The 135719-nt window shown below is 54.0% G+C and overlaps 9 protein-coding genes across 16 annotated transcripts in view; 5 read left to right on the top strand and 4 right to left on the bottom strand.

Moving 5' to 3' along the window:
* BLTP3A (bridge-like lipid transfer protein family member 3A) overlaps positions 1-10205 on the bottom strand; it is a 25981-nt gene extending 15776 nt beyond the window's left edge. Inside the window, exon 1 of one of the 3 annotated variants that reach the window (XM_086862004.1) lies at positions 10059-10205. In XM_086862004.1, the coding sequence (XP_086718130.1) occupies positions 10059-10102 (44 nt within the window). In that variant the 5' untranslated portion in view covers positions 10103-10205. Of the gene's footprint in view, positions 1-7086; positions 7502-10058 lie in introns of those variants that run through there. The other 2 variants (XM_086862006.1, XM_023942177.2) reach the window with 2 other exon arrangements.
* Positions 10206-10619: 414 nt separating this feature from the next.
* Positions 10620-15668, bottom strand: SNRPC (small nuclear ribonucleoprotein polypeptide C). Its single transcript, XM_023942053.2, has 7 exons — positions 15572-15668; positions 15081-15459; positions 14812-14854; positions 14326-14434; positions 12915-13004; positions 12241-12345; positions 10620-10986 (listed from the first exon to the last, which is right to left on the bottom strand). Exons 2-7 carry the CDS (start codon positions 15086-15088, stop codon positions 10862-10864), a joined length of 480 nt encoding a protein of 159 aa, XP_023797821.1. The 5' UTR covers positions 15089-15459; positions 15572-15668; the 3' UTR covers positions 10620-10861.
* A 152-nt stretch (positions 15669-15820) lies between these two features.
* ILRUN (inflammation and lipid regulator with UBA-like and NBR1-like domains) lies at positions 15821-43882 on the top strand. The gene is made up of 5 exons (XM_086862003.1): positions 15821-16128; positions 27700-27854; positions 31073-31270; positions 32688-33016; positions 40503-43882. Exons 1-5 carry the CDS (start codon positions 15971-15973, stop codon positions 40536-40538), a joined length of 876 nt encoding a protein of 291 aa, XP_086718129.1. The 5' UTR covers positions 15821-15970; the 3' UTR covers positions 40539-43882.
* Positions 43883-54153: 10271 nt separating this feature from the next.
* SPDEF (SAM pointed domain containing ETS transcription factor) lies at positions 54154-61024 on the top strand. Its single transcript, XM_086861586.1, has 6 exons — positions 54154-54222; positions 58346-58819; positions 58995-59192; positions 59284-59331; positions 59730-59870; positions 59967-61024. The coding sequence occupies exons 2-6, from the start codon at positions 58372-58374 to the stop codon at positions 60143-60145; spliced, it is 1014 nt and encodes a 337-aa protein (XP_086717712.1). The 5' UTR covers positions 54154-54222; positions 58346-58371; the 3' UTR covers positions 60146-61024.
* Positions 61025-61809: 785 nt separating this feature from the next.
* On the bottom strand, positions 61810-76538 carry PACSIN1 (protein kinase C and casein kinase substrate in neurons 1). Of its 2 annotated transcripts, none has more exons than XM_086861585.1 (10): positions 75866-76538; positions 66349-66481; positions 65852-66008; positions 65484-65719; positions 65170-65325; positions 64674-64849; positions 64366-64486; positions 64159-64283; positions 63850-64043; positions 61810-63511 (listed from the first exon to the last, which is right to left on the bottom strand). In XM_086861585.1, the coding sequence occupies exons 2-10, from the start codon at positions 66409-66411 to the stop codon at positions 63402-63404; spliced, it is 1338 nt and encodes a 445-aa protein (XP_086717711.1). In that variant the 5' UTR covers positions 66412-66481; positions 75866-76538; the 3' UTR covers positions 61810-63401. The 2 variants fall into 2 exon arrangements, with proteins under 2 accessions (XP_086717711.1, XP_086717710.1); XM_086861584.1 differs by lacking the exon at positions 75866-76538 and adding an exon at positions 71752-71841.
* Positions 76539-76665: 127 nt separating this feature from the next.
* On the top strand, positions 76666-80847 carry RPS10 (ribosomal protein S10). Its single transcript, XM_086861587.1, has 6 exons — positions 76666-76749; positions 77401-77550; positions 77733-77904; positions 79922-79999; positions 80332-80387; positions 80765-80847. The coding sequence occupies exons 2-6, from the start codon at positions 77401-77403 to the stop codon at positions 80804-80806; spliced, it is 498 nt and encodes a 165-aa protein (XP_086717713.1). The 5' UTR covers positions 76666-76749; the 3' UTR covers positions 80807-80847.
* A 428-nt stretch (positions 80848-81275) lies between these two features.
* On the top strand, positions 81276-108494 carry NUDT3 (nudix hydrolase 3). Its single transcript, XM_023942133.2, has 5 exons — positions 81276-82159; positions 92947-93057; positions 100798-100842; positions 101486-101570; positions 102904-108494. The coding sequence occupies exons 1-5, from the start codon at positions 82061-82063 to the stop codon at positions 103071-103073; spliced, it is 510 nt and encodes a 169-aa protein (XP_023797901.1). The 5' UTR covers positions 81276-82060; the 3' UTR covers positions 103074-108494.
* Positions 108495-112878: 4384 nt separating this feature from the next.
* SMIM29 (small integral membrane protein 29) lies at positions 112879-114526 on the top strand. The gene is made up of 4 exons (XM_086861842.1): positions 112879-113533; positions 113612-113637; positions 113708-113813; positions 114081-114526. Exons 1-4 carry the CDS (start codon positions 113423-113425, stop codon positions 114141-114143), a joined length of 306 nt encoding a protein of 101 aa, XP_086717968.1. The 5' UTR covers positions 112879-113422; the 3' UTR covers positions 114144-114526.
* Positions 114527-114595: 69 nt separating this feature from the next.
* HMGA1 (high mobility group AT-hook 1) lies at positions 114596-122331 on the bottom strand. 5 transcript variants are annotated; one of them, XM_086861848.1, is made up of 6 exons: positions 122210-122326; positions 121848-121970; positions 118184-118288; positions 117422-117505; positions 116960-117010; positions 114596-114906 (listed from the first exon to the last, which is right to left on the bottom strand). In XM_086861848.1, exons 3-6 carry the CDS (start codon positions 118283-118285, stop codon positions 114667-114669), a joined length of 477 nt encoding a protein of 158 aa, XP_086717974.1. In that variant the 5' UTR covers positions 118286-118288; positions 121848-121970; positions 122210-122326; the 3' UTR covers positions 114596-114666. The 5 variants fall into 5 exon arrangements, with proteins under 5 accessions (XP_086717974.1, XP_086717969.1, XP_086717971.1 ...); XM_086861843.1 differs by having other exon boundaries at positions 114675-115880; positions 122210-122331; XM_086861845.1 differs by having other exon boundaries at positions 114675-114912; positions 122210-122331.
* Positions 122332-135719: the final 13388 nt, after the last annotated feature.

Below are 135719 nucleotides of genomic sequence, written 5' to 3'. Positions count from 1 at the left end.
CAGCTCAAGGTGGAGAAGAGGAACCAGAGCCACACTGCCAGCATGCAGCTGCTGCAGCCGCTGTAGGAACGCAGGGTGTAGCACAAACCTGGCTGAGGCACTGAAGCAGCAGCTGAGCCATCAGCCCAGGGCTTCCAGGGGTTAAAGGGCCTTTCCTAATCAAACATTTTGTTGGAAGAGAAAGTCTGACAGATGTGTTGAGATGGTGGTGTCAAGCCTGTGCTACGGATGTAGCACTGCTGGAAGGGGAGGGCAGCGCACAGCTGTGAGTTTGCCACTGCTGCTCTTCCCCTGCAGACAGCTCCTGTGCCCTGCTGTCCCCTCCCTGCCCTGAGCCCAGGGGACACGCTCACAGCTCAGACCAAGTTTACAACACCTGCCAGGCTGCACATTCCCTTCAAATTCGTTACTCCCTTTAAGCAAAGGTTTCTTGTTTGAACATGCCCAGGGAGGAGGCTGAGGTTAACCTGGCTTCTCAGCATCCATACCAAGAAACTGAAAATTCCAGACTGTGCTCCAACAGCTGCTCCACTGGCAGGGAGCACTGAGAGTCCATATGATTTGGGCCTGGAGTCCTGCTCTGAGCACCCACAAACCCAGACATGGCTGAAAATTTGAGCAAACACCTCCAAAGGCAATCCAGGAGCACCCTTGTGTTGTGTCAGAGAACCAGTTCTGCTGAAAGCTGATGTCACCATGTCTACTTGGTATTGGATACTAAGAATAAACCAAACACAACATGGACAGGTAGGTAATACCCAGCGCTTAAGCTCAAAAGCTGGCATGGGCAGTGATCAGCTCCCACTGGCTGAGCTTTCTCACACCTGCACTGAAGGATCATCCCTGTGCTGGGAGCCTCATCCCAGGATAAGAGTGCTCAGAGGAGAAGCTGCTTTCAGCTGGTAATGCAGAGGAAAAGTGTCACCTATAATTCTATATCAAGGCTCTAAAGGGGGGGAATGATGCTTAAGCTTTTTATATATTTTTCATACATTTGTAGCTTTGTAGATTGCTAATGCATGACTGTAGCTCCAGTACTTTTCCTACCCTTTCCCCCTAGATTTTAGAACAATATGCTGACCTTCTAACCACATTCCTGAAATATTGTTTACTCTTATTCCAAGGAGGGGACCTACAATAAGGCATAGCTAGAAATGGGGCAGAGAAGCCCTTGGACCAACTCCAAGGGGCAGACCCAGGGATGGGTGACTGTTGCAACTGAACCTCCTATTGATAGGAGATTCTCTTACCTCCTGCCTTTAGATATCCTAATTAATTAATGTTATAAAATTGTAGAAATTCAATTCCGGGTGCTCCCATCACCACTGGGACACCTGTAAGCTTCCAAACAAAGGTCTGCTTTTTACTTTACTATCCTAACACAAGGGTTATTTTTCTTTTGATTATGGGCAACACAAGCACAAGTGTCTGAACCAGGGCATCACTTTCCTTTCGTGTGTGGGTGTATCAAAAATACCAGCACACCGTGGAAGAAGTAAAGCTGTGAAACAGGACACAGTGTAGAGTGAGGTATGAAATTGATCTAGCCAAACCAAGCAACTCTTTATCATCATCTCCTGGGGAAGGCTGCAGAGATCCTGCTGAGCAGGTACCAAACTCACCTCCACTGATACCAGACTCCATCTAAGAATCCTTTCATGGGGCATTCCAGATGCGCCAAAATGTGCCATTCCACCCCCAAAGCAGAGCTTAGGGACTCCACCTATGATGGCACAACAGAAGCTGGAGGTTTTGGAAAAAAATAAATCTCAAATGGAAAGAGATTCTTACTTTTAAACCACAGCCCAAATTTCTCAGGATATGTTGCCCATTGTTAAACCCTGCTTTCAGCTGCTGCCCTGTACAGGAATGCCAGATCTTCCACTGGAATAAACTCCACACTTGAGTCACTTCACCACCCACATATCAGACAGGCACAGGAGGCCTCAGGTGAGAGTTCCTGAGAACACAGAGTTCACAGGTGCCAGGTCTCTGCTGTTGCCTGCAAGGAGCTGCTTTGGTCAGTTCTAGGAGAGGAAAAGCAGTGAGAGCAGAACGTGTCAGATGCTTTCTGGCAGTCTCTCTCCATTCACACTCACCCACAGCAATGTCCTTGGCAGCACGGCTGCTGGCTTAGGGAAAACTGAATGAAAATGGTAGCTATTGGGAAAACTAACACCAGAGGATATTTGTCCTTTTTTTTTTTTTTTTTGGCAGCTCTATCAGAACTCAAGCAGAGCTGAGCCAGTAAACTCACAGGGCAGCACTCCTTTTGAGCCTGCTGGGATTACTCTGACAAAAGTCAACCCTGAAAATCTATTTGCTCAATCATCAGCTTGAATATATATCAAAACATGATGTCACTACTGAAAACAACTGCCCAATTCCTCAGCCTGCATATCCAGAGGCCACAAATACACTGACTGCAAGAGAAACTTGGGTGAATCTGACTGCTGGCCCAAAGCCAGGCCAGAATCATAAATAAATTAATGTTCACATTTTTAACTGTCTCGCCACGCTGTCTCCAACTGAGCAAATGCATGGACAGATAATGTCAGAAGACATCTGAAATTATAAAACTTCTCCTCAGACCATTGTCTCATTACCCTGCTGCCACATGGATCAGGAACCTTCTTCTCAAATACTCAGCTTCTACCTCAGCCTCCTCCCTGCAGTTCTGCAGCCATCACTGGCTATTGTATACAGCTCCAGCTCCACAAGAGCATTTCTATTAATACCTTTGTCACTATGGCTATTATATGGGGGAGCTAATTAGCTGTACACCAGTGACCTTAATGACAAGCAAAATCTCTTGGCAGAAGGAAGTCCATGGCCTGTGACACCAGCCACAGCTGCAGGGAGCAGCTGCAAAGTCTCTCCAAACATAGGTAAGGCAAACAGGAGGAACTGATCAGCTCAGTGGAAAACCAGCCCAGGAACCGCTGGAGTTTTTGCCTCCACAAGGGTCACAGCAAGAAAACAGATCAGGATTTTCTGCTTTGATTTGGAATACAAATATGTTACTTAAGCAACTCTGACAGGAATTGCACATGAGCAAAAAAAACCCCAACAACCGTATTCTGACCAACGCAGATTTGCTCCTTCCCAAAAATCTTTTAAAGTCTTGCTTGGTCTGGTTTTGGACAGGGCTTTTAGTGGGATTTCCATCTTCCTTAGGAAGATCTTTTACAATCCAAAAATCTCTGTGACGTGAAATTTCACCTCAAATTAAACCTCTTATCTTAGAAGCCAAAGAATATGTTTACTAGAACAAAAGGCTCATGACTGCTAAAAGGAAAGGTCAGTGACTTTCCAAATCAGGGCTGCTCTCAATGAAGGCAGCAGCAGAAGTTTTAAGTGCAGCACACATGACTGAGGATGAACTTAAAAATAATTTTGAAGGAAATGAAACTGGGCAAGCAATCAAAACTGTAAAAAGGGAAAAAATAGCTGCCTTGAAAATACACAGGAAGAACTAAAAGCTTTTTCAGGAAGAAAAGACATTTTACCTCCTTGAACTTTTGGTGTTAGCAGGGACCACTCTGTCTGAGAGTGGGCACAGAGCTGCTCTGCAGAGTTGTACAGGAGGAACAGAAACTCGCTGAATTAGCAGAGGATGGAACTAATAATTGCACAGTATGAGATGGAGTTGGTATCACACCCTCTTAGCAAAAAGCCATTTAGAGTTTAAGGGAATCCGATCTACACCAAACTGCCCAATTGTCAAGAAGACAAAGCACTTTTATATTTTATATTTATAATAATCTCATTTATAATTTCTAATCATCTCATCAACTGTGTACAGCTCTGTGTACCCCACATATCCTGGGAGGGAGGAACACCTTCCCAAGTGGACAATCAGCCTGAGAAATTCACCCTGCTTAGGTTACAGGTCAAACAGTTTCCATGTAAGGAGGTACCAGCCCGTCCCACTCTCCTTATCAGAGTGGATTTAGGCACATCTGGTGTCCTTTTACACACATGCCACTCTTGGTGGCTTTCCATTATCAGCTTTCTGTTTTTCCAGGCTTCAACTGCAGTGAATGAAAGGCTGGGCCTCTCAGCCACCCAAAGCCAAACACAGAACACCCTGAGAAGTAATCAGTTGTCTTGGCTCTGTGTTACCTCCTGCAACACAACGAAGCTAAGGGAAGGCTTAAGAATTCAATCCCAAGTTAAAATCAGCATTTCCAAGGAGATCAGGCACGAGACCGAATCATTACACAGAGCTGAATTCCAGCTCACTCCTCCCAGAAGGCTGCAGCCTCCCTTGGCACCAAGGGCACTTTCCTTCCTCAACAAATATTTCTCTAGAGCGTTCTGAATGCTGAGAGGCTCCTTGCTTCACACCCATCAGCACTTCACTGGGTACTGGGAGCCCTGGAAAGCAAACCAGGAACTCATCTGAGAGCAGAAGAGGCCGAGTCTCTGCCTGGGGCTGAACTCCACCTTCGCTGAGGAGCTGCTTTGCTATTTCCTCGCCTGGACACTCAGTAAAGTTTAAATGCCAGCTGCACCACGCTCTCAAAAAATTCGGAATGCAAACCCTCAAAACTTGCCAGGGAATTTCCCAAATCCTCAAGCAAATAACAGATGAAAGAAAGCAGGAAAGAAACCTAATAAATACAAGCACTAGTCCAAAGCTCTACTTCTTTGTCCTGCAATCATTTTCGTTTCCAGAGTGCAGAAACAAGCAGGTTATTACCTAATTCCGACTCAACTGAGCAGCTGCAGGGGAGGCAAGGGCTCAGGGAGTCCAGGAGAAATAAGAAGAGCCCCTTTAACAGCCCCCTTCCATCAGTGAGGCTGAAAGGCTCAGGAGAGGTTCCACAGGGTCAGCACAGGGCTTTGCAAGCCCAGAGCTGCAGTGAAGGAGCTCTGGCCACACTTTCCTCCTGAGCTACTCAAGGGTAATTTACCTCTGCTGCAACAAGAGTCTATTTAGCATTCCAGAAACGGCACACATGTGTCTGGAGCCGAGGAGAAGTGGTTGGAAACACTTTGCACCCAGCAGCTCCATAAAACTGATCACTTGGTTCTCCCAGCGAAGTGCAGCACAGCAACCATGACTTCACAAGGGAAGACTTTAGACTCTGTGAAGGGAAAATGCCACGTCCTGTCTGTGCCCATTCCTTTTCCCCAGCCTGTCTTGAACAAAGAGGCAGATGTGCGCAAGTTTACCCATAATAGCTTGGGGTTCTGCCTTGCCATCAATAATTCCTCTACATTAGAATTTTTAAGAGTAAAAGAAGCCATCAAAATGTACTGGGAAAACAAGATATTTCCAAACTAAAACACTGAGTAAAAAGGGTTTACATCCAGCCTTACATGCTCTGCTGGGCACAGCATGTAAGAACTTAGAGACAAGCTCATCACCAGGGGTTTGGTGCTGGGACCTGAGAGAGCTCCTTCCTCATAAACTGCCTCATAAAGTCCTGACACAAACTGCTTCATGCTCTGGATCCACCCTGGGTGCTGGGGCATCAAAGGAACCATTACCTGGCTGAACAGCACATGCTGAACTGCGGGAGCAGGACGCTGTGCAGATGGAAAAGTAACGGTTTTTATCAGCATTTAACAGCTGGCAGCTCTGTGGTTTCATGTACTTCCCATTACTGCAACAGCTATTTTAGGCAAATGATCATCTTAGAGATCATCACAGAAATTTCCCTGATCACCAAAGGAGGATATTAAAGCAGCTAAAGCCAAAACTGAAAAGCTGGTCAGAGGTTTTGCTGCCTAAATCACTTGAGATTCTGTAGCTTCCTCAGGCCATTCCCAGATGCAATTTCTTTGGTTTCCTCCTTACCCACCATGCTCACTAAATTGCTTCCAGGTAATTTATAATCAAGGTCAGGAAACAGGGATAAGCCTGGAGGGTTGGTAGTAAGCAAATCTCTCTTATTGGTGGTAGCTTTTCCTGACTCGAGGGTGTCCCACAGCCCTCACGAGCTGCATGTGCCGTCCTGTGACTGCAGCAAGGGCACAGCTGCAGCGCAGTGCTCAAGCACGCAGCGATGCTGCAAAACACTTCAGGGCAAGGGAGAGGCAAACAGAGCAGGAATTCAGGGTCTGTTCTCTTACAGCAGTTCCCAGACTGCAGCTTTTGGGCAAGAAATCTAAGCTGAGGGGGAAAAGTGCTCTTTAAACTCAGAGAATTCCCCACATTCGTGTGCTGGGCAAAGGCAGAGCTGTTGACATGGCCTGACTTGCCTGGTGCAAGCCACAGAGCCCACTCTAATGATTCCTGAATGGCACAGAACAAATCCCATCTTCTAGGTGGAAGAACTGCTCTGTCTCACCTGTCCACCTTTTCTAAGGAGAGGGATGGGTCCCTTTGAAATAGCATATCTCATTTCTGCCATCCTGACCCCAGGGAGTCTCTCACACCCTGGCAGGATGATGACAACTGCAAAGGCCTTTCTCTGCCCCGCTTCAACCTGAGTGAGTGCCAGTCTCTGATGGTGGGGATGGACAGGGAGGAGTCCCAGTCCTAAACAAGGACTCCCAGACAGCTCCACAGCCAACTGCAGAACAGGTAGGACTCACACACAGTGCAGTGCCGGGTCTGGGAGCCAGCTCTCAGCTCTTTGTGCTGACTGACACAGAAGCAGCACAACTGTATGGAAGGGGTAATGCCAAAGGCATCTTCAGGGCTAGGAAGGTTCCGAGATGCTCACATCCAAGTTAGGAAACAACAGCCCCCAGGAGCTCAGCACAGCACACACTTCCACACCCACACATCCCTGCTGCCAACCGGGTCTAGGACAAACCAAAGCCACACCATGAGCCTGCCTGGTCACTTCACTTACCCATCAACTGCAAATGAGAGAGGGCAGGAGTCAGACACCTTACTTGGGAAAAAATGGATGCGAGGTCTAACCCCTGGACTGGAGAAGCACTCCTCCATTCCTCCTCCACTGAGGTGCAGCACCATTTCTGAGGAGCTACACGATGCTGTTTCTCCTTGTTGAGTACCTGAGCTGCCCTGATAAGCACCTCAGTGTTACACCTTGCACATGCTGCTCCCCTGCTTTGCTCTCTACAAGTATTTTTAACTCTGTTTCTAAAGCTTATCTCACTTACCTGAAAAGGTGGCTCCATCCTATGCTGAGGACAGTTTCCAAGTCCACAACCTGCAATCCACTCATTTCTGTGCTGCACATCTGTTACACGTCTGCCTGCACCGGTGATAAATGCTCTGCACTCTCCTCTGCAAACAGCTCTCGTTTTCCACACAGGTTTTCCTCTCTGGTAACATCTGCTGTTGTTAACTCCTCTCTCATTTCTCCTCTGCTCCCTTTCCACCCTACTTCCACAAAGTTACTCCTCAGCTGCAGTTCTCTGGGGTCCCTGTCAGAGTGAGACACATTTGTGGTCTCCTTCCCCTGTGTTCAGACCTACCCCCAAACCCCAGTACAGCTCCTCTGCTGACACCAGCTTTTATTTCTTCCCAGCAGGACTGCACGTTGCATTTCCTCTGGAAGCCATGTCCTGTGTGCCTGTTACTCCACAGGCTCACAAGCTTCAACACGTGTCCCAAAAGAAAACGTCACAAAGCAGCTGTTATAGGCAGCAGGGGATAAACCTCTCCAACAAAATTAAATAAAAGCCATTTTGGCAAGGATTTCCACTGCAGTGCTGAGAACTCAAAATCCCAAAGTAGAACATGAAGTTGAGGCAGTTGGGCTTGTGGATAAACAGGGCCTTTGTCACATCCTGAGAACTTGGTCTGCTGCAGCTACACCAACAGTGGTTAAAACAAAAAAACAAGAAGCAGCTACTTTCAAATAAGGCCAGGAAGAGGTAAAGGCAGCTCACTGATTTTATTTTAAAGCATTAGATGTGATTCCATGAATAATTACAGGCTGGGAAACACAACCATGCTCAGAGCCAGCAGCCAATGCCCAGGCAGCTCTGAGGGAGCCCCTGATGTTGGGTTCCAAACACTCCCCAGCACTGCAGCCCTGTGCCCGCCCGCAAGCAGCAAGAACTGAAACCACCTCATCTGTTTGCTTTTCCAAGCTAAATATAGGACAAAGGAGTGAAAGGCACAGATGGTGAAAGCTCTGCAAGTTTTTAGGTTCTCCTGCTCTAGGAATTTAAGCTGCTGAAGCACAACACAAGGCTGAGCCTTCTCAAATACCTTCACAACCGGGCAAAGCCCAGCTGTACCTATCCCTGCCGTGACCACCACAGCCATCCCACACACACATCATGTGGGATCACAGGAAAAGTCAGGTGGAACACCCCATTCATGTTTCCCTGGTCCAGCTGCCTCTCCTGACCGTTTCCTTACAAAATTTCCACATAGAAGAGGGACAAAACCACACCCCCATGCAGAAAGAACTCCAAGTGGAGACACAACAAAAAGAACAAGGAATTATTTCATATGCAAATGTGAGCAGAAAATAAAGGCAGATTAATGATTCAGTAGCAAAATTCTTCCAGGCAAACGAGCGTGGCTGAAAGAAAACCCAAAGGGAGGCTGAAGATGAGGTATTTGGAGGAAACAGAACTGGAACAAAAAAACTTAATCTTTTTTATACACCATTAAACTGGGTTCAAACTGCATTTCTGCAAAAATCCACAATCCTTGTGCAAGTGAGGGGCAGGATCAGAGTAATCACCCAAACAACAAAGTCCAGCTAGTAGGAAAACAGGTAGAGATGCTGAATGTTTTGAGATTCCTTGTTCTCCTTGGAACCGCCCAAAGGATACACAGATGAACACTAAGAACTGACCTGATATGAGGGGAAAAAGGGGCACTTTGGGTAAGAATATGCTGCAGCAGTGGTAAGGAGAGACTGAAATGCAAAATTAAGCAAAAGCCAAAATTGTATTTATGTAAAGAAAGAGAAAGAAAAACACCCACAGGAGCAGCACCCAGGATAAAAGCCCAGTTTCACCCTCTGTCAAGAAGTGCTCTCAACCATCTCTCCATGCTATACAATACTTCAGTGCCTCCTTACCAGGAGTCTGAATCTGTGCTGACCACAACACACCTTTGTGAGGTGAATGAGACAGAAATCTCAGAAGCTTGAGATGTCAGGCCTCGCAGAAATCCATTTAAACCAACACCCAGAGCAGCTCCAGTAGCAGCTCCATCACTCCTCCTTCGGGACAGTGTCGAGGGAGCTGGAGCACGGAGCAATTGGTGACTCTAAGACAGGTCCTGCACTGCCCACTCAGGGTGTGTGGGGATGGTCTCTCCCAGGATCCACCTCAGAGGGCTAGCATTCGTGCATCACAGCAGTACTGACCCCACGCAGCCCTCACAGGTCACTTCAGGCCCCTCACTCTGCGTGTCCAGCAGCAGGGATGGACAGGAGCTGCTCAGAAAGCACAGAGGACAAGCGCTGTGCCCTCACCTGCACCCTCACAGGCACGGCGCCTTCCTCTTCACGCTCCCCTGATCCCGCAGCGATGCAGAGCGAGGTCGTGCCCGCAGCCATGAGGTAACACAGGCAGCTCTTTTGTCGCCGTGAAGGGAAACTGAGGCACCGCTATGCGCTCAAGGCCCGCCCCGAGCAGCGGCAGAGCCGCGGCCGCAGCTGCATTTCCCGGCAGAGCCTCACGCAGGGACCATCCGCTTTTCCTCAACACCCCTCGCAGCGCCTTGGATGAACTTCACTGAAAATGTCGGAATACAACGCCAACACCCCCTGGAGCCGGTGTCACCCCCGGGGCTGTTCGTGTTCCCCTCTCGCCTCCCGAACTTCCACTGCCGCTGCCCGCGGCCCAGAGCCGGCACGGCCGGGCTCGCAGGGCTCCGACCCTGGGGACGGGGCAAGGCCAACTCCGGGCACGCTGGGCCCGCTGCCCTCGGACACCAGAGTCCCCACGGTCCTCGGACACCCCCTGACCCTCAGACACTTCCCCGGCCCGGCGGCTCCCCAGCCCGAACAGCCCCTCAGGCCCCCCGGGCCAGGCAGTTCCCCACCAGCGCTGCACAAACCCCCAGGCCCGGGCCCTCGTCCCCCGAAGCCCCCCGGGAGGAGGACGAGGACGACGAGGAGGACGAGGAGGAAAAGGAGGAAGAGGAGCGGGAGCCTCACCGGGAGAGGTGCTTCAGGATCTGCTTCTTGATGATGCCCGCCATGCCGGGCCGGCGGGTCAGGCCCGCGGGCGGCGGGACCCCATCGCGGACCGCCCGCTCCGCACCGCCCGCCCCCGGCCGGCCCCTTCCCGCACCGCCCCCGGTCCGCCCCGGCCGGCCCCTTCCCGCACCGCCCCCGGTCCGCCCCGCCCGGCCCCTTCCCGCACCGCCCCCGGTCCGCCCCGCCCGGCCCCTTCCCGCACCGCCCCCGGTCCGCCCCGCCCGGCCCCTTCCCGCACCGCCCCCGGCCGGCCCCTGCTGGCACCGCCGCAGCCGCACTCCGGGCGTGTGCGCGGGGAGTGTGGCTACAGTGAGTCCCCTGACGTTCAGGGACCCGCTCCAGGACCCCCACCCAGAGCCCAGGAGCCCCAGGAACCCACCCCGGGATCCTCCAGGACTCCCCTTCTCAGGGGTTCCCCCAGGACCCCCATCAGCCCTGAACTTCCCCTCACAGCCCAGCACTGCTCCCCACCCTTATTTTCTTCCTCAGGAGAGTTCAGAACAAGGCTTTGAGTCCATATGGAAACAACACCAATGCTTTATTCTTGTTTTTATCATTCAGTGGTGGAGGGGGGAAATAATAATACAATTGAAGAGACACCTAAAAAGCTAGACCTCATACAAGTCAGTGCCAGCTGTGTCCATCCACACACTGAGGTGACAGCAGAGTCCACACACTGAGTACAAAGCCCCAGGGACACAGGTCTGTGGTATTTATCATAGGGAAGGTCCTAATATGAAAAGGCAGCTCCATCTCCATCTTTATCTGTCTGGACGGGTCATTCCCGGCCTGGTTGGCACCATCATGGGTCTGGAGGGGGGCCTCATCATTGGGGGCCCTGGCATCATTGGCATGTGTCCTCCCATGGGCGGCCTCATCCCAGGAGCTGCCAGGGGAAAGACAGGTTGGAGAACAGCTCTTGGGAACACCAGCTGCCTAGTCATGGTAGAACATGGATGGCTTGGGTTGGGATGGACCTTAAAGATTTACTTCCATTCCCCACCACGGGCAGGGACACCTTCCACTATTGCAGGTTGCTCCAAGCCCTGTCCAGGCTGGCCTTGGGCATTTCCAGGGATCCAGGGGCAGCCACAGCTTCTCATCACAGCAACATCTGCCTTACCACCCTCAGAGGGGAGAAATTTCACACTATACAGTGGGCAGGTTCTCTATCCTGCTCCAGGGAACTCCCATTTTCCCAGTAATCTCTGATGTGGCAGCTGCCAAGACGGATTCCATTCCTTAAAGGAGCTCAGCCACCAGCAGAGGAGGTTATACACCCATTCTGATAATATTCACTCACTACTTATTAGCCACTCAAGAGACACATGAGCTTTATTACTCATCTGGAAAAGTGTTCATTTGGAAAAAGGTGCTACAAAACCATCCCATGTGCTTACAAACAAGCACCAAGAACCTCTGCAAGGGAGAAACAGCCCTTAAATAATGGTTTCCATCCTATTTTGCCATTTATTTTTGCCAGGCTGCTGAATATCACAGATTGTACATTTATCTCATGCCTTTAAAAACACTTAAAGAACACTTTCGAGTGCAAGACAATAATCGCAAAGACACTTCACTACTTTCAGTGCACATGTGTGTGTGTGTGTGCTCCCACAGATTTGTTCTGGGAACTGCTCCAGTAAGATATCCCTTGAGAATTCTTCAATTACCAGGAAACTCAAGAGTGGAATGGATCAAAACAAAGACAGTTTACAGTTCTGATAAAGCCTTTTCCAGGCCCATTGTTTCTCTGGAACATGTTCCCCTGAGACACTTTAAAAAGTAAAATTCATTTAGTGCAAAAAATGCACCTCTTGTGCAAAACATGAGACCTGGAGGCACCAAACTCCTAAACAATTACTGCTCAGAGCAGAGGGAGAACAGCCACGACTTCCCAGAGCTGTAATTCCAGCTGCACAGTGGGTTGGTGACTCTCAATGAGAAGCAAAGGGGCTTTAAGGAGTGGTTGTAAAATTGTTATAATCCCCCATGCAGGGGTAACAGTGACACAGGCATGACCAGAATGTGACCATCCCAGCACTGAGCTCCCAGCAGATGGTGGAACAGGAAACATGAAACATCACCCAGACCCCCCCAGCCAGACCCCCGTGGCAGAGTTACCCCATCCCAGACTTACCAGGTCCGACTGGCATCATTCCCGGGGGTGGTGGGCCCATCATTGGCATCATCGGGGGCCCCCCCATGTGTGGGGCTGGCATCATGCCAGGCCGGGGGGGGCCAGCTGGACAGACACAACAGTTACACACTGGCACTCTCAGCCACCAAAGGACACTGCTGTTATTCACAGCACATGGCAGTAACTAATGCCTCAGTGACTTTACATCTGCCTCCATTCCAGCCCTGATTCAAGGTGCTAGGAAGTGACCAGAGGAGGAATATGCTGGCTACCAACTCCAGCTGTGCACACCCAGCACAGGGAGCTGCCACTCCCAACAGCAGGACTTGGGGCTGGGAGGGCTCTGGGCCCTTCACCAGCTCAAGGGAAAAAGGTTACCAAAGTGATTCTGTTTAGAAAAACCAACACAAACCAACCCACTGTGCAGTTCTAACAGGGCCACCTGCAAGGAAGCCCCCATGGAATGAGGGGCTGTCACTGCTTCTGGCGCACTCAGCATCCCAGAAATCAGAAACAGTAAGGACTCATCTGCTCTTACACAGAATTTCCTCACACTGTGGGAGCACAAGCTCAAGATGGCTTGGCTTGGCTTGAAGCTAAAAGGCCAAGCTGAGGACACGAGCAATACAGCTCCAGAGGGCTGTGACCCCAGTCCCAAAGTGTCCCAAACTTACGGATGCTGGGAGGAGGTGGAATCATGGCTCCGGCTGGAGGTGGTGCCGAGAATGGGGTCGGTGGAATTTTCCCTTGCTGGAATGCAGCCGCTACATTGGGGGGGAAAAGAAAAAAAAAAAAAAGGAAAGAAAGAATCCCAGGGAAAAAAAAGCCAGTTACTAGGCTGAGGAAGCGCCAGGTCACTCGTCTGTGTCATGCCCCGCGGTCACGTCATGCTGTGTGCGCTGCTGTCCCCACACGCCGGACACATCCCTGGCACCTGGGGAGCACCTGAGACTCCTGGAGACAATTATTGTTACAGCTGGGACTAGAGAGCTCCTGCGTGGATGTCACACCCCTGGGCAGGGCGGGAGGGTGGGTGGGAGAGAAAAAAAAAAAATCAACCACATCACGGGATCCGCAGCGTTCCACCAGGACACACTGTGCTGGAATGGCAACAAGGCAAGGGCTGAGGAGGGGGCAAGGAGCAGGAAATAGGGGGCAAGGAAAGGGGGAAATTCCACTGGTATTGACTGGAAGGAAGGCAAAAGATGGGGAACTTTGAAGCATCACAAGGAAATAGACAAAGGGAAATAGAGTGAGGATGAGTTAGGGAAAGTCCGGACCAGACATTCTAGAAAAACTCTTCACCAAAGGGGGCTGGGCAGGTTCCCCAGGGAAGTGGGCACAGCTCTGAGTCTGTCAGAGCTCAGGGAGCAGCTGGATGATGCTGCTGGTCACATGGTTTATTTTTGGGCAATCCTGCACAGAGCTGGGAGCAGGATCAATGATCCTTAGGGGTCCTGTCCAACCTGAGATACTCTATGAGCCAAGGAGTGCTGCCGTTAAGTTAATCTGGTGTTTGTATTTCTTTCACAGAGGAAAGAGACATTCCTCAGAGGAAAAAGAACCTCTTGAAGTGACAGAGGAAACAATGCCACACTTCAGTTAAGCCTTTAGGTACCAGAAAAAAACGTAACTTGGGAACTGTGGGTACGTAACCCCAGCATGTGAAAAAATGAAACAACGCCCTGTTTTAATGTCCATTTTCCTATATTTTTTAATTTTTCCATGTTATTAGCATAAATGTGCCACTGCCAAGCAGCACAGGTTTGTTATGTGGCCCTGCAGGATACCACTGAGAGCAGTGGAACTGACAGCCCTCATGAACAGTGACGTGGAGCCACTGCCACCAGCCCTGGGAGGGAACCTCAGCTCTTGTGTGGTAGGCAAAGCTCTCAGGCTCCCCTAGGACAGCCCAAAACCTGAGGAATTCAAGGTCTATGCTCGAAGTTTTCACTCATGACTCACTAAGTGAAGACTCCCCAGGGAAATGAGGAAAAGTCAAGGTGGAAGCAGGCAACAGCAGCTGGAGGAAAGACAGGGGAAGGAATGGGGAGGCAGCCAGGGTCATAGAAAGATTGGCCTTACTTGTTTTGTCAATCAGGCTCTGGGCTTGCTCCTCCATCCATTTCTGGTAATAATCCTTCACGTTCTCCTTGTGCTTCCGGCCACTGCAGTGGGTTTTTCTCACCGAGGGCTGGGAAAGGTCACAGAAACCCTAAGGTTACCCAGTGTTCATTATGATTTTAAACACGTATAATTTAGCAATATCAAGCAGGTTTGTTTCTGTGCCCAGGCACAGGAGGAGTGACGTGCAAAACCTTTATGTAGTTTTATCAGAACAATAAGTGTTGGCTCTCCAAAGGCTGCCCTGAGGCCCTGCACAGCTGCTTTCTCTGACCCTGCCACTGCCCCGCTGGAGAACTCCAGGGACATTCCCTCCCTTTTTTGCATGGAAGGGGAAAATACTAAGGAACACCGCTGTGTCTCAAGAGACCTGTTTTAGCCGAGGTCAGTTTTATTCTAATGCTCTTGACACACGAAAGAATTAACACACGAAAGAATTGTACTCACCGAGTCATGGGTGAGGTACGTGTCACAGTAATCACAGTAAAACCTGCGGGGGAAAAGCCTGGTTATTCAGAGCCCCCTTCACGCTGTGAGCGTTAACGGAGCCCCGGGAACAACCCCGCAGGGCGCCAGGGCTCGGCCCGCCCGGTCATCCACGCCCCTCACGGTCCTGGGCTCCCGGGGAGCACCAGGACCCTAGAAAAACACCGACCCGCGCCCGGGGACCGCGCCCGGGACCCTCGGGGAGCCCCAGCCCGGCCTCCCGCACTCACTTGGGCATGGTGCTCCCGCCGCCGCCAGCCGGAAGTGACGCCCACGCGCAGTGACGCACTCAGACAGCGCCTCCGTCCGCAGCTTGACCCCCGCCAGCTGCCGTAGGGCCGGAAGTGACAGCAAATGGGCCCCACTGTGTCGTTCTCCCCGCCCGGCAGGTGGAGCCATGCCGCGCCCGTCCCTGTCTGGTCACGCCACCAACTCCCGCCCACAGACCCGGCAGGGCCGGCATCGCCCCCTGGTGCACGGCGTGCAGGGTTCATTGGGACCTCCGATGCTGCCAAAGCGTGTTCTCCTTGTTCTCTGTGTTCTCCTCACGAACACACCTGGTGGTTCCGATCACGAGCCACCCACAGAACAGTCTCGCGCGGTCGAAAACTGTAGGAAAAACATTGTTTTTAGGGGGGAAAAAACACCGAAGGAGCTCCCATCGAGTCTTGCACCTATATTTGCATGGCACCGCATGACGTTCAGCAGCTCATTTACATACACAAACAAGCGCACTCGCCGCCATATATGGATGGCAGCGCGCGAATGTGGGCGGAGACGAGCGATCGCCCCGCCCCCGATGACGCGACGGAGCCTACGCGGAGGCCCCGCCTCACGCGCGGCTCTTATTTGCATGCGAGGCACCGCCCCCTCGCCCTTGCCGCGCTCCCTCCCTCCCCCCGCATCGCGCGTGAGGTGACGCCGGCCGGGGGTGACGTCGCGCCCCGCGCGCCGTGGGGCGGGGCGGCGCAGGCGCAGTGCCGGCAGCGAGGGCGCGCGCGCACCCACTTCCCTCCCTCCCCCCCCCCCCCGCCCGCCCGCCCGCCCCCGCGCGCCCCCCCCGCGCGCGCGGCGCTGAGGCGGCCCCGGCCCGGCCGCGGAGCCCCCGGGACCCCCGGCCATGGAGGGCATGGACGTGGACCTGGACGCGGAGCTCATGCAGAAGTTCAGCTGCCTCGGCACCACCGACAAGGACGTGCTGATCGGCGAGTTCCAGCGCCTGCTCGGCTTCCAGCTTAGCCCCGCCGGCTGCGCCTTCTTCCTCGACATGACCAACTGGTGCGGGCCCGGGGCCGGGGGGGGGGCGGGCGAGACGGCCTGAAGGGGCTCGAGGGGCCGCGGGCCCGGCCCTACCCCCGCTCGGTCGCCCCAGGGCCCCGCCGGGGCGGGGGGGAACGGGCGGTGTTTGTGCTGGGCCCTCTGTCCGCTGCCCGGGCCGGGCGGGCGGCGCGGGGCCGGAGGCGGCTCCCATGGCGGTGGGAGACCGGGACGGGGCCGGGGCGGAGGGGGCTGACTCTCGGCCCCAGCCTGGGGTGCGGGTTCGCTTGTTCGCCGGTCCAAGGGCCGCGGTCGGGGACGGGCTGTGGCGCCCCGACTTTGAGGCAGCTACGGAGGAAAGGAAATTGTGGCAGAAAGGCGCTGTAGGACCCTGGAAGCTGCCGCGGTGCACGTGTGAGAGTTACCGGGGTGTTTGGAGAAAACTCAGCGTCTGTCTGTGGACTGAGGGTCTCTCTAAATCTTCTGACTCTCGGGTGTGTGTTTGTCTTGATAAAGGCTCTGTGTTGCTGCCCACGGAAAAAGTAGGCACGGGTTATCAGGGAAGCTGTAGCTCGAGAAAAACAGGGGAGCTATTTAGTACGAGGGTGAAAAACAGTAACTAGGAGTGTTCTGGTGCAGTGAGCCCAGGAACTGTAAAAAGGATGTTGTGGAGCAGCTGCTCTGCGACTCGGAGGGGTTTTGAGCCCTTGCACCTCTCAGCTCATCTCCAAAGTGTGTTCACCTGAAAGCTCTGCAGAATGGGGGCTGCAGGAGAGCAAACGAGTGCTGTATGTTTCAGACACGGTGAAGAGCAACCACTTAGCAAAGCTCTGCTTAGAGATAGAACATCAAACCCTGAAACCTTGGCTTTGAAAACTGAAATCCAAGGGCAGGTCAGAATATCAACAGTTGGGAGAAAACTTGTGTGAATTGTTGAGCTTATAAACAGTCACAAGACAACTTCGTTGGCTTTTTGGATTTGCTTTTCCTTCCTAGGAAAGGAATTCTAGTGGCAAATAAGCATCTGCAGAAAGAGTAGGGGAATAGCAAGTAATTACTTGTGCTTTGTAAGCTTACACAGTGTGAAGGAAGGTCTCGAGGAGTTCAGAAGTTTGGAAGAAACTATAGGTTCCCAGCAGAAGATGCTTTCCCATCTCATCCGTATGTTGGTGATATGACTAAAACTGACACTGCACTGTAATCCTGGGGGTTCTGTGAGGTTCCTTGGGGGAGGAGGGAACAGAGCTGAACCTGAAAGTTACTCCTGAAGATGCTCTGTGTAGCCAGAGTGTTCCTGGTTTGTGCTGAAGCAGCTCTTTTTCATCCAGGAATATTGAATTCTTGTTTGAAATAACAGCATTTCAAATCCAGCCTCAGAAACAAGGGCTTTTTCAAATGTTAATTTCAATTGAAGAAGATCTAAAGTGGTTAAAATAGCCTTGATTTCCCAGCTTCAATCGTTTGGTTCTGAAAACATAGTTTTTCACATTTTTTCTGAAGTACTAATTGATAAGTCTTGTGGCTGGATGGGCATGTGCCTGTTGGGGTGGTGAGATGTGTGTGCAAACAAACACGGGCTGGGACTGCTCTGAGAGGGCTCAGAGCCCGTGTGAGTGCCCATTCTCAGCCTGGCAGGGGCTGCTCCTTCTACCCCAGCTTGGTGCTGTTCCTCGTGCTGGTGTGTCCAGTTGCCAGCTTTGCCCTGTGTCTGTCCCACTGCCCAGCTCCCACCCCTTCCTGGATGGCCACAGGGTCATTGGCCCTGCTGGGCTGACCCTGCGCTAACCCTGCTGTCCCTCAGCAGGGACAATCAGGACACGTGTTCCTGTTCTGGAAGCGCCTTTCCCGTGTCATTTGAGGGGCCCTGTGCAATCTGCACTGCCCAGGTAATTCAGGTGCCCTACTAGGTTTGTCTTGTGTTGCCTGGGATTAGGGTCAGAACCTTCTGTCCTCCAAATAATTTGTCTTGATGACACTATCAGGTCACTTTTCCAAGTGTTAAAGGCATGGCACATTCTTTCAGGGATGATCCTTCTGTATCAGGATTGATGTTCACCTGCAGGAAATAGTGAGAGAGCTCATAGTGGAGTGACAGAAGTGCACACATTGGGTATTCCAGGTTCTCTGTAGCAGTGTCCCATGTGTGAGTTAATTAACAAAGACATAAATAGTTTCACTAGAACTTGTTCCCAGATGTGAAAGCTGCTCTTTGGCAATAACTGTCATCTCCAGATCTGCAGTTCTGTCCCCACTTTGTGTCTTTCGTGTACTGTAGGGAACACTCAGAGCTTAATATGCTTTGAAAGGCTATTTCCAACAGCATCATTAGTAATTGTGGTCAGAGGATTTACAGTATTGCTGGAATAAAGGAATTATTTTTAAATAGCTTGTTTGGCCAATCTGGGGAGAAAAATTAGTGGCTGACTGGGGAGGAATACCTGTAAGTAGTCTCTAAAAGTCTGTGTCCACTTCTCCAGTTCCCAGGTATGCCCAGTGCCCCTTCAGACCTCTGTCAGGCTTTGGCAGTGCTAAGGAACTGCCAGTTGGCTTTATTAACTGCTGCAGAAATGCTTTGGGTTGAACATATGCATCCAAAGTTTCAGAGCTTGTTCCTTGATCTGCAGGAAATACAGGTTGAACCCTTTGACTTTTCATGGTATTTATTGAACACTTTCCTAGAGTTCTGTCTGTTTTCTGTTCTGACTCCTTGCCTTCCTGTTGCATAAATCTGATTCCTGAGATCCTGCAGTACATTCCCTAGTAGCAGCATGTACCATCCTTTACCAAGAAAGTCGAAGAGGCTTTACCATTTAGTTATTCATTTTCCATTCAGAGAGGCTGCAGAGGGAGAGGCTGAGCTTTTGCTTTCGGCCTAAAACCAAAAGTGAACTTCTATATTCAAAATGCAGAACCAAAAATGAAATGTTTTGGTGCTGAAATGTTTCTTCCTTGGGAGGAAACTCTGGGCAGTGGAGCGGGGAGGGCATTTTGCTACTGTTACATCCAGGATCAAACCCCTCTAAGTTACCTTGGCTCTGCTCCCTCCCCTCCAGATGTTGGGCCCCACCACAGGTGGGAGGGAAGGGACTCGTGGGAGAGATTTTTGTGGTGCGGTGAAGTCCCACGTGTTGCCTGCAGCTCCACAGTGATCTGCAAGATGGGCAAAAGTGGGTCTGAGCCTCTTTGGCTTTGACTTGCCTTCACAGGAGCTCCTGGAACTCCATAGAAGTTATTGGATTCCTCTAAAGCTGGTGTGGAAATTGTTTTGGGACAAGAAAAAGAAATTATTTTCTTTTAATTGGAGTGTGTGTCAGCTTTGTGGGTGAGAGGCTTGGAGCTGCTTTAATTTCATGAGAAAGTGAATTAGGTTGAAACAGCTAATGGTGGTGGATTTAAAATCCATATTTTAGTGTAGCTGGCTCAGACATTCCCAGTTTGGAAGAATAAATGTATATTTCAACAATTTACATGTGATATTTCTTTACATTCTCTTTTTAGCTCTTGTTTAGAAAGCTGAATTTTTATTAGTGCAGTAGGTGTGATATTTAATTGAAATGTGTCAGGTAATGATGGTTTCCATTGTGTGTGGGGGAAAAAAAGCATTATTGTAATAAAGCTTTTTGGATCCAGCTTTAGGTAAAAAGGTCATTATTTGTAATGTTGTCAGATCTCTTCTGGAGGTCCTTGTGTTTTTTCATCTGTTTAGGAGAATTTGTAGCTGTGTCATGGTTTAAATAGTCCTCCCTAGGTGATGTTTTGCATGAAGATAAGTTTATCTCTGAAAATACCACAGAAATTTGCACTAGAACCTTGTTCTCTTTCATGTCAGGTGTGAGGCAGTTCTGTGCTACAATTGCCTTGTAGATTCACATTTCCATCCCTGTGGGTGGGGCTGTTCCAAGTTCTTTATATCCAGTGAAACACCTGTATTGCCCAGAAGTGCATGTACTTAATTTGGTTTTGCTGATAGGAGTTTAATTGCTTTTCGCATGACTTATATGAAGTGTAGGTGCTACTCAGAGAAATACTTGAGGTATATTTGTGTAAGAAGTCACGACACTCAGAATTGAATAGAACAGACCAAGTGAACCAAGAGGATTCACTCACACAGGATGTTTCCCACAGGGGCTCACATCAGCATTGCTCCTGATTTTTAACCTCAGGTGTTTGCAGACATCTGCAGCGTGCAGGTGTCCTCTGAGAACAGATGTTTGGGTTACTTTTCAAACTGGATCTTTGTTCTGACAAATATGAGGAAAACTTCCCCACTGCTCTGTATAGACCTCGAGCTCAGTTTTGACATCCCTTCCCTTTGGTGGGAAATCCTTGTATCATGGAGGAGGCAGGAAACTGATACCTGATTCTACAAATAAATAATCCTTCGCTGGGGATGCCTGTGGATTTTCATTCCTCACCCAGCATCCGTGGGGCAGTGACAGCAGTGGCTGGGAGTTCCTGTTCCTTTGGTTCTCGTCATCGTTATCAGGTGACAGATACCAGAGTCCCATGTTTTTTCTGTGACTCAGTACACTTTTATCGAGCAATCTGTGTCTTGGTTTGACTCTGGTCAGGTTAATATTTGTTTATGGTGACCAGCTGGGCCAAATCTGGTGAGAAGGGTTGCCTCAAAACATTGATGGGGTGTTGATAAGCTTTAGTAGGGAAGAAGGAAGCTGAGGCTTTGGACTTGATGTCCATCTTACTCTAGCCCAATTGGTGACACACTGTCCTCACAGGCAGAAATGGCACCTCAGAAGCAGATCCGATGGTTGCTGGTGTGCTGTCACCAGGGTGTCAGGACAGTTTGGGGAGCTCTGCCGATTGTGACAGGTGCAAGGTCATTTACACCCTTGGGTTGGGGAGGGAAAAGAGATTTTAAACTGTTCGGTCTGTTGTGGCTCACTTGAGACACAGTAGATGTCTCTTAGTGCCTGTGAACTGTCCCAGACTGCTGCCTCTTTGTGTCCACAGCTGTCTCCTAATGCTACTAAAAATAGCAACATTACAGAATTAAACAATTTAAAAATATTTTCTTAGAAGCTTTTATCTAGTGCATAAAAAAAAAACCCAAACCCACACCTTTTGTCCAAAGCAACTCAAGTGTTTGATCTGATTATTTTGAATGAAATCTAGACTCTAAAGAAATTGTATTTATAACTGTGGAACATACTATAATTGTGCTCCAAGGTACAAAGCATTGAAAAATTGGTGCCTGTGGCATGAAAGCATAAGCAGGTAACTGTAGCAGAATTGAGAGCTGGGTACAATATAATTTTGATCCAGCCAGACTCTGCCTTACATGCCCCAACTTGTTCTCAGACGGTTTCTGTAGCTTAATCCCCCATCACTTTCCTGCAGACACTTATAGATTGGTAACATAGTTTGTGCGGAGGAATTGGCAGTTACAGAATCTCCTGTGTACTGGCAGCTCTCAATGATTTTCCACTGGGAAGAGCTGTTGCCTGTTTGCAGTGGCAGCTACTGCTGGGACATTCTTCGGATATTTTACCCCCCACTTAAAGCTGCTGGGACCAACTGCTTTGGGAAGGCTCAGCTGCTGGGGATGGTTCTGGTGGCTCCTTCTTGTACCATCATTATTGTGGTGCTGCTTTGGGCAACCGGTTGTGCTCAGGTGCTGTGCTCAGCCCTGTGCAGGTATCTCACGAAGGTTTCAGCAGCTCCTGTTCATGTTTCTGTGCACATTCAAGCTGCTCAGGGAAAGTGAGTTGATGGTTTGGTGCTCTGAGGACACTGTGCCTCTCCTGTGGGCTCTCAATTTCTCTCCTCATGCTGCCCCTGCAGACACCAGATTGCTTCTGTCACCACAGGTTTCTGTCTTATTCCTAGAACGCTCCACTGTGGAACTGCTGCTTTCAACTGAGACAATGAAATGTTTTTCTGTGTCTTCATGTGAAAAAATACATAAGCTTTAAATTATCTTCTCCCCGACCCCACCCCCACCTTCGCATCAGCTGTGTAAATTCAGCTTAAAGCTTTCAGCTTCCCCCAGTGGTCTTTTTCCATCATCGAACATCTTCTAAGGTACCTTCCCAAGTTCATATATAGAATTCAATGCAACTTTAGTGTAAGAGGGGTCAAGAATGAACAGAAATTTTGCTTTCTGAAATCCTGTCTGCTGAAAGATATTCACTGATTAAAATTCCAGCCCTTCAAAACATCTTGAGACTTCGCACTTAATTGCCATGTGTCATCCCTATTGAACGTTTGAATTGAAAGCTCCAGGTAGAAGTGCTTCCCTGCAGCATGATGTGCATGTCTCTTCCCCCACCCCCTTTGGCCTTGGAGTGAGGCATCTCTTGCTTCAGAAGCAATAGGAACTGTTGCAGACATCCCAGCCTCGAGTATCAGCAATCCAGGATTGGTGGATCCAAGAGCTGGGGTGAAGAACATCCAACTAAGATTGTGGAAATTAAGAGACAAAAGGGATTTCCTCAGTTGAATGTCTCCCATATGTGTTTTTAGTCTCTCCCCCCTGTATCATGTGGAGAAGTTCCATTATTTGGGAGTGAGAAACTGTCCATCTGCTGCACTATTTCTTTTTGTTTTTAACAATAGACACCTTATGGGGTGCTGTGGTGCCTGGTTACAGACTGCATTTGGAGAGCGAGAGGAGGTCTGGGAAGGTGGGGACTTGAGTTACAGAAGGAGTCTGAGGTGTCCTACACCACATGTTCTGTGCTGGAGATTTTATTGGGCAGTTTAGCAGTGCCCAGTGTCTACATTGCCTATTTCAATGAGATGTCACCTGAGTTGCTTGGCTCATGACAAAACACTGCACCCTGTGAGCGCAGAGGGCACCTGCCTGGTTCCTCCCACCCTCATCGGGGATGGACCTTGGCACCTTCCTTACAATGACCAAGTCCATTTGTTACCTAATAAATATTGCTGGCTGTCTCTGCATGGCCTGAGGGCTGCATCCCATCTAAAATTTAAAATGGAAGGTGCCACTGCAGGGAGCATTCTTTCCGTTGTGTTCTCCAACAGCTCAGGAGAAGGAGTGTTCCCCAGGAGCAGGCCGTGGTGGGTGCTGTGCTGTGGGCATGGGCAGGAGCCAGAGAGAGGGAAATTTGCAGGCTGGATTTTGAGCCTAAGCTGTGATTTGATTTGATTTTTTACCCCCCAAAAATCTGTTATTTTAAAAAAAAATTATACGTTTTTCTTTGGCTCTCTCATCAAGTAATGTAACAATATATGAAATCTTGCAGATTCCTGTAACATTTATAGTGCAAATTCTAATATCCCTCTTCTTGTATGAGCACTTGCTTGTACTGCTTTTCTTCCAAGATACTGAACTTCTCTATGCTGAAAGAATTCTCCATATTCTGGGGAGCAGAAGGGTCTTGGGCCCATGCCATGCTTTGCTTGAGGCCTCAACAGCCTTGGTGCTTCAGTGTCTTCAGTCTCCTAAAAAAGTCTGATACAATTAATTAAAAGACAATTTCCATTTACCCATATGCTGCTGGTTGTTTGCAGGACAGGGAGGTTGTGTAAGGATGCCTCGAGTTTGTGAACTGATTTGGAAGAATTTCTTCTAATTTTGAACACTGAATTACTTTAATTAATTAATGACTAAGTATATTGGTTTAGCATAACAAAAGGCTGTCTGGAAAAAACAGGGAAGGGAAAAGGGCTCAAGATGAGCCACCTCTTTGCTATCACTTAAGAGTTGTTAAGGGATGTCGACAGAGCTATTAGCAGGAAAGTTTTAACTTGACTATTGTAATTTAGTTCCTGAGGCTTGAAATGAAGCAGCAGAGCAGAAGGATTGATCTGAAAAGGAACACTGGTGTTGTGTGGGAAAAGCACTTGACACTCAAGAGTTACCAGATGCTCTTGGGGAAGAAGGAGTGGGATACCCAGTTAGAGTGGATTTGGTTGATGAGGTGGAGCTACAACCTGTATTTGCTTCCTACTCCGCTCTTTCTTTCTGGAATCTTGTTCTTAGGACTAAAATTGAGCAGGGTGCTGAGTCCTGGGCTCACCTCATCACTGGGGTGACTTGTGACTGCAGGCTTTTCCCAGGAGTTAGGGCTTGGATCCTATCAGACCTGCTCTGTAAGTGTGGCAGGGCTACAAACTGCTGTGGTCCAGGACTGCTCTAAAAATGGAAAAATTGCTTAATTTTGGGAATGTAAGGAGGTTCTGAGACCTGGAGGGCCATGTGAAGAAAGAGCTGCATGGCCTCTCCTGTAATTAGGAGAGCTCAATCATGTCAATTACACTGGCTGGATTTGCAGAGTTGTTTGGTTTATAATAGTAATTTATCTCCTATGGCAGAGAGCAGAGGGTAGTAAGTAGCGTGGTGTAGGTCATACTGAAGAGTGAAATCAAGCAGGCAGGTATGTGTGAACAGAAGCCTTTAGATGATAACTGGACCCTCTGAGGGCTGACCTTTGTGTCTGTGCCTGCAGTGTCTGCAGCTGGGGCTGTGCAATTACAGCTGGACACAAGGGTAAAGACCTAAAAAAATCCCCAAATATCTATTTAAAAATAGAGAAAATTCAGGGCCTTGAGTGTGTTTGCCCTAATGCATCTCTATCAGTAGGGTCACATTTAGCTGTGGGCTGTGCTGTGCCTGTAGCAGAAGGGTAAGTGCAGGGTGTGCTGCTTGGGCTCAGCTGCCTGCACACCACCAGACTGCAGAGAGTTCACCTCTGCAAGTGGCATTTTCCCCAGAGTGCTGCCCTCCAACTTGGGGTTTGTTGTTTTGGTTTTTTTTTGGAGGGGGGGAATCTTGGGGGTTTTGGGACACGGGAGGAGGTGGGGAGCGCTGTCTCTTGCGGAGAGGAGTGGGACAGAACCCGTGGTTGTGTGAGCTGACAATACAACTGAGGTGTGAGCTGGGGGTGCCTCTGGCACAGAGTGTGGCCGCTGCTGCTCCAGCCCTGTCTCCTGGGGTTGTCTGTGTCAAAGAACATGAACTCAAGGCAGATTTGCTTTGTCATCCTGACTTTGGCTTTTGCCACAGTGAATGTCTCTTCAGTTTCTGGAACCTTCTTTTTAGTTCTCTACTGGGAAGTCCAAGAGGTGTTGAAACACATAGAAGGGCTCACCCCAAACATCCCCCATCACACAGGTGATATGGTGGGAGTGGGGAGGTGGTTTTGGGAATATTTGATTACAAATGGGGTAAATCTGTTTCCAGCATGCGTTGTTCTTTAGTTAGTTTTTAACTCAATGCTGCAGAGGAGTGTTGTTGTTTCCCAATGGCAAAGCGCACTGAAATATGACCCCGGGATGGGAGTGCTGGCCCCAGGCCTATGTGCACAAATAGCCCACTACCTTCTGAGACCTGTTTGCAGCCCAGCAAACAAACACAGCCTGGCTGCCTCACAAAGAGTTGCAGTAGAAGTCTGCCCCTCAGAGCTTTCATTTTTTCCTCTCAGTGTCAATAAAATGTCAGTACCACTGATTCCAGAACCATCACTCACAAGATGTTGTGGTCCATCTGAAAATGTAGTTATGTAGTAGTGGATTAGGAAGAGAAAGAGCTGCATTGCTGTCTTTTGTATCTCTTACAATACCTTTTGCCTTGGATTGCTGTACTACAGGAAGAAATCCTAGTGCAAACTAAGCTCCAGCTCATGGTGTTAGCTGGGTGAACGAGCAGGAGTCTCTTGGCACAGCCCTGGTGTGAGTTATGTAAATCTTGTGCAGTGTATAAGCAACAGGCGGTTGGTGACGTAAAACTGAGCATTTGTCTCTGTTTACTGGCTAATGTGACATGGCCCCTTCCTGCAGCATTTGACTGAGCTGGCGGGATTAGAGCCCTGACGCTCCTAAGTAGAAAATGCCTCAGGCTGAATAATGGTTTCTGCTCTGGAATTCAGAGTTCTGGCCACAGCATGGGACCCGGTGGCTCCTGAGTTGGACCAAAGTCCGTTCGGCACAGATGGCAAAGGTCTGGCTGTGAGGCTGGGATTGCTGAATTGCTGATCAATCCCCGTGGCCATGTTGTGCAGGACATTCCTCCAGTGCCTCCTTAGCAGAATGTCAGGAACTCCTGTGACTCACACAGCGATTATCTGCTGGCTGCTGGTGCTGTGATGGATGGATTGATTGCAAAACTGATGGTGCTCTTTGGGTCCTCTCCCAGTGCACCTCTACCACCTGCTGTTGCCCCCCCCCCCAATCAGCTGCTGCACTTTGGGTCCCCTGAGTTTTCTGTGAGGAGAAAGTGACACTGCTCCTATGCAGTTCAGATTTTATCCAGAATGTCTTATTTGAATGTTTTTTGCCATGAGCACTGTAGGAATTGAACAGGAGGTAGTTTCTTTACTCACTGTTTCAAGTCTCTTTCCAGCTGGCAAGCAGCCCCACAAAGCCCTGTGTTTGCTCTTGCTCAGGGTCACACTGCAAATGTTTCTCTTGCTTTCACCTTGGCTCTCTGACTCGGACACATGACACCCCACCACTGTCCAGCCCCTCAATATGTCACTGTGCCCACACAGAGCAGCTTCTGCAGGGCTTTGGTTTTAGGTGGTGGTTCCTAATTCCTGAAAATTTGTTTTTGGGGGTTTTTCTATCCTGCTCAAAAGAGCAACACAGATTTCTGCAATCATGAATAAAAAAAATAGTTGTTACACCCATTGCATTTGCGGAGATTTTACTCATCTCCATTCTCACAGCACCCACTCAAAACATGTAAATCAGGGCCATAACCTCTCAGATATGTATAAACAGAGGAATTACATGACTTGCCAAACACTTATGTAATGACTTAATGGTATATCGTGGAACTCAGCTAAGGCTCATGAATCCTCTTCCTGCCTGACTGTTCCTCTTCTCACATTAATTATCATGAGTTGTAGCTACACTGTGGCTCAGGAATCAATAGCATGGTGACTTTATGAATGTCCCTAATGTATCACAGACTTGCACTGTCATTTATCTTTATTCAGTGAGAACTCTTGACTCAGGTGGTTTGTAAGTTCCTGTGAGTTGTGACTACCCAAAGCTGAGCAGGCACTTCATTGATGAATAAACAGTTTGTACCTGATGGTATGTTTCAAAAACAGTGAGGCTGGAGTTATTGTCTGTAGCTACTGGTGCCCTTTGGCTCTGAGAGTTATGAGAAGAGTGTTCTTAGTGTTTTGTTCCTCTTGTGCTCCTTTTGGACCTTTTGTGCCAAAATAAAGAGGAGAGATTTGGTTGGTCCTTTTGAAATTAGCTGAGGTAATGAGCTTCTTCTGGTGAAGGAGCTGCCCAGTGTTTGCCTCCTGTGGCATAGCTCTTCTCTAGATGTCTCCTGAACTGTTCAGCAAGTTTCATAAAGAACTGTTGGAGCAGAGGTCTCCAAGACTTGTAAGTTCCAAGATTTCCAGGGAAAATAGAAGCAGAGTAGAAAAGTGATCTAAACCAGTGTCCGTGACAAGAAAAAGTGCTGTATTTTGAGCTCTGTTATCTTGGAGAATCCACATGCAATAGAGATAAAGCTTTTAAAAACACATGAGCAGCAGAGTTATTACAGTCTGGATGTTTTTTGCTGAACTGTTTAGGATGACATATGACCTGTGCAATGGGTCTGACCCACCTGTACTTCAGGTTGTAATGCGCTTTTTTCCTTTCCAGGAATCTACAAGCTGCCATTGGAGCCTACTATGATTTTGAGAGTCCAAATATCAATGTCCCCTCCATGTCGTTTGTGGAAGATGTCACCATAGGTGAAGGAGAGTCCATCCCTCCTGATACCCAGTTTACAAAAACGTGGAGGATACAGAATACAGGTGAGGCATTGGGACTGCAGCAGGTGCTGGGGTCCAATGAGAGGGATTCTGGCTTGTGGCAGGAAGCTTGCATGCACTCACCTGAGCTGGAGGCACCCTGAGGTACTACCAGCCCATGCAAGTTCCCTTTCTTGGGTTGGCACAAACATTTTGTGGTGGGATGTGCAGCTTGGTCAGATCACCAGTCTTGTTCCTCGTGCCACCACACAAACAAACTCTAGGAAACTTGCAGACAAACAAGGCAGTGACACAAGGGTCATGTGGCAGGTCCACTTTGGGCCCAGTTACCTTTTCACATTCTGAGAGGATGCAGGGCTGGAGAGACCACATTCCAGTTTAAAATAAGTCAAAGAAGTGACTGGGATCCAGGAAGTGAGGCTGGGCAAAGTGCATTCCCGATGCTTGATCTGGTGGGATGCAGTCAGAGAGGAAAACGAGATCCATGGATGTGAAGGAGTCCCTTGTCCTCAAGCAGTGCAGTGATGGGATTTTGCATGAGCATTTAAAATTGTGTGCCTGAACTCAGTGACCTGCTTGTACTTGTGTGAGGGAGAACAATCACACACCCCGAGGTGTTGGGAGTCATCACGAGTCCAGTTCAGCTGTCTCAGTATGTCTGCTTGTGGATAGCTGCAGTGCTTTGACTGCAGCTTGGAATATCCACACTAAAACCTGAGAGTAGGTTTAACACACTGAAAATCTAAGAGTATTTCTGTAGAGGGGATGTTTAAGAACACTGATTTATAGAGAATGTGTTCTAGAGGAAGGATTTCATATTCCAGTGTACTTTTTCTGCCTCCTTTTGCTTAGAAGTACAATGAAAGGGTGACATGTAGAATTTGCTTGAAACTCTGGTACTGTGAAAAGTTGACTGGCAGTTTTTTATAACTGTCCCAAATACAGCTCTTAAAAATCTACTAAGTGTGATAGGTCTTGTTTCTCCACTCTTAGTGTCCCAATTTTTGTGTGTGATGACTACACCTCTATCTTGGGCCCTTCCAACTCCTCCCTTCCTTGTTCCTCTGATGTGCCATTTCCTGGATGAGAATTCAGCCTTAATTTAGCATCCTAGTTCAGGGGATGTTTCATTGTTCTTGGAATGTTTCACTTTCTGAAATCCTGGGTCTTCTAAAATGAGGGACACGAGCTCACCTTGACTTAGGATTTCCTGTTGAGGCTGACATGTTTTGGCTTCTGTGTGGCTTGAACTTGGCTTGTCAGACCATCCATCTGTGCCCTAACAGTGGTGCTGGAGGCCAGGGCTTGGTACAACCACACTGCTGAGGGTTAGTGAAGTGCAGCTTCACATGGTGGTTATGACTGTGCTGTGTGAGGAGGACTACAGCATTTGAAAATCATTCTTTGATTTAATTAAGGTATAGTATCAAAGGGCTGTAGTGTTTCCAGATAATATCTACTTGTTAGGCAGATAACTGAAGCAGCGCCAAGGTTTTTAACAGCTCTACAGGAGTCCTTGATTACATGACTTCAGTTCTAGAACACAAAATACCTGAGGCGTGTGTCACTGGAGCGTTGCAGGTCTGATGAGTGTGACAGGCAAAGCTCAGAGATTGTCAGTTTAAGGCGTGTGAGCTGTGAGCTCAGTTCAGTCAGGTTCTCATATGTGTCAGTAAAAAACAATGCCCTGCTCTGGTACCTGCAGGACAGTGCTGCCTTGTCTAATAAAAGAGCAGTTTGTGTAGTAGAACCATTGCTGAAAGAGCAGCAGGATTTAACAGGCTGGCTTCTTCTTGCCACTCTGCCCCCAGCTGCTGCTGGCTCTGCAGGACACTGCAATTTATCATCTCAGAGATGAGTGTACTGAAATAGAATGGCATAATCATAATTTCATTTTATGAGGCTTATCAGTTGCAGTGTTCTAGGCACCTTGCAAGCCTAAAGCCATTAAACCTGATAAAAATCACATAAATAATTTAAACTAAACCATGTTGCTGAGCTGCCAAGCTGTGCAGATGAGGCTCCATGCTCAAGTGCCCCACGCCCCAGGCCGAGGTCAGCCAGACACCCAGCTCCTCTTTCAGAGCCCTGCTCTCTCAGCAGCTTTCCAGCTGTACTGGTACATCCCCCATGCCGATTATCCCACTGCACTTGTGTGCATCCTGCTCTCCCTGCAAGGCTGTGAATTCCGCAAATAAGGACTTGACGGGAAAACCAGTCCTTTCTGTGTCTTCACTGGAGTATTAAATTAGCAGGCAAGCTGTTGCAAAGGATGGTCCTCGAGGTAACCTGAGGTCAGAGCAGCCTCCAGCACGCTTGCCTCAGACCAGACGGAGCAATTCCAAGCTTTGTGGTGGTTCAAGCTTTCCGTAGCCATTTCCGTCAGCCTCAGCTGAGCAGGAGGCGTTCTCAGTCCCTAGCTGAGTCATGTGACGTGACTGGGGAAGAGGCAAAAGAGAATTGTGCTAAACTGATTTTTCATGAGTCTCAGAAGCACTTTTTCTTTCTGTCTGCCCCAGCACTTGTTATCTTTGGCAGCAGTGCCTGCACGCAGGAGCTGTTTTCTGTCTCTCTGATGGCCAGGTCATGCTGTCGGTCCCAGCGTCTGCAGTCCAAACATGGATCTCCACAGATAAATCGTGTATTCACAACCCTTCCCACCTTTGAACAGGGTTGGTGCAAGGACAGAAATAAATCCATTCAGGAAATAGTGCTGGCGCTTCACTTACAGCTCAAACTATGAGTTCCTCTTGAGACTCCCAATAGGTTTAGAAAGAAATGAATCCCTGAGAGGACATGTTACCAACACTTTGTGTAAATAACAGGTATTTGATGTGGCATGGTTCAGGAGCTTCATGGGGGGAGGAAGAAATGGGGGCACACAACACAATCCTGCCCTTGTCTTTGCCTCTGGCCCTGGGGAAGGGAAGGTGTGTGTAGGTTAAGTTGTTTTTTGGGTTGGTTTGGTTTTTATTAAAAGCTGTTACACTGTGACTTTGAGATTTTTTTTGTGTAACAAAGACATAGAGATTGCTCAAAGCAGAATTGTTCTGCTGGTCCCTAAATGCACCAGTTAAGCCTGCTCTGAAAACCAGGCTTCCTCAGCGTCCACTGCTGGTGTGTCCTGTGTATCTTGGTTTGCATTGGCCATCCAACAATTGCACAACTGTTTTAACAAGCAGGTTTCATCCAGTCTTACACAAACAGACAAAGCTTTTCCTGGTGCACTGTCAGTAATTCCCTCTCCTGTCTAATCCCAGGGACGGAGGCGTGGCCCCCAGGGGTTTGCCTGAAGTATGTCGGTGGAGACCAGTTTGGCCACGTGAACATGGTGATGGTGAGGTCCCTGGAGCCACAGGAGATGGCCGATGTCAGCGTGCAGATGTGCAGCCCCAGCACTGCCGGAATGTATCAGGGACAGTGGCGGATGTGCACTGCCACAGGTCTCTACTACGGAGGTGAGCAGCCCCATCCCAGCCTGCGTCCCCGCTGGGGACAGCAGGGACACCATGGGAGCAGATGTCTGCCAGTCCCAGGCCTAAATATAGAACATGCAGTGGAGGAAAACATCAAGGGAGCTGCTTTGTTGTCTTGGTCAGTGTTTTCTAAGCACTGGAACAAATTACAGATTACATAAAACTCTGGACAAAAAAGGGATGTGCACAGTCTCGTGGAGGCTTTCCTGGTCAGTCCTTGCTGAGATTCTTTCCCAGTTTTCCATTGCTTAACATTGTGAACTGCATACGAGCATAAAATAGTAGTGAAAACCTCATGTGAGAAGTTAATGGCCAGGGTTTAATGCAGTGATTTAGTGCATCCCCTGTGAGCTATTTCTCTGTTTAAAGAACACATTTGGCTATTTTGCCTGGTGCTTCAGCCTGGGCCTCAAACATCTGCCTTCAGTGCAGCCTTCTTCCCCTTTTCTGCTAGCTTTAGTTTACACTGAGAACATCTTTGTGTCTCTGTTGGCAGCTGGGAGTATCCCAAGTTTCAGGATCTGAGTGAGAGGTGTTGGCATACGGAGGCAAAAATATCAGTGCCCATAAGGAGAGGGCTTCTGACAGCACTGTCACTGCCACACAGCTCTTCAGAGTGTAGGGGACCCAGTGTGTCCCTGAGGGATGGGCAGGGATATCTCCATGCAGGTGGGACAGCCTGGCCAGTTTGTGTTGCTGGTCCCATGTGCTCACGAAGCCAAAGGTTTCTCAGGGTTTCTAGAGGGTTCCCAGCCCCAGATATTGGGAGATGTCCCTGCATTGCCAGAAGTTGTCACTTCTGCCAAAACATGACCTGAAGATTGAACCCCTTTGGCTGCCAAGTTCTGACTCGGAGGGAGTCTCACCCTGTAGCTGAGCTGGTGGCTTTGCTGGCGCGGGCCTGGAATTTGGTCCCGTTTTAGGGCGGGGGCCCGGTGGTGCCAGCCCGGGGTGGCACAGGGGCCGCAAGGCCGGGAGAGAGCGGCAGAGGGCGCTGCGGGGCCGCTCCAGAGCCGCCTCTGGGGGGGTGGGGGTTCACTGGTGGGTGTGGGTGTGCACAGAGGGGTCAGGGTGTGTACAGTGGGGTCAGTGGTGTGTGTATACAGTTTTCAGTGAGGGGCGGTTGTGCAGGTTGTGCACAGTGGTGTGTACTGGGGGTCCTGACCCTGGTAGGGTGTGGAGTTCCCTAAGCAAGTGGTGTGCCCCTATGAATTATAGCTCCTAAAATTCAAACTGCTGATCCCAGGCCTGTTAAACTGGGGGCAGTGGAACCAGTACTGCTGAGGCTTTCTAAAAACGTGCTTTAACAATACTGTAAAGGATGGAATTAATTTGCTCATTCTGACCCTTTTTCATAAACTCCCATCTAGTGACAACCCAAACATGTATTTTTCCACAGATGTCATCTGGGTGATCCTCAGCGTGGAAGTTGGAGGACTTCTGGGTGTCACACAGCAGCTGTCATCCTTTGAAACAGAGTTCAACACGCAGCCACACCGCAAGGTAGAAGGAAACTTTAACCCATTCGCCTCTCCACAGAAGAACAGGCAACCAGATGAAAACAACCTAAAAGACCCTGGGGGTTCCGAGCTAGGCACGATCAGCAAAAACACATGGGGGCCTGCTCCTGACCAAATCGAACAAGATCAGAATGGACTGTCACAAAACTCTGTAAATCTCTCCCCCAGCAGTCACTCGAACAACTTGTCGGTAGTGACGTACAGTAAGGTAGGTGCCCTGGGCGAGCAGGAGAACGGGTAGGGGAGGAGCCTGGCAGATGTGTAATTGCTCTTCCTTCCAAACTGCAAAGCCCTTTCCTTCTGCTTCTGCCAGACCTGCTAAGGAAGGTTCTGAATTTGACTGTCTGACTCTGCCAACTCCTCATGTTATATTAAAATATTTTTTGCCTCTGATAGACTCTACCAGATCCACCTTTTTGTTTTTGCTTCAAGTCCTTAAAATTTATATAACCTTGTTTGGGTGCTGTAACCACAAGTGTCCGGAGCCTGCTCCGGTTGTGTGTGCAAATAAGTCAAAATATCTCTCTAGATGTGTCCTGAGTTTGACATAATTTTGAACAGAAAACAAACAACCACACCCTCAAACTTCAGATTAGCCAGATAACTTCTTTTTAGCTGGTGTGGGGAGACTACAGAGCTCACCATTTGATCCCAGAAGCTGCCTGCAGGAACAGTCAATCAAAGGACTGTTCCTGTCTGTGTCCTTGTCTTGTTCATAACTGTAGGTGACTTTTAAATTATCTTTACTTTAAATCTCTCTCAAAAGCTTGCTTGGTGGATGCTATATGAGTCTGAGTGATATTTTGACTGTTTTTATTTGCTTGTGTGTGAAATATGAATTGCAGGATTATTTACAATTCAGAATCCACCTGTTAATGCAGCAGTATGTGTAGGTGTGTACTGTCGTATGTCAAACTAGTTTGATTTTTAAAATCCTTTAAAAATGCTTTACTGTACTTTGAGCAGGCTGTGTAGGACAATAACACTTGGTTGCTGAATGACTTAATAAAGCCCTAATGTTAGTTCACCTACAGCACTTTAGTTCCTCCCTGGATGACCTGCCTGTCCTGTGCCAGTGGATCTTGTTTAGTGACCTTTACCCCAGGGCTGTGCATTTTTTATGGCCAGCACACATGGGGTGAGCCTGACTGCCCCCGCTTAGTGCTCCCAAATACCATCACTGGGAAAGCTCCTGCTGCCAGGTTCTGCTCATAACAGTGGAGTGGATGGCTTGGGAAGGGATGAGCTTTCAGTGGAACCCCACCTGAAGTGGCAGTGCTGAAAGTCTCTTCTTTTTTCCTGCTGTGTTTATGCTCCTCATCTCCATGACCCCACCTGCTTTAGTGCCTGCATGGTGGGGTCATGGTGCTCCCTGAGGGGCCAGGCTGGGACTGGCTTCAAAGAACATGGGTGTGAGGAACCGGAGCCTGTGGCAAGGAGCAGCTGTGCTGTGGGACAGAAGCCAACAGGAGAGTGAAACACCACCTGAGAAGTGTCACTAGATTGAAGTGAGCTGGTTTAGCTGGTAACCCAGAGCTCCGTGCTCTGAGAAAACGGGGGCAGTTATAATATATCCCCAAACATAGGGCAGGTGACCTCTCTTCCCCTTTTTCCTGGTTGTTTTGGGGTTGTTTGTTGTTTGTTTCTTTTTGTATTTGCAGAATTTTCTTCGGTGGATTTGAGGTGGATTGTCTGAAATTAAAGCAGACATGTTGTTTGCTGGCTTCAGAAGCGACCAACTTCATGGTCCTTTTTTGGTTGGGGGTGGGGGATGTAGAAAAGCTACTTGATTTTTGGGTATTTTTTCTCTCTACTGCAGTTCTTTTTGTTTGTGACATACTAAGATAAAATTATTTTATATTTTGGAGGCTCTTCTGGTAGGTCTGAAGATCTGAGTCCCATTCCAGCCTTGCCCATCCTGCCTGGGGCAGGAAGTTTTCTGCCACAGACCCAGTATTCATATTGGTTCAATACTGGTTCTGTAGTAAACAAGTTTGAGGGAGTTGGACATGGCCAGGTGAACATTACCCCTGGGAAAAAAGATGCAGTTTTGTTTGGTTTTTTCCCTTTGTGTGCCTAGTTCCCCAGCTGGGGATGCTGGTGGAACAGAAAATGGGTTATTAGAGGTGATGTCAGGAGTATTGAATTACCTGAGGAACAGATGGAGCTCCAGTACCTGTTGAGAAAAGCTCTACCTGCCTATCTTCTCCACATCCCCAGGGGATCTCACCAGTACTCTGCTGCTGCAGAGGAGAAGGAAAACTACTGCATTGGGAGTTGTTGCCCTGTGACTGAATATTGATGTGAAAGGCTTTATTTCAGGTTCTAGAGCAGACAGAAGAGCACTGTGGGTTGGTTAGGCAGTGGCACAGACTCCAAGATTCCTGGATTTTATTTGTCTTGGGTAGGGCCTCTGATATTTTTGTCTCTTTTCATGTACCTGGGAGAGGGAGGGAATCCCCAGTTGTGTATTGCAGGCCATTTGGTGAGTGAAGGAGAGGGTTCAGGTTCAGTTAAAATGTTGAAAAAAGCCTGTGTCCTGTATTTAGAAGTAAAATAAGCCCTTAAATATTTCTCAGATGACTGTGGAGGCTTCCTCTGCTGACAGACATTGGGGGCACCCAGTCATGCAGTGCATGAGACCATAAAATCTTTGAGATAAAACGAGCAGTTTCTGGCATCTGCAGGTGTAAAACATACTCAAAGCTGCCAGACCTTGTTGGAATTAGTTCTCCCTCTGGTGCACTGAGCAGGTGTGACTTGTCCTCTAGAACTCCCCATTGGAGTCAGGATTGTGGCGACGCCAACGTGCCATCTGCTGCTGGGCTAGACAAGTACAGCAGCATTTCATACCTGGAAACATTCAAAATGCTTTTATACAGCAGCAGAGTGTGTGGTTTGGGTGTCCTAGGGAAAAACAAACAAAACCAGACACAGAATTCCCTGTAAGCGGGTAAGATGAAACCTGTGGCATGGTTGGAACAAGCTATGTGCCCTTTATTCCTGCTATGGCACCCACCTCCCTGGGGCCCCCTGCCCACCTTCCACACACACTGCGGGGAGGCTGCAGGCCAGGGCCTGTCAGGGCTTTGCTTGAAGCATGTTGTTGTTAAATCTGTTCCCAGTGGAGTTTTTGCATGTTCTTAGATGTAAAGATGTGCCTAAGTGCAGGGTAGGATGCCCAGAAATCCCCGTCCACAAATACTTTATTCTCTGGCAGTTGCTTTCTCTGGAGATCTGAGGTTGATACAGCTTCCTCCAATTTACTCCTGTCTCATAGCAACCCTGCACAGTCACTGCTGCTCTCTTGTGACTGGCTTTTCCATTAAAAGCCCAAGATCCAGTCTTACAGTGCCTGGGAATTAGAGTTTAGTTGCTTAACTGGGGATAGAAATGTACCTGTTTCCATGTCTGGGAAGATCAGAAGTGAATAGCCATATTCTGACACGTAGATTGTACTTAACATCTCTATATAAAATCCATAGATCTGTATCTAAACCTGCTGCCCAGATGAATTGAGGAATCACTTCTCTCTATGTCATGCAGAAAACTGCACCTGGAGGTTGTGATTCAGCAAAGATTTGCCCAGACAGGACACTGGGCATCATCCCCACCATAGCAAATGGTGCCTGACTGTCCTGGTCACTGTTCTTCAAAGCCCAGTAAAACAGAAACATATTTGGAGTTCACAGCTTTAAAATCTGAACTTCTTTTTTCCTGCTGTGTTCATGCTCCTCATCTCCCTCTGTTTTGTGTGGAGCTGAGCTACTTGGCAGCTTTCTGTACATAAGAGGAGACCAACCCTGTGTCCTTGGAGCCTTTAACTGGCTTCCACTCTCTGAGCTTAAATGTTTGCTTCTAGAGCCATGCTTCTCCAAAACCAGGGCCTCCAATCTGCAGATTTTTGGAGTATCCCTGTAAACTTTAGACAGAAATACTTTTACTGGAAACTGGGCATTAGACTGTCTTTATGCATGAGGATGATGCCCCAAAAATGTTTGCATCCATGGAGGAGAGAAGCTCCTTCCATCCAGGCATCTGGGCTTCACACTGGGCTGGTCACCATGTGGTTACATCCATTTAGACACAGCGGGAGAATGTTGGAGCTCCCACAGCACTGCAGCCTGGGCTGGACTGTCACAAGCTGGTTTGCCTCTCCAGTGAGAGATCGGTGGTTTGGGTGCTGCAAGTCAGTTTATCCATGAAATCCATGTCCTTCCTGACTGTGGGAAGTGCCAGATAATCTGATTTCAGCCCAGCTTTGCTCCACTGCAGTTCAGCAGAGTTCCTGTTGTTTATCCTGGCCCGGCAGCACATCAGGGAGTTGTGCATGGGAACTCAATCAGGTCCCTGAGCATTGCCACCTCCTTACCCATGGGCACCTGAACCAGCCCTGCCAGTGCCTGCTCCCAGAAGGTCCTGAACTTCCTGGTGGTCTCCCAGCCACGCCATGTTTGCACAGCATGCATGGAATAAAACACAAGTGCTGGATGCTTTGTTCTCTGTTTGTGCTCAGTTTACGTAAGCGAGGTTGGAGCAGCGTGGGGTAGGAGTGGCCTGAGGGGATGGGGACCAGCAGTGTGGGCTGGGGCCACTGTCAGTGTCCACTGGGAGATTCCTGTATTGTTGTGCAGCTGTGCATCCACCTCCTGTCCCTGGAAGTGTACCTGCATTGGTGGTGACTCAGTCACAGAGGTGAAATAAAGAGCTGTCTGAAAGCCTGTGTGTGATGGTTTATGAACACTTAATCCTCACTTTGTTCTCAGCACAGGTACCTCAGTTTACAGAGCTCAGTATTCACAGAGGGTTTTAACTTAACAAAACATCTCATTTCCCTTCTAGAGGCACAAGTCAAATGATAATTTATACCAGTAGTTACCATGCAGAGTCTTTGCTTGGAAAATCTCAGTCCTGTGTTGTCACACGCTGGTCTGTGTGAAGAGCCAGTGCTCCAAACAGCATGTGAGCAGTTACTTCTGGGGAACATTCTGGAAGAACTGAATTTGCAAAGCTGCAGCTGAGCTTTTCATAAAGACAGTGATCCCACTTGGAGGATAGACGGGAGCACACCAAAAATAGTGGAAATAATCCTTCCATTGGAACAACTCGGAAAAACTGCAATTGTCTGCAGAATTATTTTTGCATGTTTATGATCTAAAATGTTGCATAGAGGGGATAATTAGGCTTGAAAATGACATACAGAGGTTGGGTATTTGCATTGCAGCAGTAACTGAAGTTTTCTGGTGTCAAACCCTTACATTGTGTGTGGTGACTAAATGTCATGGGACAGGAGAGGTGGAGTCACCTGCACAGGGTCTGCAATAAAGCAGCTCTCACTCAGCTTAAAGGTTCGAATGGGGTTCAATTTTGCCAAGTTCTTATGTCCAGTAATGAGCCTTGGGTAGGTGAAATGCAGTGAACAGCAGCAATTCCAAAAGGAAAGATTTGGAACTTTTCCATGGTGAAATTTCTTGCATCAGGAGGAGCTGACCATGGTCATGGATTGTGGAACTGCTCTGGCATTGCCAGGGGAGCTCATTCCAGGGTGTCAGGTGTTCAGTGCAGGGTAGCAGGTGCTGCAGAGCTGTACATGCTGAGGAATCTCTTGTGCTGAACTAAATTCTGGGTTTAACTGACACAGTTTGCATAATTGCATAGCTTTAAATTAGGTGCTTCAGAAACCAGTCTGTGGAGATCCAGAGGGTTTCCCTACAAACCAGTTCACAGTGACTTCACAGGCTCTCTGCATCCAAGAGCAAATGAGCTGCTCTGATGTCAGACTGAGGGTGACTGACAGTTCCTTACACCACAGGGGAAGGCTTGTGGTCCCCCAAATTAAAGCAAGCAAGGTGGTTTTGCCTCTGGCATCCCCTGTGAGGTGACACAGGGTAAGGGACTCCCAGGGTGCTGCATCCTCCAGCAGAGGAGCAAGGGATGATTAAACGCCTCCTGAGCCTGCCAGGCAGTGCCTCACACAAGCCTTGTGTGCAGGTAGCTCAAAGATGAAGCAAATTCTGGCAAATGTGTCTGTACAGGTAATCGGCAGCAAATCCTGTTTTCCTTCTGCAGAATGCTAAGTACAATAGCTTAATCCCTGTGAGGTGAGACTGCTTGGGATCCTGTTTATACATTACTTTTCCTCTCTCCTTTTTTTGTGCACCTGCTCACACCACTTTTATGTTTCTCTCCTGCTTCTCCCCTTCCCCCTGTTTCAGTGAGTGTATTTTTGGGAATGTTGGATTTCTCAGTCTCTGGATTTTGATGGGAGCATCTCCTTCCTCAGGTGAACTGCCATGCTGGAATCTGCTGGCCGTTTCTTTTGAAAAGCTTTACAAACTGGCACTGCAGCATATTCCTGGGGTAGAAGGGTGTTTGTTTTTCCATCACTTGCGTGTATTTCTGTCTGCAAACAGCAATTTCCACGTTCCCAGTCTTTCATACTTCCCACGCAGTTCAGGAGATGTCCTGGTTAATTGTCTGCTGATCCTCGTCTCGGTTGGATTCTGAGAGCTGCTTCATTTTGCCATTTGCTTGTATTTACCACCTGATTATATCCCCAAGAATGAACTTTTTCTCTCCAGCTGCAGCAAGATTACAGACTGTTCATGGCACTTCCTTCCTAGTCAGATCTGCAGCAGAGCTCTCCACCCTGGGGTTTGCCAGTGACGTTGATTCTTTACACAATCAGTGTTCCTACTCATGGCTCCACAGCCCTGGCTCCTGCAGTGAGGGGGTTTTAAAATTGTAGAACACATAGGAAATGGTATTTCGTAGGAAATTTGCCCTGTTAAAGGCAGAGTAGTGAAAATTGAGGTCAGAGCTTCCTATTCAGCTGGAATGGGAATGGTTTGGCTTCTCTCTGCCTTACCCAGAGTGTGCTGGGAAGAGCTGGACTGTGTTGAGAAGCATTTGCATAATGGCCTTCCAACTCTGCCATGAGATACAGCAAGTTTTTCTCTCTCATCTGCCTCCTGACCTCAGTCAGTGTCTGGGTTTGTGTGGGAGTTGTACCTCGATCACAGACAAACTTCATCTCCTTGTGAGCTGGGGCATCCATTGCTGCCCATTGGTCTTTCTTCTGCTTCCTGATGAAACCCTGGATAACTGATCCAGACAATAGAAGTTACAAAAGGAGTTCCTGTTAATTTGAGACCTGTGACTAGATTTGACATTTAGGTGACTCACTTCAGGATGTAAAGGAGGGAAATGGGTTCTGTAGGAAGCATTTTGGGGGTTTTGGTAAATACTCTGGTTGGTTTCACTGGAGGCAAATGTGTACTGTCACCTTGAGAAGGCACACATGGCACTTGTGGGAACGTGGATTTTTTTTTTTCTTGGGTTTTTTTTTTTTTCTGGCATAGCCTCTTCCCTGGTTACAGCCCCATGTCTGTGGGACAGACTGGAGAGGCTGCGGGGCCTGGGCCTGCAGGTGTTGTAGCATCTATAGGGAATTCTGTTGTAGAAAACACAAGTTATTTTGTGACCATCACCTAAAATCATCTTACAGAGGTAAGTAGTGGCATCTGCCCTCCCTGGAGAAACCAACTCTGGACCCTGTGATTTAAGAATGTCCTTGGAGCCACAGTGGGGTTGGTGGGAAGCCCTGGGCTGGGCTGGGCACTTTTTGGAGCTGAGCATTGAGCGTTTTGTTTCTTGTCTGTTGAAAATTGATTATGTCTCCAACTTTCTTTCAGGGTTTCCACGGTCCTTATCACTTCGGACAGTCTTAAAACACAAAAACACAAAACGGGTATCGACAAGACAAGAAAAAGCTGACTTTTGGGGGAAGGGAGGGGGATTCATGTGGCAGACAGACACAACGTGGATCCCCCTTCTCTGCCTCCGTGTTCTGGAAAAGAAGAAAAAACAAAAGCCCAGTAACTTAAGACTAGCTGTTTCCAGAGGAAAATCCAAAACCTGAGTATGCATGTGTGACTGCTGGAGTTCAGAGTGGTGTAAATGCTATGAGGAAGAAGAGACACCAACACTATGGGTTTTTAGAAATTATCTTCACACGTAATTAGGTAGCTTAAAAAGAAGTTTAAAAATGAAAATTTAAAAGCCATCTTTAAAAAAAATATTTTGCCTACAGAGCGGTTGTAGTTTGAGCAAATGTTTAATTTCTGTTTGTTTCTTGTTCTATTTTTTTGTTTGTTTTTTTTCCTAAGGGACAGCGTGCATTTTCCCAGAATGTCCTGGTTTGCTGCCGAACGGGACTGGCTCAGCACCCGCTGGGGTTTGTGCAGGGACTGCTTCTGTCAGGCTTTTTTAATGCCAGGTTGGGTCTGCACCCAGCACTGCGTTTTTAACAGCATCTGCTGGTTTTAGTTACCGACTTTTTAATATTTTATTTCCTCTTTTCCTTTTGGTTTGGGTGTTGCTTTTAAGTTGTCCTGCGTGTCGTTGGGAACCACACTATGGACAGGTCTTGGTATCAGAATTGGAGAGGGAGACTCTGGGACTTCTGGGATAACATGGAGGGCTCATCTCCCTTCCCCCTTGTACATGAAGTACATATATACACACCCATGTTAATAAGAAACTGATTTATTCAAGTTCCTGAGCTGTCCTGTGTGGTTAGCAGTTTAAAATCCCTTTTTGTTCACTTGTGTGCAGTAGCTGTGCCTGGAGCTGTGTGCCAAGGGGAATCTCTGTAGCTGTAATTCACCTGCTGGTAGTTGCAAAGCTTCACAGACATCCTGTCCTTTTCATTTGGAACTTCCCCTCTCTCTTTCAGAGCATAAGTTTGCATTTGTTTCTCCTGTGCTGAGGTGTAGCTTAGAGGCTGATCCATGTGTTCTGGACCACAGAGCAGGAGTTGGCACCACCAGCTGGGTCCCACTGTCACCTCCTCTTCTTCTGCCTTTGTCATCTGGGCTCAGGGCTGCACTGAGGCTCTGAGTGGGCTCTCATGTTAGGGGAGGGATTGCAAAAGATTTGGGCTGCTCTGCTGTTCCTCCAGCATGTTTTCCTCCCGTTCTGGACTGGGAAGTGCAGTGTGACGGGATGCAGCTTGGTCTCAGGCACTGTGGTGAATTTATTCTGAAGTGCTTTCCCCCACAGAGGGGAGCAAGCCCAGCAGCACCATCCTGCACAAATGAACCAGGCTGGAACAGCCATCTGCCAAAGATACAGGAATATGCAAAGCTCCCTTTACCTTCCAGATCTTCCCAGAAAAGGCTTTTCCCTGTGTCAGAGCTGCACACTGCATGGCTTTGCCCTCGCTGCTCTTGGCTGCTTTTGTTTTTGTGGCTGGTTTCAAATGGAGGAATCTTGATTGCAGCTACCAAGGACTGGTACCTGGGTGCATATGGATGGACCTTGTGTGGCCAGTGGGAGTTCCTTGTGTCCAACAGAAGAAGGATTGGGTGATGGATTTTGTTCAAATTTCAGAGGTTCAGTTGTTACAGATCACCATTAGCTGAAATCTCCCTTCAGAAATTGATTAGCTGGGATAAACAAGTACAAGATCAGAAACTGTCTGCATAGAAGTGGCACCACAGGGCTTGAACTGCCTGACACTTGCACTTGCAGTCTGGTGGGCAACTGGTTGTGCCCTGGATCTAGGGGAGAGTTGGGATTGGAGTGAACCTGCTGAAGTGCTGCTTCTTGGAAGGTTTGGTTCTTGTGCTCTAACATTTTGCCTTGGATTAGTTCTGAGCATTAGATCTGAGCATTGATCTGAGGGGTGATTTGCAGCCAGATCTGTGGCTGTGGGCAGGTGAAAACTTTGCTCGCTCCCTCCCTTCCTCACAGGTGGCTCACAAGCCCCTCTGAGGAAATGAACATCACACCTGCAGCACCACTGTTCCCCTTGTGAGGGCACTGAACTTCTGAAGACAGCTCTTGGTCCAAGTGAAGAGGTGATTCCTTATCTTTATTAGCTCCTTGTGTCAGCTGCATAGTGGAAAGGAAGGGGAAATCAAGGTCTGAGTTGGAGAGTTAGAGCTGGTGCTGTGACCTTTGTCTGGTGTCAGCAGAGGCACCTGGGAGACCCTTGCACTCAGATACCCCCATGCTGGCTTTCTGCTCCCAGGCACGTGTGCTCCTCCTGTGTCCCCTGGCTGCCACACTTGTGTTCCTGTGCTCCTCCTAAGGCTGAATTTATTTCCCTTGTCTTGAAAAATCAAAACTTGCATGCACCCCAAGTAGCCATGTGCTTTCCCACTCTGAAGGCATTCCCATTTGCAGTCTGTGGTGTCCTGGTGACAAGGGTTGCATGTTCCAGGGTGTGAGGAAAGGCAGGGCTCTGAGATCTGCAGCTCTTTCTGCTCACATCCTGCTCTGCCCAGGCAGCTGAAGGATCCACGGAGCGCTGGCTCTTTGGGGCCAGTGTTGTGGCCCCTGCTGTGGCACTGGAAGTATGTTAACCCAACAGGGGTTGGTCTATCTCTGTGTTTTTCCTCCAGTAAAAACTCTTTCACTGAGGCCAAAGGTGCTTTTATCTCCTGATTTCTTGGAGCTTCATGGTGCAGCCGGCCCTCAGATTGCTCATGCTTCAGGTGTCCAGCTTTTAATAGGGAGATTAAAGTGAATTTGGCAAAATTCTGCTACATGACACTGCAGTTTATTTCGGCTGCCATACAGAAAAGGGTAATGTAGAACATCTCTGATGGCCTCTAAGTGGGTCCCTGTGGTAAGCAAGAGCCACTTGGACCCTGTCACTAACACAGCTCAAGCAGTCACCTCCCAGCCTTGGCAAACTGGAGCAGGATGTCCCTGGGACTGGCCCTGAAGTGACAGTGCCATGGGAGGGGTTGAGAAAATGGGAATCTTCTGCCCACACTTCAGGAGTGCTGGATTTGAGCCCTGCCAAGGTTTGGGAGCTGGGGCAGAGCCGTGCAGTCAGAGAGCAGTGGTGTGGGTGGGAAATGCACGCTGTCCCATGTCTGGGTTTCTGTTGTGTTTAATTTTTTCCGTGTGTGAGTGCGTGGGTGGTTCCCAGCCTGTCTGTGCTCGCCAGGGCAGTGCATGTGTAGCACGGGATGGTGTGTTGCCTCTCTGAGTCTGGGAGAAGTCCTATGATAGCACATTGGGGGTGAAAATAAAGGAAGCTTTTTCCTTAATGTATAAATGAATATTTGTATGATTAAATTAACACTGAAAAAAAAAACCAAAAAAAAAAAGCTCGTAGCTGTTGAGAGTTTTATTGAAGCTGCAAAACTTCTGTCACTTTGTAGTTAAATGTACCTGATTTGCTCCATCCCCAGCGTGTTTCCAGACATTCGAGCACAAAACTCTTAAACCCCCCTCCAGCCCTAATTTAGTCCAAATTGCTGTGAAACCAGACCAAATCTGGTGCATACTGAGGTTATCAAACCAACTGTCAAGCCCCTGAGTGAGGGTGGGGAGAGGCTCTGGGGGTGGTTGTGAGGCAGGGGGAGGGAAGGGACTCTGGATTCCCTTGTGACAAGGTCAGGTCACTTCTCCAGACAGCTCCTGAGGAGGAGTGGGATGGTCTCAGCAATCTTCATAGGAGGGACACCAGCACAAAGCGATGCCACTGCTGTGTTCCCAGGTGCTCTTTGTGTGGCTGATCCAAATCCCAGCCCTTCCCTCAGAGCCTGGTGCAGGATGGGGTGATACTTCACACTTCAAGCAGCCCAGTCCTGAGGGATCACATCTTCCATCCCCTGAGTGGCTCAGGAAGGCAGGAGTGGGAGTTTGAAGGGAGGAAGATTAGCTTGGGTTTTATTTTCTCACAATCCCTAAGGAATCAGCTGTGTATTGGGATTGGGGCACAGGAAGGTTTCACTTTGCTGGACACCTGCACAGTTGTCCCAGGTGGATCTGAGTTCCCAGGTGAGGCCTTGCTGCTCAGGACACCCAGCCCAAGCATAACTTGGATAACCTGCACCATGGAGCAGCTCTGCTGAGGCCGTTCCTTTGCTTACCTGGGAGTTTGTTACTAATCCCCACCAGAAACCTCACTCTGTGTGTGCTGGCTTTGCTTTTATCATTTGAATAAATGCCTGGAGCTTTCATGTGCCGGTTAAGCTTGACTGAAAGCCTGACTGGGAACAGACATCCTGCTGCCTGTGCCTGGGGGTGTTTGTTTTGTGCCCTGAGCAGAACGCGCCCCTCAAGCTCGAGGTGCTCCCGGGTGTCCCAAGGCCGCTGTTTGGGCAGGGGAGGATTGCCCGCTCTGCTCACTGCCCAGCTTTGCATTTACTCCTTATTTGCTCGAAAGAATCTGTTTATCTTTAGGGTTGCAACCTGTCAGAGGTTGCCAGCACAGGACAATCCCATCACACCTTTAAAGCTATCTCCTGAGTGGGCAAATACCTGGCGGGATTGCTGTGGTGGAGGTCATCCCGCGATCCCAGCAGCTGAGCTGGGCAGGTAGGCAGGAGGCCAAGGCAAACGGCTGCCACAGGCACCTGGGAGCTGCTTGGGTGCTGCTTTTGCTTCTTATTTTTTTAGGGGAACCAGATCGTTGTCCATTAAAAGTTGAAAAATTAATTCTGATTTTATGCAGGGTTTTTTTTGGTTTTTTTTTTGGTTCCCAAAGCAAATCACTCAGAGGAAGGGTGTTCCCAGATTTTTGTGATGGATTACAGGGATAAGGAAGTGCTCAGCACCCAGGACTGTCCTGTGCCTTGTAGGGTACTCATGCCCCTAGGGCTGGAGGGAAGAGCAGATCTGCTCCAAAACCTCCCCAGCACCACTGCATGTCCCCATACCTGCAGGCATGACCCCAAGGGCTCCAATGGGCACCTGCCCATCCAGGAGCAGCACCTGGAACAGTGGCAGAGAGGATTTTTGTGATTTTTGTTTATTTTTCTTCCTCTACCTGCTACAGCCCGTGGTGTGCAACACTCTGCTCGTGCATCTCTGCAGATCCCTTGGGAGGCACGAGGGAATGTTAATGGACCGAGGGGGAAATGAGGCCAGGCCAGTGGTGTGATGCTACCAGAGGTCCATGGGGAAGGGAACAGAATCAGGGGGAACTTGGGATCTTTCTGGAAGCTCTCCACAACCTGCTCTCTCTGCCTTTGTGTTTGTTGGAAAATTCCCAGTTACACAGGAATTATTTAAGGAAATCTAATCTCAAACATTTCCTACCCCATTGATAAAACAGCCAAGTAGTAAAAGCTCGCAGCGGAGCCCAGCGGGGAGGCAGATGGCACGCGTGGGCACGGACCAGCCCTGTTTGCCCCATGGAACGCTGCAGGCTCGGCTCTGCGGAGCAGCTGCAGCTGGGCTGGCTCCAGAGCTGCCTCTTTGCTCATCCTATTCCCATAGTTTGGTTATCTCTCCCCTGCAGGAATGACGCCTTCATAGAAACTTAAAGCAGGGAGAGGAAAGTTTGGTTTTCACCACTTTCCACTCATGGTGAGTGGTGCAGTGTCCTGTGAGGTGGCTCAGCTGTGCCCAGGAGTCGGGGCACTGCAGGAATCACAGCTCCATGTGCTGCCAGGGGATGGTGTTGGGTGCAGGGGCTGGGCTGGGGGGGTTGATCTGGACCCAGGGGCTCCCAGCAGAGGTGTTCAAAGACAGTTTGCTGGCGATGGGCCCAGCCTGGGGCAGGTGCCAGCAGAGGGAGCTGAGGTTGTTCCTCGTCCACAAAACCCTTCGGAGCTGCTGGATGTGGCCTTTCCACAGGCAAGAGTCCTGTCCACCCACCTCCCGGAGCAGCTGCTGGCCTGGCCAGGCTTGGCTGGGTGGTGGGGTGGCACATGTCACTTGGCCTGTCACCACCACTGCTGGGACTGGGACAGTGCTGCAGAGCCAGGCAGGAGCTGCTGGGCAGGGACAGCATGGGCACAACCCTCTGGGTTGGGAATGAGGAAGGGTCTGCACACCAGGAGGCCCATGTTGTGTCTCATTTTGAAGGGTGACGTGTTGGGGGCAAAAGGGGGTCTGGCTGCTCTGCTGTGGCCTCAGGGTGGTGCACAGTTCTGTGGGAGGGAGAGAGGGACCCCAAAACCTTGGGGCTGGGGTATGGCCCTTTTTCCAGGCCCTTTTCTAGGAAAGCCATCCCACAGAACGGGGCTTTTCGCCTCTCCTGGGTCTCTCTGCACCTCTGGTGTGGAGCAGCTGGGCTCAGCAGGGTCTGTGCAGCATTGGCATCCAGGGGGAAACACAGCAAGAACTCACATTCCTTATCTAATCTGCAGCATTTTCCCTCCTCGCTGTTTATTGTGGCCATGTTTCCTCAATTAATTGACAGCTGCAAGCTGGGCTGTGACGTCAGCCTGTGGCATTGAAGCCCCAGACCCAGGGGTGGCATTGGAGGGACCCTGGGATGAGCCCCTCGAACCCCTGTGAGCCCAGAAGGGCCAAGGACCCTTGGGTAGGTGACAGAAAGAGGCACCTGAGGACTGACACTGCTGCATTGGGCAGCAGAGAGGGTCCCTGTCCCCACAGAGGCCACAGGGACATCCTGGCTGTGCTTGGGGGACACTTGAACCTGTCCTGTCCTGCCTCCACCCCAGCAGTCACTGTGCTGCCCTACCTGAGGCTGCTCGTAGCCAGAGCTGGATTTTGCAGCGGGGCTTGGGCAGTCGAGGCCACTGTGCCCTTACGGGTGCCCCCCCGAGCCTGGCAGGACATGGCAGCAGCCCCAAAGCCCCTGTGTCTGCTCCACAGTGGGATGAGAGAGGACAAATTCCCAAACTACAGCTTTGGAGCAGCCTGGTTTGTCCCTCTTGGGAAGGAGGGGGTGAGTGGGGGCTCGATGCCCTGCGGGTGCCTCCCCAGGCAGGGAAGTCTCCTTAGGATGAGCCCGGCTGCTCTGCCTTGCCCATGGGGAGCAGGCTGGGAGGAAGCAGCTGAGGGTGCCTGAGAAGCAGGTTTGTCAGAATTTTAAAGGGATCTAAATCAATAGCGATAAGGAAACAATTATTTAAAGAGCAAACAAATGAAAATTGCTAAATGTACCTTATTTTTTCTTTTTTTTTTTTTTTTTTTTCTTGCAGGTGAAGGGTGCAGGGCTGATGCCTCTGGGTGCTGGGAGTGGGTCCTTGGGACCACCCTGGGGTGGGCAGTGGGGTAGCTCTGCTTGCTCAGCCCAGCCCCAGACAGGCTGGAAACGAGCCTCGCAGGACAAAGTGTTGTTTCATCCCACAAGGAAAAAGGTTTTATGGGTCATCTGGAAATGCTAATCCTCAGGTGAGCCCGTTTGTGACGTTTGTGAGCCTGCTGGTGTCACAGCAGGTGCTGGGTCAGCAGGGACAGGAACAGTCCTAGGCTGGTGTGGGGACACTGCTGTGTGTCACCTGCACCTGCTGGCTGCATTTGGAGGGGGAAGGGAGCCAGGACTGGTCACTGAGGCCAGGCAATCCCTACAGGGCAAGGATAATTTCTGCACCTTCTCCGTGGAGCTCAGGATCCTGCTTGGGTTTGTGGCAGGGCCAGGCTGCAGCTGGAGACCATCCCTGCCCCATGGAGAGCATTTCCCCTGCCCTGCCTGGTACAGGGTCCCCAGGAGCAGAGAGCCAGTGGAGGATCCCAGCTCCCCACACACCGGGGCTGTGCCTGTCACCACTGGGGCTTTGTCTCAAAGGGCAGCTCATTCCCATCCTTCCCCCCCATGGTGTTTTCATCGGCTTTTGGTTGGGGATTAGGCACATGTTGACAGAACAAACATTTTGCTGCGCTCAAAATCCACTGCTGAGGAGAGAAGTGATGTCCCTGCTCTGCTGGTGCCTGAGCCAGCACTGGGATGGGGACATTTGGGATGGGGAGAGCCAGGCTTGGGGCCAGGACAGCCCTTTGAGGGGAACATGGAGCCATTTCAGGTCACATCCTACACCAGGGCCAGAGCTCAGTCTCTCTGCTCCCTCACAGAGCATTAACCATTTTCTGCTTTAATATCCTGCCCTGTGAAACCAGGGACACCACAAGGAATGCTGCCTGTGTCCAGCAAGGCTTTGACAGGTGCTGGGGCCCCCCTGCCCAGCTCCTGGTTCCCATCTCAGCTCCTTCCTCCCCAGACCTGGCTCCAGGAACTGCGGCTCTGCACAGTGCTGGTGTTGGGAAGGCTGACAAGGCTGGGGATACCCAGGAGCTGCCCACAGAAGCGTGTGTTTGCCAGGGAAAAGGAAATTCCTCCAAGCTCTGTGGCCAACCCAGTGACTGCACATTGGGGAAAGACAGGACAAGGGATCTCATTTGGAATCCTGCCGTACATCACACACCCCGTTTTCCCTGCATGACTGCCGAGGTCCTGGCTCCTTGCTGAGCCCCCAGGCCAAGGTGCTGGACCCGGGCGATGCTCACGGGAGTGACACGTTTCCTTCGGAGCTCGGTGAGTCACCGCTGAGTCACGGCTCGCTCTGCGGGCAGCTCCGTGTCCGTGGAAGGCTGCGGGATGTGAGGTTCCTGCACCGGGGAGCCCTCCTCTCCCTGCTCCCCTGGCCTTGCAAACCCGGCTCTGTGGCTCAGGAGCGATGGGAGATGGGTGACTGGTCCCTGCTGACCCCCTCCTGCCCCTCACCACGCAGCCCCTCCAGCCTCCAACCCCAGCTTCGAGCTGAGACCAGACAGTGTGGGGTTTGGGGTAACCTTAAGGGGTTTTCTCCCTGGGGCAGGACCTTCTGCAGTTCTCCTGGGATGGACAGTGCAGAACCCAAGGGGAAATCAGCACCAAGAGCATCCCCTGCTCCGGGGGCACGCTGTGCTGGCCTGGCCCGTTCCAGCCGGGCTGTTTCCCTGATCGTTTTGCATGCGGGGAGAACGGGCAGCAGAAGAATGAATTTGCATTTCTCAATGGCACCCAGTGTGGGAACCAAAGCCGAGGAGGGTTCTGCTGCCACTCGGCCCCGCACCGGGGCTGTGTGAAAAGACAACATCCCTTCTGCTGGCACGGTGCCCGGCCCGTCTCACCTGGCTGCCCCTGTGTACCTGGGAACTGCTGCTGCCGAGCGGCCCCGGCACGGGCAGGGGCTGCTGACCCCCCCTGCCCCGTGTGCCGCTGGGACGAGCAGGTGACAGTCACACAAGACTTGTGTGGGTTGTTTTGGGGGGTTCTCTCATGCTGGATGGGATTTAGGGTTGGTGTGCTGATGCAGCAGCTGCATGGAGAGCCCAGAGCAGGATCCTCCCCCTCCTCTGCACCCCAAATCTCCGGTGGGGGTGCAGGGGGAGCCGGGACCTCTCCTCCCCCCGTGGCGAGCGGGCTGTGCCCCCGCCGCGCTGAGCCCGCTCCTCCTGGCACCGCCGGGCGACCCGCAACCATTTCCAGGCTTTTAATCCCAAGAGACAAAGGCAGGAGTTTAATGCCACCGGAGAAAGAAAAAAGCAGGGCTTTGGGAAGGGAACAGCAAACACGGCGGTGGATCCGCTGCTCCCTGCCTGGCTGGGCGTCCCACGAGCTCCCCTCTATCACTCGGGGTGGCACTGAACCTGGGGGTGCTGGGGGGGACCGAGGTGGCAACGGTGGGGAGCTGGTGCTCCAGGGACCGGTGTCTTCATCCTCCCCCCCCAGCTCGTCCTTCCCCGGCTGCCGTCCCAGGCACGGCCAGGCTGCAGAGGCAGGACTGGGGCAGCCCAGAGACAGACCGTGTCACCTCCCGGTGCCTCTGAAAGGTGCCGGGCGAGCACCAAGGTCTCTGTGCTCAGCAAAGGGATGGCACCTGGACCCCTCATGCCATCAGTGTGGAGCAGACGCCTTGTGCAGCTGGATGGAGCCGACTCCTGCAGCACCCCCTCGGCACCCTCGGGGGCTGCCCTGGGATTCAGGTGACATCGCGGTCCCCTCGCAGCGGCACGGGAGCAACCAGGAGCCACCTCGTGCAGTGGGGATGGAGTGTGGGAGCAGCGAGCAGGAGCTGGAGCAGGCTCCGAGGGGGGACCGGGTGGCGGAGCAGGGCCGGGAGCCCCGGCTCCTCTATCAGGGTGGGGGCACGGCAATAAGGCGGCTGTTTGCCCCGAGCACACACGCGGCCCCGTAAACGGCGTTTATGGCAGCAGCTGGGAGATGGGGGAGCCGGGGGGGTAATAAAAAGAATAAAGAGGAGCGGCCCCGCTCGCCCTGGGGCTGCAGGGGAAGTGGGTACGGTCTGGCTGGGATAAGGAGGAGCCAGAGGGGATTCCGGTGGTCTGGAGCAATCCCAGCAGTTCGGGAGCTCTGGACGCTCTCCCAGGTAAATCTGCACAGGGACATTGCACCATCAAAAGCAACCTCCGTGCACACCTGTGGGTTCCTGCACCTCTGCTCCCTGACCCTCTGGGTAATTTTGGGCTCTGCTGGAGGGACCTTCTCCTCTCCCAGGACCCCTCCAAGGCGTGGGGAGAATGCATTAAAGGAACTTCAACCATTTCAACCATTTCCAGTCTCCTTGAGCTGCAAAAAAGCCTCAGAGCACCCACCCCGCAGCCTGGGAGTGGGGAATCCTCCTGTCCCATTATCAGCCTGTGGCACAGACATGGGGTGCAGGATGTGGCCTCTCAGAGGGACTCTAGTTCTACTCAGGGGCCACCACTGTCCCAAAAGTTGTGCAGGAGCTGGAGCAGAGGAAGCCCCAGCACTGCAGGGGACCAGGAAACACAGCTGCTTGTGGGGACAGGTCGGGCTCCATGCTCTCTGTGGTTTGTGCAGTGACATCAAGGGCCTTCAATAGTTTTATTATATGTGACATGGCTGCTTATCTATTATTCTTGTGATGCAGCCAGAGATTAGCTGCAGGCAGGTGGGCAGAGATTCCTCCAGGCTGATTCATGAGTCATTTCTCCATCTCTCCCCTCCGGCCACGTTCCCAAGCACTGAAGTTTCAGCAGTGGCAAAAGACACCGGAATTGGAGCTGATGGGTTGACAGGGAGGACAAGGAAAAAGTACCGAAAACTGCGCACACAGGGCAGAAAAGCCAGACTTCATTTCCCTCTTTTGTTGTTCCTCAGGTGTTGCAATCTCTCCTTTTCCTGGTTTGCATGTGCAAGCAGAGCTGTGCCGAGCTGCGATTGCGAAAGGTGTCGAGGAGAGCCCGGCACAGCCAGAGCCCAGTGTGGCCAGAGCCTGGTGTGGCCAAACCCCAGCACAGCTGGAGCTCCTAGAAACTGGTGACACTGGGTGGCTCCAGCCTCTGAGCCCTCTGGGAGGGAAGCAGAGGTCTCATTTTGAGGCCTTTCACCCAGTTTTGCAGCACTGTGCTGCACTGCCCAGCTCTCCCTGGGCCCAGAAAAGCAAATGTTTTTCCCTTTAATCTCTTTCCATTATCGAGATCCCGCTGCTACTGATAAGAGAAATAGGAAAAGCTCTTTCAGACTGAGGTGTGAATTTGGAAACAGGTCCCAGACAGCCCAGGATGACCCAGGTCTGGGATGCTCTGGATCTGGGACTGGGAACTCCCCGCTGCTTCGTGACATCTGACACTGTCCAGTGTCCCCAGTCGTGCCTTCTTCAGCTTTGCATCTGACTCCTTCTGGTGCTCTGGTCTAGTGTTTGCTTTGGTGAAATGTTGTAAAGAAGCCAAATAAACACGGGTGACCTGGAGGTGGTGTCACAGCAGATCCAGCTTGCACAGCTTGTATAAACCAAACCCAGCTCAGCAGACATCCCCCATGCCACAGCCTGGCTGTGGGGTAGGAGCGGAGCGGCCACAGGGAGAGCGGGATGGGCATGGTGCTTTCCCAACACAGCTGGTGCCAGCTGGTGTCGAGTTTACACATGAGACACTCGTGTTTCTGCGCTGTGTGGAAGGGATCCATGCTTGGAGGGCTGCGGCCCCAGGGCTGTGCTGGGATGCTCCTGCTCCAGGGGCCCTTCGGGGATCCTGAGGCGTGACACGGGAGCAGCTTTGGGAGCTTGTGGGGCCTTGTCCAAAGCAGCGGATGCTCTGAGTGGGCTGGGGAGCTCTGCTGTGGCTGCCAGGAGCACTGGGAGGGCACTGGGTGGCCTGGACCCCCTTCCTGGCTGTGCCACATCCCAATCAAGCATGCCCAACCTCTGGCAAAGCCCGGGCAGGGGCTGGCGGCTTCCCAATACAGCTGCTTGTCCCAGGGTCCCCCCACAGCCCCTGCCACGTGTCCCAGGCCCAGCCGTGTTTACCAAAACCGCAGAAAAGAACTCCCCTGAGACAGGGAGCCCTGATCCAGGGGGAGCTTTCCCCACGATAAGATAACATTGAGGCGTTTCAAAGGGAGGCAGAAACTCCTGGCGCTGCCGATAGCAGCGAAGCCCTTTCCCAGCGCCCGCAGCGGGGTCTCCTTCCTCCAGGGTTTTCATTTCCTCACGGCAAACATTTCCAACGGGTGGCTTATCGGCTGTGCCTGCCCCGGGTCAGGGCAGCAAGGGATGCCAGCTCTGCCACCGGTATGTGGGCTGGGGACAGGCCATGTGCCTGCTGGGACATGGTGACGTGGGGCCAGCCTGTGGGTGTTTGTGGCGGGGTTTGGTCTGACGTGGGTTTTTAGGGCACGTGGGAGTTTGGTTTTGGCAGTGCTACATGAGCAGGAGAACTGCCTTAACTGCCCTGCCTGCTTCATGCGCTAAAAAAAAGACAATAAATACCAGCTCGGTGTCTGTCTTGCTCAGAACTGCTTTTTCCTGCTCATGCCGGTGGAGACAACCTGGGCCTGGAGTGCGGCACATTCTCGCTGTGTCCCCATGCCCCATCCCACAGTCACGGACCCATGGGCAGAGCTGTGTCCCTGAGGTGGGAGGGTTTGGGTGCTATCGGGGGCTGCCTTCACCCCAACAGCTCTGTGCACCCTCACTCACGGGCTGTGTCCGTGGCTGCAGCACTCAGGCAGGGGATGGTTCTGGGGCTCGGGTCAGGGGTGTTCCTAGGTGCCACGCAGGGATGCTCCCAGGATGTCTCTCAGGGATGCTCCTGGCCCCAGCATGGCCCAGCCTGCTCTGGGAGTGATGTCATGCCACCGACGCTCACACATCCGACAGGTCTCTGTGCTGCAGGTCTGAGTCCAGGAGGAGCCAGATGTCTGTCTGTCCCTGTCCCTGTCTCTGTCTCATCCCATGTGAGGGTGGCAAGGGGTTAACGGTGCCCGGGTTTGCCCCACTCCCCTCCCAAGGCCCGTTCTGGCCTAAGCCTGCCCTGGATGCACCTGCCAAGGGTTAACCCGGCCCGGGCTGTTCAAACACCTCGGCTGAGGTAAGCGCTGCTTGTTTGTTCAGGTAAATAAGGAAGGAATTGGATATAATGGGCAAAGGCGGCTCTGGCTGAGCCCTGACACTCACTGCCGGCACCCCCCTCGCACAGCCGTCGCTGGCTTGGTCCCTGTCCTGCCCCCGGAGCCACTCGGTGTGCCCGGTTCTCATTGCCGTGGCAGCCGGTGCCGATGGGGCTCAGCCCGGCCGCGCTGCCGCCGCGGAGCCGGCGCTGAGCTCGCCCGTGCTCGGACACCTCACCCGGGGCCATGTCCCCCGCAGACACCGCGCCCAGTGCCGCAGGGACGGCTCCTGCCACCCTGCGCTGGCACCCATGTGGCTTCTGAGCCCGCACACCCTCGAGGTAAGGAGCCCGCTCTGCCGCGACCCCCCTGTGCTGCCCCAGCACCCACTCAGCCCACCTTCCCTCCCTCCAGGGGTCCTGCTGCTTTTGGCACCAGTTTGGTGCTGTCCCATGTCAGTATCCCGTTCACAGCTCCTTGCTCCTTCAGGTGTCGTTAGGGCAAAACAGGGACAGGCTGTCCCTCGGCGTGAGGCTCTGGCATTTCTCTGGATGGTGTCACCTGAAATGATATGGGATTTGCTATTTTTGTGTCTGCAACCTCCTCCTGCTCAAGCAAGGAGGGTGGGATGGAGCCAGATCTCTCGGGGCCGGCTCCTCCTGAGCCCACCTGGGAACAGCTGGGACACCCAGGGTCCTGCCAGCCCCTGGGCCAGGCAGGGGACAGTGACCTTAGGGGCACCGTGTGACAAACCAGCAGCCAGGATCCTCTATGGAGCACCCTGGGTGGCTGTTGAGGAATTGCCAGCTCTGGGGTGCCTCGTGAAGCCAAGTCCCTTTTCCACACCTGAACTGTCCCAGATGCTTTCCTGCTGGGGTATTTTTTTTTTGTCAGCCCTAGAGTCACTTTGGCTGCGGGTTTGGTTTTTGTGGTTCTGCTCGGTTAGTGAAACACAAATGCTGTGAGGGTGCCAAATCCCCACAATACCCGTGTTCTCTGGGGCTGGGAGCACGGGAGGGAAGATGCTGCTATAAATAGGGGCTCCCTGGCCCCAAATGGGGAACACCAAGCTCTGCTGCTCACCGGGGGGACACCGAGCACCGAGCTTTGCTCAGGTCACTGGCAGGTTGTGCCTGTCACTGCTGTTTGCCTCCCTGCGCTGAAGGAGAGGGCAGCCTGACCCAGGGCGTGGGGACCCGTGGGGACACCTGGTCCCTGTGCCAGCAGCCATGCAGGTAACAGCAGGAGCCAGGGCACCTCGTTGGTGTTGGAGGAGGCTGCTGGGGAGCCGAGGGTCCAGGACCCCCAGGAAGGGCTGCATCCCCCCCGGGGATGCATCAGAGTGAGCCTGGGGCTTACTCTGGCCCCAACCCTGTCACCATGCAGGTACCAGAACCAGCCCCCTGCTCCGTCACCTCCCCACTCCCCCAGCGCCGTCTCCGGTCCCTGCCCTGGCTGTGGGGAGGTTTTGGCCAATGCTTCCTCCACCCAGAGATAAGAAGGGTGCATGGCACAGGGTTTGGCGCAGGACATGGCACAGCTGTCATTCTGGGGCTTGCAGGGTGCATGGGACATGCTGGCAGGATCTCAAATTGTCAGGAACCTCTGAGCACCCACCTGGGTGCCTGCTGTAGCCCTGGCTTGTGCAGAGACCCCAGCTCTCTTTTCCAGCTCAATCCAGGCCGCTCTGGGCAGGCTGGGACAGCTCTGGGTCCTGCACAGCCCCAGTTCTTCCAGGGACAGCACATCCCTGTGCTGTGACCCTGGAGGGGTGACCCTGGAGCCTGGCCCTGGCCTCCCACCCCGGCTGCCTGGGAAGAGTTTTCAGAATTGCCCAGGGGCTTGGGAGACATCCTGGATGCTGTGGGCAGCACCCCTCCCGCAGCGGGCCAACCTCCCCGGTCCCACGGGGCTTCCGAGCCACTCCGGCACAACCTGTTCCACCGCAGATTTGATTTTAATTAACGGACCCATTGTTCGAGGGTGGGGGGTGGGTGAATTTATTTTCCCTTCTTTTTTTTTTTTTCTTTCTCTCGCTCTCAAGGGCTGATCCCAGCGTTCCACCCTCACTGGTGCTCGTGTCTCACCCTGAGCCATGGGGGGTTGCACTTACCAGGAGAGCCTGGGGAGGCACGGGGGTCCTTGGCCCCATTGTTATCCCCTGTGGGGTCTCTTGGGGATGGGTCTCTGCAGGTCTGTGGAGCTGAGCCATGACCCAGCACCACCCACGGCCCTGGGCTCATGCTGGCAATATGCCCTGGCAAGTGCAGGAGCCCCATCCCAGTCCCACCACCCCATCCCTGTCCCACCACCCCATCCCAGCCCTTGAGCTGGAGCTCTCCTTGGAGCGTCTGCCAAGGCTGATGCAATGACCCAGCTCAGCTCGGGCAGGGAGTGGGAAGGGTTTTGGGTGCCTTGTGGGCCAGTGCACATGCTCCTCCAGCTCTCCTTTTCCAGGGAAATGCAAAAAGGGGTAGGGAAAGAGGGGGAAAAGGCCAACTGAAGTGGCTTCTCAGTGCAAACAGGTCCCACCCAGCCCGGCCGCCCGCGTGCCAGAGAGGGAGAAAGTCAAACAGTGGCCCCCGCCCTGAGAGTACAGTGCCCTTGGTGGGGCACAGCTCAGGCTTTTGGGGACACTTCCCAAGGGATTGGGTCTCTCTGGTCCCATCAGGGAGGAGGGGAACAGGATGAGGGTGAAGCTGGGGCTGGGGCCATCCATCCTGCGGCATTCCCGAGGATAGTTCCATAGCCCTGCTCCTCCATGTGTGAGGATGAACCGTGGCCTCACAGAACATCCCAGAGGTACTGGGGATGAGGCCCCTGTCCCCTCCTCAGAGATCCCCATGGCCACCACAGTGCAGGAGCTGCACAAGCTGTTACCACTTCCCTTTTGTGCCGGGAGCAGCGTGAGGTTGGATTTATCGCTGATCTCCTAAAGCTCTTTTAATCCCAAGCAAATCAAGGAGAGGTTTGGAAGCAGGCACCATCTCTCAGGGAAACTGTTTGGATGGTGGAGGCAGCCCCAGACTAGAAGAGGGTTTGGGAACCCTATTCTTCCTCCTCCTTGCTGCAGTGCCACTAAAACCACTCAGGGATGTGAGTTCCAACTCCTGAACTCACAGTCCCACCCCAGGTCCCTATGGGCTCAGGCTGCCATGGCAGCTGTTTAGGTGTCCCTGGCTCTTCCACAGGTTTTTCTGAGCTCTTCAGACTATTCCAAGGGTGATGAGCTTCCCCCAAGTGCAGGCAATTCAAAACCCACATTCCTGGGAACCCTGAATCCTCAGGAGCTGCATTAACTCCTCCCTGAACATGGGACATGGGGCTGGGTCCCCAGTGTCTCTCCTTCGCTGAGCAGCCCCATGCTTGGGGGCTGTGCTCTGCCTGGAGGATCTTTTCCTCTTGTATCTTTTAAACATTTTTCCCCCAGCTGGGGTTTGGAGCAACAGGGTACCCCTTTTCCCTGGTCACTGCCCCCTGTTCCCCTTCAGGGCTGCCTGGTGTCCTGAGGGGTTTCAATCTTTGCATGCTCCTTTCCCAGTGCCGGCTCCATTGCTAAAGATCATTTTTCTGCTTTTAAACCAACAGTTTGCTATGGTTCTTCTTGTGAAATGCAATGCTGAAGGTGAAGGAGCTGGGCAGTGCCCTGGCCGTGCCCATCAGCAGCTTCTCCCTGGCAGGGGCTTCCCCTCCCCAAAATCTCGGGATGGTTTTTGGGGAGATTTCTCCGCAGATGGAGCCATTCCCTGGTGTTGCCATGGAAATTCAGCAGGTTCATCCTCTTCTCCATGGCCTCCAGGACTCCCTGCATGCAGAGACAGATGGGGACAGGCAGATTTTGGGTAGTTTTTCTTGCAAGAGAGTGAAGGTAATTGCAATTATCCTGTCCTTAAAAAGAAAGTTCTCATCTGGGAGTTGGCAACAGGAACCAAGGGCTGGGTGCTGCGGTGCTGGGCTCAGCCCCTCCCGGGACATCTGGGTCTGGGGGCTGTTGTGCCTCAGGTGGAAGCAGCAGAGGATGTTTTCCACCCTCAGAAATGCGTCCCTGCCGCTCAAGCATCCATCATCACCCCAGGGCTGTCCTCCACAGGCGCTGGGGAGCTCCCCAGTGCCCCCCACTGCCTCCCACCGAGGCCTCAGCTCCACCTGGGACTGAGCTGCTGCCAGCCTGGGCTGCAGCCTCTGGGGAGACCCTAAACACCCAGATCCTAAACAGGGACCAGCTACTGCTCATCTCCTGAGCTCCTTTTCCCTGCTGCTGCTGCTCTTGGCCCTCCCAAACCGGGGACAGCCCCCCCAGCCACGGCTGACCCCGCACTCATCCGCAAGCTCCGGGCACAGTGGGGCTCTTCAGAGGGTTTTTCCCCTCTAACAGGCTTAGTTCCTCCCTTTGTGCCTGGCTGCTGGGCGGGAAGGCAGGAGCGGTGCCGGGCTGAGCTCTGCTCCTCTCTCCTCCCCGGGCAGGTTCGGAGCCAGCGCTGAGCGGAGGGATGGGCAGTGCCAGCCCCGGGCTGACCGCTCTGCGCCCCGGCCGCCTCGCCTGGCCGGAGCCCACGCTGCTGCCACCCCCGCGGGACCCCGACCCCCGGAGCTGGGGCTGCCCGGAGAGCCCCAGCCCCCCCAGCACCCCCGAGCAGCCCGTGCCGGCCTTCTGCCTGCACTACTTCGACATGCTCTACCCGGAGGACACGGCCTGGGCCACCAAGGGCGCCGGGGAACCGTCCCACGGCAGCGCCCAGGGCGGGCGGGAGGAGGCGCGGAAGGAGCCGGAGCAATGTCCCATCATCGACAGCCAGGGCCTGGGGCTGGGGCCCGAGGGGGACCTGCAGGACAGCCTGCACCTGGAGGAGCACTCGCTGGAGCAGGTGCAGAGCATGGTGGTGGGCGAGGTGCTGAAGGACATCGAGACAGCCTGCAAGCTCCTCAACATCGCCTCAGGTGGGTTCTCCCGGCGCTCCGGTGCTGGCCGGGGAGGGATGCGCTGGCGTGGGAGCCAGAGCCAGGCTGCAGTTGAGGGGCTGCAGCCGCGTGCGGATCCGGGGGAGTGCGGCTGATCTCCGGCGGGAGAAGGGGCCGGCTCCTGGCTGGCCACACTCACCCCCTTCACCCCCAGACCCCACGGACTGGAGCCCCGGGAACGTGCAGAAGTGGATCTTGTGGACGGAGCACCAATACCGGCTGCCGCAGATCGGGAAGTCCTTCCAGGAGCTGTCGGGAAAGGACCTGTGTGCCATGTCCGAGGAGCAGTTCTGCCAGCGCTCGCCCGCCTGCGGCGACATCCTGCACGCCCACCTCGACATCTGGAAGTCTGGTGGGTGCCAGGGAGCGGGAGGGAGCTGGGGAGGGTGGGCGATGCTGTGCAGCAGGAGATGGCCCCCTGATCCCCTGCTCCTCCTTTCCAGCCGCCTGGATGAAGGAGAAGGCTGCCCCTGGAGACGTGAGATACTGCGGTGAGTTCTGTGTGGGCTCAGCTCCACTAGCCCCACTCCTGTTCCGGGCGGGTCCCGGCTCCTCGAGGGGTCCCTTCCTGCTTAATTGCAATTATCCGGAGCACTGGAGCAGCTGCAGAGGAGGTCACACTCCTTCTGCCCCAGAGCAGCCCCACGGCGCTCTGCAAAATGCAGCGAAGGGGAAATGGCTCCAACCCCTCAGTGGCCCTGTCCCACACCCCCTGAGCAAAGGCAGGACCGAGCTGCTTCAAGACAGGGAGGAGAAAGCAAAGCTTCCAGACCCAGCGCCTGGGCTGAGCCCCTCTGGCATCGAGCGGGGCTTCCTTGATTCGTGCAGGACGGTGCACAGCAGCGAGCTCTGTCCCTTCCCTCCTCTCACCCGTCCCTTCCTGTGGCAGGAGGTGACACCAGCTGGGCCGACAGCGAGGTGGACTCGTCCTGCTCCGGCCAACCCATCCACCTCTGGCAGTTCCTCAAGGAGCTGCTGCTGAAACCGCACAACTACGGGCGCTTCATCCGCTGGCTCAACAAGGACAAAGGTGGGCGGGGATGCCCCAGAGGTCCCGAGGCGGGCGCTGCGGGGCTGAGGTGGGGCAGGAGATGCTGTAACCCCCCGTGCCCCGCTCCTCTGCCAGGCATCTTCAAGATCGAGGATTCGGCGCAGGTGGCCCGGCTGTGGGGCATCCGCAAGAACCGCCCGGCCATGAACTACGACAAGCTGAGCCGCTCCATCCGGCAGTACTACAAGAAAGGAATCATCCGGAAGCCCGACATCTCCCAGCGCCTTGTCTACCAGTTCGTCCACCCGGTGTGAGCGGCGGCGGGACCGGCTGAGCGCCGGGAGGGACGGGGGACCTTCACTGCCTCCCTCTGCCAGCAGCAAGGACCTCGGCTGAGGTGCGGGGCTTCCCCTGCCAGGACCTGCTGGAAACGGACGCAGGGACCCCCTCACCTCCAGCAGGCCCTGGTGCGGGGCAAGGACCGTGCAGAGCCCTTGTCTCCCATGGGAAGGGTGAGCACTGTGGCTGGACTGCCCCCCCCCCCTCTCCTCCCTCCCGCGTTCTGGCTGTAGGTGGCTTCACCTCAGCCATTGTTCAGGGAGGAAAAAGCCTGGGGCATGAGCTGAGACAATAACACGACAGGGACATCCACTGCTGCTCATGGTGGGGTCCTGTCTCAATCCCTGTGGGAGCAGCCTGGCACCAACCAAGGGTGCTGGCAGCAATGGGAGCTGTGCCTCTGGGGACCTTGGGCACCCCCTTGAGACAGGAGCATCCCCCCTTTGCTTTTCACTCCAGCACATGCTCAGCTTCTCCCCTTCACTGGGATTTGGGACTGCAAACGGGAGTTCTGCAAGGGGAGCAGCTGTAAATGTGGGTGTGGGGCTGTGCACAGTGTGGGTCCCCCATCCTTGTGCATGGGGCCACCAGCGTCCTCCTAAGAGCCCAGGTTCTGTGCCCTGGCACAAAGCTCGTCCCTTGATTTGGATTTTACTTGGACTGCCTGATTCCAGAGTTTGGGGAAATGGAGATGGCAGCTTTGCCATTTCCCTCTGGACAATAACACCAGAGTGTGATCCACCAAGGCTGAACTAGGGCAGAGAACTGGGAATTGCTTCACCTGCTTATTGCACCAGAGTCAGAGTTACCTGGCAATGTTGATCTTTTATATTATAGGTTTTTTTATTTGTTTATTTGCTTTTGGGTTTCGGCTGGTGATGAGCTGTGCAAATGCCAAGGGGTGGCCTGGACTTCCAGAGATGTTCTGTGGCAGCGTAAAAGGAAAAACACCTGGTTTTTTGTCTTTTGATTTTTCCCCTTAAAAAATCTGCTGGTGCCAGCTACTGCCTTTCCCCTCTGTTCTTGCTCTGTGCTGCTCCCACAGCAGCGGATGTAGACAGCCCTGCTCACATCCTGGCAGGAGAGATGGAGGGTGGCGAGGAGCAGGGGAAGGAGGAAAACTACCTTGGCCTTTGGAAAAGGGGATGAAAAAAACAAAAAAATGGGGGGGGGGGGGGTTGTGTGAAAAAAGCCAAGTGTGTCTTGTGATTTGCTGTGTGCCCCCAACGCAGCCGGTGTGGGGGCACTGTGAGGATGGGCCGGGTGGGCCAGTGGTGCCCCAAATCTCGTGTCCCCCGCACGGGTCCTCTGGCAGGGTGGGGGAGGGCAGGAGGTGACATCAACCTGCTGTGCCAGGGCTTTCACAGGCTCAGGAGAGCGCTGGGTCAGGGCTGGTGCTTGGAGCAGCCCCAAAACCTGCATCACCTCGAGCCCCTCCATGGCTTTCCCAAGGCTTTGTCTGGCAGTGGCACAGGAGTCCCCAAAAGCAGTGGCTGTCCCCCTTGTCCCCCCTCACCCCCAGCAATGCATGTGAACCCCCCATCCTGCTGCACCCCAAAACCTTGGGGTGGGGGTCCACAACCTCAGCCACCCCCCGGGTGTGAGACAGACGCACAGCAAAGGAGACCCCAGAGCCAAGGACGCTGACAGAGCTTGGTTATTTTTCTCTTGCTGCTTTTTGTTGTTGTATCCACGGAAATACAATCACGAGAGATATATATATTATATATATACTTCTTAAATTACACAATCAATGTACAAAAACCGGGGTGCATTGCTGAGACAGGTGGTTGGTCGGGTCTTTTCTGACTTTGTGGTTTTTTTTCCGGTACCTGGCAGGGGCCGGGATGGCTCCCACCCACTGTGCCCAGCACACGGTGCTTCCCCTGCTTCCACAAGAACACCGGATCCCTGGGGCCAAAAAATTCACAAACCAACGGAGGGGGCAGGATAGGAGCAGGAGGAGCGTGCGGGAAGCCGATGGCATTGGTGCTGCTAAGGGTAATGGTATGGAAAGGAATGAGAGATGATCTGTAGGGAAGAGCTCGGGATGGCAAATGTACCCGAGGCAGGGGGTGGGGGTGGCCGTGCTGGGTGGCAGCAGCCGCAGGAGCTGCAGGACCAGGGGCAGAGCCCAGGGGAGGAAGGGGAGAACTCCGTGGGGACAAGCAAAGGGCAAAGCCTGCGGCCATTCCTCTGCTTTGATGTGTCTTGTTTTCAGCCATCTTTGCCAGGCAGCTGCTCTGCCTGGGCTGGGTATCCTGGGCCCTCCTGCTCTGGCTGCAGCTCCTGCCGGCAGCCTGCAAGGCCAGGTGATGTTCATCCCCCGTCCCTGCTCTGCTCCTGCCTCTCTTCAGGAAAGGGTGGATGGGGACCATCCCCAGCAGTGCCCAAGGCAGTCCTCACTATCCCAGGCTGGGCGTGAAGGTGCTTCCACAGCGCTGGGCCCTGGCAGGTCCTTCTCTGGAGGATTTTAGGGCCATCTCACCTGGATCTGGTGTGCGTTGGATACCTGCCCACCTGAAGGGCGATGCTGCTCCCTGCAGCACAGACTGGGCATCGGCTCGGGAGCCTCCGCCTGCTCCAGGTGTGCTGACAGCCCAGCCGGGAGGAGGAGGAAGCTGAAGTGATGCCAGCAAGCTCCACAGTGGGGCTGGTCCCACCTCACCTGGGCATCTCAAGGATGGCCACGGGGCTGAAGGGGGCATTCACCCCCTTCCTCGGGGCGGGAGGAATAGCTGGGGAGAACATGGAAACACCCAAAAAAAAACCCAACGGAGTCAGACTCCAATCCCTCTCGGTTTTCTGGGATGAATTTGGTTGGTCCCAGGAACTTCGGCGCCGTGCGTTTCAGAACAGTTCCAGCCAATCAGAAGGCGGCTCATGATTTCAGTATCTTTAAAAACCAACCAATCAGGAGGTCTCACTGGTTGGGCTTTAAGATCTTGAGGTATCAGCTTTTCGCTCAGAAAAAAAAATAAATTCAACTAACGTAGACGAACGGACAACGTCATCTTTCGCTTCACGTTATCTTAGAAGAAAGCGACTATGCAAAATACTCTTCGGAGACAACTCTTAAAAAAATAAAAGCTTGGTCGGAAAATATGTCTGAATCTCTAAGGGTGAGGGGTGAAGGACCAGACGGCAGAATGGCTGGTTGGCTGGTGGAGAGATGGAGACAACGGAGGGTGGAGTTATCTGCTGACGGTGACGAGGAGCACATCACAAGACTTAGATTGCCTCCACGTAGTTGGCGGGGTACAGCCCCAGCTGCCCGTTGTCCAAGCGCCCTTTGCACCACCCCTGCTCGTCTTCCTCACCAAGTTTGGTTAGTTCATCACCTGGAGAGGAAGGTGGAAGGGAAGAGCTCATTGCAGGTGCTGGAAATTCTCGCACCCACTTTTTCTCCCTGGGATGGAGATGCAGGGGGTTTTCAGGACTCTTCCTGGGCACACCAGTTTGTAGGACAGAAAGGTGAGGGGTGACCCTTGAGCCCTCATATGCCCTGTCCCACCATTGCTCCTGCCCCTTCTGCATTTGGGTTCAACTTCTGCCTTCCCTTTTCTGACAGTTCAACTTTTTGAAAGGCTGGGCCAACTCAGAAATTATTTGAGGGATTTCACACCCACAGCTCCAGCAGACGAGCCTCATCCTCTCTGGCACTGGCAAGGGACCATACCTGCTTTGAAGCTGAGCTCATCCTGCTCCTGCCCATCGTAGTCGTACAGAGCCCGCACCCTCACGCCCTTTCCCGCCGACTCCTCGTCAAAGGGGTTGGCGCCGCCATTGGCCTCGCTGGTGTTGAAGGAGTTGCTGCCCTCGTCATCGGACCACTCGGCGCTGTAGGTCTGCCCACGGTCATGGCTGCTCACGCTGGAAGGGGAGGAGAGGGAGGGGTGGCTGTCACCCTGGACATCCCCATCCCCAAATGCTTGCACAGACAAAGGCCGTGCCTGTCATGGCACCTCTCCTTCATGCCGGCCCTCACCTCCCGCGCTCGCCTGCCTGAGCCCCCGTGTCACCCGCACTGCTGGCATTGGTCAGGGCCACCCCCTCGCCCTTCTTCTGCTTCTCCTTCCGTGTTATCGTGTGCGTCAGGTCTGGGTTCCACTCCTGCAAGCACAGAGTGACCAACCCCTGAGTGCCCGGCTGCCTTGCAGGGCTGCCAGCACCCAGCCAGGGCCCCCAGCCTCACCTCAAACTGGGGCCAGTTCATGGGCATCCCAGGGCCACTGGTGCTGCGGAACCACCGGAGGTCCTCCTGTGCGTCCGACATGCGGATGGTCTGCTCCAGCTCCCGGTACACGTTGGCGTAGCTGTGGGGAGAGATTGAGGGGCTGTGGGTCAGGGTGGACCCCCGGGGACAGTATGGCACAGGGACAGGGACATACCCCGGCCATCACCTGGGGCCCAGGCTGTGTGTCCTCTGTGCTCCTGCACAGCCTCCTGCCACTCTGGTATCTCTTGGTGACCATCGTGGTGGCTGGGATTCACTGCCCCTACCTGCTGCTCTCGGCCAGGTTCAGGTGCCTCTTGATGTCCAGGAGCATTTCCTTGAGGAAGTTGAGCCTCTTTTCCTCAAACTGCTGGCACTGCTCAAAGACCTGCTCCATGCTCTCGATGTACTGCGGGGTGCACTTGTTCAGCTCATCCAGCACCTTCTCGTACTTCTCCTGAGTCTGCAAAAATGCAAGAGGGACCCTGGATGTACCTCAAGCGTCTCAAAGGCCATTTCTGGGTGCTGTCTGGTTTGGGGGTCTCCAAAGCTGGGGAGCCCAAATTGAGCCAGGAGCCTCAGTGGGTGGAATCAGGCCCCATAAGTGGGGTAAATCCCTGCCTAGCTTACACTCCCCTGAGCACTTCCTGCATGTCTTTATCCTCCAGGAGCACAGGGATGGGAAAATGGGAACTGATGGTGGAGAACGGGACATGTTGACCATCTCCACTGGTTTTCCTTGCCCAGTTCCCCATGCATCTGGCACAGGGCAGTGTCTTGCACCTTTTGCACATCTTGCTTGCACTTTTCCACTTTGTCCTGGAGCTTCTTCTGCTGCTCAGGAGTGTTGGACTGATCCGCCTTGCTGTTGGCTTCACGGGTCATGGCCAGCTTCTCCTCCTTGCATGCCAGGTGATAGGCTTTCTTGGCTGTCTCCAGCTGTGGGGACAGGGAAGGGACATCAGAGTAGTGGTCACAGCCCCCTGCCAACCCCTCTGCCTGTGGGGAGGTGCCACACATTTCTCCCAGCCTGGACTGGGCACACAGAGCTGGACCTGGGGACACAAGGATGCCCCAGGACACTGTGCTGCTCTCACCTCCTTGAGCTTCTTGGCCCAGGGCTTCTGGGCTTTCCGGAAGCCATCCTCAGCCTCCTTGGCCTCCTTGAAGCCCCCCATGATCTGCTTGTGGTAGGCGTCCTTCTGCCAGTTCTTGACCTTCTCAAAGTCATCGTTCAGGAGGCTATTCTTCACCTCCTGGTGCAGCTCGCTCACCTTGTCCGCCTCCGTCATGATCGCGGCCCATGCCTTCTCCAGGCTGCCATACTGGGGACCTGGGGGCCGAGGGGACAGCTGGGGGTCACTCCACTGCCCTTATCCCCTCCATTTCTGCCAGATGAAGCTGTGATGATACACGGGGACCCAGGTGTCCCAGGGAAACCCTGCCCCTGGGGAAGCCATGGTACCTTTCTCGATGAGCTGCCTCCACCGCTTGGACCAGTCGGTGAGCTGCTGGGCATAGGACTTCTCGATCTTGGCCCGCTCATGCACGCAGTTCATGAGGTCATTGCAGAGCCGGTGTCCATCATCGATCCGCTTCACCGTGCGCTTGTAGTTCCCCACCTGAGATGGGTGTGGGGACAGGCAGCTGTGGGCTCTGACCATCCTGCCTGGCTCAGCCCCAGCTGGCCTGGGGTGGCTACAGGGGAAGCACCAGGCAATTTGAGGGTGCAGGGATGGAGCTTTGGCTTGGGGCTGCTCAAGCCAAACTCCCTCCAACCCCTCTGTCACTCAGGGACGGCCAAGATTGAGACCTTTGGCAGAGCCAGCTCAGAAATGGAGCCACCACAGTAGGGATGCTCTCAGGCAGAGAGGGGAGGGCAGCCCCCAGTGCGGGGGACAGCCCGGGGTGCAGTGACTGTGGCAGTGGGGTCTGTGGGAGGACAGGATGGCCAGGACTCACCTCCCAGAAGCTGTCGGTTGTTTCCTCAGCGGCTGATGCTGACTCGTCATAGGAACCCGACATGGCTCCCGGCGCTGCCTCGGGCGTCAGAGCAGGCGCTGGGGGTCTCTTGGGCAAACACCAGCCTCATGCACTGAGGGGACAAGAGAGGGGAGTCATGGGGGGCGCAGAGGACCCCCATTCCTCCTGCCAACAGCTCTGTGGGACAAACATCTGGGTACAGGGGACAGGCATGGGGACGGCTCCCGCTCCAGCTCTGGACCCGCAGACTCCTCCAGTGCCCACAACCCTCTTGGTGCCATCCAAACACCCCTGGAGCCAGTGGTGCTGGGAGGGAATGACAGGGAACAGCACAGTGGGCGCTCACTGGACAGGGCCTGGCTCAGCACTGGGAGCCTCTGGGCAAGGGGCCATGGCAGGGTCAGAGGATGCGCCGCCCAAGGAATTCTCACCCTGATATTCCACCCTAATCCGTCATGATCTTCAGAAAAACGGCATCCCCAGAGCACCACGTGGCCCTGCTGTGTGGCTTAACCCTTTGCCGCTTTGCCAAGAGCTGGGAGGGGGCTGGTGGCATTGCACGGGGATGGAGCAGGGACCATGGTGGCCGTTTCCTAGGTGTTCTCATCATCCCCATCCTGACCTGGATTTGGACAGTGTTTCCACAGGAAAGCACTGGGCCTATCCTGCCTGGCATCTGCCACTGGGATGGGGACAAGGTGGCCACGAGCAGTTCAAATTTCCTCCTGCCTTGTCCCCAAAAGGGGTGTGGGAGAGGGATGTGGCCATGAACCGCACACACTATCCCTTCCTTGGGGAGGTGGAATGGGCAGAGGGGAGGCCTGGCTGCCTGTGCTCTGCCCTGTGGTGGGGTGGGAGGGCAGGGCTGGGGACAGAGGGTCCTGTGGGGAACTCTAGTGAGTGCCCACACTCTCCAGCTGTGCACACAGCTGGCCCTGAGGTGTCCCAGGGCTGGGGCAGGGCATGGCCCCAGGAGGACGAGGACCTGAAATAGTTACTGGAGCGCAGCGCAGGGCTCGCTGTGCTGGAACTAACAGGGCCTGGCAGGGATTTAGTGATATAACCAGAGAGGCACCAATCCCCTCCACCCTCCCCAGATGGTTAAAAATAAACGCGTGACTGTCCCTCGCTCAGCCGCCGAGACGCAGATGGATGGGGGACAGCAGCGTCCCCCTGCAGCTGGCAGCACGCAGCGCCAGCGCCTGCCTGGCACCCACGGCACCACCACCACTCCTCCTGGCACCCACAGCACCGCCACCACTCCTCCTGGCACTCACGGCACCACCACAACTCCTCCTGGCACCCATGGCACAGCCATGCCTGGTACTCACTGCACCATCACTGCCACTGCCTGTCACCCATGGCAGCATCACCACCACTGCTGGTCATCCATGGCACCAACATCACTCCTGCCTGGCATTCATGGCACTGCCACTGCCTGGCACCACAGCACTGCCACTGCCCTCCCCACCCCAGCACCCGCAGGCTGCCCCGATGCACCTGCAGTGCTGACAGAGCACCTGGTGGCACAACCCCAAGGGACCCTGCAGGTGCTGCCCGCGTTGTCCTCCCCCGAAAGCCGCAGGCACAGCGCAGTGCCTGGGTGTTGCACCCCTGGGTTTTGCTGCAGAGGATGCGCTGGCATGGCAAGGGCACCCTCAGGGTGACACCCCGGGCCTGGGACGGGCAGTGCAGGGAGGGAGCACCCCCACGGCTGGGCATGCCCCAGGACCTACGGGCACAGTGCCAGCTCCAGCTGCCCCCAGCGAGCCACTCATGCCACGGGGCACTGTGGACGTGGCTGCCGCAGCTCCCTCTCCAAGCTACTACCTGGTCTGAGCTGCAGCCTGGGGGTTATTTTTGGCTCTGCATCACTTCCCAGCTAACGCTGCCGCCTCGTTCCCACTCTCCTGCCACGCGCCCCCACGCACGACCATCCTGGCATGCCCGCGCACATGCGTGTGCCCCCACTGTGCCAGGGCGCCTTGGCTGCCTGTGCCACATGTGCCACATATGCCAGCCCCCTGCCAGCCCCTGCCAGCCCCCAGCCCAGCACAGCCCATCACCTCACATCAGGGCAGCTGGCAGTGATGCCCAGCGCCTGCAGAGCTGGCGGCTGAGCTGTGACGTGGAGAGCTGCCAGCCCCAGCCACGCGCTGCCGCTTGGGTACCCTCGGCCTGGGGGCTCCGCTTTGGCCCCTTGCATCCACGGAGCTGCCAGGGAGAAGCCACAGAGTGTTTGGCATCAAGTGACGGTGAAGTTTGTCCCAGCTCCTGCTCCATGTGCCCTTGAGCTGCTCCTTCAGAAGCGGCCCCCCTGCGCATCTCTCCTGTCTCAGCCTGCTCAGCGCTGAGCACTGACACAACTCTCCTCACACTCCAGGCAGCTTCTGCTCCCTTGCTGCTGCAGGGGGGTCTCTGCCCTCTGTGGGGGCCGGGCCGTGGAAGGAAGCTGCTGCAATGCAGAGGCTGGTGCAGCTGACACCACGGGCAGGGCACAGCCCTGGCTGGCAGATCCCTGCCCCCAGCAAGGTGGGACAGTCCAGTCCTGCTGTCCCCTGTCCCCAGGTGTGTTTGTTGTCCCAGACCCAGCATCTCTCCTGCAGCCAAGAAGCAGGGGATGGGGCTGTCACACTCCTGCCTCTGGGCACCTTGGCTGAGCCTGGTGGGGAGCAGGGGCAGGAGTGGCTGCAGAGCCTCTGGTGCAGTTTCCTCTGCTGCAAAGAGCCCCTGGCTAAGGCAGGATGGTGGCAGATGCACTGCAAGGAGAGGAGCAGAGCACAGAGCGAGATATGTCCCCATACCTGTCCCCATCCTGTCCACGAGCAGGAGGTTCACACCAGGCATGAGCCCCAGTGCTGGGAGGGCAGTGGGTGAGTGACCATTGCTGAGAGCATCCAGGGTCGGGGGAAGCCACACTGGGAGCTGCACTGGTCTGTGGGGATCCAAGCAAGTGGGCTGGGCCTCGGGCTTTTGGCCACAGGAAAGGTCATTTGCTTTCCCTTAGCACAGGGCTGCTTGAGGGTCCATTCCAGGGTGCAGCGCCAATGCCATTGTGGTGCACCACGGTGGCCACATGACAATCACTCATGGCCAAGACAAATGGATTCAACCAAGGAGGTCCAGAGGAGCCTGGCAGCAGCATCTCCCACCATGTTCTGGGGCTGCCGTGCTGCATCCACTGAGGGTACCAGTGCCCATGTGCTGCTCCCACTGTGGCCACACACTGGGGCTGAGGTGGCCACATTTGGGGGGTGAAGTGGCCAAGGCACAGCGGCAGGGAAAACCTGTGACACCGACATGCATCACAAGAGGCTTTGCAACTGCAGGAGCTGTGCCTGGTTTGCTGCTCAACCCTGACCCAGCTGGGCGGCTGTGGGGCTCCCACCCCAAGGCTGGTCTGTGTGTCCCATGGGGCTGCGGCAGGGAAACGCTCCTGGGGCTGCTGAGGATCAATGCTCAGGGAGTCTGGGAGGGTGGAGGGGCTTGGCTGTGGTGTGGGTGAAGTGTGGCCCCCTCCAGAGCCCATGGGGACCCTGTGAGGAAATGGTTAAGTGGGTGCTGCTGATTCACACTGGCAGCTCCACACCAGCAGTGCCTAGGGTCAGGGCTGAGCAGCCTCAGCACCCATCCTGCCCCTCATCATGAAAGCAAGCCCATGGCAGGCAGGTGGTGAGCCTGGGCCCTTGCAGGGTACTGTTTCCATGGGAGCAGGCTCAAGGGTCCCTCCTGCATTCCCTGGCAAAACCCCTTTGGCTGCAACATCAGCAGGGTTGGAGCCCTTGGACAAAGAGCCAAATCCAGAATGGTGGGTGATTCTCCATGGGATTTCAGCCAGAGCAGCACCTGGTGTTTGAGAAGGGCATGAGACGGCTGCAAGGGCAACACGACCCTGGAGGGAGCACGTAGGAAATGGGAAACTTCTGGGAGCCACTTTCTCAACGAATCCTGGGTGGATTGTGCCTATGGCAGCCTCCTTGTTTCCATCAGAGTTATCTGCATTGATGGGGGGGATCTGAGGCCCGGGGACCTGCAGGGTCAGGGCTTGTGGGCTCCCTCAAAGCAGAAAGGAGGTTCAGAGATGTAGGAGCCGTACCAGGAGCCTCGTGTCCTGTGCACAGACGGGAGGCTGCCGGGGGCCAGGTGCTGCCAGGTTGCAGTAGCCGGGGGAGACGCATTTGCTCCAAGCCCCGGCAGCTATTGGCTTCACAGCTCATGTGGGCTCTGCAGAGACCTTCCCCCTGTGCTCCCAAAACTGCCCTGCTCAGGGCACTCATTAATCTTCTAGGGATTTTAGGAGCCCTGTGCAAAAATTTCTGGAAGCTTGCTTGGCATTTGCAGATAACGCAAGTGTCTCTCCAGGGGAGCCTGCAGCCCAGCTCAGGGACAGCGAATGTGCCGGGAATGCGGATGGGGAATGTGGATGGGGATCCCGGGAGGGGCAGCAGCAGCAGGATTTCCAACCCCCTGCATGTGCTCAGGCCTGGGGAAGGGAGAGGGGGCTCAGCCTCACATGGGGGTTCCACTGGCTGCCCAGCTCTGCAGCTCTGTCTCATCCTGCTGCCTCAGCTAGCCGCGGTAAACAAGGCTGCTCGGACACCAAGCAGGGATTTGTGTGGTCCCAGGAGCCAGGTTTAGGTAGAAATCCAAAGATGAGGTTTGCAATTAGACCCAGAAGTGGCAAACAGGGATGGTGGAGGATACGGCAGTGCCATCCCCCCACTTCCGCATCAGGGAGGGGGGAAGTGGAGAGTCACGCGCTGGCACGGGGGTCCCGTCCCCTGAGCCTTGGTGGGATGGTCCCAGAGCTGGAGGTGACAGAAGGCAAAGGGGGCTGCTGGGAGCAGGAGAGGTGGAATTTCAGCTGTCTGTGGTGGGGAAACAGACTTGGAGCCAGAGGGGACAGGAAAGCGTGGAAATGGGGGGGGGACATCAAGGGAGAAGCTGGGGTGACAGTGCTGAAAGGATGGGGTTCGGTGATGGGGTAAGGTGTTTATTTGGGGAGGGGGACAGTGATGACAGGAACAGCACAAGTTCCCCCCACTATCTGCAGATGGGGAAACTGAGGCACAAGCTCGGGAGTGCGGCAGCATTGCAGAAGGGGTGTCCCTTTCCCCAGCACCCCATTGGACACACGGAGGGGGTGAAGGTCATAGATTCCCCCCAACCTCCCTGGCTTGCAGAAGGGATCAGGGTCATTGTGTCCTGCCTGAGGGTGCAAACCCATGCCTTACTGTCCGGTCCTTGCACAGCACCCCCCCCGCCGTCCCCCCATCCCCGCAAGGGACCCGGGCATCCCGCACCCCATCCCCGCAAGGTACCGGGCATCCCGCATCTCGTCACCGCAGTGGACCCGGCTGCCCCCGCGGGGGCCGCGCTCACCTGCCGGGGGCCGGGGGGGCCGGGGGCCCGGGCTCCGCTCGCTCCGCTCCGCTCGCTCCGCTCCCGCCGGGCAGCGGCGGCGCGCACGGCCGCGGGCACGCGCCTGCCCGAGCCGCCCGTTGCCATGGCAACCGAGATGGAGCCGCTGCTGCGAAAATCATCCGGGGGGGGGGGGAGGGGGGAACGGACCCCCCCCTCCCCAATCTCCGCGTCCACGCCCACCCCGAGGTTCCGCACTGCCCCCTGCCCCAGCAGGACCCGGCGGCCCCAGACCCTCGCCCAGGGTACCCACCGGGGCCGCCCCACTGCGGGGACGGCGGGCACGGCCCGGGGGGGGTGGGTACCACGGCCGGGCTATGGCGGGTCGGGCCTCGGGCTCCGTTAGGGCCTAATCGGACTCGTTGTCCCCGGGCCATGGGGCGGGGGGCTCTTTGGAGACCCCCCCCGGGGTTCCTGGTCCTGCTACCCCGGGGGTCGTTGTCCCTCCTGCACAGGACAGGACAGAGCCACGCACTTCCTCCGCTGCTGCCCCGGCCTCTCTGTCACCCCCGCGGTTGCAGGGGGGTTTTGGGGCTGAGCCACAGCTTTTGCAGGAACAAACACCCCAAAACGCCTTCGGAGAGGCAGCCGGTGCCGCCTCCTTGCCAAATGTGCCAGCTGGGAACAGGCTGGCAAGAGAATCAGGAACAGTCTTTTCCCCCCCGGCAGGGCTGGGGAAAAGGGTGAGGGGACTGCACCCTCCAAGGCTTCTTGGAGGAGAGCAGGGCAGCTCCCCCTCAACGCCATCTGCCTATCTGCCTCCTCCCGAGCCCCGGGGCTCATGCCCGGGGTCACCGGGGCTTGTTATGGGATGGGAGTCCCGGGGGCAGAGGGGGCTGGAAGCCGTCGGGAAGTAGGCAGGATGCGGGTGGGGGTGATGACAGGCTCCCCGACACTGCGCCTGCATCCCCCCGCTCGCGGGGGATGTCAGGGAAATTAAAAGCCAGCAGGAGACGAGAGCGTCCAGGCGAGTAACCGAAGCCGCTGCAGAGGCTGCAGTAATGAGGCTGCCGGGGCCGCTGCCGCCGGGATCGGGTTGCCCAGAGAATGCGACCCGGTCCCGGGGGGCTCTGCTGGCCTCCGACGCCAGCTCAGCTTTCCCCTAACAAGCGCCTTCGACTGCCTAATGAAGCTCGGTGGGGCTCTCCAGCCCGCCTGCCTTCCGGCTCCTTCCAGCTCCGTGCCACCCGAGCCAGCCCACCTCATGGCCAGACAGAAAAGCCCCCAGAAGGTTTCACGCCTGGCTGCACTTTAGCTGAGACCCCAGTGATTTAATGCCCCCAATCCCGAACAAGAGTGGGATGGATGGTGGTTCCTTCAGGATGGGGACTCTTTGCCTGTTGGCATTTCAGGGTGAGGAGCCAGAGGGTGCTGAATAACTGCTCATGGTCCTTTCGTGCAGTGAGGTGGCAGTTCCCAGAACAGGGGCACTGCAGGCACTGCTGGGATGCCCAGCTGCCACCTGCCCTGACAGCATCCCTGCTGCAGAGGTGAAAATGTCCTTGGAGTTAAACATTAGGTGACAAATGCTCTCCAGGATGGTGATGGGGGGACCTCAATGACTTGGGGGGATTCCCCAGTGCAAAGAGCCGTTGTTGTGGTCTGTGTGGGTGGCACCAGCTCAGGTCCCCTTCTCTGCAGCTTGTGCTGTTCCATGCAGGGAGCAGGTGGGAACTCTGCCTCCTCGGTTCCTTCACCAAAAACTCGGTCACGACAAACTTTTCTCCGGCTCTCACCATCCCACCGTTTACTGTTTTCAGTGGTAAGTCACTTCTCCTCCTGTAGATGACTTTCCTTGTGGGAAGCAGCAGACGGTATTGGCAGGAAATAAGCTCTGATTTATGGGGCCACTTGCCACTCTGGAATTACAGCTCAGGGAGCACAAACAGAGAAGCTGGAGCACATGAGCCCACACTGTGATCCCAGTGGCTGCTGGAGCCAGAGCGGGCAGGAATGAAGAGATGCCACCAGGGATCAGCTGCCTGCCCATCACCCAGGCAGGAGTGCTGGCCTTCGCACGAACCGGGGGGGTTTCAAGCACAGCCAGCTCCTGTCTGCCTCCCCGGCAAGGAATGAAAATGTGTTCCCTAAATCCCGGCAGAGCCCCGAGTTATGAGGCTCAGCTGTTTCTGGGAGCAATGGGAGGGCCCATGGGTGGTCCAGGGAAGACTGGTGTGTATGGAACAGAGGGCATCCCAGGCATCCCGAGCCCATTCTTGTCCTCCACTGCCTTTTCCCAGAGCGGAGTGGGAGCTGGGGCTTGAGGGGCCGAATGGGGCCAGTGCCCCACGCTCGCCCCATGCCCGGGCTGCGTTGCCGCTGCGGATGTGCCGCCGGTCCCAGGAGCCCTCCGGGGAGCTGGGAGAATGCAAGCGCGACTTTGCATCTCTAATTAGCCGCGGAGGATAATTGGCTGCTCTGCGGCAGACAGGCAGCCATTGTGGAGGGCCCCGGGCGGGGCAGGTGCTCCCAGAAACCCAAATCCCACCGAAACAATCCCCTTCTTGTCTGCCTGTGACCGGCCGGGGCATCCTCCGAGCCCTTCCGGGGAAGGGGCCGGGGCCGGGACATAAAGGCTCCATTTTTCCTGGGAAGCAGTGTGGAGCTGGCTGCAGGCAGCTGCCTGAGGAGCCTGCACATTTCACCCACAGCCACAGTGGTGCTGGGGCTCGCTGCCCCCACGCTGTGCCACGCCAAGGGCAGCTGGACACTGCCTTGGCTGCCCCTGCAAGCTGGATGCGGCCTCTCCTCCTCTAGGATCATCCACAGGAGCTCAGCAGGTCCGGAGTTTGCCTTCAAGGTGTTGCACAAACGCCGGCCAAGCTGGCACCCCTGGGACAAAGTCTGTCCCCGGGCAGAGCCGTGCCAGGGTTGTGCTGGAGGTGCCTGGCTCCATCCCCGTGCCATCCTGCCCTGGCAGGGACCAGCACAGCTGGGCACGGGGCATTCCCAGCGAGGGGGATCCCACACAGGGCCCAGCCCAGGCTTTGGGCTCAGGACGTGGCCCTGGTTGGTGCTGATGTTCTTTGCTGATGTCCCTTCCCTTCTCGCCCTGCGCTGTGCACGTCACTGTTGAGCCCTGGCAGTGCCTGGCTCTCTTCTCTCAATCCTTTCATGGTTAAATCCCGCTCCCGTCCTGCCGCAGGCCCTCCGGCGGCCGCACACCCTGGGAGGGGATGGAGGGGAGGGAGAGAAAGCGGCCAGGGGGGCTCAGATCAGTGCAGACCCTGGGGCAGAGCAGCACCTCCAGCACCGGCCGAGCCGCTGCCTGGTGAATTCCCCAATTTTCCCTGAGCTCCTGCAAAGGGAACACAAAACCCCAGGAGGTGGGAAGGACTCTCAGGGCTTCAGCCAGGGTTTCGGGGTCAGGAATGCTGGGAGCCACAGTGCCTGATCTCTGCTGTGCTGCGGCCACGGCCTCGACCTGGACTTTTGGCTTAGGGATGGGGGTTTGCCCGGGGAAGGCGACAAGGGGCCGAGGGATGCGGGAACAGCCAGGGAGGCTGCCGGGAAAGCTCTAATCCGTTTAGCAAAGCACTTGCTTTGCCATTTCCAAGGCAGGAGCTGCAGGAGCTGTGAGGAGGAGATGCATCCGAGGCAGGGAGAGCGACAGGGACAGTGTCCATGGGCAGCATGTCGGGGCCAGGCGGGCAGGGACAGCTCCTGCTCCGCGGGACGAGCCGGGCTGGGCGTTTCTCCCAGGTGATGCCGCAATGGTCGCAGCATCCTGGGGGTCACCCTGTAGGAGCTTCGCCCCAGCTCCGTCCATGCTGCCCCCGAAAGGAAGAAAGGAGGGGATGACACGGTAGCAAAGCTCCAGCATGGCACCGGGCAGCTCCAGGAATGCGGCGCATCCCTCGATCCCTCCCGTTCCTCACCCGGCACGGTCCGGCACAAGCTGGAAATCACTTAAAACGGGTCGAGTGCGGTTTCGTTTCCCAGCGCAGGGCGCGGACCCGGTTCAAACACCGGAGGCAACAGCGCTGTCACAGCGCCCCGATCCCCGGCATCCCCTCTGCCCCCCGGGGCCAGCCCTCCGCCCCCCGCCGCCCCCGGCCCGCCCCGCCGGCCGTACCTCGGGGCCGCGGGGACAGCGGCAGAGCCTCTCCCGGGGCCGGCGCTGCGCATCGCGGGCAGGTCGCGCCAGATGGGGCGGAGGGAGGGGGTAAAGATCAGCTCGGAGATTAGGGCGGCATTTTTAGCCGACCAATCCCCGGCCCGGCGCGGCGGCTCCTCGGCCGCGCAAGGTGACAACGCGGCCGCGGAGAAGATGGCAATGAGCCCCAGGGGTCGCGGGCCTCCCCCTGCCCCTCTTGCTGTCCCCGCCCGGCGCTGCTCCGGGGGTGCCATGTGCCGAGTGCCCGCGGTGTTTAGGGGGGAGCGGGGACGTCTCCCCTTCCCCGCGGACCCCGCTCCTGTCGCTCCCGGAGGGTTCAAACCCCCACACGGGGCGGGAGAGCCCCGGGCTGGGCAGGGGGGACACGGGGTGTGCCCAAGGGGACACGGCTCCAGTCCCATCCCCCCCGGGACGAGAGCTCCCAGACGGGGGTCAGGGGAGTCGCGGCTCCCGGGCGGGTGTTTTGGGGAGCAGAGCACTTCGGTGCCTCCGGGAGCCTCGAGCCCTTGGCCCGGGATGGGACCCGCGGCTCTCCGGGAATCCCGGGCAGGGCTTTACAGTCCCGCTGCGAAGAGACAGCGGGCACCGCGGGGAGCCGCGGGTGACACGGCTGGGGACGGGGGGGGATGTCGCAGCTGGGGGTGACACGGTGTGGGGCGCGGGGCTCGCCTGCCGAGCCCGTCAGGCACTGCGGAGCTGCCCGTTCCCAGGCGGGAAGGGGCCTGCGCTCCGCACAGGCAGCGCCGCGGCCAGCCCCGCCGCCGGGGGCCTTTCGAGCGGCGGAAGCGGCGGCGCTGCGCACGCGCAGTCTTTTCCGCTCGGGCCCCGCCGCCGCCGCCACGGTGAGGCCGCGCTCGGGCCATCGGCCCCGCATCGCTGCCATCCCTGGGCCTGGACCCCCCTGCGGGGCATTTCCGCCATCGGGGCTCCGGGCCCGGCTGTGCTGGGAGGGAGGGATTGGGGGCGCCTGGCCGCGGGGTGATACCGGAGGCCCAGCGCTAGCACCGGGACCTCCCGCCTCAGGAGCTGTCGCGGGGGTAGCCCGTGATCCGCGAGGGTTCAGTCATGGCGGAGCACGGGGAGCCCGGCGGGTCCTGGAGCGCCGCCCGTAGCCGTGTTCCCGTCCCGAGGCGCTGCCGGGGTCGGCACTGGTGGGGCGGGAGGCTCCCACTTCTCCCGGTTCCCGACTTCAGTTTGACTTAACGGCAGCAGTAATGGTGTCCGGGACAGGCCCCCCGCGAGCTGCGGCCCTGCCCCAGCTGTGCCCGGTGTCCCGCTGTGACCGGCACCGGGCGGGGCCGGTGGTTTCAAGGAGCAAAAGCTGGGACTGCTCCCTTTTCCCTGCCGGGAAGCAGCGAGGTGGAGCGGCCCGGTGGGAACCGCGTCACGGGGCAGCTCGGGGGGCACTGGGGTTACCCACCAGGGTTCACTGTCCCCCGTGCAGATGGTGGTGCCTAGATGTCACCGAGCCCTGTTTCCTGTGCCTTCTGCAGATGCTGATGCCCAAGAAGAACCGAATCGCCATCTATGAGCTGCTGTTCAAGGAGGGGGTGATGGTGGCCAAGAAGGACGTGCACATGCCCAAACACCCCGAGCTCGTGGACAAGAATGTGCCCAACCTGCACGTCATGAAAGCCATGCAGGTGGGAGGGCTTGGGGGCACTTGAAGGTGTTGCTCTCTGGGGTGGTGCTGTATTATGTCCCGTGATTGTGAATTGTTTCCCGTCCCCATGTCCCCATTCCTCAGTGCCCTGCTGACCCCCAGTGCTTGTGAACTGGGAGAGGCTCACCTGTAATTGGGAGTAACTGGGAGCTTTCCCTGCAGTCCCTCAAGTCCCGAGGGTACGTGAAGGAGCAGTTTGCCTGGAGACACTTCTACTGGTACCTGACCAACGAGGGCATCCAGTACCTGCGGGATTATCTCCACCTGCCCCCTGAGATTGTCCCGGCCACGCTGCGCCGGAGCCGCCCTGAGACTGGCAGGCCCCGGCCCAAAGGTAAGCTGGGCCACAGGGGAGCTGGGCAAGTCAGGACAGTGCCAGATCTGTTCGGATTGGGTGTAAAATTGTGAACAGAGCAAGGAAATAGGGTTGGGATTTGTGGCTTTTGTAGCTGGTGTGGACTGGTGTCCCCTGAGAGGGATGGGGAGAGCTGGGACCCACAGGGACATGCTCTGAGTGGGGATTGGCCTTCCCCAGGGACTGGGATTGCTGGGAGCATGCCTGCTGAGATTGGGATGTGGTGGAGCCCCACCTGGGGATCACCTGTGGCCAGGTTGGGTGTCCCACTCTGCCTTCCCCATGGATGCTGAATGTGATGCTGGAACAGGGCTTGTTGTCAAAGGTTAATGGCAAACCCATGTTGGAGGATCAGCAGAGCCCACAAAAATGCTGAGGTGTTTTGGAGCATCTCTGTGAGGAGAGACTGAGGGAACTAACTGGGCCTTGTTAGTCTGGAGGAGACAAATATCCACAGGGGATGTACCAGAGGATGTTGCCGTACTCTGTTCAGTGGTGCCCAATGACAGGACAAGGAGCAGTGGCCAGAAACTAAAATACACCAAGTTCCACCTCAACATGAGGTAGAACTTTCCATGTGGGTGGCAGATCACTGGAACAGCTGCCCAGGGAGGGTGTGGAGTCTCCCTGCATGGACACATTCCAAACCCACCTGAACATGTTCCTGTGTCACCTGCTCCGAGTGACCCTGCCTTGAGAGGGGTTGAACTGGATGATCTCCAGATCAGCGCCCAGCTGCTCTGTGATTCTGCATGTTGGACTTGCAGCACTGATTTTTCCCTTGGTGGGTTTTCACATCCCTGATTGCAGGGGGTGCAGCGAGATGTACTCTGGCTCTGGGGGCTTACATGGGTTGTGCTTTTTTGTGTCTGAACCACATCAGAGGCCAGGGGATACTGGGAGTTCACCCCCAGCTGCTGCAGTTTGTGTCTGAGCCAAACAAAACGGGAGCATCATCTGCTTCAAAGGAAGGAATTGCAGAGAAACTGGGAAGATGCTGCTTTCTTTGATTTCTGAGTTGCTTGGATGTTCCAAGATTTGTTCTTTAGATGCTGTGTTTATCCAGTGAGCTAAAGGAGCTGCATCCCTGCTGGGAGGGAGGGGTGGCAGCTTCTGGCTGGGACTTGTGCAGGAGGAGCTGTGTGTGGTGTCACAGCCTTGTCCTGGCGTTGGAACTCTCCTCAGACCCTTTTGGGCAGGAATAGATGGAAGGGCTGCACTTAGTGCTCTTTTTTGCTATGGATGACATGCCTGAGGCAACAGCAACCTGGGAGCCACTGAGGTGGTGTAGTAAAAGAATTATTACAAAAACTGGGATTTGTATGGCCAAACCAGTGTCTGTGCACGTGCAGGAGGACACTGGGGTGTGCCAGGCACAGCTGCCCTTCACTAGATCCTGTCTGGGTGGGCAGACCCCAGCTTGTGCTCCAAGGACACATCCCAATCCCTGAGATGGTGGTCCCACCACGGCTGGGTGTTCCTGCAGGAATTTTGTCTGGTATTGATCTCAGTTTCCACAGATAATCTGCTTCTACTGTCATCAGTGTGTTCTGTGGGGGGATTTGGGGTACTGACAGTGTGGCTGTTTCAGGTTGGGGTCAGAATTCTGTCTTGCAGTTTGTGACTCAGCTGTTAACAGGATTGTTGGACAAGGCAAATTCCCAGTACTTCTGGGATTTTTACCAACAAAATGTTCGGCACTAGTTTGATGACCAGAAGTCTGTTGAGATGATGCTGTAAAGCCACTTCTCACATTATTTAACTTCCACCCTGCCACAAGCTGGGACACTTGAGCAGATTTCACCCTTAAAGTGAGACTAAAGTCACTAAAGGGAGACTTCCCTTACTAAATCACTGTTTTCCTTAGGTTTATTCTCCCTGAGCTGCCCCAGGCACAGCACTGCTGGCAGACCTGATGCTGTTCTGCACTTTGGGGTGCAGGAAGGAGCTGTTTGTGCCCTGGCTGAGCAGCATTTGAGGCTCTGCTCTGTTTCAGGTCTGGAGGGCGAGCGCCCAGCGCGGCTCACACGGGGTGAGGCTGACCGGGACACATACCGCCGCAGCGCCGTGCCACGTGAGTGTGCCTTGCCCCTGCCCTCTTGGGGACACTTGTCCCAGCTCTAGGGCTCCTCTCAAGGAGAAAAGGGGGAGATGAGACTCTTGGCATAGCTTAGAGTCTGTATGTGCGGGTGGATGGGAGATTTTCCGGAGTCTTGTCCAGCTGAAGTGTGGGATTTTCTTTGGGGTTGGTTCAGTAACTCTCAAACATGCTCAGTTACAGCTGTTTTGCTTTGCTGTGTTCAGCCCCAGTGTTAGTTGTGTGTGGTGGTTAAAGCTTTGCTCCCAGGCAGGAGCACTGTGCTGGGCAGGGGGTTCTGAGGGCACTGACTGCTCCTCTCTCTGCAGCTGGTGCTGACAAGAAGGCTGAGGCTGGTGCTGGAGCAGCCACAGAATTCCAGTTCGTGAGTATCTGCATTGGAACTTGGCTTCCTTTGTTGAAGGCTTTGATGGGATAAATTGGAAGGTCCTGCCTGTGGGACTCTGAGGGTGTCAGAGAGGCTGGAAACTGTCAGCCTTCACACACAGCTCGCTTGCTGTAGGGAAGGGATGTGGTGGGACAGAGAGCAGTAACAGGTTTGAGAGCAAGCTGAGCTCTTTGGGGATCCATGATTTTATACTTCAAAAACAAAAGTATTTTAGGTGTGGTCCACAGAGCTGGCTGGAATGAATTGATATTGCAGCAGCTGGCCGACCTGTGCCATCACAGAGCTTTGATGATGTTTGTTCTTGCTGTCATTGCTTAACACAATGATTTCTGACACTCCTTTTGCTGTTGCAGAGAGGTGGATTTGGTCGTGGACGTGGTCAGCCCCCACAGTAGAACTTCATGTTTTGTGTATAATAAAAGAGGTGAAAATGCCACTGGGTTCATGCCCGTGTCTCTCTGAAGTGCACAGAACTCACGAAGCACAGCGTGACTCACATCTTCAGCATCTGGAGCAGCACTTTGGGAGTGACTAAATACAGGTTCTAGTGAAGGAACTCTCCAAGTTTAGGGGGTGTGGAGGTGAGTCCTGGAGGAATGCGGGAGCATTTCCCATCTGCCCAGGGCGATGCTGATTGCCAGCGATGCAGCAGGGCTGGGCTGGGACTGAGCTGTTCTGCAGATGGAAAACTCAGCTGTGCCAGCCCGTGTCCCGCTGATCGGGACACAGCTCGCGTGGGCGGGTCCCCGTGTCACCGCTGCGCTGTCACCTGCGCTGGCACTTGGGGACGGAGGGTGGGCCTGGCGGCAGCACCTGGGCAGTGGCCACCGGCCGCCGCCAGGTGTCGCTCGGCAGCCGGTGACTGATCGGTAACGGACCCGCCATGGCCGCGGTGTCACCGGCGGGGGGAGCGGACACACGGACACCGACCCCCGGTGTCACCGGCACGGGAACGGACACCGACCCGCGGTGTCAGGGCGGGGGTGAGCACACGGAATGTCACTGGGGGGACGGTCACGGACCCGCGCTGTCACCGAGGGGTGGGGCCTGGCGCCGTGCCGCAGCGCCCCCGCGCGGCGCAGAGTGGGCGCTGCTGTCCCCGCGGAGCCGCTGTCACAGCGGGGCCACGTGCGCGCCGCCGGCCCCTGCGCCGTTCGCGTAAGGCCGAGCGCCCGCCGCCGCCGCCCTGCGCCGCCCGTCCTATTCCCGAACGCGGCATCCGCCAATGGCGCAGAGCGCGCGAGCCGGGGCGGGGGCGTGGCGGCACCGCCTACGCGGGGGGAGCCATTCTGGAAGCCGCGCTGCGCACTTTGCGTAGCGGGCGTGCCGTGAGGCCCCAGGGGCAGCGCCGCCTCTCCGCCCGGCGGCGCTACGCCGTTTGCGTAGCGAGCCCCAAGATGGCGGCGCGGTCGTCGTCGGCGGTGGCCGGAGCGCGGGCGGTGGCGGCGGCGCGGCCGGGAGCGAGGGCAGGGGTGAGGCGGGCGAAGGGCGGCAGCGCGTAGCGAGACCCACGAAGCGAGACCCAGAGAGAGACTGTCGCGGGCAGGCGGTCCCCCCGCGCCCCCCCGTCCTTCGCCACCCGGCGGGTCCCGCCCGCCCCCGCCCTGCGGACCGCACGTTCTCCGGCCCCGCCGCCCCCGGAGCGGAGGATGATGAAGCTCAAGTCCAACCAGACGCGCACCTACGACGGGGACGGCTACAAGAAGCGGGCGGCCTGCCTGTGCTTCCGCAGCGAGAGCGAGGAGGAGGTGAGGGCCGGGCCGGGGGCGAGGCCGGGCCCGGGACCCCCGAGCCGCCCGGGGTGGGGGACTCGTTTCCAGCGGGGCTTTAGTTTTAATAGGCGTAATTCAGCGTCGCTGGGAGAGTTAGTGCTTCCCACTTGGTTATTGCTGGAGCCGGGGAGATGCCCGGTGGGCGGCGGGACAGGCTGAGGGGAGCGTAGGAGGGGGTTTGGCAGCCGAGGGGACCGACCATGCTGGCAGAACTTCAGTCCAGCACATCACATGAGATGGGAGAGGAAACCTGACCTTGGATTTATAAAAAGAAACTGGGATAAAAGGGGACTGATGGAGTGCCAGAAGTTGCTGTCCAGAGAGCTTGGGAGGAAGTGGGAATTAAAGGTGGATTGGTTGGTTTGAGAGCGGCCGCGTTGCTAAGGGGCTGCATTGTCGGGGAAGTTACAGTGAGAAACTTCTCTCCGATGTGCGATTTTACAGGAGTCTTTATTGACTCCTGAAGGTGGGCTCAGGGTGCTCAGAGCAGCAGGGCTGCCGGTCTGCCTTCTGCTGCTGCTGCTGGAGTCAGGCGTACACACTCCACTGCATTTGCTGTGCCCGAGTGGCTGTGCTAAAGTCTTTGTTCTCCTGATTATCATATTTGTAGCTACAGGAAATCGGAAGGGAATGCAGACAGTTCACTGGAGGAAAGGCAATTAGCATACATCCAGTTATTATTTAACGTGAAGGAGGCTGCACAAGCCCTTTGTAGCTGTGCTGTAGCTGTGCTGGTGTGATGAGGAATGTCAGCATTTCAGCAGAAATGGTCTGAAATGACAGCAGTGTGTTTGGTGCAGCGTTCAGTGTAGCTGGTCCTTCCCATGGACTTTCAGGAAATTTATGGACTGACCGTGAGGAAGAACATCATTGTTTTGTGTGGCGATGCATGGGTGGGTTGGAGTACCCTGATGCCATTGTACACAATTAGTGGGGCAGTTTGCAGGCTCTTCTTGACAGGTTGAGGCTTGGCCATGTGTGACTGCAGTGTGGTTGAGGATAGAAAAGTACTTTTAACAGGTGCCTGAGGCAATCAGCCTGTGACTGGTTGCAAGTTTTATTTCAACAGACCTCAGTCTGCAGTGTTGCGCGGGCTCCAGCTGATCCCTCCGGCCTGTGGGAGCCGGTGACAGAGTCCTCGTGGTGCTGGGGACAGTGAGGTGTGTTAATGACAGGTGTCAGAGCCCTCACTGTGCTGGGACACCAGGCTGTGTGGCAGTGTCACTGTGCTGACCCAAGAGGTCGAAGGAGGAAAGTTAGCTCATTCCAGAGGTGTGCTGATGTGGGACGGATGCTTCCAGCAGGCTCAGCTGTCAGGTTGGTGTAAGGCTGAGATTTAAAACCACTTTTGTGTCATTTGTGTCTCTGCTGTGGTCTCCACCTAAATCCTCCAATGGATTGAATTTAAAGTCCTTCAGGCTCTAGTTTCTAGGTAAGAGCTAGATTAGAATGGTCTGTTTCTGGTTTCAGGCAGGGTTTGAGGGAGCTGTCTCCCTTTGCTGGTTGTGCTGGGTCATTCATAGGGGTCTGTAAGCTATGGGAGGTTTTTGTGTGCAGGGCAGTGGAGGTTGTGGGTGAGCATCTTGTTATCCCTGTGGTTGCTGTTGGTGGCCTTGTTCCTGAGCTCACAGTGACAGCTGGCAGTGGCTGTGCTGCCCTGGGACAGCTTGGGGAGGGAGCAGTGGTTGCTCTGGAAGGGCTGCAGTCCAGGCTGGGATGGGTTTCCTCGGTATGTGCCATGTGGGTGCTGCTGGTGAGCCGCCACAGGAATGAGGCAGGGAAGGACGGTTGTGATCTCGGAGCCTTTGAAGGGCTGTATGTGGTGCCTGTGAGTTGACCCCTGAGCTGAAACTGCATCCTCTGTTCCCACCTGTTGCAGCCCTGCTGTGGGAGCTGCCCAGGAAGGGGGCTTGTCACAAACATATCTGGGAAAGTTCTTACCCAGTCCCACAGAATTAACCCCACTGGGATGGACACAGTGCCCACATCCTGCACTTGGCCTTTGCCAAAAGGTGTTAAGTTAAACTTGTGTCAGTGAGTGAAATCAGCAAGCAGGACACCTTATTAATTTTCCTTTCTAATTATTTCTTGGGTTAATTCTCATTTGTTGGCTTTTAAATAAACTTTGAGAGAAGCTGACTGGTGTCCACTCACTCACTTGCACTTTTCTGGTAGCAAGGAAGGTGTTACCTGTACATTTGTAAGTGCAGAATTTAAAATGGCTGTGAAAGATTTCTTGGTTTGCTCTTGGTCCATAATACTTTTTAATGTTACTGGCATATTTTATTATTGATTGCTTCTGTTTAAATGGAAATTGAGACCTCTTTAAAAGGTCTCTCCAGGGAGGGGAGAAAGACCCAGAGCCAAAGTATGTACATTAAAGAGCTATTAAAAGCTTAGTGTTTGAAAAGAAGATAGAAGAAGCATGTTTTGATAAATAAATTAAACTTTCTATTTAAAACCAGGATTTTTCCTAGGACTGGCTGTTTCTCATTACTGTTTCTTTTAAGTGCTTAAGAAATAGTAGAATTTTGCTCTTGCTTTTCTTCTTCTTTTCCTGCCATGAATTCAAAAACCCCATTTTTTCTCAGTTTTTAACCCCTCATTAGTTCTTGAATTGAAAAAGTTTGTCAGTTTTTCAAGAAGAAAAAAGAGAATTTTGTTTACACTTACAGAGGAGGCTACTTTCTTCTGTTTAGGTGTTTCCTCCTGACTCTTCAGTTTACTGATATATTTTTCTCTGAAATCTTTGCAATCCCTGGAGATTGATAAAACACCATGTCCTTGGTTTGGTGTTACATTTGCAAATAAAGAGTCTTAACAGAAAAATACTTTGTTCTTTTTTAGTTTTTAAGTGATTTATTTTTTTCCCTATGCTGCTGGAGGTCGCACATTGTCTCTGCATTGCATTTGGAGGCCGCTGCTTTTGGGCATGAAAAAAAGCTCTGGAACGTTTTTGGAAGACCAAGCATTGGCTGAAAAGATGCCTTTGTTACATATTCTTTTAAAAAGCAGCACAGGGAAAATTAATTTCAATGTGAATGTCAAATGGAGAAAAAAGGGTACATTTTTTGGGCATTGTGGAAACCCCCCAAATTTTGTGTGGTTTCCCAAATGATGATCCACCTCCTTGGGCAGCAGGGAGAGCTGGGGCAGCAATGGGATTCATTCAGAGAGGAGAACAGACTTCAAAGGACCTTCTGGCAGCCAGACACCAGGACTTTGCTATTCCCATCTTTTCACATGGACTGATGTGACAAATATCCCGGGATATTTGCAGAACTGTGGAAGGAGAGTGCTCAGGGAGATCTCCCAAGTCCTGTGGTACCTCTGGAGTCGCTCAGTTCATTGCTTGGGATGTCTCTGCCCCTCAGCACTGCCACCAGGATGTCATTTTTACATAACACACTTATTTTTTGTGTGGACCAGCTTTTTCCATGAGGAAACATCCCAGAAAATGCCCCTCATGCCCCAGCAGCTGGAGCCCTGCTCGGGGTGGTGTTTAAAGGAATAAAGAGGCACCGTTGGGCTGTGGGTCTGCGCTGGGGCAGCGGCGGGTTTGAACATGCCCACATTGTGTCTGTGAAAGGACAAGCTGCTCGTTAACCACGGGCATTTTTAAAGACTTTTTTTTTGTAATAAAATGCCTCGGGAAGAATCTTTTCTGCGTGGTGAATGAGGCCTGAATGGAGCTGAGAGAAGAGAGGTTTCACCCAGGGGCTGGTGCCCTGGCACACGCCGAGCCCTTGGTGGTCACGGTGGTCACAGGGAGAGCTGGGCAGAGCTGGGCCGTGTGGCCCCTGGGAAAGCCATTGGAATGCAAACAAACCTTTTTTCTTTTCCTTCTGGCCTCTCCTGGGCCAGTTTTACTCCAGCTGTGATGTAACACAGCAGAGCTGGGATTGGGAGTGTGGTGGGGATCACGAGGTGCTCCTGGGCTGTCCCCTGTGCCTTGGCTTCAGTGTAAGCCAATAACAGCTAAAACCTCTCTGAGTGCTTCACTGTTGGGATGTAAGTGAGCCCAGCATCATATGATCATCCTGCTTTCCGTGGAATACGGTCTCAGAATCCCTGCTCTGATGGCTGGGCTCTGCTGTGTGCTCCCATCTGTTGCATAAAAGAGTTGTGGCTGAACCCAAGTGAAGTTCTCCTGGTCTGTTGCTGACCTGTTACCACATCTCCAGGGGGATGAGGGCCAGCTTGGAAGTGAATCTCTTGCCTGTGCTTCTCCTGTCCCTCTCAGCCCTGTAGATTGTGTAGAATATGTAGGTTGTGTTCTCCAAGCATGGATCAACCTCTTCAAAACCTGGCTTTCATCTTAAAAAGTGTTTTGCATTCCTACAAAAGCAGCTGTCACTAAACAGTATTACAAGCAATTCCATGGTCTCTTGTACTTTCCCAAACAACAAAAGAATGAAAATTGTTAAATTTTCACTTCATTTACTGGAAGCTCAGCAAGCTGTTGTGAAACTGAAGAACTGAGTCTGTTTTGTTCTGCTGCAGCTCAGGGAAAAGTGATGACTATGGAAAGAGGGTGTGCTCCACCCTGGTCTGTGAAGGACACAACAGCGGTGGCTGTGTCTGTTCTCTGCAGAACACTGCTTTGGAATCTCTTCCACCTCAGATCCATTTATTGCTTGACTAGGAGCTGTTTTTCCTACATCTTTCTCCTCACTCCATGTTTTCTGTGTTCCCCACTTTTTAAAAAAACACCTTATGCCCAGTTGCCTGACTTGGTTCATCTGAGCACACTTCAGACAAACTCTTGCAGTGTGGAGACAGGTACCAACATTTGGGGGTGCACCCAGCAGGAGCTGCTGCCAGAGGACCTTATCTTTCCATGGATGGTCTCTCACAATCTAGAAAAACAGCTCTTTCCCTTCTTAGTAAAAAAAAAAAAAAATCTCAACCATGTGCTTGGACTTTTATGTTCTTTTAAAATAAGAAGAGTTCTGGTTTGCTTGGATGGAGCAAAATTAACAAAAGTCAGTTCTACATGACAAATAGCAAACATCCATGTGGGAGTGCTGTAGGTGACATCCATGGCTGGCGAAGAAAGGGCTCTGTTTCTTTAAACACTTTTTCAGCCCAGCTGAAGGACTGGCTGCACAGACCAGTCAAAGATCTCTCAAATTTTGTGTGTATTTATTTCAGAATTCCTGTCTCTGCCACTGGATATTGCTCACTGACTCTTTGTTCTCAGAAATTTCATGTTAACCTGTGAAATTCGGAGGGATATGATTACCTGACAGGTAGATTTTTGTCAGATATTTCAGGGGTTACTTCTCCTCCTGCAAGTGGCATATATTGATGCTGTGTGTAGAATTGACTACTTATATTTGAGCAGCTTTCTGAGAGTTTGTGTGTGCTGTATTTCCTGAGTAGGGTGGTTAATCAGAACAGCGCGCAGCTGCTGACAGCCGGAGTCATCTGGGCTCTGTAAAAAGCTCAAATACCTCTTCATTGCTTTTTTCCTCCCTTACTCAAAAAGGCACTTTACAAGCCAGCATTTCTCCTGGAAAAGGTGCACCTGGACAAGTTGTGTAAGCACTGAGTGGTCACCAAACTGGTTTGGACTGGCAGAAATAGGTTCTGGGGTTTGGGGTCTCTCTCTGGGAGTGCCCCTTATCAACCCTCAGCTTCTGAAAGCAGCGGCTGCTGCTGCAGGTGGTTCAGCTTCTCCTGGAGCATGGGAGGACATGTTGCAGATAACTTCTGTGGTTATCTAAACCATAATTTTGCTGGATGGGGAGGACTTGGGATTGCTTTCTGCCGTGGAGCAATGTTCCTCCCTGGCAGCAGCAGGCAGTGGCTCTGAAGTTGCAGGAGCACTGCAGTAGCAGTAACAGGACCTGTGGAGTTCTGGAGCCAGAGCAGCAGCCCACTACATGGTGATTTATTATTGTTATTCTAACCAGCAGCCTAAAAACCAGCAGAATCTGCTGTAATTTTTCCTCTCTGGCTATAGGACTGTAGGTGCGATCCAAGCACTTGAAATGACTTGAACTTCTTCCAGTTCACCTCTTGCTCCCGTTCCAAAACTTGTGCTTTGCTTTTGTCAAGTCCTCTAGTGCGAATCCCTTCCCTTTTGCACGTCCTGCTGTGAATTTCCCACCTCCAGCTCCTGGATCCCACCTTGTCAGTTAAATCCCATTATCCCACGGAGCCTGGCGCAGGTGCATGTGCAAAAATAACACTTGTCTAAGGAAACATATCCTGTTGAAGAGCTGGAATGCTCCCGGCAGGACAGGCTGTTTTGGGCAGGGGAGGGATGGTGAGAGCGTGTGTTGTGGTCCCAGCTGCTGACCCTGCTGGGTGCAGGGCTGGCTGTAGCTCTGCTGACCGCCGGCTGGACTCACTCCTACCATGTGCAAGCTCCAGAACGTGCCTGGAATAGCAAGAGGGTGGGAGAAGCCCTCCCATAAGCCCTGGGGCCATCCTGCCTTTGCAGTTTGGCAAAACATGTGATTTGTTGGGGAGTCATCGAGGCTGCATTGCTGCTGGGGAAATGAGATTAATTTTGCACAGCTTTGGTGAGAGCAGTGTCCCTCTTCTCCCCCCTGCTCCTCCAGTTCTCAGCCCTTGCTGGTCAGAGAGTATAAAGGCGATTTGGTTTGCTCAGATGAACATCCCGCTTTTGTCAGGTAGAAAAGCATTACAGAGATTCAGAGCTTGAGAGGATGTTTGTTAATTTTGAGTGAAGCACCCAAGGTGTTTGTTATGCTGGACACAGCAGCAGCTCTGGGACCTGATGGGGCACATGGGAGCACAGCTCAGCTCCTGAAAACACATTCTTTTTAAACTGAAACTTTGAGACAAAGGCAGATTGAACAGCAAAAGCCTTGCAGTCAGCCATCTTCTCTCAGCTCCTGCAGCCTCTGCAGCAGTGTTTCCTTGCAGGCTGTACTCTGATAAATGATGCTTGAGTGGGAAATGAGGTGCACTGCCGGGAGGTTTGTGCTTCAGTTGCTGTGCAAACGATGTGATTTATGGCTTAATGTTGGTAGAAAGCACGACAGTATTGCTAGAAAGCATGTCAATATTGAGGGAAAGCCTGAAAATATTGAGGGGAAGCCTGTAAGGCAGTGCAGAGGCTGTGTCAGGAGCCAGCAGCTATGGATCAGCTCCTGGCAGCAGAAGGCTGCTGGGCCAGACCCTGGATTTAACATCTTGCCTGCTGTTCCCTGTGTTGGCTGCCAGCTTGTCGGGCCCCAGCTGGCACAGGTGGGTAGCACTGCCTTTTCCTGGAAGTCTGGAAGGTTCTCAGCTCATTTTCTACTCAAGCTGTGGCCCAGCTTCTCTCAGGGCTGTGGCCCTTTCTGTCTGCTCAAATGCTGCTGCAGGGCCTCTTTCGAGGAATTGTGTTCCTTATGGTGTAGCTGCTCTTGTTTTATTTATGGGTGTTGGATGTTGTTTCAATCCACCATAGCATGGAAGAACCTGGGAATCTCTCCTCTGTTCCACAAATGGGGAGTTAATTCTCTGCTTGATCCTGGTTGCCTAGTTTTCGCTTTGCAGAGCCCCGTTATTTCTGGAAAAAAAAAAAAAAGACAGAAAAATCCCTCCATGTGGATACAGCAGGTTTGTGTAGGTTGTTTTAAAGTCAGTGTTGTATATCAGGGATGCCCAGATTTATCCCGAGGACAAGTTCTTCACCCTTTTTCCCATGGAGCTCCTTATTCCATGTGGCTGGCGGGGCAGCCTTAGATGTCTTGGTGTGTTTCCTGTCTCCTCCAGGCGGGGTTAGTACAACTCAGGTTTGTTTGGTTTTGTTTGTTGTGTGCAGCTTTGAAGGTTCTTGCCATGAGGCTCTGCTTTGAGCCCCTGCTGCACACTTCAAACTTAGCTTATTTTTCTAAACTTTCTCTTTTGTGGGGGATTGTGTGGGAGAGTTTCAGCAGGGCCACCTCCTGTCTTGCCAGAGAGGCTTGTGTTGCTCATTTCCCTGCTTTGAAATGACATAATTGTCTTTGAAATCCTGGAAAAGACAACTTGGCCATGTGACTTGTTACCTGCAAATGCTTTTCCAAAAAGTCTGCAAGATGTGGCTCCAAAATCCCTGTCAGGCCAAGAGTCTCAGTTGCCATTTTAAACACAGTTGCCTGGGAAGGAGAAAATGGAAATGTCTGACTTTCCTATGTGTTTTAGTCTGATTAAAAAAAATAAGTAAATTTTGGTTTATTTTTTGATGGCTATTTAGATTAAATTAACTACTTAAAATGCATTAAAATAAATGTTATTTATGTAATAAAGAAGTTAATGAGCTAAAAAGCCAGCTGTACCTTGGGCTGGTCTACTGGAAGGTGGTAGGGGGTGGAATGTGATGGGCTTCAAGGTCCCTTCCAACCCATACCCTCTTGGGATTCAGATGATGACAACTTTTTCCTTGATCCCTCTGAATGCGTTGCATGTGTCAGGATCCAGGACTGGTGTTGGAAATGTGGGGTTTTTTTCAACACAGCAATGTCTCCCCCTTGTTTGGAACTCAGCCCCTTTGTCTTGGGAGAGCTCATTGGTAGCAATATCCTGTTTGAAGTTGTTTTAAAAGAACTTTAGGGCTTGTTTCCTACACTCTCTTGATGGGATTTCCTTTTTATTAAACAGGAAATAGTCTGATTACATAAAAGTGTGAGAATGACAGGTTTTTCCTTCCCAGCAAGGGTTGTTCATGTTAATTCTATTCAGAAAATGCTCAACTGCCAGAGCAGCTGAAGTTAATTTGCTTTGCCTGAAACCATTGTTTACACCCAGAAGTTCCTCCTGGTGTGTTGCTGAGGCATTGTCTCAGCCTGAACAGGTTTCCTGGAGCAGTCTGTGTCCATAGCAGGGTTCCACAGCAGATCCTCGTTCTCACGCCTGGAAGGTGGCAGGAGTTCAGGGGTGTGAGATGTGCTGTGCTGAGTTTCAAAGATCTAGTTCTACAGCTTTTTAATATTTTTCTGCTCTTTTTCCCCTTGAGCTGGAGCTCTGAATTGCAATGGGAAGTGTTAGAGCTGGTGCTTCCTTACCTGGCAACAAAGGTGCACTTGAAATGGCTATTCCTGCTCTTAGCTTTGTCCTCAGAATCACCAACTGACCTGGAGTCAGGAATTTGAGTCCAAGCTCATCTGGATGATGAGTGAGGATGGAGTAGAAGTCAAGTACTGTGCTAGGAAGAGGCATAGTGGCAAACCGAGGTGGCTGGGGATGGCCTGGCAGGGACTGGCTACTTTCCCAAGGGCTCTGAGGATGAATGAAGTTTACATTCCCTATTTAGGCATGGCTTTCTGGTGGTGTTTTACATGGACTGGATGCCTGAGGGAAAGGAATTCTTCCATCCTCTTGGAGAGGACCAAACACTTGGGATATCAGAGGCCAGAGGACGGGGCAGGAACCATCCCACTTGGAACGGTGGAACTGAGGTGGCCCATGCAGCTTCATTTGTTTCCAATATGAGTTTGGTCAGTTGGCAGATGAGAATTTTCAGGATAAACCAACTGAAAAACCCTGGAAATCTTGTGCTTGTTTTTGTTTTGGAAGTTTTATTTTGAGTTCTGTAGGTAGATTCCTTTGGGTAATTAGTGCAAATATTTTCATATCCTACTGGCAAATCACTGTTTCCCCAGTAAAGCCTGGGATTTCAGTGTCTCTACAGTGCAACTCCCAAATGTCTGACACTGTTACAGCTGGCCTGGAACCTAATTGGACTGGTATGTTGGAAAGCTTCTGGAGCAAGTCTCTTTGGCTCTGAGTTTTGTGCCAGTGAAATGATGAAGTATAGCAGGATGACTCTAATGAACGAGCTTTGTTTAGAGTTGGACAACAGCATTAGTGTTGTTTTAAGTTTCCATCTCTGCTCATGGATGTGTTGCAAGTAGATTTAATAAGCACAGTGTCTTGGTGTTCTTTTGGACATTCTGTAGCCAGCTGAGAGTGTTAGTTAGAGTTTGTCTTGCTGGGAGGTGGCAGATCAGAACCTGAACTTCTACAGAGCAGAACTACCCTGGAATAAAAAATACTCTTTCAAGAAAACCTGCCACAAAGCATGGATATGGCAAATCCCTCCTGGGAAGAGGGTTGAGCCATTTTTCTCATTCACAAATGTCTGCCCTTCAGTGCAGCCCTTTAGTAGGGGGTTTTAAGTTTAATAGGTTCAATATAGGCTTTTATTTTGCTTATACCTCATTGAATAACCTCCTCTAAACCAAAAGTAGCCAAGTGCTGGCTCCAGAGCTGAACTCCTCAGTGTCTACTGCAAAAGAAGTGACAAACAGTGGGGCTGAGAATCTGTGCTCAGACAATTTCACATAAACAGTGCAGTGGGAGTTCCCGGATGTGTACGTGTTGTTAGTGACAGAGCTGCAGGGACAGGCAAGGCCAAAGGCACCAGGATAATTAAATCAAGGTACTTTTGCAAAGGGTGGAGGTGCTGAGCAGCATCTGTGCATTTCTGTTGTTGCCTAAGGTGTATCCCAAGCTGTGAGGACCCTGCATTGAAATCACACTGCGTGATTCTGTGTCCAGTGCTAATGAATTTTTTGGTGTGCAAGGACAGTTTTTCCTACAATGCATCAGAGGAGGGAGAGGCAGTGGCTGAAGTGACACAGAGTGTGGCAGTGCCTCATTGTCACAATTTCCACGACTATGTGCATGGGGCTGAGGGAAAAGTGAGCAGTGGCAAGGCCTTGCCTTGGGTGGGTTGTGTCTGGGGGTGTGTGAGGCATGAAGACAATCTCTGCCCTTCAGCTGGGGGTGCCCCATCAGCTGTGCTCTGCTCTCCACAGGTGCTGCTGGTGAGCAGTAGTCGCCATCCAGACCGATGGATTGTCCCCGGGGGTGGCATGGAGCCCGAGGAGGAGCCTGGCGTGGCCGCTGTGCGTGAGGTCTGTGAAGAGGTGAGTGGCTTCACCCTGCCCTGTTAGCCCAGGTTCTGTGGGTTTGTTTTCATCGCTCTTCCTTCTTCTCCTTGAGGTGGAGAGGGAGACAGGGTCACTGGTGATATCCCCATCCCACATGGGAGAACAAACGGAGTTCGAAATAAAGAGAACACGAGAATGTAATTAAACCCCTTAGCTGCAATGAATTTGTCCTTCCCTGAAGGACAATAAAAAATAAAAAATCAATTTTTTTTTTATTTGAAAATAAAATAAATTTTTAATATGAAAATAAAGTTCAGGTCTAGTCACTTCAATGTATGTATAGTCTCTGCTTAATTTTCTCTGTAAGAGAACTTCAAAATTCAGCTGTGCCTTTGTGGATCTGTCTAGTAATTGGGTAGAAGGTAGAAATAAACCCTTAGGAGACACTAAAAGCACTCCAAACATAGGGATCTAAGTATGTTTTGGTTTAGAATACATAGTGAGGTTTATGTGAATAAGTGAAATTTGCCGTAAGTTACCAGCAGCAATTCCTAAAGTGTGCGTGGGTTGGTTGGTTTGTTTTCTCTTTTTCACTCAAAGCTGTTTCAGGAGGGAGATCAAACAGGAGATCAAACACAGATCAATGGGCTGTAGGGAGAAGGCCCATCTTTCTCTTAAAGCTGGAAGAGCAATTTTTTTCTTTGTAAGAAGTATAAAGGCAGTGAATGGCAGTTGACTGCAGTGTATGTAAAACATGTCTTTAGAATGTGCTTCTGAATATGAACCAGTTGGGGAGATGCTTGGGTTCAGAAACGATTGCATGATTATAGATGGAACGGCCAAGTAGGTTCACAGTTACATAAGGCAGGATTAAAAATGCTTTTGAGAGGGTTATAAATCTTTGGGCTCTGTGCAGAACAGAAAGGAAGAGCTAATTGATGGGACTTGGGAGGAAGCTTCTCCTGTAGCTGCTTTATTGAATTGTCTGGTATATGCAGGTTTCTTCCTGAATTATTTGGTAGTACCTGCTGCTATCTAACCAAACTGAATATTCAGACTGTTGGACTAACCAAATGTGGCAGATTGCATGCTTCTCTTTGCATGTTTTTATAATCTAGCAGTTTATCAGAAAGAGATTATACAGTCAATGTTTATTTTTTTAAGTGTCTTTAGGTCTCTCTAATACTGGGAATTGCTGCTTGCAAATTTTATTTCCAGCTTGTAACCCTGCTCCTGCTTTTCCAGTAACTCGGCAACCTTTCAGCTACTTTACAAGCTAAAGTGAGTGTAACCAGAACAATAGAAATATTTTTAGCTGCAGACTCCTGCTTTTCAGCCCAAGCCTTATTAATAATGAAGTGATTTGATACAGAAGTCCAGGGTTCATTCAGAAGGTGCAGAGCTTTGCCTCTCAACCCTTAAAATAAACGTGGTGGGGCACTCCCTGTGCGGGCAGCAGCGCCCTGGGAGAACCGTGCTCTTTCCATGACAGTGCTGGCGGGAAGGGAGCCCTGGCACGGCTCCGGCCGCGCAGGAACTGGTTTGGGCTGGCTGAGATAATCCCGCTCCTCGGCTGGTGTTCCCTGCTCACGTGGAGCTGTGCCTGCTGCCAGTGTTAACTCAAGCCCTGGCAGCCTGGCAGGGTGAGTTCTGTCCAGCAAGGCACCTCTGCCCGGCTGTTCCCAACACGGAACAGCGGCAGCTCAGAGTGCTGGGAGCACCCCTGACTCACCTGTGCACCCCTGACTCACCTGTGCACCCCTGGCTCCTCTGGGCACCCCTGGCTCCCCTGGGCACCCCCGGCTCCCCTGGGCAACCCTGACTCACCTGGGCACCCCCAGGTCCCCAGGGCACTCCTGGCTCCCCTGACTCACCTGGGCACCCCCAGCTCATCAGGGCACTCCTGGCTCCCCTGGGCACCCCTCGCTCCCCTGGGCACTCCTCGCTCACCTGGGCACCCCCAGCTCACCAGGGCACCCCCAGCTCACCTGGGCAGTGCAGGTGGAGGAGCTGACATGGAGCTGTCTGACATGAGCACCGTGCAGCTGCGAGTGGTGCTGGCGGAGCTGTAGGGGTGTAGAGCTTTCTCCAGATGGGGTGTGCTGCTGAGAATCTGCACACAGAATTATCCCCCACATCCCCGGCCTCGAGGTCCAGGAGCTGTTTGATTCCTGCAGGGGCCATTGTTGGAGCACAGCAGGAGTGTTGGGAGAGACAGGAGCACCCACCTTCCCAGTTCATGCTGTTGGTTTGGCAGGAAGGGTTTCAGGAGGCTGCTGGGAGCCCTTGTTCTCCCTTCCATGTGAATCCAGGTGTTTTGGGGTCGGTTGGAGCTCAGACTGATTTCTGAGTAGGTCTGAGGTATTTGCCTCTCTCCTGGGACAGCCACTTGTGGGGACACAGATTAGCTGAGCAGTTCCAGTCTGTTGCTCAAGGTGGGAGAGGGAAAATTAGTTTCCCCCGTGTCAATGAACAATGCTGCTCAAAGCTGTGGGAGAAATGTGTGGGGTTTCTTTCCTTGACTTTGCTATGCCTTTTCCAATTTTTAACAAGAGCCGGTTGGAAGAGCCATAAGAACTTGTGATCCTTCCCGTTGCTTGTGGCTTTTGAGGATGACAATAGGCTGTCTCTTCTCAATTCATTATCTTTTGCATGGTGTTCATTTTTTTTTTCAAAACATGCTTCCCTAAATGAACATTTTAACTTCTGCATTCCCTATTTTAATTTTACTGTGTATGTGTTTGGTTTTATCCACGTTATCCATGCTGGAATAATTGTCATCTGAAGTTACCTAACTTTTCCTTCTTTCTGTTCCAAAAATGAAATGTTGATTCTGAGTGAGGGCTGTGATCCCTCTGTCCCAGTCTGAGTTCAAGTCCTTGTCCTAGTTGGAGGTAGTCCTTATCTATATTAGTCTGTACCAGCACAGGTATTAAAGTGGACAGGTACCAACACTTGTCATGCTTGCTGTTGTCTGCATGAAATTGGAAGTGACTGGAGTTGTTGGGCATTGTTCATGCAGAGTGACAGCAGACACACAGCAGCTCTGGGTCAGAGCAGCCTCTTCAGAATAAACCCTCTTATTTCTGACAGGTTGCTGAGAAGTGCTCTAGTCAGTCTTACAGAGCTGGGAACTCCACGTGTGTTCTAAAGTTCACCTTGTGGAAGGTGTGTGCCCTTTTCAAACAGGTCTTGTTGCTCATGGACTGTGTTTTTTGCTTAGGAATAAGGGGGTTTTATGGGTGTGAGCAACTGGTGAACATCATGGTTTAGAAATAGATGCCTTAAACTTGTTATAGAGTGACTTTGAAAAAACCCTCCACACTCATCTGTGAAACTCAGCACCAGTTAATTTTTCACTTAGAGCATTCTTCACATCCTGACCTTTAAATACTTAGTAAATGTCATATTTTATAACACTGAGGGAGTGTTAGTTGTGCTTTCTTCATGGGAGTCAAAAGCCAGATAATCTGTGCTTGATCTGTGATCAAACAGGCAATTGGTGCTAATATCAAGAATAGTCCATCATGGCAGTACTTTGATCTGGTTGCTGAAACAGTTTTTTCCCTTCTTCGAAACATGCTTTATAGATGATCTTTCCTGTTTCATGTATTTTGTTAGTGATTTAGAACACAGATATTGATATATTTCAGTGCTGAATTAGGAAGATTTTTTTTTAAAAGTACTGCAGGGCCCACAGATGAATGACAAGATGATGGCCTTGAACTCCTCGTAGTTGGTTATACCCAGTACAAGTGGCTCAAAGTCACTGTCCCTTACCCTGTGCTCAGACTTCACAAAAATGAGTGCAGTGTCTGAAAGTTCTTCACTCTGACATGGAATTTAATTTCTGTTTCACAAGTGTAGAAGGAAATAAAGGTGTCATGCAGTACAGAATTAGATGAATGAATCTGATCCTCTCTGAGACGGCCAAATTTGCCCAGCTGGTGTGGAATCAGCATCCTTCAAAAACGAGTCCACAGCCCTCCTGGGTGGGGTTTGCACCTTCAGTAGTGCAGGTCTCGGAGCAAAGATTTGGGTGTTCCACCACAGTCCTCTTACCCAGCAGTAATCTGTAGTAGATGCAGGCTTTGAGCCTAATAGAGCAAAGTAAAATAGCTGAAATTCCAACCCACATTTTCCTTAGCTCAGATGGAAGGAAATAAAAGCTGTCCCGAGGAACAGATGGTGTTGCTGCAGGCTGCTTTTTGCATCTGACCTCAACTTATTTTCAGCTTTGAAACCTGAACCTGCTGTTCTTGGATGTCTTCAGTAATTTTTCTTTATTAAAACAAGTTGTTCCATGAGCAGCAGAACTAGTAAAGCTTCATTTCCTCCGGGTTTCTGTTCCTTGTCCTGAGCTCCCACCCCTCTGGGTGCAGTGGGGGTTTGAAGTGTGTGTTGGGCAGCTGGCTCTGGCAGCATCTGTGGCTGATGTGCTCTTGCCAGAGCTGCCTTTTCCTCCTGTCCTGGACCCTGGACACTGATTTAGATCAGCAGAGCAGGGAAAAAGCTCATTTTGCCAGCACTGTGTATCCTCTTGTACCTGAGTGTGCCTGTCCCAGGGAATCCTGTCGTGTGATTGCCTCGCTTTGTTTCCACACCTGCAGCTGGAACAGTTGGTGCTGGTGCTCTCCTATCCCTGCTGATGGGTTCAGGAGCATCCTCCTGGGATCCTCCTGGGATCCTTCTTTGTACTTTGAGGATTGCAGCACTTCCAGTGCTTAGAGGGGCACAAAATGAATTGCGCTGCCTCTGCCTCACTCACTGTTCTGGCCCAGGACGGCACAACATTCTTAATTCATTTACTATCAAGGAGAAAATTCCTGAGTAATTTGCTGCAAATTAAGATTGAGACCCTGCTGCAATCCTGGGTGAGCCTGGGTCTGTGCTTTAACTCTCAAAGAAAGTGCTCATGGCCCATATGAAAGGAGGAGGTGGGAGCTTGCCCAGAGAGGAGCTTGGCAGTTTTCTTGCTGCTTACCAAGCTTGACCTGTTCGTGGTAACAGCTGTAGGATATTTCTTCAGGTGTCTTCGGCAACTTCTATCTTAGAAATTTGTGTGAGACTCTGAATTCCATTTGCATGCTAGTTTGTTCCATTGTACAGAGACCAACTCTCCTGTTGGTGTGGGAATTTACTGCTCTATCAAAAACAGGAGTATGACAATCCTGTTGGTGTTGGGTGTCCTGTATGTTGTCTTTAAAATCCACTGTACCTGGAAAATTGGCCCCCAGGAGCAGTGGCTGATGTGTTTTGCAGGCTCTGGTAAGAACCTGCTTTATAAAATCAGCCCAATGTTTGTTTTTTTTTAACCAAAAAATTGTTTTATGTCACCATTTACAACTGTACGTGAGAAGTACGTGCATGAAGCAAAGCTTAGAGCTTTCTCCAGTTGTCTGATGATAATTCAACATGATTTTTCTACAAGACATGTTGGTCTTGGCATTGTTTTTTGTGCCTTCTTGTGCAAATAAGATCAAGCAGGACAGAGCAGGAGGATCCTGGTTTGCAGACAGCATTATTTCTCTCATCTCTCTTTACCAGCACAGAAGGAAGGGCTCCTCACCTCCCTCTGCTACTTCCAGCACAGTTCTAGAGCTGGGATAAACTGCCTGGGAGGCTGCTTGAGCAGAATTCATCCTTCTTCTCCAAGTTGGCCAGTTGCCTGGAGATAAATTTATTTCTAGTCAGACTTGAGAGTTCACTAAACCATCACAACAAAATCCCTGGCTTCTGATTCAGTGCCTACAAGTAGGGAGAGCAGAAATTCAAAGCATTTTCCAGGAACTAGTGAAGCATTGGCTTAAGACAGTTATTTTCCAGAAATATTTGATTGTGCTTCACCTCTTAATGCATTCATGTCCGTATGTTGTGAAGGTGGAAGCCTCCAGTTCCTCCCTGTGTTATTGCTGCCTGTTGAACACGGCTTAGCTAAAAATAAATCCCAGTGCTGAAGGAGTTCCTTGAGGGAAATGCATTTGAAACATTTGCATTCCAGATGCCTTGGGAGAAGGCTGAGCCCAGGTCAGCAGGGTTGGCAGAAGAGGTGGAATCGCTTGGCCGCAAAGGTCAGGCAGGCTCTGCCCGGCCTGTCCTGTGCACGTGGGCACCGACCTTCATGGAACTGCTGCTCCTTCATGGAACTGCTGCTCCTTCATGGAACTGCTGCTCCTTCATGGAACTGCTGCTCCTTCATGGAACTGCTGCTCCTTCATGGAGTTGCTGCTCCTTCATGGAGTTGCTGTTCCTTCATGGAGTTGCTGCTCCTTCATGGAGTTGCTGCTCCTTCATGGAGTTGCTGCTCCTTCATGGAGTTGCTGCTCCTTCATGGAGTTGCTGCTCCTTCATGGAGTTGCTGCTCCAGAAAGGCCCCCGGAGTCACAGTGGGTGAGGCACCTCTGGGCTGAGCTGGATGTTACAAGTATTGGTGAGACAATAAAGCTTGTGTCCCAAAAAAGAATTCAGTTGATTCACTTCTTAGAAGCAGAGCTCAGTGAGTGTGTTACCAAAAGGATTTATGGATTTCTGTGCTCCAAACCTTTTGCTCCTGGGGCAGTTCCACATCAGCACCATTTGGAAGCAGGAATGAGGTGTGCTCTGCCTGGATTGTTTGGTACCTGTTCATGCAGTAGGCTGGAACTTAACCAGGAAAATTGTCTCATTAAAGAAAGTCCTTCCTTTCTGATAGCACGAGACTGTGCAGCAGCTGGTCAGTAGGACAGAGAATTTGCCTTATCATTAATGTGACTCAAACATCTTTTTTTTTTTTAAAAAAAAAGAGAAGCCTGGCATAATCACATCTCTGTACCTCATCTGCAAGAGGCACAGTTTCCCTGGGCTGTTCATGGGATGTGTTCCAGCTGCCAGAGATGGAGCTGACTCTACCTCCCAGTTGTGGCTGGCTCATGTGCCAGGCTGTGTGGGCAGGTTCAGACCTGTTAAATCATGGAGCAAGATCTCATCTTGTCTGTAGCACTTGAGTTCCAACCAGTTTACAGTCATAAAACGGAGGGAATATAATGCAATGAGGCAGGAGAATGGGCTGGGATTTTGCATGGAGAGCTGAGGCGGGCAGGAGGGAACCAGCAGAAAGGTACCAAAAGGGACTCCAGATGTGATGGAGTGGTACATCCTCAATAGTATTTAAACAAAACTGTTGCTTAGATCTCTTGATTTGTGTCTCTGCTTGATTCAAAAGCTTTATTTCAGTGTGCATCTGTCCTTTGTGTTAAATCCAAACCTCTCTTGTTCCTGCTGCTGGGGCCACATCACAGCATTTTGTGTTTATATTGGCTTGCTTCAGGTGTGTGCAGGACACCCCTGAAATACCTGAGAGCTGTCACGTCCCTCTTGGGGTATGAATGTCTTACACATACTTTATTTCCTTAAACTCTGATTTTTAAGGGGTAAAACTGCCAAACCCCAAAGCCAATGTTCCCTGTGTTCAGGCTGTAATAACCTGCAGAGGAGATTCTGGTCACGAGGACTGTATTGGTATGCAAGGAGTAACTCCTCAAATATTTCTTCTTCCTCCAGATTGAATTCAAAATTGTTTGAATGTAGGAAAACAAGAAAAAAAGCCCTGGGAACGCTTGGGTATTGAGTGCTCAGCATACATTTCTGTCTTTTGCCTTGTGACTGTGTTGGTTTAAGAGGAGCAGAATTTTAGAGCGTTTGCTTCCTGTCCTAAAGGAACTGGTCCTGCACAATAAGTAGGAAACATGTACTGAGCTGTTGTTAAAGCTTGTTTCTTTTCTCTTTGAACTTCCCTAGGCTGGAGTGAAAGGGACGTTAGGAAGATTAGTGGGAATTTTTGAGGTAAGTTTCAGACGTGGGTGCTGTGAAATTTTGTTGCAAAAAAATCATCTTGGAGTAACAATGGCTCTGCAAGGTTGTGGAGTGAGCAGGTGTGGGTTTGCTGCAAACGTCCCTGGTAGATACAAACAAACCACTCAGCAATTCTGATCTTTGCAATGGGCACTTGAGTGAAATGATGGTGGTAACTGCTGTGGCTGAATATTCTTGGTGCTGCCAAAAGCTGGGGAGTGGGGTCCCTCCTTTATTTTTAACACTCACAGCCACACCTGGCACAGTTGGCAGGTAGCAGACACAGCTCTTCTTGCTGTTGTTCTGTCACTGACTCCTTCAAACTCATGTGAAATAGGTCAAAACCTTCCCAGCTGAAGAACTAATTTGTAAACACATCAGTCCACAAACCACTGCTCCACAGATCAGGAGCTACACTTTTGGGTGTTCCTATTAACACTTTCAGACCTCTCTGATTTAAAACACAACAATGTCTTAATTTAACAATTCTTAGCTTCAGTACATGAGTTGTGCTGTGGGAGGAGCTGCACCCAAGGTAGGCAGTTTGCATCTTGCAGTGGCCCAGTGCCCTCCTGCCTAGAAAGGTTTGTTGATACTGTTGGGTGGTTGTTACTCTGTCCCCTTTGCCTTGCAGAACCGGGACAGGAAGCACAGGACATATGTTTACGTACTCATCGTCACCGAAGTGTTGGAGGACTGGGAGGACTCTGTCAATATTGGTAAGCTTGGTGCTTGCTGCATTAACTGATGGAAACAAAGTCAGCTCAGCATCTCTCTGGGACCTGGAGTCTGTGTGAGTGTCATTGGGAAAAGTTGCAGTGTTGTGTCCTTTGGTTGCTTAGGAAAAAAATTTGTCATGAAAATGATGCTTTTGTCACCTGTGTGGCCCAGGAAAAGCCAAGTAAGTGTCCAGCTGCCTCTGCAGCAATTTTGTGTTTAATTCTTGCACTGGAAGGTACCAAGCAAAGAGCATTGTGAAAAATGAGGTTCACATAATTTTTATAGAATTTAAAAGTTTAATAAAAAAAACAACTAGGAGAAGAAAATAAAGTATACAGATATGGCTGGGTGTGTCTGCATTCAGCCAAGAGAGCACACCTTACTGACAAAGGATTGCCCCTTAAAGACAGAACCCTACTAAATATCCATAAATTCTCATACATATTCATACATTCTTCTTAGGATCTTTGGTGTTCTTCTGTTTAGTTTTCTCTTGCCCCCTTCCCAATATATCAATCTTCTTGGTGCCATCAAGATTTACATTCCCTGATACCAGAAATGCAATAAATTCCTCCCACCAGAGCTCTGGTCACTGCTGTCTTCATCTGGATAAGATAGTTTACAAAAGTAAAAAAAAAGGGGTCTCCAGCTATCTTTTTCAGTCTTTGGGTTATACAGACAAAAGTAGTTTTTGTTTTAATGCTATGTCATAGCTTAACATATATGTATTATACTACTATTTCTAACAGAAATAAAGGAAACTATGTTAATACAACAAAATTTCCCATTCTTATACACATAACATTCATTTTAATATTTGTGAAAAGCCAACAATATAATATGTAACTATAACAGCATGAAGAACTGTCCTGTCTGAGACTAGAGGAAATGCATGTGGGCAGTGTGGGTTAATCATTCCCTGTTATCTTTGAAATCTTTGCATTTAAATTGGATGCCCAAATGGAAATGAACCTGTTGTTGCCACAAGGTTTGTGATGGCACTTCAGCAAATGGAACAGGCCTCTCCTTAAGCTCTTTATGGAAAGAGTAAGGACTGAGAACTGTCCACATGAAACTGAAGTCCACTTGCAAACTGATGGAAATTGGGTGCTGCTTGGTGTGTGTGTTGTGAGTTGTCGTAAAATGAGCACGTGGTTTGAATAGGAATTGCAGAAATAGCAAAATAGTATTTTTTTTTTAATTAAGAAATGCAAGACAGGGGATGTATTGCCCTAAACAAACACCTGTCCCTGGGGATGGTTGGAGGGGGAGGCCCTTGAGATCAGAGAACATCATTCTGTTGCATCTACTGATTTCTCTCTTTGCCCCCAGGAAGGAAAAGGGAATGGTTTAAGATAGAAGATGCCATAAAAGTTCTGCAGTATCATAAACCAGTGCAGGCCTCGTATTTTGAGACCTTGAGGCAAGGCTGTCTGGCCAACAACGGCACCCCAGTCATGACCACGCCGTACTCCGAGAGCTCCGTGTCCGACATCAGATGACTGACGACGTCCCTGCGAGAGCAATTCCCAAAAGCAGACTGAGACCTGGATTTCCCTCCCCTCCCCGTTTCCATGCCTCCTCCCTCACACCAGGCATGGGCAGCCGCCTGGGGCAGAGCAAGTGTTCAGAGTGCTGCAATTTAGTGCAAGGTGGGATGATGTTTTTGGTTGTTTTTGTTTTTTTTTTGGTTGGCTTTTTTTGCTTTTTGGTTTTTTTTTTTTCTTTTTTGGATCTGTATTTTGTAAAATACATTTTGTGCATGAAGTGCCCCTTTCCCGGTACTCAGCTCCACGGCTTGGAGGCTGCCAGCCCCGCCTCTGCCTTGTACTCTGAAGTGTCCCAAGTGTCCCCTTTGTGTCACCCCAGCCAGAGCCACTTTTTTTTTTCTTTTTGTTAAATTAAAAGACTTCTAATGTGAGATCAGCTCTTCAAGTCTTAGTCTGTACTGTAAGGTGCTGCACAGACCCGTGTGGGGATCACTCGCAGCGCATCTGTATAAACTTTTTTTTAGATGGAGGCTCTAACATTTTAATTTTTGGGGAATTTTTTTTTTTTTAAATCCTGGTCTGCTTCTGAAAAGAAGGATTCATAATTAATCTGTTTGCCTTTTGTTCTGTTTTTTAAAAACACACATTCTGTGACAGTGCTAGTGGCTGGGCCAGTTTACTCCCCATCCAGTATCTCCCGATTTAGTGCAGTGACACTTGAAGTTGAGGGCAGAGTTCGGATCACCTGCAGACATCCCTGCAGACATCCCTGCGGCTTCTCCGACAGCTTCCACCAACATTTCTGCGTTTCCATCCGAGCGAAACCTCACGGAGCTGCTCTGGAACCGCCGGCCAAAACCAAACAGCCTCAGCAGCGCTGCAATGGCGCCCGGATCACGGGAGCCGGGGATGTGGGGGGGTCGGACGGACACACTGCGGTGTGGCTCACCAACACTGTCCCCTGCTCCCGCTGCGTCCTGCTCGTGTCTCTCTTGTCCACATGCCTTACGCCATGCTGAACTGGACACTTGGGGTTTGTGCTGAAGCATCGGATCGTGCTCGCCGAGCGTTGCCGCTGCGCCCGGAGAAGCCATGCGCACATCCCTAAAGAGAAGTCCCAGGGGGAAAATTCAGGTGTTCGGTCTCTTGTCCTGTGGTTCTGCAGCACTTAGGGTCGCACTGTGGAGTGAGCTCAAAGTGTGCTCTCCATGAAAGGTACAGCTGCCTCCCGCAGGCAGCACTCCTGGGGGAGCGGCACAGGAGAGCTCCCCGATGCGTTGGCACACTTCACACGGGGGTTTGTTGTTTTATTGCTGTAAGTTTCATGCTGTCTTGATTTGCCAACAGTGTTGTCTAGTTGGGAAATAAAATGGGAAGGGTTGGGGTTGGGGGTGGGTTGGGACAGGTACAAGTTTTGGGAGGGGCATTAATTAATCCCTGGCTTGGGACAAGAAGTGGTTGCTGAGTTCAGTAACTTCTCCTTTGTCAGAGCAGAGCCAAGATGTGAAATTAAATCTGCAGTACTTTTTTTTTTTCTTTTTTTTTTTTTTCCTTTTTTTTTTTCCTGCTCTTTATTTAACAAAAAAATATTCTAATAAACACTCACTGTTCTGGAGTTTTCTCTCTTCCTGAGAAGTGCTTACAATATGAAAATCTGATAGAAATATCCATGGAGCCAGGGACAAGGGGGAATGGTATCCTTGCTGGTTTGGCAAGAAGCTGTTCATTTTAAGATCCTCTTCTGTTCCTTTCCTTGTTCTCCCTGCTTTCATCGGTGTGGAGTAGCAAGGCCAAAAGCAGTGCCAGTGATCGCTGACATGGAAAACCACGCGTAAGGAACAGCCCATTATTCAAGGAGTAGCTCAAACCCAAGCGTCTGGAATTGAGCCTAAATTACACCAGTTCAGCTCACTTCAACTTAGAGACGAATGTACAATCCTTTCTCACTATGTGCTGGTCAGCCTGAACCAAACTCTCAAAAGGGCTTGAATATTCTATCTGGAAGTGTCCAAGAAATTCCCAGAGTCGCTGTCCCCGCGCCCTGCGAGGCACCTGACACAGCCATCTACTGCCTTCAATGAGTCTTGGTCTCTACTGTACAGATTAGTATGTTGGAAATGCTTTGCAACAAAACAGCTGGTACTCCTGAAAGAGTAACTGCAGTTTTAATATCAGCAGCATGCACACTTTCGTTTTTAAACTAAAAATGTTTTTACAGGGCTGTTAAACTGACAATTTAGGGTAGAATATTGTTAATGACTTGCTAATGGCTTATTTGTTTGGGTCAGAAAAAATAAACTGTGCCAAGAAAGTGTTTTAATGTGGCATGGATTGATGCTGTTACCGAGGAGTGGCTAATGTTATGCCTTGTAACTGGAAATGGCTCCTGGGGCAGGAATAGCCTTGACTGAAGAGATGCAGATTTCAGACCAGGCCTGAGCCCTGTGCTCCCTGAACCTCTCCCTGCAACACACAATTCCCGTCTTCCTCAGCATCTGAGGTTCTCTCTAGAGCTGGTACAGCTGCACCCCCAGCAGCTGGAGAGGTTTTATCTAAACTGGTGTTAATTGGTTTGAGACTATGTGTGTGAGGCACAGGGGAGCTGCTGGGAGGGTGGCTGTGGTTCTGCTGCTCAGTCTCAGTGCTGGGGCCACTGTTCCAAGCATGTCCTGGGACTCCCAGCCGTGCTAAAACTGGTGCTGTTCAAGCTGCTGGTGTTTGGTAGCAGGATTCTTGCCTCATCTGGCCTGGCCCATACATGGAGCGTCACTCTGTGTCTCAGCAGCCTGAGGGAGCAGTTCTGAGCTGGCTCCTTGCCTGGCTGTGCTCTCTGGGCACTGCTGGGCCTTGGGTACCACACAACTGTCCTCAGCAGTTGCCTGGTGCCACCATCACTGCACGTCCTGAATGCTGGTTTGGGGTATGAGGAGGGGCTGCTGCTCTTCATCACCTTGGGGCCCTGGGGGGTCCCTCTGCAGCTCCTTAGGGGCACAGTGACATCACTAATGGGGTCCCTTCTTCCCTTGCCTCTTTTGTTCCTGTGCTTGTGGGCCAAGGGCACTGCGCTCTTGGTACACCTGTGAGGGGCAGGGAGCTCTGCACCAGTTTGGTGACTCCAGCACGAGAACAGGAGAAAAGGAAGACACCCCTGGAGTACTCATGTGTCCGAGTGCTGCTCGATCCTTCCAGCAGGATTTGTCAGATCCCAAACCTCTGCAGTGGTCTTACATGATGTGTAAAGCGGGTGGACATCCCCCTGCAGAGAGAGCTGAGTGTTGTGAAACCCAGCAGAGCTGGAATTGTATGGCTCTGGCTTTGGGGAGTCTCTCCCAGACAAGGATTTGTTATGGTGGAAAAGGGATTTTGGTTCTTTGGTGACCAGCAGCTTGGAAATGGCGTGTGGCAGGAGCCACACAGCACCTTGGCTGAGGTGATTGCTGTTGGGTGGGTTTGGGTTTCAGATGTGGCTCCGCTCACGCAGAGGTTGTTCAAAGGCACATTTCAGAGGGAGGAACCCTTTTGCAGTTTAGAGTGGTGAGCCCCAGGTGGGGATTGGGGATTTCCCTGCTGTGGGGTGGGTGCTGCCTGTCTGGGTCACTGATGGGCCTAGGAGGTGCTGCCTTTTCCTAGGAGAGAAGAGTGAAAGCAGGGAGGGTTTTTTCCCATTCTCCCTGAAATCTGGAATTAAGTGATCTTAAGGTACCTCTGGTGGCTTCCCAAAGATGGATTGTTTGAGTGGTTTGTTGGAAGCTCAGTGTCACAGCTGTGCCTCCCCCTATCTCAGGGAAGTGTTGCCACTTCCCAGCAGCGCTGACCGAGCTGTCTGTGCTCCGTGTGGTCAGCAGGGCCAACACACCCCAGCTCAGAACTGCCATGGCACTGGGAATTCTGAGCCGTTGGCATTCACCTCTCCAGGTACAGCATTAGGCAGAACATTCCCTGGATGTGAAGTTAACAGCCACTGTCCAAACTAAAAAGAGTTTTTTCAAATAGAAAATGCATTAAACTTTGGGCTGTAAAGCCTCTCCAGGACCGTGGCAGTGACAGCAGGGAAGGGACATGGTGACAGTCTCCTCAGGTTGGTTTGCTTCCAGCTCAGTCAGGTGGGTGTGTTCTGGGAATAGAGAAGGGGGCAGAGCCTGAGGGCTGCGGGTCAGGGTCCCCCAGCCATGGGTGCTGGGGAGGCAGCACCCAAACCTACTGGTGCAGGGGGAAAGGTGGGAGCTGGGTTTGAGGGCTGGAAGGAGCAGCAGTATCAGCATTCCCACCAGCTCTGTTCCTGTGGAGATGGATGCTGTGAGCTCTTCCCTACTCTCCTGCAGAGCACCGAGGCAACTCATTCACCCTCAGCTGGAATGTGCCTTAAAGCAAACTGTGTAAAGGGAAAAATGAAAAGGGATTGGAATCTGCAAGTGTTGCTTTTTCCCTTGTGTGGTCACAAAGTATTCAGTGACTACAAATGTGGGTAGGGAATGTCAGGAATCCCCAGTTCCCTTCCCAGATCTAGCAGGGGCTTTGGGCCTTTGCCTCAGCTTTTCCATGCAGAAGCTGTGTTCAGCATTCCACAGTGAGCAGGGATCAAAATCCTGGCGGCTGCAAAGGTCCAGTGAGTACCCCTTGTACAAGAGCTGTAGGTTTTCCTACCTGTTCCCTGTGTTTTATCCCAAATGGACATGTTTGTGCTTTCATACAGCTGGATGCAGCATCCATCCCTGTGCAGAGTACACAGGGAGCACTGGGGATTGCTGAGGAGTTGGTTTGGGGTTTGACTCTCCCAAGTGAAGCCTGTGACTGCTGCTGGGGGGAATCAGAGCTGCATCTTCAGCCAAACCTGCCCCAAGCAGTGACTGTTGCAGTGTGAGGAGCTTTTCCCTCTGCCTGACCCAGTTCCTGCTCTGATCTTGCTCCCAGGCTGGGTTTTCCATCCTGGCTCCGTTCTCCTGCTCAGTCACGGCATCATCTGGTGGCTGCAGCCCTGCAGGGAAGTGGTGACCTCATGGCTGGGGTGTCCCTCAGCTGCTTCCTGAGCCCCTGACACACACAGGGCGTGATCCTCATTTTCCTAACCTTGGAATGAACTAATCCAGCTGCTCTGTGCTGCAGACATCCTGCAGTGCTGTGCTGGGATAGTGTCAGGGCTCTGGACATAACTAAGGTATAGCTGGTGAAAAAGAAACTAAACTGAACTGAAGTTGTATTTAAGAGATTTATAAATCTCTCTTTGGTGCTAGTCCATAGAGTTGGGGTTTTTTGGGGTATTTTTGGGTGTTTTTGTTTGTTTGTTTTTTTGGTGGGAAGATGGGAATTTTGATGTTATACTTGATTAATTTGCTCTAGAATTGCCTCAGAAAACTGGGGAGGTCTGAGAGTGTTTGTTGAATTTCCTGTGTGTCCTATTTTATATTTATTAAATCAGAAAATCTGGAATGATCACTTTGCATTTGCTGCTCAGTCCTTCCATGAGCTCTGTGTACGTGGGGAGCTCCTGGCAGTCCCCACACATCAGGAGAATGGGACCCCAGACCCCAGCTGAGGGATGGATGGCCAGGCCCCATTGTCCAGCCTCCTGTCCATGTGTGTGTTTGCCTGAGGCTTCTCTATTCCTCCCCAAAACAAGGAATTCCCATGGCTGGTCAGAGCTGTGGGACGTTGACTGTTTCTGGTTTGTGTCTGAGTTGGTACCTTCAACCTCACTGCCACGACTGAGGGTGGGACTGATCCAGACACTGACCTTGGTGTGAGGGAAAATGGGTTCTGAACTCTTCCAAATATTGATCCAAGTCATCCAAATGTGCAGGCCTGGAGTAGGGGCTGTGCAGAGCCTGGTGAGGATCCCTGGGTGTTGTTCTCCAGGGGGTTGGTTGGGATGTGGTGGGGTCAGCTAGGATGTCTCATGGAGGTTCTTGTGCTGCTCCTGCCACCTGGCTTTCACAGGGAAGTGTCAGCAAGTTTGCAGAAGGAAAACTGATGGAGAGAACAAACTTGCTGATTTGTTAGGATTAGAATAGGTTTGATATTTGCAGTGATTTTCAATGAGTTGCAAGTGAAATACTCAATTCCCTGTGAATTCGAGATGGTTTTGTACTTGTAATTCTCATAATCTGTTTGGGTTCATTTCCTGGCTGCAGATCTCTGTTCCTCACTCCAGCACTTGATGTTTCTAATCTCCTGGTGAACTTCACATGGGAGGGTTACAATAAATTACATAGTTTGCAGAAACACTCTGCAGATGCAAAGGCCCTTTGGAAATGGAATATTGCAATGGATGCTTTTTCTCTTACTGACTCATTTGTACAACACCTTTGTTCTAAGTCCCACAAGTGAAGTAGAAAACATGTTCTGTTTCCTTTGGGGCTCTGTCTCAGAGCCTCTGGATAATGCAGGTGTTCTCCTGCTCGGTCCTGGCTGGCAGGTGCAGGACATCCCTATGTGATTCTGACCTTTCATCTGCAGTGTTCCCAGAAAGGCCAGAGGGCTCTGCATGTGTGAAACTGGCTGGTGCAGTGGGGCCCTGTCACGAGGGGTTTTGTTGTTTATGAGAGGGAGGCCATTACTGCCTTTAAAAGAGTGAAAAATTGAAAATATTAAATTGGTGGATGCCAGTTTGCCGAGAGTGTGGGCTGTAATCTAGCGCCAACCAATAAACACACCAGTACTTCACACAGCTCTGCCTCCTGCCTGGTCTCTCCATCCCAGCGCTGTTCCCCGCAAACGTGAACTTGGAAATTGGGTGACGGTGTCACCCGAGGAGAAAGCCCTCCCTGCAGTGGCTTGGGACAGTCACAGCCTGGAAGAGGAGCTGGAGGGATGTCACCAGCAGCCTGGAGTTGAGATGGGCTCGCTGATGGGGCGTGCACCCTGCAGTAAAAAGGGGCTGTTTTAGGAGAGAGCTTGGTGGAGCCTCCCACATTTTCACAAAATCCTTCCCAAGGGAAGAGCTGTGGGAGAGGCCGGTGGAGCCTGCACGGAGAGCACCAGCACCCCCGGCTACCGATGCTCCCGGCCCGGCCACACAAGGGTGAGCTCCCGCATTTCCCCGCAAACATGTCCTGATGTGGAGACCCATCCCTAAGCGAGCCTTTGCAAATTCCCTTTGGGATCTGGATGTGACCAGGCTCCTTCTGCAGAAAACACGGGGGGCTGCTGCACCATAGCCTCGGAGTCCAGGGCAGAATTAATGGGTGCTGACGGCGGCGTTAATGCCTGAGCGGCGAGGCAGCCGGGGCGGCTGTGCCCCCGGGGACCCGCACCCCGGCATTTCTGGGCGGATGAGCAGCCGGAGGGATGCGCTGCCTGGAAATCCGGCCACTTGCGCTCAGCTGCTTAAACGGGAGCTTAGCGGCTCAGCAAAGCTGTCCCCAATTATGTGCTGGGGGCCGAGCAGCGCAGGGGAGGGAGCTGATGTCTCACAGCGGGGTTTGGAGCACAAATAAATACCCCGTGGTGCTATTCCAGCTTTGCCCCCACGGCTGACGCCCCTTACACCCCGGTCACGAAGGTGCCTTGTCCCCAGAATGGGTGGCGATGCTGCCCTCAGCCCCCCGGCATCCTTCCCCACCCTGAGGTAAACAAGGGAGAGATTTCTCCAGGGCCGAGCAGGTCCTGTGCTGCCCTGGCTTTGACTCCCCTCTTCCCCTCATCTAGGGGCTCTGGGAAGCAGTGGATTGGGAAAAAAATGTTCATGTGGGATCTGGGGACGTGTCCTGGGCTGGCTCTGGCCATGCGGAGGGGCTTGGTGACCCCCCGTCTCCTCCCAAGGGTGCTGCTTCCCCTGGACCACGCATGCTCCTCCTGGCCATGTGCTCCCACTCGCTCATGCTCTCCAAGGAGCTTTCCTAGAAATTGATGGATTTATTTTTAGCCCTGGCACAGCAGGGTTCAGCAGGGAGGGGATGGGCTGTGGTGCATGGTGGCAGCTTGGAAGGACCCTGAGGTGTCAGGGGGGACTGGGGGTCAGGTCCCACTCTGTGGTTCCCCCATTGCCACAGGGGCTGGGGCTGGTTTGGGAAGGATCTCTGGGGCAGGGGGAGTCAGCACAAACAAGGAGACCAGTGCCACTGCTGGGGAGAGTGGGGTCAGCGTGGGCTGGTGGGGCCAGCACTGGGAACTGCAGCTGCTGGCCATTCTCGAGACAGCTGGTGCCCTTTTCTGGTCTGGAGAGGGGAAAATAACCCTGCATGGGCAGGGCAGGAGGTGAGGTGCAGGGACTGGTGCAGGCAGCAGTGTGGGCAGGGAGCAGGGAGCACTGCAGGCAAGTGCAGGCAGGGCTGCAGGCTGGGTACAAAGAATTGTGCCATGGACAAGTTCATCCCAGAGGCTGCAGACCAGGAGCTGCTCTTCCCCACCAGCTCAGGAGGCTAGAGATGCTCTGCAGTGGCTGAGCCCTGTCCAGGGGCTGTGTCCTCCCAGTTCTGCCATGTCCAGACTCCTCTTTCACCTCATCCCGCTTGATGATTATTTTTTGTAGCTGTTGGGAAGCGCAGTGGGGCCCAGTGCTCCCTGGTGTTCCCTGCTCCTGCCTGACCCACTTAGCGAGACCATCTGGTCCCCGCGGGCAAAGCGGATTAGCCCTGCAGCCGGGATCAGGGCTGGGGAGCTGCCACCACAGTGGGTGACACTGCCAGCATCGTCACAGCCCCTGCCACGGCTCCAGCCTGGGGGACAGTGGCCACAGCAGGAACCCTTGGCCAGGGAACCACAGCAGCCTGCAATGTGGATGACCCTGCCCATGTTCCTGGCACCCCCTGAAACATGGCCATCCCCAGCCCTGAGGGTTGGTTGTCTCACACCACACCTACATCTCCATCCGTCCATCCATCCGTCCATCCATCCGTCCATTCATCCATCCATCCGTCCATCATCCATCCATCCATCCATCCATCCGTCCATCCATCCATCCATCATCCATCCATCCATCATCCATCCATCCATCATCCATCCCTCCATCCATCCATCATCCATCCATCATCCATCCATCATCCATCCATCCATCCATCATCCATCCGTCCATCCATCATCCATCCATCCATCATCCATCATCCATCCATCCATCCGTCCATCCATCATCCATCATCCGTCCATCCATCCATCCATCATCCATCCATCCATCATCCATCCATCATCCATCCATCATCCATCCATCATCCATCCATCATCCATCCATCCATCATCCATTCATCCATCATCCATCATCCATCCATCATCCATCCATCATCCATCCATCCATCCATCATCCATCCATCATCCATCCATCATCCATCCATCCATCCGTCCATCCATCCATCCATCATCCATCCGTCCATCCGTCCATCCCTCCCTCTTTTCCTACCCACACCCCCAGCTGTGCACTCATCTGGCCAGATGTGCAACTCCCTCATCCCTTCCTCCATCTGTCCACCCACCCCTCCGTCTGTCCTTCCCTTGTGCCCCTCCTGGGCCTTTTCTTCCTTTCTGCCTGTTTTTTTTTCCCGGTTTTTCCCTTTCTCCGTCTCCCGGTTCCCCATTTTCCATTTTCCCTGCATTTCTTTGCCCTGTTCCCTTCTCTCCCCTCCCGCGTTTTCCCGCCCCGCCCCCCCCGCCCGGTCTTTGCTGCCCCCTGCCGGCCGCGCGCCGCCACCGCCCCGCCCTCTAAGCCCCGCCCCTTGCCCCCTTGCCCCGCCTCCTCCGGCGCGCGCTCGGCCCCTCCCCGCGCCCGTCACGCGCCGCGCGGGTTCCGGGTACGGGAGGCGCGCGCAGGTGGGCGGGGCGGGGCGGGGCGGGGCTCGCGCGCGGGGATCCCCGGAGTGGAGTGGGGTGGGGGGAGGGAGGGGGGAGCCCGGGGCACCCCGAACCGGACGCGGTGGGGGGGGACTTGGGGCTCCGAGGGTGTCCCGGGCAGAGCCCAGTGCGGGGATCCCTGCGGTCCTCCCGCTGGTGGAGGCAGATCCGCCCCCAGCTCTGCAGGGAGGGGGGTGCGAGGTTACCCCCCCACGGGGGTGATACCGGGCGGGGGGGGTCATTACCGGGTAGCTGGTTATTAGCGGGCGGGAGGTGGGTTATTACCTGTACGCTGGTCATTCCTGGGCGCTGAATTCCCGGGGTGGGGGTCATTCCCGAGCGGTGGCTCAGTGTCGGGGTGGGGGTCATTCCCAGACGCTGAATTCCCGGAGTGGGGGCCATTCCCAGGCGGTGATTCCCGGGGTGAGGGTCATTCCCAGGCGGTGATTCCCGGAGTGGGGGCCATTCCCAGGCGGTGATTCCCGGGGTGGGGGTCATTCCCGAGCGGTGGGTCATTCCCAAGGCCGGCTGTGGGTTGCAGAGCTCCCGTCCGTGGGGCCGGACAGGCGCATCCTCCCCATGCGGGCAGGAGCCGGAGCTGGGCCATGAGCAACGCCACGGCCCCCACTGCCCCGGGCGCCGCGGGGGACTCGCTGGTGGGCTCCGTGCTGGGGCCCTTCCTCCTCCTCACCCTCCTCGGCGCCCTCCTGGCCGCGGTGAGTGGGCGGGCGGGGGGCACCGGGGGGCGCCGAGCCCAGCGCCGAGCCCCGCGCCGCTGATGCCTTTCCCCGCAGGTGATGTACGTGAAGAAGAAGCGCAGGTGAGCGGGGCCGGGGGGCTGGGGGACGCGGGGGGCAGCGGGGTCACCGCTCACCGCCCACCCCCGGCAGGTCCGACCGGCTCCGGCACCGGCTGCTGCCCATGTACAGCTACGACCCGGCCGAAGAGCCGCCGGAGTCGGAGCAGGAGCTGCTGGTGGAGGCTGAGGAGGCTCAGGTGGGTCGCTGTGGTGGGGATTGGCGTTTATCCAGCTTTTCCATGAAAAATTGAAGCAGCAGCGAGTGAGGTGCCCGTCCCGAGGGAGCTCTGGGAATCATGGAACCATTAAGATTGGGAAAGACTTACAAGAACATTGAGTGGAACCTCGAGAGAGTCGGGCTTTGGGTGTAATCCAGCAGGTTTTGGGAGGGTTGGGCTGCGTGGGCAGTGCCTTCCCCACTCGCCTCATGCCCTGGGCTGCAGGTGTGTCCCTCTGTGTTGCAGGTGGTGCCCGGCTGGGGGGGACCCTCACCCCCTCGTCCCCCACGCAGGGACTGGAGGGCCTGACTCTGCCTGGAGCACCGGGACCGGATCCTGCCCGCGGGAGGGGAGGGACGATGCTCTCAGCACTGGTACCATCAGCCAGGACGTGCCCACAGTGGTGCCACAATTCCACAGCCACTACCCCCACCTGAGCACTGACCAGGACCAGACATCTCCCACCTCAGTGCCTGGTTTTCCTTTTTTTTTTTTAAATTTTTTTCTTTCCTTTTCTTGGGACTTCTCCAGCAGCCCCTTGGAAAGCTCCAGGAGGGCCCACTGGGACTGGCAGGGAGCAGCAGGCTCTGCCGGCACGGGATGCCTGGGGGAAGACAGGGTAAATAAACGTGTTTCTGCCTTGGCCCCAAGGCTCCGTGTGGGGCTGGGGGTTCCCAGCCCGGGGGGCAGCAGGGCTTTGCCTGTTTGTGTTTCCATCGGCAGCTCATCCCCGTGGATGGATGGTGGCCGTCACCAGCAGGGATTTCCCTGTGGAGGAGATGCCCTTGGAGGAGCCACCCCTGCCCAACCCCTCTGGGGCCCGGGACAGGCGTCACACACTTCCATAAAATGTTTTATTCAAGTAACTGCAAATAGGAACCCAAAAGGTCGTTAACAGTGAACCAAAAAAAACCCCAAACCAAACCCCGATTCTCTCCCGCCGGGGCCGCCCAGCACCGACCTCCGTTCCCGCTGCAGCCGTCGTGCCGGAGCAGAGGGGCAGGGGGAGCATCCCATGGTCCCCCCACCCCTCTGCCCTGCCAGCCTCGATCCCTTGAAGCAGCAGAGCAAACTAGACCTCAAAATAACAATTAAAAAAAAAAGAAAAATGAAGCCCAAAAAAAAGGGGAAAAAAAAAATACCCCACAGCCCCCAACAACACCCCAAAAACAGGAACCACCGAGCCCACGGTGCCCCGGCAGCGCAGCAGCACGTCTGTGAGTTCAGAGAGTGGAACTTAAATATCCAGAGGTAGTTGTGAATGAAAGGAAAAAAAGTACTAAACAAAAAAATATATATATATACCAGAACCTATGAGGAAAGGGCTGCCTGGAGCCAGTCGTGCTTGGGCACCCCTGGGGACTGACACCCCGGGATGGGCACCCCGGGATGGGCACCCCGGGATGGGCACCCCGGGATGGGCACCCCGGGATGGGCACCCCGGGATGGGCACGGGGTCCCAGCAGCGCCACAGGAGCTGCTCCCGCACACAGTGCAGTTGCCCAGGACTGGGGGGACACGGGGGGTTGCCCAGGGTAGCAGCAGGCCAGAGCAAAGATCTAATGCATTTGGGGGGGGGGTCTCACCTTCACTGCCCCCCCATCTGTTCCCTGCAGAGGCCCCAGGGCAGAGCCCAGTGCTGGGGGGGCAGCCAGCACCCGCTTTGGCGGGGCGAGATCACTGCATGGGGGGCAGCGAAGGTGGGGGGTGCCAGCCCCGGCTCTCTGCCACGATCCCCCTTTCCAGTGGGGCTGCCCCAAACCCCAGGGCTGGGGAGGGGGAGCTGGGGCAGGTGCCCCCCCGGGCAGGGGCTGCGGGGGCCGCCCGGGTTGGGCCATTTTCCAGTGCTGCCGTTGTCTGAGGGTGAGGAGGGAGCGGAGGAGGGAGGAGGAGGAGGAAGCCAGGGCGGCACAGTGGGTCTCTCCCCATCCCTCTCCCCCGGCAGCTTCGGGGCCGTCGGGCGATGAGGTAGCGCCGGTTTGGGAGGTGTCACTGCTCCTCCTCAGATGACTCCTGGGAAATGTTCACCTCCTCCTCGTCCTGCTGCTGCAAGGCAAGGGAGCGTGGCCGGGGGGTGTCAGGGAGTGCAGCCCCACTTCACTGCCCCTGGACAAAGGGCTGGCCAGGCACGTCACACCCCTTGTGCAACGAGGGAAACTGAGGTACGGCACCCTCCTGGATTAAAGGACTGGCCCTGACTCCAGTTTGGAGATTAAATCCCAGGTGAGAAGCCCCCTGGGCGGGCTCACAGTGAGGAGGGGACACCACAGCCCCTGGGCTCACAACACCTCCGAGCGTGGGACTGCGGAACCCAGCACCACGGCCGGGTCCCCAGTGGCCACCGACGGGTGGTGGCAGCCGTGCCAGTCCCGGGTGTCCCTGTCCAGCCCCCACACTGGGGTGGGCGGCCGTGACCCCGCACACGGTGGTGACTCAGGGCTGAGTGAGCCTGAGTCACATCGGCCCCCGCTTCCTCCCGCTTCATTCACAAAAACGCCACTGCGCCTGCCAGAGCAGGACATTGTGTCCCCAGCACGGCCCTGCTGGCACACAACAGGCTCCTCCCATGCCACCCCCAGCACTGGGGGTCCCCAAACAGCCCCTGGCACTGGGACAGGGAACAGGAGACCTCAGGACACCACCTCGGGTTTGCAGCACTGCCCTTGGCTCTGTGAGGAATTTCAGTGGGAAAAGGAGCAAAATCCGGGACAGGCAGGAAAGGGAGATTAAACCATCTGGGTACCTGGCACCCACCTGAGCTGCGAACCAAGGGGGGAAAGGGGAAAAAATGGAATGGAGGAGGGAAAACTCAGGGAAGGAAGGAAGGCTGCACCTTTGGGCTGTGCAGGGACCATGGCAGGTGTGTGCCAGCATGTCCCCAGGGCAGGACCAGCCACCCAACGCTGCTCCTGGGCCCATGGGGAGATGGGGGGGGCAGGATTCCTCAAACCCCCAGCCCTAGGGGGTCCAGAGCCCACCTAGTGCTGTCCTACTCGCTCAACTGCTCTGAGCTCCTCCGACCCAACAGCATCCACCCCACACTCATGGGGCTCTCTGGGGAGCTGCTGTGCCCCCAGAGTGCCCAACGCCCTGCCAAGGTGGATAGGGAAGAGAAAATCGCTCACCGATTTTTTGGGTCTCCCTCGAGGTTTCCTCCCTGGTGTGACTGCAGCTTTCTGAGCCAGGACAACAACAAAAAAGGCATTTTGGTCAGGTTGTCCCCAGGATGCTGGTGGGGGTGGGTGGTGTTCCCCTTCCTCCCACCCCTGACTGCCAGATTCATCACCCAAGTGGCATCTCCTGGGGTGCTGCTGCCAGCCCCCCGAGCCCCCCCTGCCCCGGGATGCCCAGTGAGTCACGAGGTGGGTGCAGGATGTGAGTCTCGTGTTTTGCAAACAGCTTTATCTCGGCTGTCCTGGTGCTGACACACGGCCCCCCCAGCTCCCCCACCTTCCCTGGGCCAGATTCCTCCCCCCGCCCTAGCCCCACCTCTTAGGCAGATCTGCCCTGAATTGTCCATAATTGAGCTCAAACTGGACCTGTGGTGCCAGCAGCCAGCTGGAGCAGCCCCGTCCCTGGGTACCTACCCTGCCCTTTGGGGTGGCCTTGTTTTTACTGCCCTTTGGCCGTCCACGGGGTCTCTTGGGGGTCGGGGCCTCACTGGGCTCCTGCTGGAGGAAGAGCAGAGGGGATTGCATGCCCAGAGTGGCTTCCAGTGCACCCCAGGATGCTCCAGCCTGGGAGTCCTGTTGTCCCCAGCAGACCCTGCCAGGGCAGAGATGCTCTTGCATGTGGTACTGGGAGCACTGGTCATGCTGGGATTGGCGATCAGATGCCAGGCACAGGCTTCTGTGTGTCCTTCAACTGGGCATACGTGACCTTTTCCACCCCCCAACGCCACCCACTCAGCTCAGCCGGGTGGTGCCCATAGCCCCTCTCCTGCTCGCTGCTGGTGCCGCGGCCGAGGAAGTGTCAGGGAAGCCACAAATCACTTTTTCTGCAGGAAAAGGCTGTGCACAAACCCCACCTGCCCCGAGGGGGGGGCTGAGCGGGGGTTTGGTACTATAAAGGCTCCAGCAGCATCTTATCTCTCTGAGCAGCTTTTGCTAATGGGGCTTTAATTAGCCTGTCTGCAAAGGCAGGTTCAGCAGGGCCTGGGGAGGGGCAGGAGAGACCCCAGGCAGGGCCAGGAGCTCTGGGGTGCTGCAGAGTCCCCCAGGAGTGTCTTGGTGAGCCCTGGGGAGGTGCTGCCCAAAGGGGTAAGGGGGCTGTAAGTGTGGGGGGATTTCCTGTTGCCCCACACCCTGCAGGTACCCAGCCCCCCCTTTCTCATAGGGGACCCCACGTACCTGCGGCTTCTTCCTAGGCCGCCCTCGGCCCCTCTTCTCCGACACGTCTTTCTCCCCTTTGGAGGCCAGGGGCTGGCTAGATTTGGCGCTGGATTCACTCATTGTCTGTCCCAGCAGCGGTGAGGAGGAGTGAGAGGGAGGAAGGACAGTCAGCCACAGCTCTGGCTCGCCATGCCAGCTGTGACATCCCCCAGCCCTCACCCTGGGGCAGGTGAGATGCCCCCTGCATGCTCCTGGCACTGGCTGGGGAGCAAAATGCCCTGGCTGCAGGACAGTGTCCCAAGGCCACAGCACGGCCACCCTGCAGGAGCAGCCAGTGCCCAGTGCTCAGGCAGCTCCTGGGGTCCCCTCAGGTGTTTGGGGAGCAGCAGCTTGGCCAGCCCATCCTGCAGAGCCTGGCCCCTTTTCTCAAAAAGAGGAGAGTTGCTCCAGATTTAATCTGGAATCCCACATGTGCTGCTGGCACCAGTGAGTTGAGACAGGATGAGTGGTGGCACTGGGCACCTTGGGTGTCCCCAGGGGGGTGCCAGGGCCCTGGAGTGGGGCTCAGAGTCCCACAGCCCTGCTCCCCACCTCATCGTCGGTTCTGCTGCTCCCCTGCCCCTGCTCCTGCCACCCAGCTGGGATAAGGGACAGGCACTTGGCCTGGGGACATTGGGTTGTCACCTCCCTCATCCACGAGGATGTGCATGTCCCAAAGGGCTGGGCAGCTCTCCCATTCTCTTGGAGCAATCCCACAAAGGAAAAGGCTCCATCTTCCCCTCTCCACCTCGCTGCTTCCCAGGGGCACAGGGAAAACCTGCTTTTCCAGAGCCGTGGGGGTGGCTCCATGCCCGGCTGCCAGCCCAGGAGCCGGGAGGATGGACCCAGGCTGGGAAGGAGCAGGACTGCTGCCACAGTCCTGGTGCTTGCTGGGGACCCCACGCAGGTGGGGTGGCTGTGGCCATGCTGGGGACACCTGCCCAGAGTGGGGATGTGAGGCTTCCCAGCAGGAGCAGAGGCAGGTCTGAGGTTGTGTGCCCGGTCCATGTGTGCTGATGGAGGCACCCTGTAACCTCTGGGATAATAATGCTCAGTTTTGAGGAACTGGTCCCGATTTGATGCTGTTGGAACAGCTGGGATAGCGGGGCTGTGGGGGGCAGAGGGTGCTGAGCCCCCTGGGACACTGAGCCTCACTGGGGAGGGTGTGGGCAGCACATGCAGCCTGAGGAGCCACTCTCAGACCTCTGAGCCTTTTCAAAAAACAGGCGTCAGCTCCTGCTCCCCTCTGGAAGTGACTCATGAGTGCAGAACAACAACAACAAAAACCACCCTCAGAGTCTTTTTTTTTTTTGGGAGACAGAAACCATGCCGTAGTGTAAACACCCCGAAAATATTACTCACAGCATCCCAGAGCCCTTCAAGGAGTCTCTTAGGAAAAAAAAGAAGTATGGTTTAGATTTAGGCCAGCAAAGGGCCGGCTGCTGGTCGGGCTGGGACAGGGTTTTGTCTCTTTTTAAGTCAATCTTTGTCAGAGGCAGAGCTGCTCCGTGCCCCCTCCTGCAGCTGGAAACAGATGGGCCCAGCACGACCCCCACCCTGCCGTGCTCTCCTCCTCTGGAGGAGGGACCAGACCCCACAGCAGCTCCAGCTGGGAATGCCAAGGGGACCCTCCATGGGACGGGGATGCCGCTGGCTCTGCCCTCTCCACCAAGAGCAGCTGCTGCTGCAAAGTTGTTGGTGCGGGGGAAACACGTGCACCTCCCACCCATCCCTCTGCATCCCACCCTCCATCCCCTCCAGCACCTCAGAGCTCTCCCCGGGGGCTCCAGAACTGAGGGGACTCAGGGGGCTCTGGCCCTGCTCTGGCAGAGGGGGTTGGGAGGAGGATGCTGGAAATGAGGAACGCTTCTCTGCCAGCCCAGCACCTTCCTGGCCAACCCCCAGGTCCCCAGAGCAGCCCCAGCTCCCCGCAATGCCCCCAGCTCGGCGGCACCTGCCAGGCCCTGGGTGAGCTCCGAGCCTGTGGGACGATGCCGGGCACATGGCGGGAGCAGCTCCAGCCCTGCTCATGCATCAGAGACATGGAGGGAGGGAGGGAGCAGCTGGGTTGCCATGGAGGAGAGGAAGCAGCTGAGGGAGAAACCTTTCCAGGCAGGGAGGAATCAGTGGGGGACGCGGGCAGGGGCTGCCGGGCTCCCTGCGGCCGAGGGAGGGGGGAAAAAACATCTCTGCAAGGGTTTGGAGGTGGAGGGGCCACATCTGCCTCTCGATTGATGGAGCTGGAGGAAGGGAACCTCCTCCTCTCTCCATCCCTATGGATGCTGAGCCACCGGGCCCTCCTCCCCCAGCCCCCTTGCTTTCTCTGCTCCACAACGTGAGCTGGCCTGTCCCCAGCAGCCACCTCTGGGTTGCACAAGGGCCAACCTGTCCCCTCGGAGCGATGCTCCTGGCTGCTCCTGGGCCTGGTCCTTCCTTCCCAGCTGCCTGCGCTAGCTTATGCTGCTCTGTGCAGATAACCCCATAAATCCCCCGCTCCTGCCACCTACTCTTAGATTAAACAAACTGGCCCAGGGGAAGAGGGGAGACAGGCGGGGGCTTAGATCTTAAAAAATAATAATAATAAAAATTTTTTTTTAAAAAAATATATATAAATATATATATATATATATATATATTTTTTTTTTTTGTGTGTGTGTGTGTATAAAACCTCTTCACGCCCAGAAAATCCAGCCTGATGGCAGCTGGAGAAGGATCCCAGCCGCACCTCCTGGCAGAGGGATGGGGAAGGAGGAGGGGAAGGAATCGTGGAGCAGAAGTTGAAGAGCCTGTTGGGCAGGGGTGCGGGCCGGGAGGGATGTGCGGGCTCCTCCTTAGCCCAGACCCGCCGTGGGGCTGCTCTGAACCCCACCCCGGGGCTGCCATTGAGGAAAGTCCCCCCCTTCCTTCCTGGGATGCATAATAAAAGGAAGTGATAAAGGAAAGGAAGGAGGGAGGTGGAGGAGAAAGAAAAGAGGCAGGAAGGGCACCATCAGGGCTTTGTGAAGCCCCTGTCCTGGGGGGGGGGAGCGGGTAATAAAACCCCTCGTGGAGCCAGCGCTGCTGGCGGGGTGCGGGGCTGGCGGGGTGCGGGGGCACCATCCGGGGGGGCGGCTAAGCCTCTGCAGCGCAACTTCGCCCCGAGCCGCGTGTGCGCGGTCCCCGTGAGCCGGGCTCGGCCTCGCACCGGCCCCACGAGTCTCACGCCGCCCTAGCCCCACGGCCGGGCCCCGCTCCCACGCCCGTGCACCCACCGCGGCCCCACGCACCTTGCACGGTCCCGGCCCCGCGGGCTGGCCCGGGGCTGTCTCGGGGCCGTGCGGGCCCCCCGGGCGCGGTGCGGGGCGTTTGCATCACCCGCAACCGAGTAAGTGGAGCAAAGTCGCTCGGGGGTGGGAGCAGCGGCACCGCCGACCCCGGCCCGTTCCCCCCCCCTCCCCACCCCCCAGCTCGGCCGCGGCCCGCCAGGTGCATCACCCTGCTATTAACAATAATTAATACCGATAATAAAGCGAGCACCGCGAGCCGCACGCACCCACGTCCCTGCAAACCCCGAGGCCGATCGTGCCCCACATGCGGCGAAGGGAAGCAGAACCCAGGCCCCCCGCGCCCCCCGCAGCAGAAGGAAGAGGAAGGTGGCACTCACAGTCAGCTTGATCCCGGAGCCGGGTGCTCGGGGTGGGTTTTGGGGGCGGTTCGATGGTTTTGTTTTTCCCGGCGGGTCTGTGTTGCGGAGCGAAGGGACCCCCCGCCCGCGGCGACTGCGGATCTGCAAGGAGAAGAGAGAGGCTGCGGCTCAGCCCCGCATCCCCGGCCTCGCCAGGCCCCGCGTATTTATATAAATAATAAAGAGAGAGAGAGAAAAAAAAAAAAATTGCTCCAGGAGGAAGGAAGCTGGGTCAAAATCATTTGCAGGGAACGAGGGGGGGGAAAAAAAAAAAAAAAAGGAGGGGGGGAAAGGGGGGAGAGGGGAAAAAAAAAAAAACCGGAGCGAGCTCCTAGCCTTACTGGAGGGGATCCAGCTGCTAAAAATAGCAAAATCACACTCGAAATTAAATAAGGGCAAACAGGCGAAGGGAGCTCCCAGCGCCGGCGGAGCGGGGGAGGCGGAGCCGGGGCCGCATCACGGCGGGGGCGGCGCGGGGCGGCGCGGCCGGGAGCGATAGGGCCGTTCAAAGGGCTGCGGCGGCGGCTGCGCCCCCAGCCCCGCCGAAGGAGCCTCCCCTGGGAGGCTGCAGCCAGCGCTGGGGGGGATTGAGCCACCCTCGTCCTCCCGCCCCGGGATGCTCCGGGAATGCTCCCGACTGGGGCCGTTCAGGGAGGGTGACCCCCGGCTGGGTGACCCCCGGCTGAGTGACCCCCGGCTGGGTGACCCCCGGCTGGGTGACCCCCGGCTGAGTGACCCCCGGCTGGGTGCCCCCCGGCTGGGTGACCCCCGGCTGGGTGACCCCCGGCTGAGTGACCCCCGGCTGGGTGCCCCCCGGCTGGGTGACCCCCGGCTGGGTGACCCCCGGCTGAGTGACCCCCGGCTGGGTGACCCCCGGCTGGGTGACCCCCGGCTGAGTGACCCCCGGCTGGGTGACCCCCGGCTGGGTGACCCCCGGCTTGGTGACCCCCATGGGAACAGCCGCGGCTCTCCCCACTCATTATTTTGGAGTGGTGTGGGGGGTTTGATGTCCCCATGGGGGCAATCGCCGCCTGGGGCCGGGCCATGCGCCCATGGCCAAAGCACGAGGCTCCTTCTGTTTGCTGCCTCCTCACCAGGTCAGCCCCCACAAAAGCTTTTGGTCCCCATCTGGAGGCACCAGCAGTGGGGGTTCTCTCCCCGGGACTCCCAGGGCCGCCTGGGTTATGTCGTGATATTAATTTAATGTATTGCTGCAGCACCGCTGCCGAAAGGGGAGGCTGGCGTGGGAGCGGGTTCTGCTCAGCACAGTGGGGTTTGGGGGGCTCTTGAGCGGCCCCGAGGCTCTCCTGGGCTTTAAGCAGATGCTGGGCTCAGTGAAGAGCTTTGTTCAGAATTCCTCTGGTCGGTTTGGAAGTGTTTTGGGTCAGTCTGGAGCCAGCTGAGATCAGCTCATGGGTGAGGTACCCCAAAACGCAGGTCCCCGCTGTGTCAGGGCAGTGTTTCTAAGCTGTGGCGAGCATCTGGGGTCTTGTGGTGGTTTTCCTTGATAGGATACCAGAAAATCCAGAGCTCAGCATCCCGTTGTATGAAATTTCTGCAAACCCCTGTGAAAACAGTCACAAATCTATTGGAAACTCTGATTTAGGTGCTTTTGACCATCCTGACTGTAAGGGTTGAACTCTGAAATGAGGATCTGAACTTCAGACTGCTGGATTTCTGTTTCAGGCAAGTTTTATTAAAAGAAAAAAAAAAAAAAGGAGACCTTTATAAAGATGAAATGTGAAAGTATCAATATCTGCCTGGGCAAAACTACTCTGGCAGGGAAGGCTTGTGATGCAAAACAAACCAAACCCAGCCAGGCTTGGGGCACCTGTTTCTGCTAATTGTTATTCGGATTTTTCAAATCCCCTGCAAATTCCCCTGCCTAAAACACAATCGGAGCAGTGTCCCTTTCTGACAATTAAAAAATGAAAGCAAAGAGGGGGGAGAACCCTCCTGGAAGAGAGTTCACGTTCCCAAACACCCGCAGGAAGGGCAGGCACACCCTGCCCGCACCCCGTGCAGCTCCTGATCCAGCTTTGGTGGGTCTCCCCCATCCCAGGGCCTTGTGTGCAGCAAGGGGTTGTTTGCACACCCCAAGTACCCATTTTTTTTTGGCTAAAATTAGCCTTTCTCCAACTGTAGGCAGCCCTGCCTGGGTTTGGATGTGCCAGCGTGCCTTTTACCCCAACGCTGCTGCTCAGGCTTCCCCCTGTGCCGTGAGGCCGATGAGGAACTTGTTTTTTGTCCTGGCAGAGGCTCGTTGTTATTAATATCCCCTCGTTATTTACTGTGCAGCGCCGGTGAATGGCAGCAGCCCGAGTCCTGCAAACGAGCAGGGCTGCTCTGCTTTAATCCCTCCAGGTTTTGGCAGTTCCCCACTCTCTGAGCCCTCGCTGGAGCCTCCCCACACCGGGTTCACCCGTGGGGTGAGCACTTGGTCTTTAAAGAAAAACAGTGCTGCAGCGGTGGCCCGGAGCTAGGAGAGGGTCCAGCAGCCAGGTACAGGCACACAGCCACGTGAAAGGAGGGGAAAACAGGGGGGAAACTGGAGCAGAGCCCAGGGCTGGGCCTAGGGGAAGAACATTTTCACTTTTGTTTCTGCTGTTGGGCTCCTGATTTACAGCTCGTTGCCGAGTGGGTTTGGGAGCAGGACTGGACAAGCTCCCCCATCCTGCGCTTTCCGCAGGCGGAGAAGAAGCTGAAAATGGCTGGAAACAGGGAAACAAATGATTTATTATCCCCCCCGCCCCATGGCAGCTGAGCCCAGCGCGGGGCACGGCGAAGCGTGCCCGGCTCGGAGCCGAGCAGCGCCGGGATCCCGGCGGCCGAACCCGCTGGGAACCCCCCGGGATGCGAGCGGGGATTGTCCCAGGCCGGGTGAGCACAGGGCTGGCCGGCCATGGCGTGGGAGGACAGGGACGTGGCCTTTGTTTCCCCTCCCGGCTTTGTTTCCCCGATGGCCCCATTGATGAAGCCCCATGTGGCCAAACAGCCCAGGACCCACCCCAAAACAAGCCTGTTAATTTGATTAAATGGCTTCTTTCTCCTTTTCTCACCCCTGGAGCAGATTGAGCTCTCACCAGGGCAGCGTTTTCCTGCAGCCCCATTCTGGGGACAAATTCCTAAATCACTTGATAACTCACAGGCTTAACTCCTCCGGTTTGAGCCCGAGCTTTGCGGGACACAGCCCCAGGCCAGTCGGGCTGCAAATGGGAGCCGCACACATGAATTATTTCGTATTTCGATTTATTTAGCCAATATTTCAGGCCCAGGAGGAGACCCGATGGGTGCCCAGTGCTTGGGAAAAGCTGCGCCTCTGGAAAGTGACCTGAAAAAAAAAAAAAAAAGCTGCTTGAAATCACCCCCAGCTCCTTGGGCACCTCAGAACCTCAGAAGGTGTTGATCGGCTCTCCCGAAAAGCATCCGGGGGGACGTGAGGAAGCAGAAGGCGATCCTGAGTGGCACACACCTTATCCTGCCCTGCGTCCTGGCACTGCCACCGAGCCCCACAAAGCTGCCTTTGGGATTTGGGTGCATAATTCCTGCTAATTTCCCTGGGAAAGGGGAAACTCAATCCTCTGAGTCAGCTCAGGTTGTTGGGCGATTGGAAGGGGCCACCTGGCTAATTACTAGCGGGTGTTTGTCACCTTCAGAGCCCTCGGGAATAGCAGTTAATAGAGCGTGGTGGGGGCTGGATCCCCCGACTCCGGGAGCTGAGGATTCCGAGGAGAATTTGGTGGCCGTGGAAGGCAGGAGAAGGATTTGGAGGTGCTCCCTGCCCTGGGTGCTTGGGCTGCAGTAAGAACAGCCCCCGCACAGGGAAATAACTCCCTGTATCCTGCTGATCCTGAGACAGCACAGCCTGATCTATGGCGGCCGCAGGGCGAGCAGGATCAGCCGGTGGGGCTGGAAAGCTGCTCAAGCTCAGCCACCCCTCACCTGCACGTCCTGACCTGTGGGGACACGTCCCTGCCCGTCACCCCTACTCGGTGCCAGCAGGGTCTGGTTTAGTGCCACTCCTGTCCCCTGGGATGGAGAGGATGCATTTTGGGTGCTGGTTGATTGGGAATGTGCGAGGGGCCGTGTCTGGGGTGCTCTGGCTTGGCCACTCGATGCTGGAGCATCCCATGAGTTTTGGGGAGCTGCTCGGGCCCTTGGCGGGTGCCCTGAGCTCATCGGACACCGGCTGCGTCACCTCCTGGGCCTGGGGTGGCTGCTGGCTCTGGCAGGGAGCGGGATGCTCCGGGGCTGCAGCCATCGCTGCGCGGCTGCACAATGGCCTTTTGTCTGCGGGGCTGCCCCGGGAACATCCCGCCATCCCAGTTTCCCAGTAACATGAAACCTCCTCGGGGCTGCCTGCCGGCAGCACAAAGCCTGGGGCTGCTGCGGGGGGTAGCCCTGGCCCCGTTCCCGGCTCCCCCCACACTTCGCACATGTGCTGGGGGCTCAGGTGGGTGGGGGGACGCTGCCAGCCCAGCTGGGGTCCCGCAGGGCAGGAAGGAGGTGGCAGGAATCGGGGAAGCAGTAGGAATGGAGCCGAGCCCGCAGAAGCTCCATGCGAGGATGCGGCCGATCCATGCTGGGAGTCACCTCTAGTGTCCCCACGCAGGGAATGTGCCGGGGGGTGGCTGAGAAAATCCCTGCGGGTGCTCCTCGGAGTCCCTTCCCCTCTGCCCTGGCCTGGGGGTGCCGGGGAGGAGGGAGGGCACAGGCCGGGGAGGAGCCGCTGTAAATCATTAACGGGACGCGGTGGAGGGGAATGCGAGGGGTCATTAATCGAGGGCTCTCTGGCGGGCTCGCAGTGGGGTCTGGCCGCCTGGTATTTTTTTAATCAAGATATTTTATTGCACATCACATGTGAACAGGGCAGAGAAGGAGGTGGTGGCTGCCGGCAGCATCCAAGGAAGGGTGGGGGGATGCACTGCAAGGGGAGCTGGAGGACACGCGGTGCAGAGGACAGGGAAAGTTTTTCCTGCTTTTCCCAGCCTTTCCTAGCTCCTCCATGCCCTGGAATCTCTCTGTGTGATAGGGAAGGAACCCCCCACTCCCGGGCCAGCTGCCAGTTCACTGTGCCAAAGGGGACACACCAGAGAGGCTGCTCCTAACCGGGGCTCCAAGAAAACACTTTCCCCAGCCAAATTCCTTGACACTTTCCCGTTTACTCAGCTCCGGCTGGAAAAGCATCGAGGACCGGGGGACTTGTCTCCGTTCCGGTGACTCAGGTGGCGGTCACCGGGGTGACTCAGCCGCCGGCAGAGTCCCGGCTCTGGGGGCACAGCGGGTCAGGGGTGACACAGAGGCAGGGGAAGGGAAACGGGAGGCGATGCCGGAGCTGACCGGACGGGGAATGGGGCCAAACTGGCTGCTGGAGAAAGGGAGCGGGAGCCGGAACAACCCTGCTCGTGCCCCCTCCATGGCCTGGGGGTTTGACCAAAGGGCTTTGGGAGGAGCAGGCAGAGGGTCACCTAATGGCCAGTGAATGACCCGAGGCGGCAGGGCAGGGCGGGATGGAGCATCCTGGGATGGAAGCGGCAGGTTTTCCTGCGGGGAACGTGCTCCCACGTAGCCAGAATCACAGAATTATGGAATAATTTACGATGGAAAAGCCAACGCTGCGGTTTCCTGCTGCCACCTAATGGGGAGAGGCTCCGACTGTGGAGCGGGAGGGCTCCGCATCCTCCCCCCGCCCATCCCTGGATGAATCCCAGCATCCCTCAGCCGTAGCAGGACTGTGCTGGCGTGGGCTGGGGGCAAAGCGGGGCCGGGGCTGAAGCGCGGTGGGGAGGTGCTTGATCCCCTGGGAGGGACATTCGGGGGGTGCTGTGACCCGGCTGCAGGGCTGAGCCCTCCACGTGCTGCTCGCTTTGTTCCCGGCCCTCAGGGACCTGACCCCCTGTCAGGGGACCCCCATGCACATGACGTACCCCTGCCCCTGCGGTTCGGCTCTCCCGTTCCCGGGGGAATGTGACACCCGGAGTCACCCGGGAATGTGACTGGAGCCGGGATTAGGGCCGGCTATAACGGGCCGGGGGTCACCGCTCGTTCCCAGCTCCGGTTACTCGGTGCCTGGCCCGGCTCTGCCAGGGGCTCATCTTTCAAATGGCAGGGCCAGGGGGGCTGTGGGGGCACCAAGGGGGGCTGGAAGGCACCATGAGGCTGAGCACCCCAGCCCTCTGTGCCCCCAAACCCACGGTGGGGGGAGCAGGCTGTGGTTATCCCCACGGCCCCTGCCCAGGAAAAGCACCTTCCCCACCTTCAAGGCTTCACCGAGGAGGGGGCAGGATGTTCCTCATGTGCTGCCCTGCCCTGGTACACCCCATCCATCATGAGAGCAGCCGGGTGGGAGTTTGCCAGGCTGTCACCCACCCTCCCAGCCTGCTCCGGGCCTAGGGAGCGGCTCCCTTGGCAACTGCTCCTCCGTGAGTGGGAGCGGAGCCGCACGCGTGGCTCCCCCCGAGGGGAGCGTCACGACACGGGGGGCGCGGGCTGGGGGGCGGCTCCCCGTGACTGGAGCTGGGGGAGGACAGCACTGTTCCCATCTCTGACGAGCGGTCCCAGAGCCCCTGCGGGGCGGGAGAGAACACCCCCGAACGAGCCCACCCTGGCACCCACATGTCGCACTTAAATAGAAGGATGTGGCTTCTTGCAGGGTCCCCGCTCCCCAGCACCCCTGGAAGAGGCTTGGGCGGCATCGGCTGGAGCAGGGATGTGCCCTGGAGGTTTAGGGAAGGGTCCCGAGGGGGTTGTGGAGCAGAAGGGAGGCCGATGCACAGGAGCTGCTTGCTCAGGCTGTGCCACACCTTTGCACTCGGGGCAGGAAGGGACAGTCCCCACCGCAGCCGTGCGTGTGTGTGTGGATTTAGGACGACGATAGCTCCAGACGCCTTTTCCCCATCCCCGGGCCGGAGGGATTCCCCGAGCCGAATCTGTTCCGCTGCATGGCTGCAGTGAGTGCGGCTTCCACGGGAAGGCACTGCTGGCCTTCGCTGGAGATGCTGAGCCCAGCTCCGGGACCCGAGCGCCGGAGCGTGGGCTGGGGTCTGCCGCGGGTCCCCCGGGCTGGCAGCTCCTGCGGGACCTGGCCCTGGCCAAGGCTGGCTCCACCCTGGCTGCACAGGCTGCTCCAGACTGTGTTTCACCACCACTCCGTCCTGAGCCCCCCTCCCCTCAGACATCATCTCCCAGAGCACTGCTGGGGTGCTCTCTGCCCCTGGGACCCACAGCCCCCTCCTCTCCTTCCCCCCCGCTAAGCCCCCTTGGAGCTGAGTGATGCATTCCCTTCCTTCTCCCCCTCGTTCCAAGGGACAGGGTTTTGTTGAACCAGTGCACAGGAGAACCCCTGGAACCCTTTGCCTGGGGCTCAGGGAGATGTGGGAGAGAGAAAAAGCAAGGAAAAAATATAATAAATGTTTTGAATGCTGTGCAATGAAATGGGGCTGGAGCCAGTGCTGAGCTCTGCAAAAGCAGGGAAATAGGAAGGAGCTCCGAATGGATTGACAGCATCCAAACTGGGAGCAGAAAGGAGCAGGGGGGACTGGAAGGGTTTGGGGGTTGGCTGCTGGCAGGTGCACGAGCCTGTGGTGTGTGAGAGGTGCGGATGTGACTGGGATGGGTTTGGATGGGATCCATGATGGTGCCAGGGCAGCTGCTCCCTCCTGGGATGACTTGGCTGGCTCAAAGATGCAGCCACAAGGATGGGGAACATCTTGGGATGCTGCTGCACAGTGCAGGATCCTTCCTCCCTCTCCCCAAAGCCGTTTGTGACTTTTCCAAAAGCCACTTTCTGGCACGGGGAGGGGGTTACACGGGGGGACCCCTCCCAGCCCAGCCCCTCATTGTGGCACCTGATCAATGACCGACATAATTACTCCTGCAAAGGCAAATCCGTGCTGGCCTTGGCTGCTTGGTTGCACTCCAAGGAAGACAATGTTTCCTTGCAAGGATGAGGCCATGAATATTTTATGTCCGAGGAGGATATTTCTTTCAGGAGGTTGTTGCATGAATTATGGAGAAGTTGGGAGGAGAAGACGGGTGCTGCTCGCCGGGGTCGGCTCCGAGCTGGAGGCTGCGCTGGCACCGCGGGGCTTTACCTTGAGTTCCTTTCCCTGGCTGCTGGGCAAGGTGTGCCCCTCACTCCCCACTGCAGCATCAATCAGAGTGTGCTGGAGGAGCCTCCGGTGCAAATCCAGCCCAGTTTGGGGCAGTTTGTGTTCTCCGGCAGAGCAGGTTGGTGCACGCAGAGTGAACGGGGCAGTTCTGGTTGGGGTTGAGTGTGGGACGGGGGCTCAGCTGCCAGTCTGGAGGTGTCTGAGGGGGGTACAGCAGCTTCCTTGAGTGCCTGGAGGGGACAAGCAAGGAATGGAGCCTTTCCCTGCTTTCTCCCATCTCCTTATGCCTGGATGGGTGCTTGAGATGCTGGTGCTGGGCCCACCCAGCATCCCCTGACCTTCCAGTGCCAGCCCTTCAGTGCTGCTGCTCTCCTGTCCCTTCTGCCCTGTCCCTTCCCCATGTCCTACATCCCAGGTGCTGCTGCCACCTTGCTCCAGCATGGCTGGTTGGGAAAAATGAGGGGGTTGTCTTCCATGCCATCCCTGCCTTCCGTGTTAGTTAATGCGTAAAGATTTTCCTCTAATTGTCCTGTGGGTGCAGAGGGAGTGTGTGCTGCCTGGCCGTCACAGTTAATTTTACCACCAAATGTTCTCTCTCCTTCCCTATTCTCCCCTCTTCTTTCTTTTTTTTTTTTTTTTTTCTTTTTTTTTTTTTATTTTAAAGAAAGCATTTCCAGCTGCTCATGATCCCTGTGGGTGGGAAAAAACCCCTCCTGCACCCAAATGGAAACACAGACAGAGCTGTCTCTCCTTTTTCCCTTTCCCAGTGCCAGGTTTGAGGGACAGGGTTGTGCCTTTGGGATGTAGCACTGGGGACAGGGGGACATCTCTGGCTTTCAAGACAAAATTGGTGGGAGAACCGGAAGGCTGGGAGCAGGGTGGCACCCCTGGGACCCCTCTGAGGGTGCTGGTTTGGGGGCAGGTCCTGCTCTTTCTGCAGCATCAGCACAAAAAGCTGCTAATGGTGCAGGACAAGGGATTTCCAGGAGAACACTGTGCCTCAGCTTTCCATGTTTCTGTATTGATTAAACCCTAAATCTGGAGTAATCACCGCCCAAAACAACCTCTGGCCACTCAGCATGTCCCTGGGCCTGATCCCTTTCCTCCTTTTCTATAAAGCAACAGCTTCTAACTGGGATGGGACAATTCACCAGCTGCACTGAGTGGGTCAGACTGGAGGGCACATCCAGCAGCAGCCCTTGTGTTTTCCTGTGAGCAGAGTGGGGTGCAGGGCTGGGCTCCAAGGCTTCCAAATCCTCTGTTGCTTCCCAGTGCTGCCATGCTGGAGCAGCAGCTGCAGGAGGGAGGCAGGACACGGCCCAGAGCCCATGCTGACAAAACTCCCTGGTTTTGGAGATGCTGGAACCACTTCATGGTCCAGGGGCAAAGCAGCACCTTCTTCTTCACTGGGGGCAATGTCCATCTGTGCTGAGCTGTGCTGGCCTCTGCTCTGCCTGGGGGTGTCCCCGTGTCCCCCTGGCCTGGGCTGGCTGTCTCCTCTCCTCCTCTCTCACCATTAGGTGGAAGTATTGTAGAGGAGAAGAGCGACAGTGCCTGACTTGGGGCTCCATAAGTGGGGACAGCCAGGCACGGATCCTTTGTCCTCGTGTCACAGCAGCAGAGAGGTACAGAGGAGAATTTTCAGGCTGGATACACCCAAGAAAGAGGAATAACCCCCCCGAGAAGAGGCTCTGAGGCTGCAGCAAGAGGAGGTTTGGCAAGAGAGAAGCATTGCCTCAATGGCAGCTCCCTAGTGTACTCCATCACCCTGCCATGGGGGAAAGGTCCAGAAGGCCAGAAAATGTCCCCTTGGTGGCCTCTGAGAGGCAGGGCTGGTTCCTTGCTCTCACCTGAGGCTTCTCTGGGGGTTCCACAGCAGCTGGGGGATGTGGGTTCCTGGCAGGACCCTGCGCTGCCAGGTGGGCACCAGCCTCTGGTGGGTGCTTGGCAGCCGCCAAAGTGGGTGAAGGGCTGCCAGGGAGCTGGCACAGCTGCAGGAGCCTTCCTCATGAGGAGGAGGAGGAGGAGGAGTTGTCATCACTCCCAGCCTGCAGCCGAATCATCCCTCGTTCATTGCTAATTCCTCCCCGCAAGCCCGGATGGGCTTTTTCTTTTTATTTTTTTTTCCCCGCATTTCTTTAAAATGCAACTTTTCCCATCAAGATCTGTTAGTCATGAGGCGTATAATGAGTTTTTTATATATTTAAGTGGTCTGACATTCGGCATCCCATTATCCCCACTCCTCGAGAGAGGCACGGACCCGATGTGTGAATGTCAAGCCCATGCGAGCACAGGCAGTGCCGTTCCTGCTCTCGAAAGATCCAGATCTATTACCCACATTCATGTGCTGGGGGTGTGTGGGAGTCTCTTTCTTTGGGAAAGAAATCCAAGGCTGCAGTTTTTTTTTTATTTTTTTTTTTTTACCTTCTTGGCCTATTATTTAAGTGTTCTTAGAAGGGCCGAGCTGAATTTTTCTATTGGTTTTGTTTTGCAGTTTTGTTTGTCCCTTTGGTAACTGCCCAACTCAGGGTGAGCTGATGGATTTTTGTGAGCAGCTCATGCAATTCTTGCTGGAAAATGTCTGTGGGGGCTGAGCCAGGGTCACCCCACTCATTCCCTGCCAACTTCCACAGGGATTCTTCCTATCCCCATCCTCTTGCTATGGCTGGGCTCTACCTGATGTTAGTGAAAATCTTCCCTTTGCTGCAAAGTCCCCCAGGAGCAGGACAGAAGTGTCATCATGGCTCTTCTTCCTTTCTTTTCCTCCTCAAATCCTTCTTCTGCTCTTTTCTCCCAACCTGTCCTTTTACTTGTTCCAGTTCCACCAGCACTGGCAGGACCCGTGTCCCTGTGCTGCTGCTCCTCCTGGCCAGAAATCTCCTGTTTCTCCCTCAGACAATTGGGACACCAGAAAAGCATCCCCAGCCACCCCCCCCCACCCCTTACCCTGCAAACAAATTTTTCTTTAAATACACACGAAAATAGCTCTTGCCAGGCCTCCTGCTTTTTAATTGTGTAGATATTACAGCTAATTACAGTTCTATTAATATTTCACTTTGAATTAAAGATTTATTTTCCTCACCCTTCTATCCAGGAGGGAATTGAATCCACACCCAAGGCAATTGCAGGCAATGCAGCCTCCAGATGAAAAGGGCTGGGTGTGATTCCTGAGCCTCCATCTCTTTGACAGGAGTGACCCATGAGGAGGAAGGAGGAGGTGGTGGCTCAGCCATTAATTATTCATAGCCCTTTTGCAGAGCTGAGCCGGAATGTCCAGTCCATAAGATGCGGTTTCAAGTTTTCCTATATTAAAAAAAAAAAATCAAATTGCAAGCAGTTGTGTCTCCTGGATGGTGCTCGGTGGCCTCAGCAGTGGACACGGTGACCTTCCTGGCTGGCCAGGGGCCAGGGCAGCAGAGGCTGTGAGCCTGGAGCTGTGCCTGCCTGGGGACAGCTGTGGGGTGAGCGGGCTCAGGGCACCCAGAGCCTGGATCCTGTGAGCCAGGGGGTTCAGGGGAAGGCTGCTGGGGGCACTGGAGGTGCTGGGGCACCCTGTATGAACACAGACACGGAGCTGGGAGCCAGCTCGGGCTGTGGCCCCAGCCCCTGGGAGGAGAGGCAGCAACTCGCTCAGTTCCTCTGGCTCTGCTCCTGCCGAGGGGATATCGATCCTGGCCGACTTCTCCGTGTCCATTTGCTGATGGCATCGAACTCTCCTGGAGGATTTTATCAGCTCTGACCCAGGCACTGAGCAGGAGCCCTCGCAGCGAGGGTTTGCAGAGGGTTTGCTTTGTGGGGTGTGCAGAGCTGCCCTCAGGGTAACCCCACATGAGAGCTGCACCCCTGGAATCACCAGGGTGTCTCCCATCCTTACCCACCATCCTCCGAGCCCCCACGCTGTGGCCTTTCCCGTTGTGCCGGGGGAAGTATTGCCTCAGCTGGATTTCCAAATGTTAATTGGGTTCTGACGTTCCTGCTGGTGACACGAGCGCTGTGCTGGTATTTTGGGTTCTGGCTGGCGGCTGGGAGAGGGGTGTGAGAAGGGGAGATGTGCAGGCTGTGAGGCTCAGAGAGGAGATGCACTGCCAGTTAAGCCTTGGTGGGAAGAGCACCCTGCAATCCCTGGGATTCAGGTTGCCAAGGCTTTGGAGGGGCTGGGTTATGATTTTCCACTGGAGCCAGGGCAGCAGTGAGGCACTCCTGAAAGAGCCAGCGGCTGGAGCAGCTCAGGTGGTGCTTTGGCCAAAATTCTCCATAATTTATCCCAAACACCTTCTCCCAGGGATTCTTTGGTTCCTGGGAAGATCAGAGCAGGGCGGCCCGGAGTCCTCATGACCCAGGCTGTGACAGAGCACCTTGTTTCTCCTTGAAGGCGAGCATGTGTCTTAGAAATCCCCAGGAGCTGAGAGCTTCACCCGATTTGGAGCAGGAACTTTGACCTTAGGGTGCCTCTAAAAGCTACTTTTGGCACAGGATTTGTGCTTGGCTTATCCTGGAGTCTGGAGTCCCCTCAGCCCTGGCTTGGGGCAGGCAGAGGGGTCCTGTCCTCCCAGGGGCTTGGTCTTTATGTCCCCTCCCCATGGACCACAGCCCAGCTTTCCTTTTGCTTCAATTCCTGGCACCAGCGCTGCCGAGGCTGAGGCTGCTCACAGGGGGGGGTGGTGGGGCTGTGACCCCCCCTCTGTCCCACTAGAGCAGAGTAACAGCATACACCACAACTGTTCCTGCTGCAAACGGAATCACTGCAACAGCCTGGTCCCTCTGGGCAGCATCCTGTGAGCACGGGATCCTGTGGATCCACGGGAATATTCCAATGGCAGAAGGGCGGCAGAGCAGCTTTTCAGGAGCTGCATCTCCCTGGGGAGGTCAGAGCTCTTTCACAGGCCCAGCCAGGGCATTGCTGGAGCTGGGCAACCCCCAGTGCTTCTGCAAAACCAGCTCCTCTCCAGCCTCCTGACCAGAATTTGGGTGAAAAGGAGCTTTTTCCACGGGCAACCAGCCCGCCCGGGGCCTGGCTGACCCTCACCAGGGCTGGGATTTCTCTGTTACAAACGATCAACACAAGTCACCACTCAGGGAAGATGAGGCTGGAATTGTGGGTCTGTGCTCCGTGCTGGGTTCTTTGGTGCTGAAAGACGGGCAGAGAACCCTCCCCACAGCCAGACCCCGCTTCGCGTGGGGATGGGTCCCCCCAGGAGGGGCTGGGGGCTCTGGCAGCCCCGCACGGCCGCAGGTGAGCGCCAGGGTGTCCCCTAATTGCTCCGGTGACCGAGCAATCACCGCCGTGTCATTACCGTGATGGATCGCAGCAGTTTAATGTGTCAATGGCCATTACCAGAGGCTTGTGTTTTCTCTGGATTAATGAATCGACACAGCACGACGGACTCCTCGGAGCCGCGGGGCCCGGCGAGGGGGATTGATGGGGAAAACAGGCGAGGCAGGAGCCGAGCTCCGCGGGGCGGGGGGTGGCAGCGTTTTATGGGAGGGAGAAGAGAAGGGCAACGGCTCGGGGTGACGAGCAGCCTTCCTCATCGCTGCTTGCGGGAGCTGGTCGCACCTGGGAAAGGGAGTTTGAGGATGGCTGTCGCTGCAGGGAGCCGGAGACCCTCAGCAGCCTGGCGGGGAGACCCTTCCTCCGGGAGCAGGGGGGTCCGCCGGGGCGGGGGTCCCCGCGCTGCGTTAGTGCTTTAAGAGGCTGGCAAAGCCGGCGGCGGGCTTCCCAGCTCCTCTTCATGCAAAA

This window comes from Cyanistes caeruleus, chromosome 24 (genome assembly GCF_971803275.1).
Source record: "Cyanistes caeruleus chromosome 24, bCyaCae1.hap1.1, whole genome shotgun sequence".
Classification (NCBI taxonomy): domain Eukaryota; kingdom Metazoa; phylum Chordata; class Aves; order Passeriformes; family Paridae; genus Cyanistes; species Cyanistes caeruleus.
The sequence above is the reverse complement of the archived record's forward strand: the minus strand, read 5'-3'. Positions and strand labels throughout refer to the sequence as shown.

Coding starts and splice junctions, on each gene's coding strand:
- SNRPC (XM_023942053.2), bottom strand. Junction 14,435..14,811: donor CGTACCTCACCCATGACTCG/GTGAGTACAATT, acceptor GACCTTTCCCAG/CCCTCGGTGAGAAAAACCCA. Junction 13,005..14,325: donor GAGCCTGATTGACAAAACAA/GTAAGGCCAATC, acceptor CCCCCAATGTAG/CGGCTGCATTCCAGCAAGGG.
- ILRUN (XM_086862003.1), top strand. CDS start 15,971: ATGGAGGGCATGGACGTGGACCTGGACGCGGAGCTCATGCAGAAGTTC. Junction 16,129..27,699: donor TTCCTCGACATGACCAACTG/GTGCGGGCCCGG, acceptor TTTCCTTTCCAG/GAATCTACAAGCTGCCATTG. Junction 31,271..32,687: donor CACAGGTCTCTACTACGGAG/GTGAGCAGCCCC, acceptor ATTTTTCCACAG/ATGTCATCTGGGTGATCCTC.
- SPDEF (XM_086861586.1), top strand. CDS start 58,372: ATGGGCAGTGCCAGCCCCGGGCTGACCGCTCTGCGCCCCGGCCGCCTC. Junction 59,193..59,283: donor CCTCGACATCTGGAAGTCTG/GTGGGTGCCAGG, acceptor CCTCCTTTCCAG/CCGCCTGGATGAAGGAGAAG. Junction 59,332..59,729: donor TGGAGACGTGAGATACTGCG/GTGAGTTCTGTG, acceptor TTCCTGTGGCAG/GAGGTGACACCAGCTGGGCC.
- PACSIN1 (XM_086861585.1), bottom strand. CDS start 66,411: ATGTCGGGTTCCTATGACGAGTCAGCATCAGCCGCTGAGGAAACAACC. Junction 64,850..65,169: donor GCAAGCAAGATGTGCAAAAG/GTGCAAGACACT, acceptor GCATTTTTGCAG/ACTCAGGAGAAGTACGAGAA. Junction 63,512..63,849: donor TGAGCTCAGCTTCAAAGCAG/GTATGGTCCCTT, acceptor CTTCCTCTCCAG/GTGATGAACTAACCAAACTT.
- RPS10 (XM_086861587.1), top strand. CDS start 77,401: ATGCTGATGCCCAAGAAGAACCGAATCGCCATCTATGAGCTGCTGTTC. Junction 77,905..79,921: donor TGGCAGGCCCCGGCCCAAAG/GTAAGCTGGGCC, acceptor GCTCTGTTTCAG/GTCTGGAGGGCGAGCGCCCA. Junction 80,388..80,764: donor CAGCCACAGAATTCCAGTTC/GTGAGTATCTGC, acceptor TTGCTGTTGCAG/AGAGGTGGATTTGGTCGTGG.
- NUDT3 (XM_023942133.2), top strand. CDS start 82,061: ATGATGAAGCTCAAGTCCAACCAGACGCGCACCTACGACGGGGACGGC. Junction 93,058..100,797: donor TGCGTGAGGTCTGTGAAGAG/GTGAGTGGCTTC, acceptor GAACTTCCCTAG/GCTGGAGTGAAAGGGACGTT. Junction 101,571..102,903: donor GGAGGACTCTGTCAATATTG/GTAAGCTTGGTG, acceptor CTTTGCCCCCAG/GAAGGAAAAGGGAATGGTTT.
- SMIM29 (XM_086861842.1), top strand. CDS start 113,423: ATGAGCAACGCCACGGCCCCCACTGCCCCGGGCGCCGCGGGGGACTCG. Junction 113,638..113,707: donor TACGTGAAGAAGAAGCGCAG/GTGAGCGGGGCC, acceptor CACCCCCGGCAG/GTCCGACCGGCTCCGGCACC. Junction 113,814..114,080: donor TGGAGGCTGAGGAGGCTCAG/GTGGGTCGCTGT, acceptor TCTGTGTTGCAG/GTGGTGCCCGGCTGGGGGGG.
- HMGA1 (XM_086861848.1), bottom strand. CDS start 118,285: ATGAGTGAATCCAGCGCCAAATCTAGCCAGCCCCTGGCCTCCAAAGGG. Junction 117,506..118,183: donor GGCCTAGGAAGAAGCCGCAG/GTACGTGGGGTC, acceptor CTCTTCCTCCAG/CAGGAGCCCAGTGAGGCCCC. Junction 114,907..116,959: donor GAGGGAGACCCAAAAAATCG/GTGAGCGATTTT, acceptor TTTGAGGTCTAG/TTTGCTCTGCTGCTTCAAGG.